This window comes from Lepidochelys olivacea (genome assembly GCF_965140295.1).
Source record: "Lepidochelys olivacea isolate rLepOli2 genome assembly, chromosome: 4".
NCBI lineage: Eukaryota > Metazoa > Chordata > Testudines > Cheloniidae > Lepidochelys > Lepidochelys olivacea.
Genome location: NC_140414.1, coordinates 36390935 through 36535113, shown reverse-complemented (window position 1 = coordinate 36535113; position 144179 = coordinate 36390935). Strand labels below are relative to the sequence as shown.

The 144179-nt window shown below is 41.0% G+C and overlaps 1 protein-coding gene across 3 annotated transcripts; it reads right to left on the bottom strand.

Annotated features, from left to right (window-relative positions):
- Positions 1-32966: 32966 nt before the first annotated feature.
- TET2 (tet methylcytosine dioxygenase 2) lies at positions 32967-117421 on the bottom strand. Of its 3 annotated transcripts, none has more exons than XM_084627037.1 (10): positions 117156-117421; positions 61291-64681; positions 59281-59371; positions 50884-50977; positions 49418-49626; positions 47938-48088; positions 45564-45653; positions 43646-43783; positions 41553-41913; positions 32967-37631 (listed from the first exon to the last, which is right to left on the bottom strand). In XM_084627037.1, the coding sequence occupies exons 2-10, from the start codon at positions 64634-64636 to the stop codon at positions 36235-36237; spliced, it is 5877 nt and encodes a 1958-aa protein (XP_084483163.1). In that variant the 5' UTR covers positions 64637-64681; positions 117156-117421; the 3' UTR covers positions 32967-36234. The 3 variants fall into 3 exon arrangements, with proteins under 3 accessions (XP_084483163.1, XP_084483165.1, XP_084483164.1); XM_084627039.1 differs by having other exon boundaries at positions 61291-64555; XM_084627038.1 differs by lacking the exon at positions 43646-43783.
- Between the last annotated feature and the right edge of the window lie 26758 nt (positions 117422-144179).

The following is a 144179-nucleotide window of genomic DNA, read 5'->3' as shown; positions in this document are numbered from 1 at the left end:
CCACCCAGACCCCTTGTACTTTCTTGTCCATTCCGCCTTCCCACCCACCCTGCCAAACTCACCATATTTCGGACTCGCGCCAAGCTGTGTGCTAGCGAAGGGACAGCGAGAAAGAGATGTGTGTAACTTTTGTGATTCACGGCTGCGAGCACATTTACAATACTTTCTCTGTTCGTTGTTTCTTTGGCTTCCGCAGATATGCCCTTGAGGACCCACTCTGCTACACTGGCAGAGCGCCTCTGTCAGATAAGGCGGTGAACCGGGAGGATTAAGGAGGATATATTTTGTGAAGAGCTGCAGTCAACAGATACAGAAGACAGCAAAACAAGAGCGTTGAGGGAGACAGTTAATGAAAAATGCAGGCTGGAAAGGAGAGGGGGCAGGAGAGGATGATTAAGCCACTAAAGGACCAGAGAGAGATGCTCAAGTCTCTCATTACACTGTAGTCAGAGCACATCCGTGTACAAGTCCCCTTGCAGCCAATACAGAACACCGTTCCATGCCCTCCCCAAACTCCCCCACCACATTCTGTGCGTGTTCCTGGTCCCTCGCATTACCCCTTGCGCTCCAACCCTAGGGACTGGTTTCACAGTGAAAGCTAGAGAGACTCAGCTGTGAGAGCAGTAACCAAGAGACTGTTCCTCATTTCCATGTCCCCTGTTTGACGAAAAATGTGTATTTTTTCCTGTTGTTAAACTTTATTCTTTGATACAAATTGACTCTTTGTGTCATACATACGTTAGTTAGTGCTAACATTCAAACGCAATGGCTATTGGCAGGAATATTTTCTCAGTACAATTAACGCTCAGGAATCAAGCACTACAGGGGTCATTCAGGGCAGCAAGTAAAGATTGCCTGGACAAATGCCTCACATATAGACACATTCCCAGGAATCATTGTCAAAATGCTTCTTCAAAGCCTCCCTAATTCGAGTAGCATTCCGCTTTGCACTGCTAATTGCCCTAGTATCTGGCTGCTCAAAATCAGCAGCCAGCTGATCAACCTCAGCATTCAACCCCCGGGAAAACATTTTCCCCTTCGCTTTACAGATATTATGCAAAGTACAGCAGACTGCAATGACCATTAGAATATTTTCCTCACTGAGATTTAACCTGCCAAAAAGGCAGCACCAGTGACCTTTTAATCTGCCAAAGGCACATTCAGTGGTCATCTGGCACCTGCTGAGCCTGTGTTTGAAGCACTCCTTGCTGCTGTCTAGGTTCCTGGTATAAGTCTTTATGAGCCACAGGAGCAAGGGGTAAGCTCACTATAGGCATGTCCACATTCCCCCATTGGAATCTTTTAGTCTGAAAAGAAAGTCCCTGTTTGCAGGTTTCTATACCATTCCTAAAGATGCGTGCATAATGCACCTTCTCTGACCACCCCACACTGTTGTCCACCATCACCCCTGGTGATCCACCATCACCTGCAAGACCATGGAGAAGTAGTCCTTGCAGTTGATATACTCTACTGCAAGATGGTCCGGGGCTAAAATTGGGATATATGTTCCATCTATCACCCGCTACAGTTAGGGAATCACATTGCCTTGAAGCCATCAAGTACTTCCTGCACAATACCAAGAGAGACAGTCCTGTGCAGAAGGAGATGATTAATGACCCTACACACTTGCACCCCCGGTGGATTTTCCAACTCCAAATTGATTTGCGACTGACTGGTATCACTCTGGAGTTTCCAGCTGCCACACAGTGATCGCTACTTGCTTTTCAAATGTGAGGAAAGTTCTCATTCTGGTATCTCTGTGTCACCAGGAAGGTGGATTTGCACATCTGAAAGTTCTGCAGCCAATGCTAGTTATCCCATACATGCATCACAATGCAATCCCACAGCTCGGTGCTTGTTTCCTGAGCCCAGTACTGTTGGTCTACCATGTGCAGCTACTCTGTGCATGCCAGCAGCATTCTTGAATTATTTCTTTCCATGGCACACAGCAGGGCAGGCACCATGGATTCACTTTCTGTTTCGTAGCTCATTAAATACTGCAGGACCAGGCGCATTGTGTTCCTAACATGCATCACCAGACTGGGCAGCAGTTCAGGAGCCATGCTTTCAGGCAGAGATGTAGGCACACAGTTTACAGAGGCTGTTAAAAATGGTGCAAAATGAAGTTGGAAGCCCACGGGATGATGGGACAGTAAGCATGCTTCCATGATTCACCACAATCTGTTCCCAAGGTTCCCAGTGGCAGAGGGTTGTGAGTTGCACAGTGGGATAGCTTCCCACGATGCAACACGCTCTGTCGATACAAGAGCAGCAACCAAGGATGTGCTGTGTTGACGTGCACAACCAATGCAATTAAAGCGGCTTATGACTGTCGATGTCACTTAAGTTGACTGAACTCTGTAGTGTAGACATGGCCTTAATCTCTTTGGGATGGAGCGAGGTTGAAAATTGCATGAGAAGAGCCTTTCTTACAGTGTTTCCTCTTCCATCTGAAACCAAGAACTATAGAGCCAAACTGGCAAAAAAGAAGAAGCTGAAAGATTTTAACGGTTTGTGGTTCACATGTTGGGCAAATGTTCCGGTGGTTTGTTTCATCCAAACTTGTTTACATGTCCCCAGTTATCTCAGAAAGAGCAGAATTAGAGGCTAATGGGGCTAAGCCCCACCAATATCGACACAACTGTGTTATGCTGCCAAGGTACTGCAGACTGCAGTATCACCTTCTGCCACTGAAAGATTTCAGACCTTGGAAGTTGCAGTATACCTGACTGCCTTTTAAGAACTTCTGCCTTGCAGCACAGAGGGAACAGGGTACAGAGCAGAGCTGATGATCAAAATCTGAATTTCAATTTTTTTCACAAATTGTTTGATCAGCCCTAGAGCTCCTGGAGAAATTTCAAAATGTTTCCATATGCAAAAGGGACACTTCTGCATCTGGGCATGTGTTTTTTGAGTCTGGAGGGTTGTCTATGTGAGAGAGGTCCAGAGCCAGGGGATGTTGCTTGGCAGGATTTAGTGTGAGGGGAATTAAGTTAATCGGTGAATCAGGTGGGGTGAATTTGTGGCATGGGAAGGTGACTGGGGCAATGAGAGAAAAAAAGACAGCAGGATAAATACTATTCTCTCTCACTCTGCCCATTACTGTAGTGTCCTAGTTTTCCATTCTGAAGGAGGGAGGGAATGGGAGAGAACCCTTTCTTTTACTTCTCAGTGCCCCACCAATCTCTCTTAACTCCCAAGAAAATCCCATCAAACACAAACTGTGACCACAGAGTCAGTTTCTCACTTTGAAAACATGATCCACTTTGAAAACAGGGCTGGAGCAATGGTGGCGAAGAAGATTGCTACTTACAGATGCACCAATTATTTTGAGCACCAGCTGCCACTGAAGGAGGACCAGATTAAAGGGGTACAGTGTTTTGTTGACTCATGTAATTTATCACCTGCCATAAACTGGGGTTCTTTCCTAGTGAGTATCCTTTCCCCTCTTCTCTGCAGAAGAGAGCCAGAGATGTGCAAGCACTTGCTCCACTCTGCCTCCCCCACTCCCATGATGAGGTGGAAGCGTCAGAACAAATGAAGGGAGTACTTCCAGGTTTATAAAAGTGTAAATTTCTTACCAGTTTCATTGATGATTTCTGCATGACTTTAATGAAGAGATCCAGTTCCCCTCAATAAGTTACAAAAGACTCCCCTATCCCCCGCCACGTATGAAATAGATCATGTTTGGACATGAGTTGAAAAGCACATTTCAAAGGTAGGCAGGTAAACAGAAGTTTAGCATTTAAAAAAAAAAAAACCTTGAAGAAAATGTAAAGCTTAATTACACACTTGTAACCTTCCATCCAAAGTAAACAGTTAGCCTGTCCAATTTCCCATTAATTTTTCCTTTCTTGGACTACCTATGAAGTGACAACTGATTCTGTGAGTTCAAGATTGAAAGCACAGCCACATATAGCAAGACTTGACTCTCAGTAGATGTTTTATAAATGTTGATTTGTATACACACTTTAGTGATGACAGCCAGAGACAGGTTAGGGCATCAGGATTTTCGAGTTTTATTCCAGACTGAGTTGCTTTGTGACCTTGAGCAAGTTAATAAGGTCAAATTTTCAAAGCTGGGTGCTTAAACTTAAGCACCTTACCTCATATTTAGGCACCTGCAAAAATGGCCTAATCTTAAATGGTGGTGAACACCTCCAGTTTCTGTTAATTTCAGCTGATCCAGAGCAAATGCAAATCCACCTTTATCAGGCTTTCACTACAGGAAAGCAGAAACGACCTCTGCTAGGAGGCTTTTAAACTCTGAACAGCCTGCAGTTCCTGCCTCTCGTCAGTTGGAGTAGCTGAGCTGCAGCCTTCTCTCTTGTTTATCCAACAGCAAGCCCTTGCTCCTTATCCCCTCTGACCATAGCACTGGCAAGGGGGAGGGAAAAAGAGACACCAAAGTTTCATTCCCCCCCTCATGCATACACATGCACTAACCATGGCACCATCTTCCCAGGAATGTGAGGCAGGAGGAGGAACAGACAGATGAGCCAACTCATTGACTGCTTTGCCTCTAAATTTAGAGGTGGGACTCAGAATTCTTAGACTTCGCTCTTAACATTAATGTTGCTCTGTATGAGATTGAGATTAACACCACTCTCTCATAGCTGGCCCTACTGAACAGTCAGCCATTCAAGTGCCTAACTGTAGGTCCTCAGCAATGTTCCCTCTAATTTTTGACAGGCCATGTGCGCAAAAAATTTCTTCTATGCAAATTTTTGTGCGCGCGATGTTTCGCTGTGTGTGTGAAGTTTAGGATCTGTGTGCGCGCGCACACGTGCACAGCTTAGAGGGAACAGTGGTCCTCAGGTATGTCTATTGCCCTCATTTTGTTCCTTACTATGTCCATCTACCTAATGGCTGTAATACCATTTACCTCACAAGGGTTTCATGATCCTTTATTAATGCTAGTAAATAACTTTTAAGATCCCTATAAAAGATAGTATAGACTGGGGTATAATTTCATATGGCAGGGCCGATCCAATATTCTGCCATGTTCAGCGAAAGTTAATAAAACAGAAACAGATAAAGATAAACCAGGTTGGTAATTTACTTATATTCACCATTTGACTTATCTGAAGTGTCTTTTTCTTTGACTTGCCAGTTTTGGGGTATCTATTCTCTAGTTGTTGAATAAGCACTCTTCAGTGCCACTTCTCCTCGCCTGGACATGTACCATCTTCTGCCAGACATATACCTCTACAGAGCTTCTTAAATGGAACCAAGTGGTTCTACACTTGTATGTGAGGTTTTGTTGGATTGCTGCGCTGAAGTCTAGACTGCACGAGTGTGATTTGTAGAGCTCATCACTGTATTGCACTTTAACTTCCTCGTGTGGACCCTGTTGGTATGCACTAGATGTTCTTTCGTGTGCATCAACATAGTCCTGTTTCAAACAGACTTACATCAATGCACATGCTAACCAAGTCTCTACAAGGGAGTTAGAGAGCAACACACTGGTATGCTCCACAAATCTCCTCCAGTAGCATGGACTCGGATTGTGCAGACAAGCTCAAAGTTTCATGGGAAGTCTGTAGGCCCACTGAAACTGTTCTTAGGGCTGGATCCAGCCCGCGGGCCTTACATCTGACACCCCGGGTATAGACTGTAAGTGGAAATTAGTAAAGTCATGTTGTCTAGTTCTTACAAGAATTGTTTGCATATATATAGCTCAGTAGTCTGTGTCTTTGTGCAGCAACTACTGTACATGTCCAATCTAGTCTGGACAACTGAGAAGTCACTCATGCTGCATTTTTCTGTTCAAGCTATTAAATTGTTTTGCCTCCCCTCCCCATGGTTTTTAACATTAAAAATGATGAAATTCTAAGGCATTTAGCCAACAGTCTTGCAGTGTGAAAATGAATCAAGGATTACTTAGAGGAAGTGAAACCAGTGAATGACTGCATGTCCCTCTGTTTCACATTATACAACATCAAAAAACACGCTACGTAAAAAAAAAAAAATTGGTCATATCATTACCCTTAAAAATACTAAAACACAATGGGCCAAATATAAATGGTGTTCCTCAATTGGTCATCAGTGGAGTTACACTGGAGGAGAATTACATTCTGTTTTAAAAATACATACCATGGGTTTAACCCCAAGAGTAAGCGGGAGAAGGAATGTGGGGAGAAAATGGGAAAATAGCTAACTCATTTAGCCCCTTTGTCATAAACCTACCACACAATGAGGACTTTTTCATAGGGCAGCAGAAGAGTAGGGGACAGAAGAGGATGCAGGGGGTGGGAAATAGCACCACTCATGCCCCACTTGGGATGGGCTAAGAGGATATGAATCAGAAACCTCACAATCATCATGACCTCAGGCGAGTTTCCTGTAATTAGAGGGAGGGATGGAATTAGGATGAAGAGGAGTATGGCATAGGCCCAGTCCAGCACCAATTAAAATCAAAGGGCGATCTTCCTTTTACAGCTGTGGGAATTGGAGTGGGCCCAGAGTGACTATATGATGTTGGGCCTGGCCACCAGAAAAGATTAGTGCCCCCTACTCATGTATGACTGAGGCCTGTGTTTTGAGAACTGAAAGCCACTGGTTCTCTGGGGTCTGTGTGAGAGATCCTTTTCTCAGCCATCTGGCTCTGTTATACCCATCTGCCACTCCTTGATGATGAAGGGCCTTAGGGAGATGGTGCCCTACAACCTCCCTGCTTATTCACTACCATAGGTCATTCTTACATGGCAGAGGTTATTTGGTTAGACAGTCATGGTGTAGCTATCTGGGCCATCCCTCATCAAAACCCATCAATGCGAGTGTATGTTTGCAAAACAGCCTAAGCAGATGAGTCTCTAGCACTGCAGTTCTTTCATTTTCTCAAACACACTCTCGCTCTCCTTTTAAACCTATTACTTTTTCATTGGGGAATTTTTGACTGTTCCGATTTAATGGCTATTCTTCAGATGTTGTTGTCATTAAAAATCTCTAGTGTGAGCCATCAAGAGAAAATAACTCTCTTCACTCAAGGTGAATGAAGTTCATCACTGATTTCCTGCAACTTTTCAACTTGCCACCTGGGCAATGGCTTACAAAATTTTTATGCTAATGGTATAAAAAGCTTAAATAATGATATTGAAGATGTATAAATGCATCCTGGGAGTCATAAATTATGGGAGCTACCATCAATTACAGTTGGAATTAGATGTTTGGAAATGACCTAGTGTGAGGAAATTTCATCTAACCAGATTTTGGTAAATGCTATGTACCGGTTAATACTTGGGTGACCACTTAATAACAATGTATTAATTTTTTTTTTTTTGCTTCTGTGTGTTAGCAGAGCACATTATTTTTTTAAATAAAAGGTTAATAGTGAATTTTGAATTCCATAAATTGAGACATTTTAATACAGTTTCCACCACAATGTTTTCATTATACTCTCACAATGCTGCAGGGTGATTTATTGCTCAGCAAATAATATAAAGGAAGGACACTAACAACTGGGATACTGGTACAATTTGTAGCATTTGTTTAACTCTATATGCTGATTCATCTTGTAGTGAAAAGACTGTGTTGTAATGAACAAGTGTTAAGGTTGCTGGGTGAATCATTCCATAGAATGTCCTGAGGCTATGGTCAGTAAAGAGACTATATATTAATAAAAAGGGGGGGGGTTCTGTGTTGCTTAACAGATCTTAATAAGGCCAATCCTGAAAAAAATGGAATGTGAGAAAATCCCAAAGACCCCTGTGCCTGGAGGGTTCCCTGGTCAGATCTGTTTACTGTTCTGAGGAACCTATATTTGCTCTGCAGAACCAACATAGCTGAGAGACAGTGAGCTGCGTTGTATTCTGACTGGTGCATCCACAACAACGACAAAATTGAATTGTGTTACAGCTTCAAATAAGAGAGGAAGAAATAACATGAAATAAAGGCTTGGAAACGTACACTTTTGACTTTCAGATTCTAAGATGAGTTTCAAAGGCCAGCGATTACATAGCCCTCCCCCCATTTCTATCATGAAAACTGAGTCGATTTGATCTGGAATCACTGGAACACAGTAAAAATGGATCTCTGCAATGCTATTTGTAGAGTCCCTTTTCAGAGTAGAATTGCACTTCAGGGTCAATTAATTTAGCCCAGCGGTGGCCACCCTGAGCCTGAGAAGGAGCCAGAATTTACCAATGTACATTGCCAAAGAGCCACAGTACTATGTCAGCAGCCCCCCATCAACTCCCTCCCTCCCCCGCTCCCAGTGACTCCCACCCACCAGCAGTCCCGCTGATCAATACCTCCCTCTCCCTCCCCGCACCTCCCAATCAGCTGTTTCGTGGCGTGCAGGAGGCTCTGGGGCGGGCGGAGGGGGAGAAGCGAGGACACAGCAGGCTCAGGGGAGGGGGCGGGAAGGGGTGGAGTGGGGGCAGGGCCTGGGGCAGAGCTAGGGGCTGAGCGGTGAGCGCCCCCTGGCACATTGGAAAGTTGGCGTCTGTAGCTCCAGCCACGGAGTCGGTGCCTCTACAAGGAGCCGCATATTAACTTCTGAAGAGCCGCATGCGGCTCCAAAGCCACAGGCTGCCCACCCCGATTTAGCCTTTCTGGATAAGACATGGAAGTAAAGGCACTGGAACATGCTGAGGCAGAAATGTCAGACGTGTCATAACCAAAACAGCATGGAACTTTGATTAAGCTCAGATTCTGGTCTGTACCTTGCGGTTTGGACCTCTTCTCAGCAATATATGCGGCACAGGGCCATTTCAACTGGGTGGCTGTGTGTGGTTTGCCAGGGACTTGGTGTGTGATGTAAAGAGCAGCGAGGGCTAAAGGGGGGGAGGCGGGGAATGGATGTGTCTGACTCAGGAGGTTGCAAGCTGTGGTGCCACCTGCAATGCCTCCTTGTAGCCACCATGTGGCATCAGGCACCACAGCAACCCTCCCCCCACAATGTCCTGCTTAGCTGCCTGCTGCCTGCTTTAGCTGTTCAGGGAAGCAAAAGGGACTCAGATTCCCAGCTGCAAGGAGCTGAGACCAAGAAGCCAGTGGAGCAGCTTTCCCCTTACCCAGGGGCTCTTCGCTCTTCAGGAGAAGAGAACTGGGATGGAGGAAGGAGACTTGGAATAATGACAGTGGAAGAGAAGTGCTGGATTCTTCATCTGACTCAAACCCACGGTGTCCAAACAGTGATTTGGACAGAAGCCTGGCCTGATTTAAAATGCTGCAGCCCCTAGTAACTCACAACCTGATATACATTAAACATGTCAGAATAGAGGTAGCCACAGGAATTACATAGTGTAATAGGTTTCAGAGCAGCAGCTGTGTTAGTCTGTATACGCATCATCGAGGATCTTCAACCTATCCTGAAGGACGACCCATCGCTCTCACAGATCTTGGGAGACAGGCCAGTCCTTGCCTACAGACAGCCCCCCAACCTGAAGTAAATACTCACCAGCAACCACACACCACACAGTAGAACCACTAACCCAGGAACCTATCCTTGCAACAAAGCCCGTTGCCAACTGTGCCCACACATCTGTTCAGGGGACACCATCCTAGGGCCTAATAACATCAGCCACACTATCAGAGGCTCGTTCACCTGCACATCCACCAATATGATATATACCATCATGTGCCAGCAATGCCCCTCTGCCATGTACATTGGTCAAACTGGACAGTCTGTACGTAAAAGAATAAATGGACACAAATCAGATGTCAGGAATTATAACATTCAAAAACCAGTCGGAGAACACTTCAATCTCTCTGGTCACTCGATTTCTGACCTAAAAGTGTCTATTCTTCAACAAGAAGACTTCAGAAACAGGCTCCAATGAGAGACTGCTGAATTGGAATTAATTTGCAAATTGGATACAATTAATTTAGGCTTGAATAGAGACTGGGAGTGGTTGAGTTATTACACAAAGTAAAACTATTTCCCCTTGTTTATTCCCCCCCCCACACACACAAACACTGTTCCTCAGACATTCTTGTTAACTGCTGGAAATGGCCCACCTTGATTATCACTACAAAGGATTTTCTCTCCCCCCGCCCCACTCTCCTGCTGGTAATAGCTCATCTTAAGTGATCACTCTCCTTACAGTGTGCATGATAAACACCCATTTTTTCATGTTCTGTGTGTATATAAATCTCCTCATTGTATTTTCCACTGAATGCATCCGATGAAGTGAGCTGTAGCTCACGAAAGCTTATGCTCAAATAAATTGGTTAGTCTCTAAGGTGCCACAAGTACTCCTTTACTTTATACTGTAATAGCAAGGTCTAGATTAACACATACCCCATATCCATCTTTCTCCCTTGCTACCATTCTGGCAGTGTAGGTTTCTGTGGGGAAACACTACGCTATGAGGTTTGTGGGGTATGTGACACCCATAAGAGTTAATGTATAAAAGCCAGTTCTCTGACGCTGCATGGGCGGTGAGCCCAGAGGATCACTGATCAGCCAATGGCAGTTTGGTGTGATATGTTTTATTGGTTGAGTGCTTTGTCACTATAGCCTGCAGGGGAGTTTGGTGAGGGCTGTTTTCTGTAAACCAATATGAACTGGTTCAGCCTGTTTAGAGGGTATTGCAGTTTTCTTGTTCGTCCAGTTGAATTTCAGCACTTTCATTAGAGAAGTAGCTTTTCTTATTTGCTTCTGGACTCTTAACGGTGTCTGTAAACACAATAATGATGTGTGTACTGATCTTTTTTATCTTCTAACATGACACTGTCAGGCCTTTCTTAATATAAGAAGGGGGATATCGTCCTGCCTTGAATGACAGTTTTCTGTTCTCTTTGGAAAATAAATATTTTAATACACTACGGTGGCATCTGAGCTTGCTCTCATAAGATCACCATGATCCTACTACTCCCAATACCATGCATTTGAAGTGCCTCCTGTCCCCTTCCTCATGCTTTCTGAGTGTTGGAATCTTAGTGCTTTTTTGTCTGCCACCACGTGACATCTGTGTTAAGGATTTGGCCTGAAATATTCCCCACCGTTGTGCCCACTGATTCAGATCCATCAGTGATACTGACAGAGGGAGAGCTAGCATAGCAAAGGTGCTCTTGGTCACCAGATCTTTTACATCTTATGTCAGCTTACTCTTAGTATGGTTAGATGACAGGGTGCTAAAAACCAGTTGTTGCCTGGAGCCTTATCTACACTCATATTTTCGCTGTTGCTGGATGTGTTCCAATGCTAGCAACAGTGAGAAAAACTTAGTGTACTCACAGTTCACACTGAATGCTAGAATTATGGGACAGGTTTCAGAGTAGCAGCCGTGTTAGTCTGTATCTGCAAAAACAACGAGGAGTCCTTGTGGCACCTTAGAGACTAACAAATTTATTTGGGCATAAGCTTTCGTGAGCTACAGCTCACTTCATCGGATGGGAGTGATTATAATTTGTCATTTTAAAATAATATATACATCTTGTGTATAAAACTTATAATAAATGTAAGAAAAATCAGCCCAACATCAGCACAGGTTTTCAAGTTGGTTAAGGTGACCTAGCACCCAGCCTCATTATTACCACGATTCAAAACTACACTGTATGTTTTTCTGACTAAACAATATGCATAACAGCAAGAAATAGGAAAAGAATTCTTCCAGCTCTGGCTGGTACAATGTGTTAATAGCCCTGTTCATATAATACTTGAGAAGGGAATCAACCACAGACTGTCTTTAGATGACAAAAGATTTGAGGTGTTGTGTATTATGCACACTGCCTGTTGGTGGGATGGATAAATTCTCGCTTTCTGACCTAAGGTCAAACTAGTTTTAATCTGAGCACAGAAGTAATTCTAGTTGCATATAATGTATATCTGTGTATACAAACCTCCTCAGTGAAATAAAACTGAGGCCATGTCTATGCTCCTGTATCGGCTGCCTTTTACCTCAGGCTTCAGCATGATTATGTGCGTGTGGACAAGTGCATGCATGCTTTAACTTTTTACTAGACCCACAACTAGTCCTGGCAGCAAAGGTGGGGGCTGGGGCAGGCTAGAAAAAGATAGGATCACACAGTTACATTTAAAGTACACAGTTAAATGAAGGTTTTCTTCCACTTAAATCAATTAACTGGAATGAATGGAAGAACTGACTTTCACATTTTCACATTTTCAAGGTAAACTAGGAGGGAAATGTCCACAACAGGAAATTCATTTAACATTGAACAGCATAACGTTTTTATGTGTAAAGGGAGGCAACAGCAATGAGTAAAAACAAGGAAAGATTATACATGCAACTGTTCTATTTCTACAGAGCTTACTATTGTAGCTTTGTTTCTCCACTTTATATGCTCATTTACAGCTGTGCAAAGTGGGTGTGAAAATGCTACCAAATCAAAATGGCAATGTGTTGCACACACTGTGCCCAGGTGTCATCTATAGTAAGGCAAGGGAGAATTTGGCCCCTTAGCTCCTCCCCACCCCTCTTTTGGGGGTTGGTTTAGCCACAGCTCAGAATGTAGTTTCCTGTGATGTCAGGTCCCCAGTTCTAAAAAGACAGACAAAGTTCTTCAGGAAAAGAGGTCAGCACTTGAGATTTATAATGCAGAAAAACAAAGGAGGGGAGGAGGGACTCACAAAGTAGGGCTTCAATCTCCCTTTTGCTTGAAGGATACAGCATATCTTCTCCAAATTTACTGCACTATCTGTAAGCAAATACTGAATTTTTTTCTGGAGATTTTTCAACTAAATCTGTAAGTTTGACCCAGACAACTTCAAAAAATGAAATATTTAATAATTTTTCAGTCTGGCCTATTTCTCAATCCTTTTGCTAAAAAATGGCTGGTTTGAAAGGAAGAGAGGAAGAAATAACATGAAATATAGTTAATACTCACTGCTAGCTACCTTTAAATGTATATTTGAAGTAATTAGGTTCTTCTCCATTGCCGCCCCACCCCATCCCACCCTTACCATTATATTCACAGTTTTCCTTTACTCAAAATGGCTGCCATTTCTTCTTGACTTACAATTGGACTGAAGCTACCTATACCCACAGGAAAGTATTACTTCACTGAGTCACACTGTGTGTCAAAAGCCATTGAAAAGTGTATAAAATAACCAAATGTGAAACATGTATTTTGTGGCGCAATACACAAACGATAGTTTTTTGCTATAACACTTGTTTTTATGGATATTTTTTCACAGTGTGAATTAAAATAAGACCATTGGAAAAAACCTAATTTCAATCATATAGCCCCTATTTCAAATATTCTCACTCTTTGCATGTACCTGCATGACACAGGCATTTAGGGAGAATCCATGACCCCTTTCCATGCCTCTCACCCCCAAACTGAAGCAATTCCATAAATAAAAAACTTCATTTAAAAGGGTTTATGGTTGGGCAAATATGAATGAGTGGACAGATTCAGTGTGTGGGGTGTTATGTTTTTATGGGGGAAGCATAAGGTTGTGATTAAAGTTTTGTGTTATTCTGTGAGGGAGATTAATGGGTTGTGTGTAGTGTGTTTCCTTATCAGTTGGAGGCAGAAGGAAGTTCCTTGTGATGATGCAGACTCTGTCACTGTCAGTGGAAACATGCTGTGTTGGCTTTAGGACACAGTTAAATGATATCCCATAATTTATTATTGCCTTGCTTCTGTGTATTTGGGTGGATGGGGATGTCATACTTTCACAACCATAATACATTTAAAAAGAGTTTTTGTGTGTGGTATATATATGAAGATATATAATCTAATATACAATTTTTACTCTTCGCCTGTATCATAAGGACATAGGAACTGTCAGTCCAGAATAGATCAATGGTATATCTAGTCTGGTATCCCATCTCTGACGGTGGCACAAAGGTTCACCTACATACTTTGGCTGGCAGGACCAGGGCCCTGGTGAACAGCTAATGTCTGGGGATTTATGAGCCTTGGGAGTTTTGAATCCTAGCTTGTTTTATAGAAAGGTTAATTTTGGAACACTAACTAAATGGGAAGATTGTAGTTAAATTGTTTCTGACTTAAGTCATTTCAGATAGATTGTTATTGATACATGAGATTTGCTTCTGTTCCAGCTAAAATGTGTAATTTAATTTGTCACCTGAATGTTACTGATTTCTTTATTCCATGTTTACTTTTACTGCTTCCTCAACATGTAAGCATGGGGTTATATTTTGCAATTGTTTCTCATGATTGGGTACATGAACATTTTTGTAAAGATTGCTGGAATGGGAAGCTTCTGTCTTTGGCCAATGTTGTGTTTGCTTTTATAAGATCCGGATTCGGATTCCAGCGTGATGGCCCAGAGTAAAGCACTACTTAGTGAGCGTGTCTGCACTAGGATTATTAACTAAAAAGTGTTAATTAACACACTTAAAAATCCTAGTGCAGACAAGCCCAGTGTGAGTAAGGCTGGCAGAACGTGACCCAAGGGGAATATATACATATATAGTGAAATTTAGGCCACCTTTATTAGGCAATCTTCTGTGTTAAGGCCACTTACAATGAAATCTTTAAAGTGCTCAGTACCGGTCTATTTCACCTTTACTAGAAGTCCATCTCTGTTAAAGAGCCATTTTTGTCTGCAAATGATTTTAAGAAAATCATTTTCTTTCCTTTTATGATGTATAAATAAGGCCTTATGCTCTTTAGGTTGTGTTGTGTTCATTTATTTTTTTTTCTCCCTCTCCTTACTTGTTTGATATCATGAAAATATGTGTTTCTAGGGTTTTTGTATAAAGATCTCTGGATGGTCTCAGGGATTTTTCTTTTATAAGCTCAAACATCTGACTTGAAAGGAAAACGGTGTTGATCTTTAAAAAGGCTTCCATTATCCAAAACTAGATAAAACTGCATTTAAATAGACGTTAATAAAAAAAAAGTTTTGTTTTATATAGTCTGACAAAAACTCCTTTCCTCTCTTTGCTACTTAACTTTCATTCTCTTGACTCTTTGAATGTCACGTTTTTACTAGATATCCAGTCATCCTACAGCCTTCTAGCCTGGATGGACCAAATTTCTGTTTAAATTTGCAGGTCACCTGAAAATTAAGTGCAAAGAAACTGAGGGCTGGATGTGGTGGTCTTGTTTAAGAAAGGATTTGAAGGTGAGTTGTCTGATTTGTTGGTTAATAACTTACATTGGATGAGATTATTCACGGTGAATGCCCTTAAAGTTTCTGTTTTTATGCTTCTCAGGGTAAAACATGAATATATTGTAGGCTACGCGAAGATGTCAAGAAACATGTGAAATGACTGTGAATTTTGACCTTTTAGTATATAATTTAGGTGTTTCTTTAAAAAGTTTTTCCCCTACAAGTTAAGAATTTTCTCCTCCCTTATCTTCAGTTGTAGTTTGAGCTAAACGTATTTATTAAGCAAGTTACTGTGTTGCTACCTTGAGAGGGGGATGGGAAACACAAACAAATGTTGCTAGCTTCTGTCACTTTGGCAGTGTGTTGTCCCAGGGACTGCTCTTCAGTTATTGTTTCTACTATGAGGTTAAAGTCCCTCCCCACCTAGCAAACATTAACTAATGTGCATGCCCCTCCCTGCTTACAAGTGAACACACATGACAGAGGACAGGATTTTCTCAGCCTTCCTGAATTGATGCAAGTGATCATGGTAACTCATCTTCCTGATGGCTTCTTGCCTAGGAGCTAACAGTGGGTGTTGCTTTTGGTGGGTAGTGAGTACCAGATGAGCACATGGGGGAGAGGGACTGCAAAACAATTTACTGAAATAATCAGCTTTTAAGGAAAATTGTATAATGCAAAATAAAAACGGCTAAAAATAAACGGAGTCTTGAAGCCCTTTTCCCATCTGAAGTTTTTCAGCAGCCTTATTTACATTAATCAGGAAAAAGTGTTTAGTAGAGGGGAACAGTACAATACCCTGTAAGGTTGCCAACTCTGATGGAAGCTATTCAGTAGTCACTGGGAAATTGATGCTGATTCCAGGAGACTCCCGGCCAATCCTGGAGGGTTGGCAACCAGGAGACTTTGGGCGCTTTCATTGAGTTTAGCAGTGGGCTGTTCCTTGGTCTCTCTCTCTCTCTCTCTTATCCACAGGAAACTGTAATCAAGACTGGCCAATTTAAAATGTAAAGTTTCCTGGGGAGGAGGGGAAGAGCAATTTCTCCCTAGGGAGGATAAGCCGTGTTTCCATAGTGGTGGTGCTTGTCGTTATATATTTATATTGCAGAAGTGCTTAAGGATCCCAAACAGGGATAATGATTAATTATTATTTGTATTAAGGTGATGACTAGATGGACTATTAGTCTATGCTAGCAATTTAAATATTTTTAATGTGATGAATTAGCATTTCCCCTGGATGCTTTATCCATACCTCCTTCCTAGCTGGTACCACCCACTAATTAGGATGCACTGGCTCCTGGTGGATGGGTGTTGGTGGCTGCATTGTCTCATTGCAGATGTCTCTATGGTGGTCTTTCTACCACCAGGGAGCCTGCTACTGCAGAAGCTAGAGTAAGCCAAGAATGAATTTGATCTTTCTCCTGCATATTTCATTTCTCATTAATTTCACCAGCTGAGATGTAGAACCGAAGTCCTGATAATTTGCGGACCTTTAGTTATATCACCAGGGGATCCTTAAAGTTGTAGGGGTGTTAACACCACTGTTCAGCCAAAGGCCAGCTCTGAAAATTATATTCTGCCTTCCTAAATTTCCCCTGCAGTTTGTTTGTGAAATCACTTTCCGTGCTAAACCATTGTGTTCCATCCCAGAGGTGGCTGAATTTCTTGGGTAGATAGTAATCTCTTTTAATGGTTTGTGTCTTTGTAAATGCCTGGGGATATAGAAGGTGCTTTGTCAAAATATTATTTAAACAGATAATGTGTCATTCAGTAAAATACATTATCCTTTAATAGAGTGCAGAAATATTACAATCTTATAAACAAGCTGCCTCCTTTCTCTTTGACCTGGCTTCCTAGAATATTGCTGTAGGCGACTCTGAATTCACATCTCAGACTATCCTCTCTACTCTTCCTTTAACATAAAAACCAAAGAATGGCTATACTGGCTCAGACCAATGTTCCATCTAGCCAGAACTGTGCCATCTGACAGCGGCCAATGCATATGCTTCAGGGGGAATGAACAGGGCAATTATCAAGTGATCCCATCCCATGTCATCTAGTCCCAGCATTTGTCAGTCAGAGTCTTAGCCATCTTGGCTAATAGCCACTGATGGACCCATCCTGCATTAACTTCTGTAATTCATTTTTAAACCCAATTATACTTTTGGCCTTCACCACATCCCATGGCAATGAGTTCCAGAGGTTTACTGTGCATTGTGTGAAGAAGTACTTCCTTTTTGTTTGTTTTAAAACTGCTGCCTATTAATTTCATCAGATGATCCCTATTTCTTGCAGTATGTGAAGGGGGAATTAATACTTCCCTGTTTGCTGTTTCGAAACCATTCATGATTTTACAGAGCTCTGTCATATCGTCCATTAGTCATCTTTTTTCTAAGCTGAACAGTTCCAATCTTTTAAAATCTCTCCTCATAAGCTGTTCCATACCCCTAATCATTTTTGTTGCTCTCTCTATACCTTTTCCAATTCTAATATGTCTTTTTTGAGATGGGGCAACCAGAACTGAACACAGTATTCAAGGTGTGGGTGTACAATGGATTTATATAGTGGCAAATTCTGTCCTGCTATCTATCCCTTTCCTAATGGTTCCTAACATTTGGCTAGCTTTTTTGACTGCTGCTACACATGGAGCTGATGTTTTCAGAGAATTATCCACGATGACTCCAAGATCTTTCTTGAGTTGTAACAGCTAATTAAGGCCCCATAATTTCATATGTATAATTGAGCTTATGTTTTCCAATGTGGATTACTTTGCACTTATCAACATTGAAATTCATCAGCCATTTTGTTGCCCAGTCACCCAGTTTTGCCAAATGCCCTTTTAACTCTTCACACTTTGCTTTGGACTTAATTATCTTGAGTAATTTTGTATGATCTGCAAACTTTGTCACTTCACTATTTAGCCCTTTTTCTAGATCATTTATGAATATATTGAATAGAGCTAGTCCCAGATCCTTGGGAAACCTTGCTATTGACCTCTCCCTGTTCTGAAAACTGACCATTTATTTCTGCCCTTTGTTTCCTGCCTTTTAACAAGTTATTGATTCCTGCGAGGACTCCCTCTTATCCCCTGAATGCTTATTTTGCTTAAGAGTCTTTGGTGTGGGACCTTGTCAAAGGCTTTCTAAAAATCTAAGTAAATTATATAAATGGGACCACCCTTGTCATATTTATTGACTCCCTAAAAGAATTCTGATGAATTGATGAGACATGATTTCCCTTTACAAATGCCATGTTAACTCGTCTCCAACAAATAGTATATGTTTGATAATTCTGTTCTTTACTTTAGTTTTGACCAGTTTGCCTGGTACTGAAGTTAGGTTTACTGGCCTGAAATTGCCAGGATAATCTCTGGAGCCTTTTCAAAAAATTGGCTTTACATTAACTCTCCTGCAGCCATCTGGTACAGAGGCTGATTTAAGTGATAGGTTATGTATCATAGTTAGTAGTTCTGCACTTTCATATTGGATTTCCTTCATAACCCTTGGGTGAATGCCATCTGGTCCTGGTGATTTATTACTGTTTAATGTATCATGTCACATTTCCAAAACCTTTCCTACTGATACCTCAGTTTGGGATAGTTCCCTAGCTTTGTCACCTAAAAAGAATGGCTTAGGTGGGGAATCTCCCTCACATCCTCTACAGTGAAGGCTGATGCAAAGAATTCATTTAGTTTTTCTGAAAAAGCCTTGTCTTCCTTGAGTGCTCCTTTAGCACCTTACTCATCCGGTGGTCCTACTGACTGTTTGACAGACTTCTGCTTCTGATGTACTTAAACCAAAATTTTCTGTTAGTTTTTGTGTCTTTTGCTAGTTGTTCTTCAAAATCTTTTTTTTTTTTGCATGCCTAATTATATTTTTACACTTGTCTTGCCAGAGTTTATGCTCCTTTCATTTTCCTCAGGAGGATTTGACTTCCAATTTTTAAAGGATACCTTTTTGCCTCAGTCTGTCTCTTCTACTCTGTTGGTATGCCATGGTGGCATTATTTTGGTCTTTTTACTGTTTTAAAAATTTAATTACAGCCTCTATTGTGGTGTTTTTTAAGTTTCCCTGAAGCTTGCAGGCATTTCACTCTTGTGACTGTTAGTTTTAATTTCCATTTAACTAGCTTCCTCATTTTTGCGTAGTTCCCCTTTTTGAAGTTAGGTGCTACTGTGGATGAGTTTCTTTGGTACTTCCTGCCTCACACCCCCACCCCCAAGGATGTTAATTTTAATTACATTATGGTTGCTATTTCCAGCTGATTGAGCTATATTCACGTCTTGGACCAGATCCTGAAGAATTGCCTCTGCTCTTGTGGGTTCCAGAACTAGCTGATCCAAGAAAGTCATTAATGATTTCTAGAAATTTTATCTCTGCATCCCGTCCTGAGGTGACATGTACCCAGTCAGTATAAGGATAGTTGAAATCATCCATAATTATTGAGTTTTCTGTTTTTGTAGCCTCTCTAATCTCCCTGAACATTTCATAATCACTGTCCTGGTCAGGTAGTCGATAGCATATTCCTACTGCTATACTCTTATTATTCAAGCATGGAATTTCTATCCATAAAGATTCTGTGGTACAGTTTGATTCATTTAAGATATTTTACTATATTTGACTCTGTTTTCTTTTACATATAGTGACCTTAGAACCTATTAAAAATTGGGTACTCAAAAGTGGAAGCACCCCAAAATCACTAGTCCCTTTTGGCATATTTAGGCCATGTAGCTCTCGAATTCTAGACCTTTTACAAAGTTGTTTCATATTTTTCCCCTGCCGAGAGAATCACAGGGGCAGCCTTTTGAATATTTGGTGTTAGACTTCAGTAAAGAAAGCTTAAATTTTTATTAACTTGTTTTGACTCTGAGATAAAACAAATGCACATTTAAGTCTGCTGTAACAGTGGATAATCCTTTTGCCTTGACTACAGCCTCATCATCTAAGAAAAATGTTCAAGCAGTTTTTTGTCATTTGCTATTCCCAGTTTATAATGATGTTGCCCTTAATGCCCATCGAGCTGGCAAAGAAATTTTAGATGCACTTCTCTGCAGCATTTCAGTCTCTGTGAGACGTTGTAGAGACTTTTAATCAGGGCAATTATGTCATGAAGGAGGCTCAGAGGAGTTTTGCACAATGGAATATTTTGTTTAGCACTTTTTTACAGCTAGCTTCAAATGATGAGACAGACAGTGTGTGCATAAAGCTGGAGGCTATTCTTTTTGCATTAAATGTTACTGTTGCAGACAACAAGCTATGCTTTTGTAGAACTGTGTGGCACTTCTTTAAAGCCGGCAAATAAAATACTAGTTGTGGTATCATAAGGCATCAGGAAAGAAATAATTTGCTATAGATCTTTATTAGCAACAGGTCAGCAGATCTATATTTGTTCTTTTGCAGACAGATGACAGCATCTTTCCTATCTCCTGGTGATGCGCACAGGATTTCACTGGCCATACTGAAATATTTTATTGATCACATTATGAGAAATCAATTCAAAAGTTGCCCAGGTTGTCAATTCTGTGATATCTTCTATGTATGCAACATCAGGTCTGATTGCTCGTCACTGTGGCTGAGAACAGAATACCTCGGGGTGCCCAATTATAACTGAAGTGAGGGAAAATTCAGAAAAGTAATTTTGGCTTCTTTCATTGCCTTTATGTTGGCCTCCAAATGAGCAACCATTCCACTCCTTTCAGATTTCACAGCAGCAAGAGCACTAATGGCAACTCTCTGCAATTTCAACTTCTCATGTCCATGAGTTTGAATCAATGCTTTCCTCTCCACGTTTAGTAAAACAATTTTCCACACATGCTGAGCAGCTATTCTTGTCTGTACATGTTTTCAGGTGGGCTAGATAAACTGGAAAATTTTATGGAGAACGTTCTCCCCCGCCCCCCCATCAGGTATGGATCGATAGCAGACCACAATTCTTTGAGGGGGTTGGGAGATCATGCAAGTAGGGGGACCATTCCAAAAGCAAACCCCTTAAACAGGGCTGAAGAAGTAGGAAAAAATGCAGGTCCAATTAGCAAGATCTTTTCCTTAGGGATAAATTTTCAGATATGAAAGTGAAATGAGTTAACACAGGGCTGGTTCTAGGGGTGGACACCCTAGGCACAAACATTATTTTTGTTTATTCTGCTGATGGACCAGGTGTGTTGTGGGTTTTTGTTTGTTTGTTTGTTTATTTGTTTTGGTTGGCCACTATGGAGGGGTGGGCTAAAAATGCTTTTCCACCCTGGCTGGCAAAATGGTTAGGGCTACTCCAGACTTAAGATAAGCAGGAAAGGAAAACAAACTCCTCCATTTCTATCTAAGGTACATACATTAGTCCCCATTACCAAAGTATCTGAGCACTCACAGTCTGTAACATGTATATCTTCACAACACCTCAGTGACATAGGGAAGTGAATATAAGACCGTAAGAATGGCCATACTGTGTCAGACCAATGGTCCATCTAGCCCAGTATCCTGTCTTCTAACAATAGCCAATGCCAGATGTTTCACAGAGAATGAATGGAACAGGGCAATTATTGAGTGTTGTCCATACCCAGCTATTTGCAGTTAGAGGTTTAGGGAAATCCACAGCATGGGGTTGCATCCCTGACCATCTTGGCTAATAATCATTGATGGACCTATCCTTCATTAACTTACCTAATGCTTTTTTGAACCCAGTTATATCTTTGGTCTTCACAACATCCTCTGGCAATGAGTTCCACAGATTGACTGTGCTATTTGTGAAGAAATACTGCCTTATGTTTGTTTTAAATCTGCTGCCTATTAATTTCATTGGTTGACCCCTGGTTCTTGTGTTATGTGAAGGGGTAAATAACGCTTCTCTATTCACTTTCTCCACACCATTCATGATTTTATAGAGCTCTGTCATATCCCACATTAGTCATCTTGTTTCTAAACTGAATGGTCCCAGTATTTTTAATCTCTCCTCACATGGAAGCTGTTCCCTACTCCTAATCATTTTTGTTGCCCTTTTCTGTACCTTTTCAAATTCTAATATTTTCTTTCAGCTGGGGCGAACAGAACGGCACACAGTATTCAGAGTGTGGGCATATCATGGATTTCTATAGTGGCATTATGATATTTTCTGTCTTATTATTTATCCCTTTCCTAATGGTTTCTAACATTTGGTTAGCTTTTTTGACTGCCACCTCACACTCAGCAGATGTTTTCAGACAACTATCCACAGTGACTCCAAGATCTTTCTTCAGTCGTAAATGCTAATCTAGACCCCATCATTTTGTATATATAGTTTGGATTGTGTTTTCCAATGTGCACTGTTTTGCACTTATCAACATTGAAATTAATCTGTCATTTTGTTGCCCAGTCACCCAGTTTTGTGAAATCCCTTTGTAACTCTTAGTTAAGTCCAAAGCAGACTGCTATCTTGAGTAATTTTGTATGATCTGCAATTTTTGCCACTTCACTGTTCACCCATTTTCCAGACCATTTATGAATATGTGAATATGCTCTAACCATTGCACTAAAAGTTATAAGGTGGCACCATCATCCCCTCCCTCCACCTCTTTCCATTTTGTGGGGAGTGGGACAGGCTCCTAACCATGGGCGGTGGCTGGAGCCCCCCTTTGGGGAGGTTAGCCCTGGCTCCACCACTTCCTCCCCGCCACCAGGTCTGGAGCTCTGAGATCCCCTGCCCCTTCTCTGCGGGTGGAGCCCTGAGAGCCCCCCGCCCCCAGTTGGCCGGAGGAGCCCTGGGCCAGCTGGAGGAGCACCAGGCTGGCCGAAGTCCCAAGCACCCCCCTCACACACCTGTTCAGAGGAGTCCTGGGCCAGCTGCAGCTGTGCCGCTCCTCCCCTCCCCAGATCCCAACCCGCCCATGGAAAAGTATCTCTCAGGTCCAGAAGAAGCTTTTTATTATGCCCCATGCATGTGACGGGGCGGCTGAGGAGTCCAGGGAGATTACTGATGAACCCAGGAAGCTAAATAGCACATACCGCCTCCTCAGCCAGCCCAGAACCTGCATGGGGCATAATAAATCAGAAACTCCCCCCCCGAATCCCACAATTGAGGGTCTGGTGGCCATGACAGCACCAGGGGAGGCTGAGCCTCTCCTGGCCTATTATATCCACCACCCATGCTCCTAACACGTTTTTACAAGACATGACTTTGGTGTCTAATCTGTCTGACTCCAGGAGAGGGGTTCCCAGTTGTGGGCCACTAGCAAAGGTAGGCACCCCTCTTTGGCCCACACTTAGGCACCTATCTCAGTGAGAGGGGTAGAGCTGAAAACATACCTCTGTTGTCAACATCTCCATTTGGCTAGCATAGGCAGCTCCGCACCTAAGAATGTGAATCACATTCTTAGGTGCCTAGCTCTCCCCAGGCATTGTATAGGAACCCTAGATACCTAACTCAGGTTTTTTGGATTGCAGTGTTGTTCCTGGGATTTTCTAGGCACCTGAAAATTAGGCATCAAAGTTCCTTGGTGGATCCAGGCCTCAGTGACTTGCCCAAGGTCACACAGGAAATCTTTAAGAACAGAGAATTGAGCCTAGATCTCCAGTCTCAGGCTAGCATGCATGGGTCAATCTTTCTCTCAGTTGGTGTTCAACCCAATCCTCTGAGACTGGGTGTCCAACCTTGCCATACGATATAGGGGCACTGCCCCAGTGAACAAGGGATTAACCTCAAGTCAGATTCCCCCATCCCTTGAAAATGTGCTCAGGGTAAGAACTATAGAAATGGTTTGTACCAAAAACAGAAGGGAGAGGAGGGGCCTTTGAGAAGGTCAGGTTTCACACCCAGGATCTCTAGAACTTCTATTTGGGCTAGGTTTCACTTCTTCCCATTACAGGAAGAAGGGCGAACATATGTTAACTTTATGATCGGTTTCTTTTATGGTATATAAATGTGTCTACTTTAGCTGATAGAATAAGAACTCAGTTAATTTACTATTCACGAGAAGCTAATATCAGTACAGTTCTTGCAGCAGACATCAAGTCTCTGACTTTGTTGAGTCATATGTACTGGAATTGTGCAATTAAATATGACCAAATAGACAACAATCATATCTGTAGGGAATCTGGGTTTTGTGATATTTCTAGTCATGTGTATTTATTTAAAAAAATCTCGATGAGTGCAATGTTCTCTCTAGAGACAAAACCAACAAACTGCGTTGTGCGATTTATATAAAGAAGCAATTAGTCCCACTCAGAAAACACATTTATCATATATCCCAGCTGTAACTAGAAGAATTAACTGGGGTCTTTCTCAGGGAAAAAACTAGCAGCTGACACTCCTATCTAAAAAGGCATATATTAGTCCTCTTCTGCAAGCACTTACACCTGTGCTTAACTTTATGCACATGAGTAGTCCCGGTAAAGTCAATTGAACTACTCCTGTATGAAGTTAGGGGGTGTCCACCCACCGTTTGGAACACTTTGCAACACTGAAAAAAAACATACAAAATGAAGCACCACCGCCTTAATGTGTTATGTAATTTATGGGCAGCCCCTTAAGCACATGTGTAAATGCTTCCTGCATCAGGGCCATACTTAGAAAAGCCCCTCCTCTGAGGAGATCACATAATTTTCCTATTTCAGTTCTTTCTGGAAGGTAATTTAAAGCTCCTGTCCCCCTCCACAGTTAGTGCTTAGGAGCTCTTTGTTTAAGTACAAAATGTTTCCTTCCATCTACTCTGTTTCATCAGACTTCTTCATGCAATCAAGTTATAATATCCTAATTTGTTACCAGACGTATTGTCCTATCAGAACTAATGGACTGTATCATCTTTGCATAGAAAATGATCATAAGATGGACTCGGAGGACCTCCCCCAAACATTCATTAATATTAAAAATTAAGTTAAAGTTTCCATAAATAACAAATGTTCTGATTCTTAAACATTTGATTTTAAAATGGTCCATGCTGTTGCTGAGATTTGTAAAGACTCTGTTTACACAGGACCCAACACATTTTTGCATTGCTACTGTAAAGCCAACCATCAGAGGGAGGACAAGTTTATTAGCAAGTTATTTTCCCAGAGTTATATGTGGGAGAAATCAATGTGACTGATGCATAGATGAAGAAATTGGCTAAACTTTTAATTTTATTGATTAATTTACCTACTTAATTTCAAGTTCAATTAGGAACAGATGGTGGTGGTGACAAAGCAATAGCTGCGAAATAGCAATAATAAGCACAGTGGTGGAGGCAATGCTTTTTTCATGCACTGTAAGACGTTGCAGACAATAGAGAAGGAGAGAGCTAAATAAGCTGGATATTTTTAAAGCACATTCTTTGTTATCAAAAATGCATTTTAAATCTTCAGGCTTTGTTCTGAATTTAACAGATATCACAGCAACCGTGACACTATCTGTGAACACTGAAAAGTATGTGATGCTACCTACTCAACAAAATCTCCATCAGCTGAAAATAAAGATTACAAATCTGCAAGCAGTTCAGTGTCCTTTAAGCAGTCATCTGGCAGAAAAACGACTTTGTCTCATTTTCTTTGATGTCTAGAGTTCATACTGTTGAGAATGTCTGTACTGCAGTATGCCATGGAAAGCCTTTTAAAATCCCATTTTAATTTTTTGTCCCCTCTATTGTCACCATTAGACAGGCACCACAGCAGTGGAGGTTGATCATTGCAACTATCTACTGTCCTAATATTAGATCCTTGGTTCCATCAGTTGGTGTTTGGTGCCTAAGGCTTCAGAAGGATCTAATATGTAGCACTCTTTTCATGGCCAGGGCACTTTATGGTTGTTATCCAATTAATCTTCACAAGAGCCAGGGAATCTGAGACAGAGAAGTTAAGTGACTTGCCCAAAGCCACTGGTGGAGTCAGTGTGAAAGTAAGGACTAGAATTCAGAATGTTCTGATTCCTAAATCATCTGGCTGCTCCCTATACCTCAGTGTAATTTTTTCTTTACCTGAAGTAAGTACATTGGTAAGTGAATGCTTAGCACCTTCTAATTGCCACAAATTATAATTCTAAAGGTCCACTAAAATGCACTCTCCTGTGTGAATAGTGGTAACCAATCAATACACAGCATAGCAGGGAGGATCAGGGAGAGATATTTGGTCAAGGCCAGTGGGATTAAAAGAACCATGGCTTCTTTAAATTACATGCAGAGCAGAGAGGACCTAGGTTTTAAAGGTCTTTCCTGCAAGACCTACATGACATTCTTTTAACCTGGATGAAGGACGGAATCAACCCTACTGGGATTTGAACTTTTGTTTGCAGGGAATCTGGGTATTTGAAACTTGATGCTGAGGTTCTACCTCACAAAATGAATATGGAAAAAATGAGATCTTCTTACCCGACAGATCTACTTCCTTTATGTGGTCTGTCATAAACATACAGCTAAGGGTAGCATAAAATCCCTCCTTTATCTGTAAGGGGTTAGGAGCTCAAATAACCTGTTTGGCACCTGACCAAAAAGACCAAAAGGGAAGAAGATCCTTTCAAATCGGTTGGGGGGCGGGGGAGGCTTTGTTTGTGCTCTCTTTGTTGTTCTCTCCAGGAAAGAGAGAGACCAGGGCAGGAAAAAAATTCTCCTAAAACCCTACCTGAAATAAGCATCTAAGATTGCAAATTGTAAGTAATAGCAAGGAAATGCATTAGATTATCTTTTGTTTTAGCTTGTGAATTTTACCTATGCTAAGAGGGAGGTTTATTCCTGTTTTTTGTAACTTTAAAGTTTTGCCTAGAGGGGAATCCTCTCTGTTTTAAATCTTATTACCCTGTAAAATTACCTTCCTTCCTGATTTTTACAGAGGTGCTTCTTTTACTTTTTCTTTATAATAAAGTTCTGTTTTTAAGAACCTAATTGGTTTTTAGTGTCCGGTCTGTGCTCACCTTGTTTACCTATTTGGTTGGTATATTATTCTCAAGCCTCCCCAGGAAAGGGGGTGAAGGGGCTTGGGAGGATATTTTGGGGAAACAGGAACTCCAAGTGGTCCTTTTCCTGAATCTTTGTCTAATTCACTTGGTGGTGGCAGCAATACCGTCCAAGGACAAGGAAGAATTTGTGCCTTGGGGAAGTTTTTAACCTAAGCTGGTAGAAATAAGCTTAGGGGGTCTTTCATGAGGGTCCCCACATCTGTACTCTAGAGTTCAGAGTGGCGAGGGAACCCTACCATCTCTGCCACCATGTCAGCTTTTAAGTGATTTAGGAGCCTGAGGCTATGTCTTGACTACAAAAAAGAAATGTGTGTTTCACATTGAAATAGCTAATTCACTGCAAAATCCTAGTGGAGACAAGACACAAGTAGTTTTTACTTCATTATAGCTAGTCAGGCCCAAGTGGGGCTGTAGGATTGACTTTGACTATGAGTCTATTAGAAATTAGTTCTTTAAAAGAGAGAGACAGGATATTTTTAAATTAAAACACAGTAGAAGTTTCAAAAAGTTGAACTCAAAGAGAGGTTCTGTGGCCTGCGATGTGCAGGAGGTCAGACTAGATGATCATGATGGTCCCTTCTGGTCTTGAAGTCTATGAGTCTATAATCTGTTTGAATCCAATGCTAATTAAATTGAAAAGTGTCATGTTTTTAGAAGAGAGCTTCATGAAGGGTTTTATGACTTCTTTTGAATCATTGTGTTCTTATCATGATGTGTAAACAAGGGCTGAAATGTTTATTTTATTTATAAATATATTTTATTTATAGTGATATTATTGCTTATTACCTTTAATATCAGAAATATCACATCTGGTTTTTCTGTAATACTGTTTGGAGAGCTCAATTTATGTGGACTGAATTCTCTCTCCTTAACTGAAGGATAGAATAAAGTGATGATGGTGGATCTTTAATTAAGACATTTCATAACAACTGGGGAGTTTTCTTTGTTTGGGTTTTTTTTTTTTTGAAAGCAGGGGAAAAAATTGAAAAACTCACCAACAGCAAACCTTCTCAGGCCTCTTTTATACAACTTTATTTTCCCTATGCAGGTCACTATTAGGCAGAATGTAAAGTTTAATTCTGTTGAACCATCACAAGCAGTTAATTCCTTTCACAATATTTATCTTAACAAAACAAAGTGAGAGAAAAAAGTCACAGACCAAAAGTGAAGGGACTTGCTTAAGTACATGAGGTCAGTTGAAAAACAAAATATGTGGTGGTGAGTGATAGAGAAAATTGTCAATTGGCTCTTGGAAAAATAAAATTGTCAGCCCACTCTTTCTGAGACAAAGTTGTCAACTGCTGTATGTCTCAAAGACCAAAATGATTAGTTGCTGAATAAGGTAAAAGTAGTTGGGTGTAAAAGAAATTTCAGATGCGTATTTTTTATGCAAAGTTCTTAGCCATGTCAGTAAAATAATAGAGTATTAATTCACTTGCAAACTGAAATTTATCATTTTTAACATCTGCGCTGTTTGAACTGAAGTAAACGTCAGCAAGACAAGCACGATATGCATAGCATAAGCACAGAAGAAATTAAGGCCCCCCCAGTTCCGCAAACATTTAAATACTACTACTTATCTGAATGATCCCACTGAGTTCAAGACATGAATAAAAGGTGGCGCGTGTATCTTTATTATACATAGATAGGCCCAGGACACAAACTACACATTTGAATCCAGAGTTTAATTTCCCCACTTTGTGGCCCATGTAGGTAAAAGGTTTTGTTTTTAAAATATTTCCTAATGTGTGTCTTAGATTAACGGTAGGTAGTCCATACTGGGACGAAGTCTTCCACTTTTAATAGGTCATAACTTTCTTTGTGGCTGATATTTCCAAGCTGGGCATTATCTCAGACGTTTGAGCAAAATCACTATAATTGCTTTTGAATTCTACTTGTATACATTAAAAAAAAACACCCCATGATCCACTCCTCAGTTTTGCATATGTGTAACTCAAATATGTCTGAAGAAATCTTGTTCTAAGTTGTCTTATTTTGTAGACATTACAAAGATCTAAGGCATTAGCCAGTTTTATAGGAAATTGGCTTAGTCGCTTCATGAGCATTTGAAGTTCATCCAGGCACGCTAATATTTGTTTTCTGCTTAATCTAAATCTAGAGCAATTTAGAACATTTTCAGTGCAAAGAAGTGCTTTAGCTTTGGATTAGTATAAAGTGTGGCACCCTAAATGATTTCAACAATGTTGATCTACGTGAATATGAGGAAAAAGCAATTCTACTTGGCGTTAAGGCCTGAAATATCACACCACCTTCCTTATTTTACACACACAATAAGCCTCTTCAAGTAGAATTTAATGGGACAAAGTTTGTGTTTAAGTGTTTTGCTGATTCAGGGCCTCGTGTAAGGAGATAGGTGGCTTTTCAAACTTAATGGCATGTCTACACAGCAAAAAAGTGTGTATGGGTTAGCCTACCCAAGCTAGCTTGAATCCAGTACGCATGGGTAACAATAGCAGTAAAAATGCTGTGGGTGTGGGAAGTGCCCAGACATTAGCTCCCCAAAGACAATATCCAGGGGGGATAACCAACACCTGGGTGTGTGTTGAAAAACTACCAACAGCCATTGTCCAGCAAGGGAGCTACAACGCAAGGACTCACCTGCACAAGGCCACACCAGTGGAATTGCTCAACCTTGCCAGGTGGTGACTCAGCAATGCCCACCAGACATGCCTGGACTTGTGTTCTCCAAGCACATGAACTAAGGGTATAAAACAGAACACAGGGGCCTCATGCTTGGCCTTTTCTCCTCCCCCCACCTATGCTGCAAGCAACAAGGGCACTCAGAAGACTGATGGTTTCAACAGAGGAGATTGCCCAGGTTAAGGGAGAAACCTGTATATTAAGGACTGTAAGATCCAGTGGGGTGAGAACATTGCTTGATCTAAATACTGTCTAGTTCAGGAGTTCTCAAACTTCACTGCACCATACCCCCCTTCTGACAAAAATTACTACATAACCCCGGGAGGGGGGACCGAAGCCTGAGCCCGCCTGAGCAGCACTGCCCTGGGCGGAAATGGAAGGGGTCAAAGCTGAAGCCCAAGGAAGGGCTTCAGCCCCAGGCAGGGGGCCTGTAACCTGAGTCCCAATGCACAGGGCTGAAACCCTCAGGCTTTGACTTCAGCCTCAGGCGGTGGGGCTCGGGCTTTGGCTTCAGCTCAGGGGCCCAGCAAGTCTAAGCCAGCCCTGGTGACCCCATTAAAATGGGGTTGTGACACACAGTTGAGAACTGCTGGTCTAGTGTGATAAGGTCTCTCTCTCTCTCTCTCTCTCTATATATATATATAAAAAAAATTTGGTAACCATTCTGCCTTTTTGCCTATCACTCTTTTGTAATCAATAAACTTGTTTTACTGTTTATTTTTACCAGTGAGTTTGCCCGAAGTGTGTGGTTAATCTGCGCAGGTTTACAAAGTATATCCACTTTCCATTGATGAAGTGGTGAACCAATTAATAAACTTGCATTGCTCAAGAAAGGGTCTTGAGCAGTGCAAGATGGTATATTCCTGAGGTACAAGGCTGGAAACTGGGTGGATTTGGCTGGTGTCTTTCTCTGTGTGATTCATAAGTGGTTTTGAGAGCATTCATGCAATCTAGATGGGTGTGGGGCTCCACATGCAGTTGTGCTGAGTGATAACAGGGCCGGGGGGGGTTTGCTGCTTGTCACTAGCAAAAGCATTGTGAGAGACAGCCCAGGCTGGAGAGTTAAGAGGGCACAGCAGTTCAAGGCTGCACCCCAGGAATCCCGTCACAGGGGTATATTATAGAACTCTGTAAAATCATGAATGGTGTGGAGAAAGTGCGTAAGGAAATATTATTTTCCCCTTCATGTAATACAAGGACCAGGGGCCTCCCAATGAAATTAATAGGCAGCAGGTTTAAAACAAACATAAGGAAGTACTTCTTCACACAATGTGCAATTTGTGGAACTCATTGCCAGGGGATGCCAGAGGTATAACTGGTTTCTAAAAAGAATTAGATAAGTTCATTGAGAATAGGTCCATCAATGGTTATTAGCCAATATTGTCAGGGATGCAACCCCATGTTCTGGGTGTATCTTAAACCTCTGACTGCCAGGAGGTGGGACTGGATAATGGATGGATCACTCGATAAACTGTCCTGTTCATTCCTTCTGAAGTATCTGGTGCCGGCCACTGTCAGAAGACAGGATACTCGACTAGATGGACCATTGGTCGAACTCAGTATGACCATAATTATATTCTTGTACCAATAAAGTCAGTGGGATTATTCCCTCATTTAAATTTTCTTAGCCAGCTCCAAAACAGGTGTTAGTGAAGCCGGTATTAGTGAAGTCAATGGAACTATGCTGATTTGCAGTAGTTCTGGCCCACTGTGTTTGTCAAGCCTCTCAGTGACTGAAGTCATGCAGCTTGCAGGACATTCAGACAGTTTCAGAGTGCAATATTTTAGATTTTAAACAGTTAGACCATTAGATTTTTCCCCATGTTCAGCCTAAACTTTCTTGTACTCAACTGTATCAGGAGTAATTAGTTAGACTATCCTTCTTAACCCACCCTAAATAATATTTCTTTTGTGGCTTCAAACTTTAAGTATTTAATAGTTATGTTTTCCCCTTAGCTGCATTTAGCAAAGCAATACCTATTTAACTCTAGTTTCTCCAATACCCATTTAACTCTAGTTTCTGCAGTCCTTTTGTGACATTGCATCCCATAATGCTTTATAGCAATATGCTTATGAATGTAAATATGACATAACTGGAATATGTTTTATGCTAGATATGCCGTGTAAAATCTCTCTGCAGAGGTTATGATCTACTGAATATATTCATCCTATTTGTATGCATGTATCATTTTTGTATTTGAAGTTATGAATATTGGCTATATATTTCTTTGATTCTAAGTAGCCTCAGTGAAGCATTTGGTCAGCTTCTTAAGAAAGGACTATTCTCAGTAAGTGCTCCGTCAAGAAACACTTAACTGACAATGGACTTTGGAAGATGCCAATCCACATCTGAGCTTTCCTGGGAACGTTCAAACTAACAATGTAAACAATGGCGTCGGCCTGCAAAAAGCTGAATCATTCATAGACATGTGACTTGCCCAGGTGGCTAGAGACCACATCTTGTGGCTGTGATGTTGCACAAGAGAGAGGATATAAAAGGCCCTGAAAGCCCCTCCATTTTGTCTTCAGCTAGCTCAAAAGATAACCTCAGCAGCCCCAAAGAGATACCTGAAAGAAACTGGAACAAAGGACAGTAACTACTGGGGTGTCAGTGATTGCTGGACCCAGACTAGGAGGAAGTCTAGTCTGCAAAAGAAGCTCACTGGAATATCTCTGAGAATGAGATTTACCTGCATTTAGTTTCCTACTGTATTAGGCTTAGACTTGCATGTTTTTATTTTTCTTGGTAAATTACTTTGTTCTGACTGTTATTACTTGGAACCACTTAAATCCTACTTTTTATATTTAACAAAATCACTTTTTACTTATTTAATTAACCCAGAGCAAGTATTAATACCTGGGGGAGCAAACAGCTGTGCATCTCTCTCAATCAGTGTTATAGAGGACAAACAATTTATGAGTTTACCCTATATAAGCTTTATACAGAGTAAAACGCATGTATTTGGGGTTTGGATCCCATTGGGAACTGGGTATCTGGGTTGGAGACAGGAGCACTTCTTAAGCTGTTTTTGGTTAAGCCTGCAGCTTTTGGGGGACGTGGTTCAGACCTGGGTGTGGGTTTGTAGCAGGCTAGCGTGTCTGACACAACCACACAGGGTACAGAAGTCCCAAGCTGGCAGGGAAAACGGGCTCAGAAGTAGTCTCAGCACATCAGGTGGCAGTCCCAAGGGGGTTTCTGTGACCCAACCCATCACACTTTTAAATAATTTTTCTTTGGCTTCTTCAAATCCTTTTCAGTTTACTGACCTCTTCCTTGACCCGAGCAAACCAGAATTGCATACATTCTCTTGTTGGCTGTATGTGCTTGGTAAAAATTATTCATCATGAAAGACAAGTTTCTGTAAGACAGACTTTAGAGTGCATTAAATAAATATAAATTTTATTAAAAACACCCACATCTCAGCGTTATCAGGAATGATATAATAATAAACAGCTTTAAAATAACCTGCATTCATTACATTACAATACTTACAGTATTTATAACCATCCTCAGATTTTTATAGACTTACCAAACATTTCATGAAAATGAGTGAAACTAAAGTTTTTTAAAAAAAAAGTAGAACATAAGCATGGAAAACACACACAGAAGTTCATTATCTTAGTGTCAAACTGCTAAAGTTTCCTACACAAGTTAACCACTAGCTTTAGAAGTGAACTTTACACCACTGTGCATCAATCAAGATGAAAAATTCATTCAAGTAAAGTTGACACCACTCAGAAGCATCTTCAAGTATGGCTATAGTCAACCTGATAATCCTATACACGCAATTTTATGTCTGCTTTTTCATTCATTCTGAGGCAGGGTTCTGTACACCTAAATTACAGTTCAGGTATTTACAATACATAATTGAATCCCCAACTAAGCTTCCTGCTATTGTTTGCCAGCAGTTTGGCAAATGACAGTGAATGGTATATTAACCAAACATCAACTATGGATGGCATGATGGATATGATTCAAATAAAAAAAATCAAGAGATTAAATTTAATGATTTAATTAACCTAATACAGAAGGAAATTATAGTTAAGGTTTTAAAAACTTAAAACTCCTGTTTCAATGAAAACAAACATTTTTTTTAAAAATTTTGTATTTATAGTGGTTAAAGCCACATATTAAGAATTTCAAAAATTGCCAGAATATAAATATTTGACCAATAAAACCAAAAGGCCTCCTTTTATTGAATAGAGTTAGTTTGTAATTCTGCTAGACAACATGTGTTTAGATCAATCTTACAGTATATTGCACAACAAATATCTAAGTGATGGAGGTTTGCTTGTTTAGGGAAGCCCTCATGCAGACTGTACCTTTTTTAAAAAACTTATTTTATTCGTTACAGTATCCCAGAAGCCTTGTTTAGAGAGCGATTTGAAACACTCTAGCAAACGGTCACTTGCCAAACCTCTGCCTTACAATTTTCCCTTTAATTAGCTCAGTGCATTCTACTTTCTTTGTCTGAAATAGGCAAAACAAGTCTAAAACTTTTAAACACTTTCATTACAATAAAAAGAGCTAACAAATTTACAAAATTAGTTTGTTACATCAATACATATACAAGTAAAAGTAGAAGAGGGATTCAAAAGAGAAGAGTTAAATCCCTGAAAAAAATAAAAAAAACCCACAAGAATAATATATTTATTAACCTACAACAGCTTACATACACACAGGTGACATGTTGGCATAAGGAGAACAGGAGCTGAAATATCCCTGAATTTTTAGGAAAAAAAAAAAAAGCTTGAAGTTCAAGTTATACTTGCTAAAATATCAAGTACTGAGAAAAAAGGTATTTTTTTCAAAGGCTATGGGAGGTGGGGGAGGTGGTATACAATATTATAAACTTTCACTCTCAGTTCAATATCCTATTGCCAAACTAGTGTTGAGGTATATGACAAGTAGGAACATCACTCAAATCTTTTAATGTATTTTTAGCTCACATTATGATATATTTGTAGCAGGCTGAGTAGCACCATGATGTGAATTCAGCTTCAAACCCAAATATATATCTGTGTGTGTGTGTGTGTGTATATACATATATATACACACAAATTTTTACAGTACTAAAATACTAAAGCATTGCATTAAAAAAGGTTTTGTTTACAATTTAATTTACTATACAACTTTTGCTTTTTTTTATAGAAATTAATGATTTAAAACCACCACAGCAAGCCAGCTGCCTTTTCCCCTCCATTTAATCAATGGAATCACACAGAACTAACCCTTCTTCATTAATTTTATGTAGGCATCAGTCTGCTCAATCTTCCTGGAAAAGAGGACACTTGCACTGAGAAATGACATACACCACAATTTACATAATTATCAACACAAAAACAATCTGCCATTCAATTATCTGAAGAAGCATACAGATCTTTTAGAAATAGCAGAAACCTTAGCTAACTAGTTGTAGAATCTGTCACATGCTGCCAATTATTACCTGTGGTTACTATAAAATTCTCTCCTTAAAACTGTACTCATTTGAGCAATAAACTTGTCATAATAATTGTAAAAAACTGTTACAATATAGCTGTGAGAGATGAGCACCAGTAAAATATGTGTTGTGTACTAAAGTATTCCCTCTTGTATCCAGTAAACCCCATTTCTACTGTAACTGACTTATTAAAAATGGATATGTAGCCCACCAGCAGATGTATGGCTAAAGCCAAAAGTATTTAAAAGCTTTTTAAAAAAAAATTCTTTGCATTTTAAAATCAAAGTAAACGTTCTTTCTTTCTTTTAACGTCTTAGTACCTTAGCACTGTTCAAGTTGCCAAGCTTAGGTAGACAAAGTGCTTCTGAAACACTATTTAAAAAAAATATCTCTCTATATATATATTATTGTCCCTTAACCAGGACTTGACTGGATGAGCAAAATCCAGAGGTCTTTAATTCCCATAGGTTAAAAAGTAAGCGTGTTTTAGTAACAGGCAAATTTGATACAAACATGAATGAAAAGGTCCCCCCTATTGTTCAAGGATATTTGAATACACCATTAACATTTTAAACTATTATAAAGGCATTAACTGTTCAACGGTTATAATAAAGACACCATTTTCTTAGATAGCACCATGTTTTAGAATATCCAAACAAATTCAGTGTTTTGCTGTCTATTCATTATGTTCTATATGTATCTATTTTGTTAAATAAAATCAAGAGACTATTAAGATTACAGTAAAAACTGCATGTTAAAAAGCCATAATTCCAGTATTTCAGTACATCATAGATTCAGCACCAGATGGTATTTTAAGATTCCTTCTGTTGTAATACTACAGTATTTTAATTTTTTGCTCCTGTTCCATGACTATGCAAAGTCGATATTATTAAAAGTGGTCACAGATGTGCAAAACTAAGGAAAAAAGTTACATTTGCAGATTCTCTCTTCCAATAATGGAGCCAGTGTTTTTTAATGTAAATTGTGAAACACTTTTTTTTTTTTTTTTTTGCATAGGATGCTTTGGTCTTGTTTCCACATGCCATCTGTGACCACTTACAAGTCAGTGGAAAATAAGTGCGGTGGTAAGATTACCTCTTTTTGCTGGTGTGCCGAGGTTTTTCCACTGACAAGTCTAATGAAAATACTGTTTCTTTCCCTGCCCACCCCTCCCTGCAACCTAAATGAGAACTATTCTATTGACAACTTGTTTTTTAAAATGAGGTAACCAACAAAGGTGTGAAGTTATATATATCTGTTGTAAGGCCCTGTAACCCGTGTAAAGGCATATGGAGATGTAGTTACTGTGGAGTTTGTGGTGACTGACATAGTCCTTTGTGCAAGAGACTTGACAAAGCGCACGTATGTTGGTTCTGAGGGTTCGTGTGATTCAGTAGGCTCCCGCTTTGATTTTTTGCCATAAGATTTTTGAGGCACGTAATCAGGACCATATTTTTCACACTCCTCTTCTTTTTCTCTTGCCTTCTCAGCCATCTTTGCCTCCCACAGAGCCAGACCGTGTTTTGGCTCATTCATACTCTTATGTTGATAGAAGACAAGTGATATCCTGGTGGGATGGTTCCTGTTGGGATTTTTCAAGGGGGTCGTTGCATGGAGCTCACGTTTTGCACATTCAATGAGAATTGACCCATGAGATGGGGCAACTGCCACTCCTCCAATATCTGCATCCAGAAAGCTGTGCTCGCTATCTGACCAGACATCATCGGGATCCTCTGCTTTTTCTGCATTCAGACTATCAGTTTTATTTAAACCATGTTGGGGAGTAGTCCTATCGTGGTTAAGACCTGGAAGCATATTAGACAACCCATTAGCTGTGTGTGAAGTCATTTCACTATCCTTATTTTGGAGATGTAGTGAATGAGGAGGACCACTGAATATACTTGAAGCTGAGTGGTAATCATGTGCTAGATGTGAAGGTGGATGTAGGGGATGTTCACCATTTTTATTCATGGAAGTATAGTCCACACTTGGATTACTAAAATTAGATTTTAATCTTGAGGCAACATCCATAAAGTGGCTGTCAGCCTCAAGGGTGGAGTAAGGGGAAAAAGACCCTGCGTGGTGTACATTTGGTCTATTGGTGCAATTATTGAAGGAGTCTACCTGCATATTTTGGTTTCCATAATTCAAGTACTTGGGACCAAAACTCTGGTTATTCCCAAGTCTATGCTGGTATAGTGTATGAATGGGTGGCAGACTTAGTTTAGATAAAGGGTCTTGACTCTGACACCTATATAAGTCCAAGTGTTGAGGTTGTGAAGGGTAGGAACCCAAGTAAGAGGGGAGGTTGTCCATAGGCATGTTTCCATTGCATTGGTAAGGTGGATATTGGTTATTTTGACTTAATGATCCTGAATAAGGGTTCATAGGATTGGAAGAATTCAAATAAGACCCTGAAGGCTGTGATGAGGTTCTATAAAGGTTCATGGGGTTGGACCCTCCATAGAGATCTGAAGTGTATGAAGAGCTTGGATGAGCATTGGCTGGATTAGGTAGCCTCATATAAAGATTGGCAGGACCTGAACCAGAGTAAGAGTTGACAGAGTTTGACTGAGGGCTGTTAGCGAGAGTATGCTGTTGCTGTTGTTGTAACATGGCTGGTCCTGAAAGACGTAAAAGATCTGCAGACGTGAAAAGAAAAAAAAACATTTTACATTGACTCTAGATGAAAATATCAAAGCAATTTCCATTAAATTTCTCACAGATTAACAGAAAGATCCCTTTCACACAAATCAAAAACACAGTCCCTCTTACAAAAAGAAAAGGAGTACTTGTGGCACTTTAGAGACTAACCAATTTATTTGAGCATAAGCTTTCGTGAGCTACAGCTCACTTAATCGGATGCAACAGGTGCTCTTACAGTTGACTAAACACTTCTACTTTTCCAAGTTTCTGGCAAGGTGATATGTGAAAACTTGGAACAAAATTCATAGTGTGACCTGTCCTAAAGAAGAGTCAAATGCATAAAATCTAAGGGCTAAATTTTCAAAGCAGCCTCTAAAAGGAACCTGCCAGATTTTAAAAGGTATTTATGGTGCGTAGTGTTGCAGATAAGTGCCTAACTCCCACTGATGTAGAGTTAACACAGAGGGCGTTAGGTACCTATCTGCATCTCTAGACACCTAAATACCTATCAATTCTATGGGCCAGAGAATCAGCGAAATATAGGGCTGGAAGGGACCTCAGGAGACAGGACTAAGTATATCTAGACCATCCCTGACATGTGTTTGTCCAACCTGTTCTTGAAAACCTCCGATGATGAGGATTCCATAACCTTTTTTGGTAACTTATTCCAGAACTTAACTACCCTTATAGTTAGAAAGATTTTCCTACCACCTCACATAAAACTCACTTGCTGCAGATTAAACAGAGAACTTCTTGTCCTACAGTCAGTAGACATGGAGAACAATTGATCACAGTCTTCTTTTTTACAACCCTTAACGTATTTGAAGATTGTTATCAGATCCATCCTCAGTCATCTTCTCTCAATGCTGAATATGCTTAGTCTTTTTACCCTTTCCTCACAGGTTTTTTTTTGCTCTTCTCTGGACTGTCTCCAATTTGTCTACATCTTTCTGAAAGTGTGGCACCCAGAACTGGATGCAGCATTCCAGCTGAGGCCTCACCAGTGCTGAGTAGAGCAGGATAATTACTTTGTATGTCTTACACAGGACACTCCTGTTAATACAGCCCAGAATATTAGCCTGTTTCGCAACTGCATCACACTGTTGACTCATACTCAATTTGTGATCCAGTATAACCTCCAGATCCTTTTCAGCAATACTATTGCCTAGCCAGTTTTTCCCCATTTTGTAGTTGTACATTTGATTTTTCTTTCCTAAGTGAAGTACTTTGCCCTTGTCTTAACTGAATTTCATCCTGTTGATTTCACACTATTTCTCCTGTTTGTCAAGGCTGTTCTGAATTCTAATCCTGTCCTCCAAGTGCTACCAACCTCTCCCTGCTTGGTGTCATCTGTACATTTTATAAGCATATTCTCCACTCCATTATCCAAGTCATTAATTAAAATATTGACAAGTACTGGACCCAGGACAGACCCCTGTGGGACCCCACTAGGTATGTCCCCCTCCAGTTTGACAGCAAACTGCTGATAATTACTCTGAATATGGTATTTCAACCAATTCTGCATCCGCTGTATAGTAATCTAACCTAGATCACATTTCCTTAGTTTGGTTATGAGAATATCACGTGGGACTGTGTCAAAAGCCTTACTAAAATCAAGGTATCATGTCTACTGCTTCCCTCCATCCACTTAGCCAGTTGCCTTGTCAAAGAAGGAAATTAGGTTGGTATGATATGATTTGTTCTTGACAAATCCATGTTGCCTATTACTTATCACCCTATTATCCTCTAGGTACTTACAAACTGATTGTTTAATAATTTGTTCTAGTATCTTTCCTGGTATCAGTTACACTGACTGGTCTATAATTCCTCAGGTCCTCTTTGTTATCCCTTTTAAAGATAGGTACTATGTTTGCCCTTCTCCAGTCCTCTTGGACTTCATCCATCCTCCATAGGTTCTCAAAGATAACTGTTAATGGTTCAGAGATTGCTTCAGCTAGTTCCTTAAGTACCGTAGGATGAATTTCATCAGGCCAGGCTGACTTGAATACATCTAACTTACCTAAATATTCTTTAACCTGTTCTTTCCCTATTCCGTCTTGCATTTCTTTCCCCGTATTAATATTAATTGAGTTAAATTTCTGGTCACAATTTACTTTTTTAGTGAAGATGGAAGCAAAATAGGCATTAAACATCTCAGCCTTCTGGATGTCTTCTGTTATTAGTCTTCCTTTAATTAGAAGACCTACACTTTCCTTTGTCTCTCTCATATTGCTAATATATTTATAGATGCTCTTCTTATTGCCTTTCATGTTCCTTGCTAGATGTAACTCACATTGTGCCTTAGCCTTTCTTATTTGGCTGTACATGCTCATGCTATTCTTTTGTACTCCTTGTTAGGAATTCATCTATGTTTCCATTTTTTGAAGGATTCCTTTTTTATTTTCAGATCATTATAAAGCTCCTAATAGACATGTTGGCCTTTTACTATTCTTCCTATCTCTCCTTTACATCAGGGTAGTTTGCTGTTGCACTTTTAATATGGTCTCTCAGAGAAACTGCCGGGTCTTTTTTCCTTAGATTTTCTTTCTATAGGCCCTTATTTCCCAGTTCTCTGAGTTTGTTAAATTCAGCTTTTTTGGTGTCCATTGTCCTTATTCTGCTGCTCTTAAGTTTCCGTAGAATCATAAAATCTATCATTTAATTTTCACTCAAATTGTCTTCAACCTTCAGATTCACAACCAATTCCTCACTGTTAGTCAGAACGAAGTCTAAAATGGCTGTGCCCTTGGTTAGTTCCTCCAACTTCTGAAACCAAAAGTTATCCCAATACATTTCATTTTCTGGTTTGCTGTGTTACTTTAACTACTCAGATTTCTGTTGTTAAAAGTCCCCCATTACTACCAGGCCTTATGTTTTGGAGAGTTCCTTTATTTGTTCTAGGAATGCCTCATCCACCTCCTCCTCCTGACTTGGTGGCCTATAGTTAGGCTTGGCAGGATTCAATATAAATCAATTTATGTTGGTAAACATTGATTTCACTTGAAACATTGAAATGGATGGAAAAAAATATTGATCTGTAACAGTGGGACTGCAGTCTCCCCTGCTTGTGCCTGCAGGGATGGGATGTCACCAGCCCTGTGGCAGCGCAGCGAGCCATCTGCAGCTCCGAAGTCATGGCCTTGCTCACTCGCTCGCTCACTCACCCACCCACCATCCAGGAGTGTTCGAGCCATCCTCGGGCAGGAAATGTTCGTCAGTACGCCATGGCTGGGGGCTTGTCCACTTCATTGCAGTCCTGGCTGGGGGTCTCTGTTCTGCCAGGTCAGGACTGCAGCCTCCGTCACACCTTGCTCCCCAGTGTCTTGGGCCCCTTGGTCATATAGAGAACCCCCTGCAGCCCCGATGTCTGTGCTGAGAGCCCCCTCCAGGCCCGCTGTCAGTTCTGCCCAAACCCCAGCCCCAACCCTAACTAGGGTGACCAGATGAAACAGACAAAATATCGGGACACATGGGGGAAGCAAAAACAAAAAAAACCAGCCGGAGCGGCCAAAGCCGCAATATCGGGACAAATGGCGTCCTGACCGTCAGGACATGGGACAAAGAACTAAAAATCGGGACAGTCCCAATTTTATCAGGACGTCTGGACACCCTAATCCTAACCCCCATTAATTTCCAAAAACTGTTAAAACAAAAAAATCTTAAACAAAAATTAATAGTCAAAATTAGAAAAAAAAATCAAATTCTGCCAAGCCTATCTATAATAGACCCCTACAATGATATCACCCTTGGTTTTTATCCCCCTTTTATGTTTACTAGAGACTTTCAAATGGTCTGCCTCTCACCCCTCTTTCCGTACCTCATGGTTTTCTCAAGACTTTTTATAAACTGCCTTCACTTCTATGGTTAATTACTGTTATTAACAAGTATACTGACTAATAGAAGATTCTTGCATTTACCTGCTAACTGTTTTGCATGACCTGCAGCCTCCGAGCTGGCTTGTTTATGGCGTGCTGCTGCAGACTTATCTTTTTCAGTTTTGCTAGAGCTATTCTCCAATGAGGAAAGCTTTTCTGCTGCTGCCTTCTTGGCTTCTAACTTCTTTTGCCTGCATGTCTTAACAGGCTCTGCCAGCATCCTTACTTTGCGCCTAAACGAGCTGAGGACTTGGATGCTGCCATTCTTCTTTTTCTGTTCCTGGCCTTCAGTACTTCCAAACTCATCCACATCAGAGACTTTGTATAATGGGAGTACATGCAGCTGCTCATCTTCTGGCATTTGGCCAGTTTCACGATTGTCTTCTCTGGTTAGTGTGCACACCTGTCCGAAAGGTATGGTAGAAAAACTATCAAAAATTTGCATTACGCTGTCAACTCAGATAACTCTATAATGGCAAGTAGTTGGCCAGTAACATCAGATTGCAAGGCTCATGACGTAACAGATGTAATGCCAAATAGAGCATCCAATGTGGGGGATCAACTGAATGCAAACCCCCCGCCCCCCTTTTTTTGTGTGTGTAGAAAATTTTGGTAAGCTTTAAATTTTTTTTTTTTTTTGCTTCTAGATTCAGCATCCAACTCTCTCTCTCTCCCGCCCCCCACCTTGGCAATATTAAGGGACACTTTATATAAAATGCCTATTTTCCTCACATTCCATATTCCGCCTGGAAGTAAGCAGAATAGCCACGTGTTCCCAAAAAATTAAGTGAATTCTTTGGCCAATGATTCCATGGTCAGGGAACTGAAATGCTAGGCTCCCTGGAATTCTACAGCCAGCAAGATTTTTTCTTAGGGTGTGACACGATAGCTAGCTACATATTGGCAATGCTGTTTAGTATAAAAAAAATCCCATGACATGACATATACTTTCAAAGACCACCCTAAAATTCCAAGGGCAGCGTAACAGTATGGCAGACTCTAGGGCCTTGTACTGGATGCAGGCTCCTTCACTGAGTCAACCACACGTTAGATGTTTGAATGCCAGATACAGATTCAAGGAACTGCTGCAGAGACATAGCAGTAGGCAGATCTTGTGAACTCCATCCAGGATATAAGAGATGATGGGGGTATCTCTCAAAAGGAATGAGAAACTGCAAGACAGAAAGATCTGCAGGAAAACCAGCCAGTCTTGGGGAGAAACCTCAGGCGAAGTGTATATTTTGTTAATGTTGTTTTGAAGAAAGTCAAGCCCCAGGAAGGGAGTAAGTTTAGACTTTGTAAAATACTTGGATGTTCTGCTCAGACCATGGTGGGAATAGCACCTGCTTACAGGCACTGATGCACTTACTTCAAATTACAGCAAGCTAGTCTTGATTTTTTTGCATATTTTCACTGACAGCATGCAGTAGATAGAAGTAAGTCATAAACTCTCCTATTCAATGAAGCCAGCTAGTCTTGCTCAGCTATTTCTTTCAGTGTCGAGTTTTGGAGAGAAGCAGAGTTTTGTGGGACAAGAGCAAGGGTTTTATTTAGTACTGGCCAAAGAACAGAAATTATGTTTGAGAGGATTTTGACATTTGTTTTTATTCTGATTTGAAATTAAACATGAACATTTTGAATTTTCTGCAAAATAAATCTGAGGGGAAAAAAAATCTTTCCAGCTCAAAATGCTTTGGTTAGAATATAATATGAAATAAAGTTGAAATTTATAATGTAATACAGAATTTTAAAAATTCAAAGTGAAAAGTCAAAGTGAAAAATCACAATATTTCACTCCAAAATGTCATCATCGTAAATTCCATCCCCCTTTTTTCTCCGAAATGGAATTTTGGAAAATCTAAATGATTTCACGAACTGTTTCAATTTCAAACTACATTTTCCAGTGGAAAACTGTTCCACTGAAGTTTTTCAGCCAAATCTATTTTAGATCTTTCTCTAAAGTCTGATTTAAATAAAAAATCCTGTCAGGATTGCACATTTTAGCTCCAGCTACTGATGAACGACTCTTCTTTTAGCAGTTAGCTTTATGTGCAAACTTAATAGAAATATAGATAATGAATTAAATATGAGAAATCAGTGCTGAAACAAGGCAGCTTTATGCAGCACTGACTTACCAATGTACTCCCATTCTGCATATTGTGCAAGTCTCTGTGAGCATGAGCACAAAAATCCAGGCAGGCAGTGACCCCTGAGAATGGACGACCTTCTTTTAAACCAAGACGGCACTCTGGCGCTCTGTGTTCATACTCAATCTGGAACAGAAGTCAAGTAATCACTGAAACTTATCTGGACAGCCCATTACACGGAATTACTACTGAATACCTTACCCTCCTAATATCTTGGCAATGGCAGAGTATAGTTCTTAGAGGTGAACAATTCCAAGAAATTACTTTACGGTAATAAAAATGGGAATACAAGCTCCTCTTTCTTTTCTTGCTACTCAGTTCCACGTTGCCTTCCATTGTTCAAGCGCCATGCTTCTGCCATTATCATATTTGTGTATTTAGCTGACAGTACTTCTCCTTCAAGATTACTTTTCATTTTCCTGCCATTGTCCAGTTTCTTCAGATGATAAAATACAGTATATAGTTTGAATGTCTGGCATGTTGTTAAGTTATAAACACAGGCTCAGAAATATTGAACTACCTAGGAAGAGTGCATTTCCTTGGAAAACTGACTTTCAGTGGGCTGAATGGAGAAGAAGTCAGTGCAGAATTTGACCATTAGATTGTAATTTCTTGGTACATTGACAGCCTTTCACTATATTTGATATAACACAAGCATGATGGTGCTCAAAAATAGACAACGGATAATCAGCATAATATTTTCTATTGTGTTTTCATTACTGATTTTGTGAAATGTTCACACTGAAACCAAAAGTCACACATAATTCTTGGTTTCACATTTTATTAGAAAGTTAGAAGTTCTCAAAAACTTCGTGAAGATTCATGAACCTTTCAGGCGAACATGGGCCCTATTTTGAGTAAATGTATGGACTGGCATTAAAATGTGAAATTTGAGGTTTGGCTTCCACACCAGGAAGAACCTGGCTAGTTTGGTGATTATTTTTATTTTTAATTTGAGATATTTATTTCATTCAAATCTGAAAATCAAAGCAAAGCTTGAGAGATGTGAACCCGTGCAATCTGAAACAAGAGACCGTGGTTGGATTCAAATCTGGATTAGAGTGAGGTTAGGGTTCTGGTTCAAGGCCAACACAAAGACAGGGTTCAGAGTAACAGCCGTGTTAGTCTGTATTCGCAAAAAGAAAAGGAGTACTTGTGGCACCTTAGAGACGAACCAATTTATTTGAGCATGAGCTTTCGTGAGCTACAGCTCACTTCATCGGATGCATACCGTGGAAACTGCAGCAGACTTTATATATACACAGAGAATATGAAACAATACCTCCTCCCACCCCACTGTCCTGCTGGTAATTACCAGCAGCTATTACCAGCAGGACAGTGGGGTGGGAGGAGGTATTGTTTCATATTCTCTGTGTATATATAAAGTCTGCTGCAGTTTCCACGGTATGCATCCGATGAAGTGAGCTGTAGCTCACGAAAGCTCATGCTCAAATAAATTGGTTAGTCTCTAAGGTGCCACAAGTACACCTTTTCTTTTTACAAAGACAGGGATCATGTTCAGATTCCATGGGGCTGAAGGTGCATGAGATGTTCTTGTAGAATTTCTGCGGGATCTAAATTGGAAAATCCAATAATGGATTTGCCCTGGAACCAAACATGTTGAGACAGGTTTACATTGGAGTAAATCAGGGAAATCGAACATCTGTCAACTTAGCCAGTGAATAATGCTGAATCTGGAAACCTTAAGGACCTTATCAATCACAGGAGCAAAGCTTTTGCTAGAGTGTTAAACACTATATAATGTATTGAGTGAGCAGGATTTAGTCTAAGTAAGAGAAATATTGGCACAAACTGTAAACAATTACTTACAGCAAAGAACATGCACTGGCAAAGTAAAGCAAAGATCAGATTATTTTAGTGACTTTGCCAACTCCTTTTGACCTACCTGGTTGTTATATGCGTCTGGTGCAAGTTTCTTGTAGGTAGGTGCCATTAGAGTTGATAGATTTTGCAAATTGGACTCTAGCTTTTCTTCCTGTTATCAGATGAAATCATTTTAACGTATCATCTAACCACCCACATTACTATACATGCAATCTACCATCTTTAGAAGCTACCGGACACTATGATACCACAGAGATGACTGAAATAAATGCCTAATATGCATTGTAAATGCCTTGTAATTCTTGCTGAGAAAACAGCCCCTATAAATTTCAGTTATAGTGATCCCTTTTACTGTTTTTAAAAGCACAATGTCCAGAAATGAGCTTCTATGATCCTTATGAGGAAGTATCATACAATGCTCATCTGATTTATAAGAAAAGATGTACCTTACTATGTAAAGATTCAACCCAAGCACGAAATAACTAGTTATTACAGTTTTTTCTGGAAAAAAAATTTCCCCTTTAAAAACCTTGAGAGGGAAAAAAGAAAAGAAAAGAAAAAATAACAGACTACCCAATCAGCATCAATTTAATCCATCTAATTTGAGAGTTTTACATACTGAAATCATAACACTTCAACACAATGAAATTCTCTCTCCATGTAGCAACTTAAAATTATTGGAATACTTCAGACTGAAAAAATAACAGTTTTTGAGCAATCAAGAGTTGTGGGTGTGGCTAGTGTAGTAGAGCAATTTGGGATACAAATGACCACTTACTTTTTGTTTTTGAGAGAGATACAATCTTTCAAAATGAAAGGCTCTTAAAAACATGAAGTGCTCTAATAAATTTAAGTTGCTCCACTAATTTCTCATGCCCAGAATCCTAATTTCAGATCTGTTTCTTAAATTAAAAATACAGGCCTCATTGCAAATGTTTAAAAAGAGCAGCAGATTTACACAGAGAAATGTAATCATTTTTGGAATTTGTATGTTCATGAAAGCATGTGAAAAGCTATGAAAAATCCATCAGTTTTGGTATGCACTAATTTGGTTAAAAAAGTTTGACCTGCCAGTTTCAATCTGAGTTCTGGGTTCACAGGAACCCAAAATCACAGTATGACATTATCAAAAACCTTTCACTGTGTCCCTTTTTTTAGTTGCTATCGAAACCTGGAATCATTATGTTGCTTTCCTTTCCAGCCTACAAGTTACAACTCATAAAATGTCACTTCTTCTTTGAGTCTTTGTGTAGAACCCACGTGTGATGTGTATCACGCTTTCTTTGTTGCCCTCTCATCAAGCATAGGTATTTTATAATAGAGGGAAAAAGAGGGTCAAAGGTTACAACTGTCTCAGAGATGCTAACATTTTTAATAGAATATCAAATGTGCTAACATAATCCACAGGCCATGTTATGCCTGCTAGATCTAGGCATAAAAATGTCACATGAACAGATGGTTTAAAAAAAAAGTTTTAAAAATTCCATGAAAAATGTTATCAAAATTCTTGCCTTTTTCATAAAATTTTTGAGAATCCAAAAAATCTGACCCCCTCGCTAATTACATAAGTCACTGACGACATGTCTGAAATGCTAAATGTTATGGGTTTTGCATAAAATGCCCCAAGCTTTTAGTATGTTATGTGGCCCATCCATCACAGTGGACAAGCTCCATCGTAAGGGACACATTTGCACTTGTATGTGCCAAAAAAGTGAGCCAGCCAATCAGAGAGTAGAACCCTCCACAGAAAGGTAGCCCATTAACAATTAGCAGGCCTGTTAGCTGAGGGTATCTAGAACCCACTGGAGTCGGAACTTCAAAGTCAACTTGTTCCCCAGCTACAGGCATGGCTGCTGAGCTCCGTGACATGCTTTGATATGATCAGCATGCAGTTCTGGGTCCAGTACTTACAGCATCTTAGAGGCCACTCTGGAAACCTTTCCTACACTGTCGGCGAGGCAGCAGCATCCACTGAATGAGTCCTCCCAGTCCTTTCATTCTGTCACTCCTACTGTATCTCACAGCTCCCTCATACTGTCTCCATGCAATTTAGTCCAGCTCGGAGCTGCAAAAAGTTATATGCCTCAACCGAGTACATCCTGTATTCTGCCATTGTGGAAACTGCAAGTGCAAAGCTTGTCTGTGGGCCTGATATAGCCACAACTGTTCTGGGTGTGCCCTTTCTTGCTCTTTCACAAAACCTGCATATATCATTTTATGTCTCATGGTTTTGACCTGCTGCCAGCATTTTGGCAGTCAATTAAGCTGGCTCAGTGGCTGGGGTAAATCCATTTTGACTGACACTGACTTAATTTCCCTATGTGGGTGGATTTCAAATGAGATTCTGGCCCTGTGTCTACTTTACCTCAGCTCCACAAGAACAACAGAAACATTTTATACAATGAGGCAAACTTCACTTTAAAATTAACACCAACCTCTTTTGGATCATCCCCCAGCAGCTTAAACTTCCTTGGGACCTTGCTTCTGGCAAACTTGCACCCATTGTAGTACATGCTCCAGGAGCAACCAAAGGAAAAAGAAGCACCACAAGTCTCAGGGTCCAGCCCTTGACATGCACAAGTCCGTCTAAGAAATAAGAGAAACATTTATGTGGCTATCAACAGCATGTAGAGCTGTACATGGGTAAAAGTCTGCATGCTTAAAATTCATGCAATACATGTAAACCATGTACATGTTCATGTATATGGGGATAGAGTTCTTTTGTGTGGCATTTCTCCTTATTTGCCCACCATCAGTGCAGGATTTCCGCTTCTTTTTGGCTTTCTGTGCTTGAATAGCCTGGCCCAGGTTTCAGCCCCGTAAGATAAAGCTTTGTTGAATAAATGGTCTTTTGACTTTCTAGGGAAAATGAGTTAACTCACTGCTGTTTGCCAACTGGGATAGGACTAAGTTCCTGAAACAAAGCCATGCCCATGTTACCAAAAAGAGAAAACAGAATATTTGTAATCAAGTAAGCCTTGTTCTGAAAGCAGTTTCTTTCTGTGTATAGCCATCAAAGGGAGAAAGGGAGAAAGAGGAAAAGGAGTGTGCCCTTTCTTGCTCTTTCACAAAACCTGCATATATCATTTCCTAGCTGTAAAATAGCTGACTCAAACAAAGATGTTACCAATCATTAAATATTTTTACAGACTATCAAGGTTTTGTTAGCCAGTGCTTCTCTGTTTAAATGAAGCCTTGAGAGAATTTGTGCTCAGTTGTCAAATTTTTTGTGGGTGATGGGAGATTTAAAATGAACTGTCATTAAAAACTGTAGCTACACAACTTAATTCTATATAGAAATCATACAGCTAATTCTCTTTATGCACTCCCATGAGCCTAGATGGAAAAGCTCATATATTGAATGTCTGTTTTATATTGAGATTTTTGTAATTGTGAGTGCCGAAAGAGGTCTTCATTGACTTTAATGAAGCTGAATTTGTCTCCCCCACAAGGACAGTAGGGTTTCAAAATCTCAAAAGTACCTTGCTTTTGAGAGAAGTTTCTGCGAGCCCTAAATACGTAACTTGAATTGGCTAATTTTAAAAACGGTATATGTACACATCTTGCAGCTTCTGAACTAAAATCCTCCCCCCCGCCATGACTTCGCTGGTATTACATGGGGGTGAAATCCAACACAGAATTTGTCTTACTGGATCTAGATAAACTTTTGTGAGTCAAATTCTGCTCTCAATCAGACAAGGGCAAGTACAGTTCCTACTGAAGTAATGAGCCCTGTCGTGTTCTCATTTACACCAGCCTAAATGAAGAGTAACTCCAGTGAGGTTAATAGTGACACCAGTGTAAAACCAGTGAGAGGAAAATTAGATCCAAGACGTAAGTAGAGCTTGTGTTTGTTTTTGGCTGTAGCTTGATTGCATACTCAAGGGAAAGGAGAATATGATTTGTTTCACTTACTCTTCATTCAGAGCACACCGTCGGTTTGTGAGTGTGCCATACTTCCTTAGAGTGTCGGTGAGTTCAGAATACAGCTTGTCTGCCAGACTCAGGGAAATCCCCTCCCATACCAGGATAAGGATCACTATCACTGCAGTTTCACAGGTATGGCCAGCTCGTTCCCGCACCAAGCAAAGCAGCTTTTCTTCGTCACTACTTCTACGAACTACCTGCATGTACGGCAACACCATCCCCCCACCCCCCAAAAAGCATTTCTTAGTGAGAAGCAAGAGAACATGAAACCTCAACAGTCATGGTAAAAAGTTACATTTGCCAATATACGTTTTCCCCCTTGATGCTTCTGACACACAGATTCTTGCCTCTATTGGAGTAATACACTGATAAGGGCCAGGTTAATTCTCTTCTGTTTCCTGAAACACAGGGTGGGTCTAGATGAGATAGATACTGTCTGAAGAGCACAGAAGAACTGGGGTAGGTGCAATGACACCTTTGCAGAATATCTCCTTTTTTCTCTGAGAAAACAGAAATGTGTCCAGGATGGTATTATGGCAGAAAGGACTACTGCTGTAGTAGAGGGGGCAGAAAAAGCTAGATACTCCCCATGGTGTTTCCCTCTGCAGAGATGGCAGCAGATATTTGTACCCAAATAAATCCTCCCTAAAGCAATGGTGAATAATTTAGGTCTCTCTTCTGCAAGAGCCACACAGATTTGGGGAAGAGACTAGAAAAGCTTCACAGAGGAGCCTGCCCTCATTTCTCTCCCCTGATTCCTGCTGTGCCCAGATGATAAATTGCAAACTTGAGGTCAGCCTCTGTGTTTTGCGACCTCATGTGTCCCTATTATTAATTTTCATGTATAAACATTATGGCAGCATGCACACAGTGGCAGGTAAAGTTCAAACAAAGTAGGAAGACAGGTCCTGCCTCTCAGTGCCCATATGACTGTGGGTATTTCTACAAGAGGGTACAGTCTGGCATACCAAAAGACTATAATTAAAAAGGCATCAATTTGTCCTCATCTTGTCTCCTACCAAGCGACCCAAAGTACTCAGTACTGAGTCTGCCAGAGCAGACAAAAGAGCATGCTGGCTTCTGTTGATCAGTGTGCATATTCAAAAACATTGTACTAGTGCTGTTGCACCTCTTAATTATTTCTACGCTAAATGTAACAGTAAGAAGAGTGTCTAACATTCTGGATCTTATATCTAAAAGAATGCATCTTCCTTTTCATAACTCTAGGCCAAGTTTTGCTTTCACTCACACACATGCAACTCAACTGAAGGAACTGCACAGGTGTGAGGTCAAAAACTGGCTCAGAGTGGGCAACTGGGCAGCCTGAGATATTGTTGGTACTTAGCTGTTTTAATTTTACTTCAATTAAAATAAATACATGTGTCATTCCCCTTTACTTACATGAATGATCAAACTGAAGTAGCTTATTAAGGACATGTAGACATCACTCTTACCCATTTAGCAATAGGACATCCCTGAGAACTTTTGCCTTCTTTTCCAGTATAGATGACCCTCTCAATCCTTATAGCTTTACCCTTCTGTCCAAATCTTAAACGAACAAACAAACAAAAAAATACAACAAGCAGCTGAATTTGAATGTGGTCTGCACAAATACTTAAAGTTTGAGCACATTTCAGAGTCTTATCTTAAGAAATAAACTCTTAGCTCTAAGCAAGAAGGGATGAATCATAATGTTTCAGTCTTATTCATATCAGTACAATAATATGTTGCTATGGTGAAAGAGGCCATTTTGTAAAATGTATTTAGTCGGTCATAAAAGTGTAAAAATTGTCCATCTGTGCTAGGCTGCCCAGGTGTCCTGATTTTATAGGGACAGTCCTGATATTTGGGACTTTGTCTTATACAGGCGCCTATTACCCCCCATCCCGTCCCGATTTTTCACACTTGCTATCTGGTCACCCTAATCTGTGCTAAATTTTTAAAACCAGATAGCTCCTTTCTATAGTGAATTTGCTGTATTTGATCATTTGGAAACACACATTTGACAGGTATTTTAACTGTAGGTAGTTGGTCATTTTTTAAGTTTATCGTTGTCATGGAATAGTTGGGATGTAATAGTTACATTCAACTCACTTTCTATACTGATTACTGCCTTAGACACAGCGTAAGTCAGCAAAAAGACATGAATCATTTATTTTAAGACATACTTGTCGATTATCATCCATTCTGAGTTACCTGTTGCATTTAGTTAATAAGTATGGATAAGAATTATGCCTGCCTTCTATACCTAAGCAGGGTTATAGGAAGTACTAAAATAATACCTTTGATAATGTGTCTGTAAACCTTTGCAGATTTGGAGATCTGGTTTGATTCTCACTTATCTTGGTGTAAATCAGGAGTAATTACATTTTGGAGTGGAATCTGGTCCAAAGCTGTGAGTGTGTATGAACCAAAGGCAGTAGCATACACCCCAAAGGGGACATAGTCAGCTCTCCATGCCCCCCCCCCCCACTCCCATGCACTAGCTGGCAGTTTGAGGCCTGTGCTAGGCAGAACAATTACTGCATCTATAAAAGAATTATGAGATCTGTTGTCATTTCTAAACACACTCCCCCTTCTGTGTCCCCCAGAGGCATTTACCGAAGGCCATTGCTGCTGTTGTGGTGCCCTTCTGCACAACACAATAGTGTACCAAAGTTGAAACAGCCCACTTAGTTGCAAATTTGAACAGTTCTCAGTAAATGCAACATCATGGTTCCAACAGCAACATTAACTTAGCCACATTTCACAACTGGGCAAAATTCTGTTTTCAGGTGCACTTGTGCAACTCCGTTGTGTTGTAGGGACATAAATGAAGGTAGCATTTGGCTCAGATCACAGACTACTATATATGTAATAGTCTAACCAGTAATAGAAAGCATTACACATGTCGTGTGGCCAAGTTAACTGCTTCTGGAACGTTCAGTTTGGCTTTTCTTATTTGTGTATTTAAATTAAATACAAATGTTTGTATTTAATTTTCTTCATCAGTAAAGGAAGGGGGAAAAGGAAGAATTCCCAATCATGTTGGACTACACGTGTGCTAAAGGCAATTACTAGATCACCTTTTTCCTAGTTAAAGGCTGAGATGTGAATGTACAGCTGTTTTTTTTTAAAAATTAACCATGTGCAAAAGTTGTAATTCTTTATAAAACCGTTTTTCCTATCAATTAGCTAATCAGGTTGCACTGAAATTTGTTTCTATAATATTATTCTCACTCTTCTGACATCTTTCCTTAAGTTGCAAAATAGGAGCTGATAGTTTTGAGTTATGTGAGCACTGTAGAGGGTGGATGAGGGAAAAGATAAACACACATTCCCATGGATTCATGCAACACATTTGTTGTCGCATAACTAGAAATTCCAGACCTAGCTTGTTTTGTAGATCTAAACACTTAAAACTAAAGCCAAGTGTGTTGAAAGCCAGTTCAGTAATGTCAACGCTATATTTATTTAAACTCAGTAATTGCATACATGTGTTTTAGAATATTTGTATAGGTATTTCAGGGTGTGTTTTAAAGGAAGGTTGACTTAGGGATGTAGTATTAGCTTAGAGAGCCAAATAGCTTTGTAGTTCCTCAGCCATCTTGAACCACACAGCTCTTACAATATAAAAGACTCCCAGCCTGTTCAAGTAATTTTTGAGCTTTTCTGGTGAAGCCAGCTGAGAGTATGAAGGCTGTCAACCAAAATACCTCTATATCTTCTCCTTATGCCAAAACAGCAGAAATTAAATGCAAACAAGTGAACACAATAAGCTGTGAAATCAAGCCCTCAAAAGTCAAAAAGTTTGAAAAATTAAGGTTTCTTCTATAACACTGCCAAAGTCTCATACGGAGGATTTTCTGTTTTACTGATTAAATATAAATATTAAGGCCTAAATGGAAGAACTAAAGCCCTGAGCTGGGAATGCTGTGCAGTTACAAACATACTGCATCCCAGGTGTGGCCTGTACCACCTTCTAAATGTGCGTGCTCCCTTGCACAGTGAGGAGTGTGGGATATGGTCCACCCACCCTCTCAAGCTGCCCTGCAGTGGCTCAAGAGCGTGAGTACTAACTACAGGGCAGACTGTCAGGGAACAGGGCACAAACCCCAAATTGGTTGTGAGCTCCTTACTCAGATTTCACCAACTAATTATCAAGTGTGAACTCCTCGGGCACTATAACAGCCTTAACATGGAGTCACAGACAGTCCAGTGGGGTACTCCGATCTGTCTTGCCACCCAGGTAAGCCTGCCTTTGTGACAGATGAACCCGTACATCAAAGATCACAGCAATATTCAGGTTACCCCCTGTCCTAAAAGACCGGTCACTTATCCCAGATCAGTTGCACTTTATATCTCACACCAAAGAAAATGCTTGTAGCCAATCTTATAATAAACTATCTACAGATTTATTAACAAGGAAAAGGAAACCGAGTTGTTTACAAGGTTAAAGCAGGTAAACATATATACACACAAATGAGTTTGAATCTTAAGTTTCAAAAAGTAATAGAAGCTTCTGTAATAAACAATCTCTAGATGTCCTTTAGAGCTAACCCAGGCTAAGCACTGGAGATCTTTTTTCTTATGCACAGTCCAAGCAGCATAAAGATACGGTTCCTTCTTGTTAGGGGTTTTTGTTTCTTTCCCCACTTGTGCTTTGAGTTGCAAACTCAGCTGATGGGAAGAATAAACTTGGATGTCCTTACTGGTCCTCTCTCCAAGGTTGGGGTAGGAATCAGGTTGGGTGATGGTGTGTACATTTCTAAAATCCAAACAAAATCTCATGATTTATACCTTTTAGGTACCATCACAATAGGAGACCCAGGGGCTTTTTGATTTAGTGATCACTCCCACGTCTACAATGCTCTACAATTCCTCCTGAATTTGTCTTTGCATTTCACTGTTAGCATAGGCTCTGCTAGGAGCAGGGCAGGGTGCTGTAATTACAATAGAATGCATTATTTTTTAAATTAAACCTGGGAGGTTGGAAAATGAATGCCCCTGCCTGTGGTATTTCAAGAGAGCCAATATCTCCTGCTTTTGGCTGGGTTCAAACCCTCTCAAATCTCAGTGCTCTCCAGAGTAGTCTCTTCCTTCTCTCCTTGACCAAATCCATTAAAGGCGAAGAAAATGTTCCCTCAGAAAACCTACCCTGCTATAATTGGTCATTAGGGCAGTAGCCACAGTTTCCGCTTGTACATTAGATAGAGCTCTCACTTCAGGGTACCTGGTGGCAGAATCCACCATAGCCAGTATATATTTCTTTCCATTCCTGGAGAGTTTATTTAATCTCTTATGCTTCTGACATAGGACACAACTCTTACAGTACTTTTTTTTTTTTTTTAAAACTTTCTCACACATGTGAGGGCCAATAAAAATTCTGTTGGAGCCTATCACAGGTTCTCTTCACCCCTAAGTGTCCAGCAAAGGGGCAATCAGGAACTACCTGCAGCCACACTGTCCTGTACTTATCAAACACCTGCTTGCAAGCTTCACCACGGTGCCTTTTTTTCCTTATAGAAGCCTCCCTATACAACAAACCTTCTTCTAGAAAAAATCTACCCTTTCCTTCCCCAGTCAGAGTATTATTCTGAGCTGCACTCCTCTCCTGGTGCAGGGAAAGATCAACATGTTGAGCCTCAATAAATTCCTTTTGTGTTTCACTTAAGTTAAGAGCAGACTCTGGCAAAGCCATGGAATCTCCAAACCCTTTCTCTGGGGACAGACTGTTACCCTCAGTCCTTTATAAGCTGTATTTCCCTCCCACTTGCAGCCCACCATAGACAAGCCAGGTGACGTACAGCTATACTCTTTCTCGCTGCAAGTTCTGACATTAACCTGCTTAGACATGGCTAAGGTATCACTACCTATTACAACATCAGTGGGAAGTAGATTCTGAATGCCCACAATAATATCTCCTTTAAAATCCTCAAATTTGAGGTAACCTTGGCCAAAGGTACAGAATATTCAGCCAAAGCGAATATATTTAAACTCTTATCGGGAAGTCTGTCTTCCTCCCTTACCAAACTTTCCTTGACCAAAGTGAGGGCTGTGTGTCCCTCCAGCCCTTACAATCTAAGCCATTGCCCTTTAGCATTTTAAATAAATTCTTCACAACCTTCCTAAGGTTCAGTCCTAATATAGTTCATGACTGACACTGTCAAACATTCTGAAGTTTCTATACTTCAACTGATAGGTCTCAGGGGTAATCTTAAATCTTTTCAATACATTTTCTTTCTATTTCAGATACCCCATGGCATCACCCTCCTTCATATCATTAAAAACTTAACTAGATTAACTGGGAAAGCCAGACAAGAGGAAAGACATCTGTTTCTCTACTGGGATATAGTGCATCCCACATAGTCCCTCAAAGGTGGACAGGAACTCTTCTGTACAGTCAGTTTCTTTATAAGTTGGGTGGACTTTCTCCCATTCCCTTGCATGGTGTATCGTAGAGCTTGGCTGCAGACAATGGATCGTGTGATGTGGTCTGGATGAAAGCTGGAGGCATGTAGGTAGGCATAGTGGTCAGTAGGTTTCCGGCGTAGGGTGGTGTTTATGTGACCATTGCTTATTAGCACCGTAGTGTCCAGAAAGTGGATCTCTTGTGTGGACTGGTCCAGGATGAGGTTGATGGTGGGATGGAAATTGTTGAAATCATGGCGGAATTCCTCAAGGGCGTTTTTTCATGGGTCCAGATGATGAAGATTTCATCAATGTAGCGCAGGTAGAGTAGGGGCATAAGGGGATGAGAGCTAGGAAGCCTTGTTCTAAGTCAGCCATAAAAATGTCGGCATACTGTGGGGCCATGCGGGTACCTATAGCAGTGCCGCTGATTTGAAGGTATACATTGTCCCCAAATGTGAAATAGTTATGGGTGAGGACAAAGTCACAAAGTTCAGCCACCAGGGTTTCTGTGACATTATTGGGGATACCATTCCTGACGGCTTGTAGTCCATCTTTGTGCGGAATGTTGGTGTAGAGGGCTTCTACATCTATAGTGGCTAGGATGGTGTTTTCAGGAAGATCACCGATGGACTGTAGTTTCCTCAGGAAGTCAGTGGTGTCTCGAAGATAGCTGGGAGTGCTGGTAGCGTAGGGCCTGAGGAGGGAGTCTACATAGCCAGACAATCCTGCTGACAGGGTGCCAATGCCTGAGACGATGGGGCGTCCAGGATTTCCAGGTTTATGGATCTTGGGTAGCAGACAGAATACCCTGGGTCGGGGTTCCAGGGGTGTGTCTGTGTGGATTTTTTCCTGTGCTTTTTCAGGGAATTTCTTGAGCAAATGTTTTAGTTTCTTTTGGTAACCCTCAGTGGGAACAGAAGGTAATGGCTTGTAGAAAGTGGTGTTGGAGAGCTGCCTAGCAGCCTCTTGTTCATATTCCGACCTATTCATGACGACGACAGCACCTCCTTTGTCAGCCTTTTAGATTATGATGTCAGAGTTGTTTCTGAGGCTGTGGATGGCATTGTGTTCTGCACGGCTGAGGTTACGGGGCAAGTGATGTGCTTTTCCACAATTTCAGCCCGTGCACGTCAGAGGAAGCACTCTATGTAGAAGTCCAGTCTGTTGTTTCGACCTTCAGGGGGAGTCCACCCAGAATCCTTCTTTTTGTAGTCTTGGTAGGAAGGTCTCTGTGGGTTAGTATGTTGTTCAGAAGTGTGTTGGAAATATTCCTTGAGTTGGAGACGTCGAAAATAGGATTCTAGGTCACCACAGAACTGTATCATGTTCGTGGGGGTGGAGGGGCAGAAGGAGAGGCCCCGAGATAGGACAGATTCTTCTGCTGGGCTAAGAGTATAGTTGGATAGATTAACAATATTGCTGGGTGGGTTAAGGGAACCACTGTTGTGGCCCCTTGTGGCCCCTTGTTAGATAGTTTAGTGACCTTTTTCTTTTGTAGAGAAGCAAAGTGTGTGTTGTAAATGGCTTGTCTAGTTTTTGTAAAGTCCACGTTATTCCTAGTCCCAAATGACCAGTAACTTACCCCAGATCAATGTCAATTTAGATCTTACACCAAAGACAACGCTTGTAGCCAATCCTACAGTAAACTGTCTAAAAATTTATTAAATAGGAAAGGAAACAAGAAAGCTATTTACAAGGTTAAAGCACATAAACATATATAGACACAAATAAGTTCCAATCTTAACTTTCAAAAAATAATAGAAGCTTCTATAATAAACAAACTCTAGATGTCTTCTAAGGCTAACCCAGACTAAGCACGGGGGATCTTTTTCTTATTCCCAGTAATCCTTGTCCTCCAGAATCCAAGCATAATAAAGACACAGTTCCTTCTTGTAAGGGGTTTTTATTCTCTTCCCCCCTTCCCCTTTCAGCGGCAAACTCAACTGATGGGAGGCATCCACCTGGATGTCTCATCTTCATTGGGAGGAACAGACAACAAAGTTTTTGTCCTCTTTAAATGTTCCACAATAGTTTGTCTGGTGTTGAGAGGCCTTCCTTTGTGCCAGGACATAACACCTTCTGTTGGAGATCAGCACTTTACATTAGTTAACGTCTCTCTCCTGTCCGGTGATATACACAATCACAGAGGCTTATAATACAACGTTCAAATATTACCTTACAATATGGGACCCTGATGTTATAATTAATGATGATTAATGCATGCAGAAACTTATAAGCATTCAATATAGTCTAAACAGTAATCACATTTTTATAATTCTAATACCTATTTTAACAATATTAACACACCGGTGAGCCAAACTGATGTCAGCTATGTATTTGCCAGTTTTCAAGTGAGGCCTGGGACTGTGCCATGAGCTGGCACTTGGCCAGCCAGCATCACACTCCCCTGTTAGAGTTGCTAATGCTGCTTACCATGTAGCCAGAAGTACTTGGGCTAGTGCAAGGTCTGCAGCTGAGGCCAGCCCTGCACGGGAGTCGCAGGGGAAAGAAGCTCCTTATACTGTACCACTCCCCTGTGCACCTGCTAGCTTCAATCTGGCCCCAATAGATCAGGTCCAAATCCTGCAGTTCTTACTCAAGCAAACTCCAAATAGCCTGGGTATGGAGTAAGTAAAAACACAGACACAGCAGAGTGAGGACCTCAGGATTTGGCACATAGTGTCTATGCATGCCATATAATATATGGGCTGTGCAATATGGCAGTTTTCAAGTAGCAGGAGAACCTTACTGTTTGCTGGAGTTCTCCGATTTAACACCTTATTAATGTTAGCAGTGTTTTATATTTATATAATATGTAAATGATCCACATATCTATATGACTATTATATGCATATCCTAAGCATTTGTTTTGCTGGTAATCTGGAGAATGCTAGTAATGTAGTATCTTGTGACATATAATTTATTCCATCAATCTGAACAATACTGTCTTCATATAATGGAAGGGGGGATGTTTTGCTAAAGAATTGCTTATTGAGTTTCAGGACCAAATCTTACTTTGCTCCCATTATTGTAATTGAACACATTGCAGGAGGAAAGTGAGTAGGATTAAGCCATTTGAAGTCTTTTTGTAGATAACATTTTGCTTGAATTTGCTTTTCGGTGCTCTCATGCCTCCATCTTCTTCCTATCCCCCACTGTGAATACCATAGCCAACACTCTTGCTTGGCAGGCTTATGAATACTTGTCCCCGCTTGGGTTTGCTGGCATCTGTCTCAAAGTGGGCAGCCTGTGCCAGCCAGCAGACTATTAGCCCTGTCAAATATTGTGACTCTCTGGTGAATAGCACAGTACGTAAAGCTGGCAACACTGGAGTAGCTAAGCCTACAAATAATTACTCCATTTGCAATTGTTTACTTCTTTATGTGCAAAGGCTGGAAAAATTCTGACATACACAAAAGGATAAATGTTAATCTGTCCTGTTCCTTTGCGCTAATTACCTTTCTTCCATGATTTCTCTAATAGCTGCCACGTTAGGACCGGCTCCTAGATGGGTATAGAAAGGACCTTCATCTTTTTCAATAATTTGCTCTGTTTAAAATAAAATAAAGGTTATTGCCTTAAAGTGTAATTATTTAATATAAGAAATTGCGTTGCAAAGCTTGCCCACAGCTGGCCAGGTAGGACCCTGTTATGAATTTTTGGGGGCCAAACTTTCACATATACTTGTCTAAAGTAGGCCCACAAATTATGCCCAAGTGTATTTGCAAACCATGAATTTACACATATATAATGGGTGACAGTGTATGCAAGTAGATATTGCACCCCATTGTCCCTTTTGCAAGCACAAATGCTTGTTTTATATTTTCAGTTACAGTGAAATTAAAAATTAGCATTTCCCAGTAGTTACTGAACAGTGATTTCTCACCCCCGTATTTAGAAGGGAGGATTTTTGTGGTCACATTGGCAAACATCACTTCGGGGGCTATCACGTATCTGTTTTTTGCATGTATGTATAACTTATATACCTAAGGCTTGAAAATGTGGCCCCTAAAGTTAAACACAGCTTGAATGGAGAGTGGACTCTTCTTGTTGAGTTCACAATTGCTGTATTAGCTGAAAAAGGGGTGGGGAAGACTGGGGCAAAGATGAGATGAATGCTAGATGTTGAAGAAAAGCCTCTTTGTGCCAAATACATTGAAGAAATTGTCTTAATATATCCATTATGTGAAAATGCAGGGTGACCATCTCTGTAAGTATCAGGGACAAGTTAAAACTACAAATGCAGAGAGTTTTGATTTCCCCATTTCATTTCTACAAGGTTTCTCAAAGTGTGGCAAGGAGAAACAAGAAACCAACTTCCAGTTTTGTATTTCTCCTTGCAGTATGGTAATGCACTACTTTTTCCCTTCGTCCCCATGTTAATTTTCCTGAGATTCAACTCAAAACATTTTAGAAGGGGGAAAAGATCAACTTTGCTTTTGTAGAGAACTATATTTTCAACTGTATACCCTGGGGCAGGCTCTGTGTGTGTGTGTGTGTGTGTGTATATAAAATCAGGGAGGTCACAACAAAGCTATTTGTCTTCACAATGAAGAACTGTACATTTTGTCTCAATCCAACACAGCAGAGAATCATTTCTCCAGAAAAATGACTTCAAAATGTGCCCATAGTAAGAGGCAGAGTGGAGACTCATTTCGCCAAACAAAACAGTGTGTGGCAGAATGAAAAAGAGGAGCATGCCAGCTATTACACTTATGCTTTCCCTACAGTTCCAGTCCTGCTCTGTGCAGAGTGGGAGGTGAGCCATGGTCTTGCCCCTTTGCTGCCTCTTGGAGGAGAGCAGAGAAGGAGCAGTCACTGTGCTTCCTAAAGCACAGTGACTGAAGTTCTGCTTGGCCCTGACACTGGTCATTACCAGGGGAGTGGAAGGGAAGAAAGGAAGAAGGCACCTATGTAAAGGGTCATGCAAAATCCAACCCTCTGTTTTTAAATCAGCCCTTACTCAGTCAAACTCTAGTAATTTGACTGTGTATCTGAGTAAAAATGGAGTAAGGATCTCAGGTTTTGGTCCCAAGACATCTTTCATACAAACAGTATCTCCAACCTTGACTTAAATAATACTGCATCAAATTAAATTGTGAATCTGATCTTTTTATCAGATGTGTTTGCATAATATATGCCTGCTTCTGAAGGAGACTGGATACAAAGAGATAAACAGACTGAAGAATCTACTTTATATTAGATTTGTATGCCATACATTCATGTGCTAGCACACAAACCAGACAGCTTTGTTACAAACATACGGTGGAGTTCTATTTTTAATGTAAAAACTAGTGTTGCTGGAAAGAAACTGAAACTCTCCCTTGCTAATGGCTGGCATTCTCAAAAATCAACCCAAAATAAAACCAAACAAAAAACCAAACCAAACAAAACCCCCAACCACTCTGAAAGCTACCTTCCTAATTGTGAATTAACAATGTATTTTTAGTACATTTCTTGCCACTTACCAACACAACTGCATGATGGGAAATCATATTGGGTTTTGACAGGTGTGTCCAATAAATTTTTTACAGGAGTATCCAATAACTTTGAAGGGGACTCTAAAAAATTATTTAGGACAGATCCAGCTGGTCTTTTAGTTGGGGTTTTTTCAGCAGAAGGAATTGCTTGTTGATCTAAGGTGGAAGTGTGGCTGTCAAATTCTGCAGCAATAGAATTTCTTGATAGGATAGTGAGAGGACCTGCGGTTTCGACCTTCACATGCTTAGGTGATTTGATAGTAAGAGCTTTGTGATCAAACAGTGATTTGACCTGAATTTGTTTCAGCTGCTGTTCCATTGTCTCAATGATACTCTTTTGCTGCATGTTCTCACAACTGAAGTGCTGATTCTCTTGTTTAATTGTTTTTTTCCATGTTTTGTTTTCCAGATGTCCAGTTGATAGATGCATGCAGATATTAGACTTTGAGCCAGCCTCAACTTTTATAGGCTTGTGCGTCACACTGGGACAAATTTCAGGTTTGGGTTGTTGTTGTATTTGCTGCTCTTGCTTTTGTAAGAGATGCCACCTGAGAGCAGCATGATTTTGAAAATCCTTGTGGGGTTGAGCCTGAAGGTAACACCCTCTCTGGTCTTGTGGGAGAGTTTGTTGGCTGTGTGGTAAGTACCTTTGCTGAATCGGTGGAGCTTGCTGGCTGGACATACCTTGTTTCAAATTCCCACCACATCCCTCTGGTTGTTGGAGTGGTCGCTGTATAACTGAAGCTTGTTGAGATTGTTGCTCTTGTTCTTGAAAGCAATGATGCACCTCTTGCTTTGGGGTCATGCTATTTGGATAATATTGCATATGTTGCAAGTCCTGCATTTTGTTTATTCTGAAGAGTTCGGCATTTATGGTGTTTTCCTTCTTCTCAGAAACCAAGTGCATTCGGCCAGGATGCTGCAGATTAGTATTTGTTTTCAGAATCTGATTGTAAAGGGAAGTTTTACTGTTGCTGCTTTGCTCCTGCTCTGGTCCAAGCTGAGGGTTATGCGGGAACTCAGTTGGTTTTATATACTTATTTTCGGTTTGAAAACATTCTTCTAGTTTAAGCTGACTGTAGGATGCCCCATCTATTTGCTGTTCATTGTTACTTTGGGAATGGGAAAAGGTCTGAGACAGTTCTTCGCTTTTCCTTTGCAGGGTTTGCTGGTGGTGGTGGTTTGGGGTTAACTGTGGACTGCGCGACAGTTGTGTTTGCTGAGCCTGTTTTTGCAACATCTGTTGCAAAATGTTTGAATGTAAGAATGGTTCATTCTCTGTTGTCTGGGGAGTCAAGTGCTGCTGTTTTAACAGGGCCCCCAAAGGCTGCTCAGTTTGTTGTTCTTGTCTTACTTGGAAATGAAGCTGCTGTGTATGGTGCACATAGGACTTCACCAGAGAATTCCCCTTTGTGAGCTGTGGCTGGGGAGAGTGCTTTTGGAACTGCCGCTGCTGGTCAGCTATAGGATGGACTTGCAGTTGTGCTGCCTCGCTTTTGTACAGTTGAGGCATTTGTTCCTGTTGTATTATTTTCTGGCTATGGGGCTGTCCTGAAGGCTCTTTTAATGCATCGGGATTCCCAGTATACTGGTTTAAATGCATCTGTTCCATTGGATTTGGCTGGAACTGGAGAATTGACCTCAATAAAGCCTCATTGGGCTTCTGTGGGGAAGCTCTATGGTGAAAATGAGTGGAAATCAATTCTATCCAACCTGGTTTTGGATAATGTTGTGGCTGCTGTTTCACTTGGTCTTTTCCTTTCTCAGGAGGCATCTCGTGTTCTTTTTGTCCCAAGTGCTGCTGAAAGTGTTGCTGCAACTCTCCGTTGTTCCCAACTACCTGCAGCTCTTGGATGTGTGGTTCTGATGTTGGCTTTATTTCTTCTGTGCGTTGCTGAATGGAGGTCATCATGGTAGCTGGCAGATCACTTTCACTGCCATCCTGTTGTGACACCTCAGGCTTCCGTGGAAGCTTCTGTTGAGAGTTAGGCTGTTGCTGGGCAAGGCCAGGACTCCTGGACATCAGTTCTTCCTGCTGCCCTTCATTCTTCACTTCTTTAGGAAGAGTTTCAACATTTCTGTTGTCATAGGGGTGATGTCCTTCTGTAACCCCAAGGGACAGAGTGCTGTTCATTTCTGGAGCTGGGGGAGGAACAGAAGCAGGAGGAGGAGTGAAGGAATCCTTATTGGACACTGAGTTGTGTTTAAACAAAGCACCATTTTTTTCTGCTTGCTCTGAAATCCCCTCCAGGCTATTGTTGTGAGATTGCAGATTACTGCCGGAACTTAGAGAGAGATCTTGGTTGGGTGCCCGCCCCATATTTCTATGAACACTACTGTTTCCTGTGGGTAACGGATGTGTAGCATAGCCTGGGTTTTGTTGCTGAGGCTGTAGTTCCGATTTCTGAAGTGAACAGCTACCTGGTAATCCAGGTGGTTTACTGGAGTCTTCCGTATTGTAGACCTCAGTAGCCACTACAGCTGGCACTTGAGGCAGCTCAGAGTTTGAGGTCTGTGGGGAAATGATCTGCCCTGAGGTATGGGATGAATGTGTTGTCTCATAGGACAACACATTAGTAGCCTGACTGTTAATGGCATTTATGTGAGATGTGTTTTTCTGCATTGCAATGGAAACATGGTCTGGATAATATTGAGACAGTGTTTTTTCTAGGAGTTCACCATGCATGTTTTCCATGGAAGAGGCAGAAACTGTAGCACCATTAGGCATTGGCACTGCCTTGTTCTTAAGTAGTAAGACAATGTTCTTGTTGTGGCAATTAATGTTTTCCCTCTCTTGCTCATTCTGAATCTGGAGATCTTCAGGATTTTCTGAACCATCACAGTTGTATCTTGAAGACTGTATAAAATCAGAAGCTGCATTTTCTTGTCCAGTAAAACTCTCAGATTCCTTCTCATTGCATGAATTGGAGACAGTTGGTTTTTCATTGTTTTCCCCTGGCTCATCTTTTTCACCATTTCCCTCTTCATCTCGTTTAATTTTCTTGTTCTGATGAAGGCCATAGAGAGAAGGCTCACTAAAAGTGCGTTTTATCCCACCATTTTGCATATACTTGGAATACACTCTCTTTTCCTGTAGGAGGTCAGGGCTGGTACGGTTATTTGGGTTTCCCCTCACGTGAGGTATTCCATAGCTGTTCTTAAAAAGTAGCCACTTATGGTCACCATTTACTTCAGCATGGGTTCTCTCTGTTAATGGACTTCCATTCTGCAGCTTCACTGACAAAGGCTCCACCTGGGAAACATGAGAAGGATGTGGTATTAAAAATGGGCTCAATCTATTGCCATCAACATGGTTGGTTCTATCCTGTTCCATCTGGCCTGCTCCAGGGCCATCCACAAGGCTGCCCTTTTAACGTATCTGAAAGAGAAAAAGGGAGGGAAAAGGGTCTATGTTTAGTTTTAGTTGATACACATCAAATCACTGACCAGACACAATATTTGAGCATTGCCCTCCTATCTATGCACAGCATCCCAAGTTACAGTGGTCTCTCCCGTTTGATTGGTCTCTTAATCAAACCAATGTTTTCTCAGGGTGTTTTCAATAGCATTGGACTTATAAAGTGTCATTTGGTATTATAAAGTGTCATTTTTTCATGCTGCAGTCTGATGTATTTTTAATAAATTAAAGGTGAAGCCTGAACTGAAACAATATCAGATTGGGCATGAACATGTGAAGCTGATGGTGGTATGCAAGCAGCGTGAAACTGAACCAGACAGACCCGCTTTTAAAATGGTGCAGAAAAAATGCTTGGTTTGTTAACTTGAAACCATTATGCCTTATAGCAACATACTGTCTTAGTTCATATTTTAATTTGACACGCTTTCTGAAGTTCAGCACATGATTAGTTCAAGTGTGTTTTCAAACTTGATAAGAACATTTTCAGCACTAAGTTCCTAACAATGGATGCATAGGTGAGAAACTCAGATTAGTATAGAAAAGGGCATGCAAAAATAAACTGGGGATGAGAAAATGCTCTTCTAACAGAAATATACTTATCTTAAGGCTAAATCTCTTGCATGATTAATGATAATTTTTTAATGAAAATATAAGTATTTACTGCTTCGCCTGAACTTTTCTGTAATGATTTTTATTCCAAGTAAGGTGGAAAATCATGCAGAAACTGTAGTTCCCAGACTTAGAGCTAATCCTGTTACTTGATTATAGTATGCCAAGCCTCTTTTGTCTGATTTGAAGGATTATTGCCACCAAGCTGGCTGGTTAGAGAGGCACCCCTGCACCTCTATTCATCAGCTGTTTGACAAGGTCATTTAAAGTTGGTTTTCCAAAGATCTCACCCTTAACAAAATACACGCATGAGAAAACAAAACAAAAACTGACTACTCTCCACTGGAATCCCTATACTTATTCATTATTGTTACAATACTAACATTACCATTATGCATTTATTTAAGGAAAAAAATTAAAATCATGGTACATATTCATATGCAACAGACTGTATTTGCTTGATATTAGGAACGAAGCCTGTGAGCATGTCTTTAGAATTGTATTTTTGTTGTTGTTCTGCAGCAAAGCCTAAAATCTGTGTGTCTTGGATATGAGTTGGGTCGTTTGGAAATTCTTCTCTTCAATAAATATCTTAATATTCAATAAAATATTTACCTTTTATTTATATAAAAAAGGTTTCACATTGGATAAACGTGCTGCCAGGGTGTAGTGAACAAATTCCACCCAACAACTGTCCAATTCTGGTTAGGCAGATCAGCTGAAGGTTCAGAATGACAGAAAAAGTAGAGAAAGCTGTTGTTGCACTCTCTCCATAATTTGTTCTTTGTGAGTTTTATCGTTCACCACCAACAGCCCAAATGACAGAAGAGAGACCGACAGAGCACCCTGCAGATGTTAGAAGGATTTCAGATTGGGAAAGTTAGGAAAATGTGTCAAATAATAAATACATAATGTACTAAAAGGTACAAATGAGTCTAACGTAAAAATTTTGACTCACGCAAATTTTTGCAATGAAGACATTACTTCTAGTTTGCACAGAAAGGGAATATGAAGGGCTCTCTATTATTAATTCATATTTGCTTGGACTGCTAAGAGCCTCACAAGTGGCTGATATTACCACTCCACAGAGAGGACTATTACATTTGAAAATTTCTCTTATCACAGTAGATTTGCCTCCAAGAGCACAGAACAGGATTATTTATCCTTCTCTAATTTTTTTACAATATCAAATTACACCTAATTTATACAATGTGCACTGAATTCCAGGGTATTATTACCTTACTAAACTCAAGTGAATAATAGAATTCAGAAACACTCTTTACATAAGAATTGCTCTTGGGCCATGTAAAATTATTATAAGCAGAATTGATAGCATTATATAAGATTACTGGGATTCCCTTTCTGTTCAGGGCGCTAACTTCAAAATAGGGACAATCAAAGCATCACAGGTGCATGCTAAGCAAAACTGGACAACTAGACACGCTAACCGCACCCCCTCATTTGTTCTTAAATGTGCTTTTAACCCTTAAAACTCTTTTCTCCATGTGCTCGAATTATTCTTTATACAATGAAAATATGCTATGGTCACATTGCTTCCCAAACCCCACCACTAACAAAGTGAGTTTATAAAGTAATTTGGAAAACAGAAACTAGAGATGGAGAAGATCAGTTATGTCATCTAGTCTGCTCCCCTAATAAAGCAGGATTCTTCTGTGTACAATATATATTCCAGCATCTTGGCTTGGCTAGCTTTAAGAGTCCCAGGTGATAAGGCATTCCCAACTTCCCTGGGGAGACTATTCCATAGCATAATAGACATCACTGTTAGACTGGCACATCAGGAAAACTTTCCAAGTTCCCCTCATTCCATATAGTTCTTTTAAGTAAAAAGGAAAAGTAAGGGATGCTGCAGAATTACATTCCCTCCCAACGGGGTTCAAGAAACAGACATTCACCCTAACCTGAAATTGCTTCCCTTTCATTCCCTACCTGCTGTCTTTTGATACCTGAGCTTGCAGCCCAACAACTCCCAGAGGTGAAAGATGAGTGTGTAAGCTGCTAAATGACACAGTATTCTGAGCAAAGTACAAAGGAACAGTAATTAACACTACCCTATCAGATTATTTTTTATTTCTATCAAAACAAGGTATTAGTCTGTGTGACTGAGCCATGGGAATCCTCTCCATGGTCCTCAAAGCATATCAGTATTTTAACACTGGTGGTTGAACTCTACTTTATCAGAGAGGGTAAAGTTTAACTCTCATTAAAAGTTTTCAAAAGCTCCTTTTGCTCTGTGTTTTGTTGATGGATAAAAGAGCCTTACTACTTGAGGAATGTGTGGCCTGTATCTAAGCTCAGCATGCAAACCTCTGTGCAAAGTGTGCCTGCTTCTCAGGAGGGAAACTCATGATCCTTGAAAGCCACGTATTTCCTTCCTTATTATGTGACAAAAAATACATGCACTCTTCACAGGCTTCTCAAAAGCCTCACACTACAAATCAACCAATCCCTTGGATTCTGATTGGCTCCAGCATAAAAGGAGGTGGTGGAAGGCATTCCAAAGCAGGATTAAACCATTTGACTCTTCAAAGCCTCATATGAACTCATTGGTTTAAAAAGCCTCACACTTTCTTTCTTCAGAATAACTGTTGGATTGGGGTTACTTTGCATTACTCTTGATTCCCCATGTATAAACTCAGTTATGATTCTATTCACAATCCTCCTGAGTCTCGTCTTATTACAGACCATAAAAGGTGCTCAGACAAACCACAGTAATGCAATTTAAAGTTAGAAAAAACCAAGCAATGGTATACCTCTGGTATTTATTTCAGCTAGTACACCATGCATGTGCTTTAGATGCTACTGTTGAATTGTTTAGGACTGCAAAATCTGGACTCTATGGTCTTTTTACATTTGTGGTGGGGTGAACTACATTTCTTTTAAAGAAAACTTACATTTATTAAAGGATAGTAGTTTATTTTTTCTCCTCCAGTAACAGGTGTTTGAGCCAATACACTTAGGAGCTCTAACATATTTTTCCCCAGCCATAATTTATTAGGAATTCAAGTCACATCAGCAGCATCTGTGAAACAATTACTGCATCTAGGACTGACTCTGCAGTCTAATCCATCAGAATTATGACTGGTCTCTTTGAAGATGCCATGATGCATGACTTAAAAATAACACATTACTGTGGAAATGGATCAGCATCTCACATCCCACCAAGTTGTAATTCTGCCCATCACTATTTGACTTCTTGAAGTATCCAGGAACATACATGTAATTCTTGCCATATACTGGGCACAAACGAGAGATAAGGAGTTAGAAGTAGATTATTGTTGGTTTTGTTTTTTTAAAAAGATGTGTAAGTGCCTCTTTGGAGTGCTCCTGCAATCTTCATGAGCACAGAATATGTAAGAGAGTGACTCATGTACAATTAGATGACAGGAAAAACATTTTTTTTTGGTCAAAAGTAACCTTGGTTATGTTGATTTGCTTTCTTTTGATAACTTATCTATTTTGAGCCAATTCCTGAGGTTCATATTTTATTAACTATTTGTATTGTGCTGATTTGCTAGCTAGGGACTTTGTGAATGCAAAGAAGTTTGGCTGAGTAAACATCCATGATCAGATTCTAACCAGCCCTTGTACATACATCTAGTGCAGGAGGCGTAGGAAGAAAATTGGGGTGAGTTCCCCCCTCCTCCGGCTCGTCCACAAGGGCAGGCCAGAATCCCATTAGGAAGAGCAGTGACTGTTCTCTGTTAGGATGTCCATGAACACTTGCTGGCTGACAGAATCAAGATGGGTGGTACTATAGCCCCTCCGTATCAACTAGAAACAGAGCAGAGAACACACTGCATCTTCTCCAAGGTGACTTGCTGATAGCCCAGCCATTCACAGGGTATTTATGCAACCAGACCTCCTTGGGCTGTGATCTCAAACATAAATGGGGTTGGACTTGGTCAGTAGTTGGATGGGAGAACACAAAGTAAAAGTCAAGGAAGTACAGATAATAGCAATGGTGTGACAGTCTTTTCTATGTCAATACTAAACTGCTGCCCTGCCCCAGCATGACGCTTGGGTCACTATACTGCTAGACACTTTTGGATGAAACAGAGGTCTAAATCATTTGCAGTCATTAAATTCCCATGGCAGTTTCTGCAAGAGAAGAGTGTTTATCTAGGTGCCCTGGCCAAATTCCAGTTTGGGTCGTTAAATTCTGCCTCCTTTAATTCCTCTTCTAATATCAACTGAATACAATAGTAGGCTCACTTCGGGACTTAACTTGTTTAGCGTTACTGTGCACAATTAAACAGTAGCCTATCCTACCCCAGCAGTGGCTGAATTTCAGTGATGGGCAACCTCATGCCTCTATCTAGTTTGTAAAGCACTTTGACAGTCTTCTGGTTGAAAGAAGCTACAGAAGTAACAATTTACGAATTTCAGCAAAGAAAGGGAAAAAGCTCAAAACAGCCCTTCTCTGTAACATCATAAACCATTACAAACCATGGGCTAAATCCTGAAGTCTTTACTTGGGTGAAAAGCTCCTGAAGCCAATGGGAGTTTTTTCCTGAATTGCACATGGTAGATAAGCTAATGAAATTTTCAGAGTCTTGATGCAAGTTTATCCCTGAAGGTAGTACTGCCAAGCAGTCAAGCAGCCACAGTTTGAACTTCTGTGTGGTCCTCAAGAGTAGTCCTATGTACATCACAATGGATTATTGTAATCTATAAGCAATAATGGCATGGATAAATTCTATATCTGAGGAAACGACCACAGTTGCCTTAACAGATGAAAAAGGGGTGCTTTTGACCACCAGCACCCACTGAGAATCCAAAAGCAGTCAGAGCCAAACTCACCAAGCAATAAAGCTCTTTGACAACTTCCCCAAAAGAAATGTGGGCAGGGTCCAGTGCCTCCACACCCTCAAGATGCCACCAACATACCCCAATCTACTAGCATCACCCTTGACTTCTCTGGATTGAGCAACATTTTCATCCAAGTTCCCATCTCAGTCAAGCACTTGGAAAAACAGATAAATCACATCATCTGGATTAGTTATAAGCCTCATGTCACCCATATATTGATGGCATCACAGTGAAAATCATCTTGCTATCCTCAGCAGTCTTAGAAAAGAAGCCTGCAGAATCTCTGAGGTTTTCATTGACTCCAATGGGCTTTGGAACCCAAAATAATTAAAATACCAATATTTATCTCTCTCAGAGATGCAACAGAATGAATATACATACATAAACACGTGGTTCAGTGTATTCGATCCATGGATTTCTGGGCCCCAAATCCCTTATGGACTCTCAAAATTCATCCAATTGCCTTGTTTTAGATTTTGTATTTGCACCACTTATTTAGCAGAAAGTTCTATAGTAACTATACATCTAAGGAAGCACTAAAGAATAATTTATCCCTTCCCAAGTCAATTGTAATTGATGCTTGCTAAATTGTTTCTAGATCCACCTTTTTCAAACAGTAACATACGAACAGCTTAGGAAAATAAACCCTCTGGTGAAGCTCTGCCATCAGAAACGCAGAGGACAGGTGGAATTGAGGAATGGCATTTTTTTTTGGAGGACAGCAAAGCACCTTAGGAGCAAATATTTGGTATGGATATTGTCATCCCTTCAAATACATGATGACATTTTCAGCTTCTGGAGACTGGATTAGAAAAGAGAATTTGGTCCCAAGTCTTGATCTTATTTTTGGACTAGCCAATACATTATTTTAAGAAGATCTTAGGCATCAACTAATCTCAAAGAAAACAGCATAAATCCCAAATTGTGCACTAATTATAAGTCAAAAGAAGCAATTTTCAAGTTACATCAATATTTAACAAGAAGCCACAGTGTGACTCCCTTAAGACTGTAGGAATATGGAAACCTTGTTTTCTGAGGTTAACATTCTGGCCATAGTATTTTTTTTTTCCTCTAGGAGCTGGAGCCCCATTTTATTTTTATTTTTCTGGAAGGCCATTAACTAAGACATTGTACTAAGCCAAGTTTGGAGTTAAAGCCACAGACACCAGAATGCTCCAACAGCATTCTGACAAATTTTTGAGTTCTCCCTTATACTCAGCTTACTCCAGTACACACAACTTGTTTTATTTTCACTGCCTTTCAAAACTCTGCAACAGTTTAGTAAGAAACTGACACTGAGACGCCAAATTGATGTATTTCATGGCATGAAACATTTGGTTAGAAAGGTTTTAGGAAAAAAGTTGGAGGAAGACAGGTGGCTGGCCTTTTTTTGGAAACTGCCTTAGTGGTGAACCAGGAAAAAGAGTAGTCTTTATAGACAGGAAGTCTATTTAAAGGTACTGTCTTAAAGTTAAGCTTCACTGGAGCCACCGATTTCTAGAACAGCATAAAAATTCAGCACTACTGTGTTGACAAAGGTTATGGGTTGGAATCCCAGAATGAGCTGACATTTCAGCCTTCCTTCAATTTCCTATGTTTCAAAGCACATTCTTTCCCATGGTAAAATGTACTCTTTATGGCAAGATGCAGCAGTAAGAGCTAGAGAACTAACTAAAAGAGGAGAAAAATGGCAGATTGTGTTTTAACTCTAAGTAAGGCTTTTAGGCTCCAACAGTAGATCCTCGTAACAGTGATATTTATACAGTTCTACAGGGAATTTCAGTACTCCTCTCTGGCACTCCTTTTAAAATACTTCCAAAGCTTTGAAAACAGTCAGTCTTTCTTCATTCTGGCAGGCTGCCATTCACTGCCAACTCAATTCAGCTCATAATCTTCCAAGGCCTCCAATAGCCCACGTGGATTTAAGAGAATTTTAAATGGCTGAAGTACTAAGACATTTTGGGGTATTAAAAAAAAAAACATATATCAAATTTTAAATTAAAACAAAACATAGCTACACAAACTTTTGTTAGTTTTCTACAAAGTTAGCTTCATATTCTGCCATATTCTTCACAAAATGCTATTTCACTAATTGATTATTCTCTGTCCGGGATGTGGACATACTTCTGGCGCACAAAGAAGCAGTGTGAATTACAAAGCTCATCATTTTTAAGCAGTAGTGATACTTTTTTCAGGACACTGAGGTCAATGTATGTGTATATATACACACACACACACACACTGACCTCGGTGTCCTGAAAAAAGTATCACTACTGCTTAAAAATGATGAGCTTTGTATACACACACACACCTCTCTTTGGCAGAGACTTGAGTGTTGTGCTGGGTTTGAATTAAACTTAGGATTCTCCTAGCTGAAAAGTCTGAGTTTGGAGAAATATCTTGGAGTTTATCAAGTAATTATAAGTCAAAAGAAAAAAGCAACTAAATAATAATTAAACTACTTCATCCATCCCTCCCTCTTTGCTCTTCCAAGAAAGGGCAGCAGATGAACTTTGTTTTTTCTTATTTTAATATACAAATCCCACCAGCAAGGCCGAGTGGAACTCCTCATGGTTGTAAGCACTATAGTAAGTGTTTGCAGGGCTGGACTTCCAGCTTGAAGTCTGATAAATATGGTCTTCAGCTAAAGTAAGAAGTTAAAGGAATGTCTTGCGTGTATAAGTCAAATTCCAGAGAGAAGTGTGTGTGTAAGCGCGTGTGTGCCGAAAGCTGTTGGGCTGCAGTCCTGAAAGAACTGTAATTGTATGCCGTTTCATACCACAGCTGTTCCTTATTATGCCAGCAGCAATCTTCAGGTTTGTGAGAGGTTTTTTCTTTCTTTTTTAAAAGGCAGGTAGGGGCAGGGAGGAGGGTAGTCAGGTTTTAAGCTCCAACACATACAACTGGTTTAGCTCAAAAGAAAAAAAAAATCTGCATTTGGTAATATAACTTCTATAGAGCCTTTGGGAAAATGAGCAGCTGCTTTTTCTTAAAAAAATGGAAAGACGGGGGAGGGGAGAGACAGTCATGAGGATACTAAATGTTCAGTGTAGCCATTTAAATTGAAATGCACACTGCTGTCAAACGCATAAAGAGACATTAGATTTTGGGTTTCCTAAAAATATGATGGCTAGCCAGGATGATTATGACAAAATGAGCGAATAATTTCACTGTGGGGGAAGGGGAAATTGCCAGCAAGAGCTATCTGCTCATTATGCAATCTAGCAGACCACCCATCATAAAAACCCCATCTAGCTCACATATGTTTGTGTGTATATATATGTAATAAATCCAAAATGTATTTCAACCAATATCTTAAAAATTCATGATAGGTATGGATGACTAAAAAATGTTCTGGAAAGCTAGCTATGCTAAATGTGGAAGACTGAAAATGAGAGATCTGCCCTGGGCTACATGCAATTAACTTGCAATAAAGTAGTACATGGGGAACCAAAGCAAATCAGACCAACATCAAAATTTTAATAGGAAAGATAATCTGGTTCACTGTGCACTTTAAAGGGCACAATTCCGCAAAGTTCTTCATAGAAGTTATTACTCATTTGTATTGTGGTAGTACCTGGAGGCCTAGAACAGCTCGGACCTGTTGAGCTAGGCTCTATACTACTGTGAGAGAGTGGCCCTAAAAAGTGCGGAATCTCCTCAACTCCCATGAAAGTCAATGGGAGTGAGAATGGTGAGCTGCTTTCTGGAGTGCTTAGCAACCTGCAGGCCAAACCCTCTACATTTAGAGCTTTAAATTAGATCTGACTCTGAGATCTCTATTTGCTGGCCTTAAATGGAGGGTGCTTAAGAACATAAGAATGAACCGTATTGGTTTATCTAGCCAAGTATCCCGTCTTCTGACAGTGGCCACAGCTGATCAGTGATCCATCCTGTTGTCCAGTCCCAGCTTCTGGCAATCAAAGGTTTATGGACACCCAGAGTATTGCACTGTGTTCCTGACCATCTTGGCTAATAGCTATTGATGGACATATCCTCCATGAACTTATCTAAAGGACAATGCCATTCAAAAAGACAATGAAAAAGAAAGGAGACGTTTCAATGAAAAGCAAATACCTACGTGCCATTGTCAATTATTTCTCTTCAGAACTTCTTGGTCCATTATCCAGAGCTTCTTTTTAACTTTTAATGACATGCTCAAATTATTTGGGTTCTTAATGAATATTTACATAGTGGTAGTCCAATGGTTGTCTAGGAGGCTCAAAATAAGAGAGATATCTATTTCTGTGAAAAAGTGTGTGTGCAGCAGAGTTCTGTAGACCAGCTGTACAAAAGAATCATGTATTTGCATTAAAGTATAATCAGTATTCAGGATCAGGTTTTCTTGACCTATACAAAAATACAGGAAATGATCAGAAACACTGCAGCAGCGCAGCTGTAAATTACATTGCTTGGAACCATTACTGTTGAGCACATTAGTATACTTATAAGGGAATGTACATTTAACACATCCCTACAGGTGTGCATGGCACTTCACAGAGAGATCAATGACACAGGCCCACTACCTGCCCAAACAAGCTTAAATCTATCCTGCAAAAAGATCACGTTCTTGCTTTGGTTTGTGGTGTATGAATCATGATGGTCCTGCATTTATTGGTTTGGTTAATTGTGTTTGTTTATAAAAACTTATCATAAAAGTTATTTTACATAATGAAGTCCACTTGTATTTTAAAAAATAAGCTATACTGATTGTGCATAGCAGGATTGAGGATAGCAGGGAGAAAATCTTGCACTGTGGATTTTAAACCAATATGGTCATCCGACTTTCTTTCATGGCAATCTGTTAGAGTCCAAAGGCGTGTGCTGACTATATAACAGTTAGAGGCATGAGGCCTGTATCCGTTAGCATGTGTAGTCTATCTCAAAAAACATAAATAATAATAATAATTTAAAAAGTATGGAGATGATTCAGGTTTTTTACAATAATGGCCTCATTTTTCTCCTTACCCTTATCAAGAATACAGATATGCAAAATACATTAATTTTACTGATAAATACTTCGTGGGCTGCATATCGCATGTGTGCTGAATACAATACATTCAGAAGAGAAACAGGTAACTAATTAAAATACCAGACTTCACTAGACTGGTTCCTGTGTTGTGTCCTATTCAGCAGTCACAGTTAAGGCCAAATTCTGTAGTACTCACATAGGATGCCAACTGACTTCATATAGGTGAAATGATCATTAAAGATACCTAGATTTGGGCCCCCCTTCAGCAAAGCACTTAAACATGGGTCTTAAATCTCATTTACTTCAACCTAAACATGCTTAAATGTTTTTACTAATCAGGGTCCTAGTCTTTAAATTCTGCTATCTTTAGCCCTTGCCACAGCCCCTTCCCCAAAACTGCTTATCTTACTCTGACCCAGGGAACCTCATTTGCTGACTGTTGTTCTTTCTGAGGAGGAAGATACTTTTTATTTTAATTGGTGCAATGTAGTGCCTTGTTCCCTATCTGCTGTTTGTCATGGCAGATCACCACACTGCAAAGTCAGACTAACAGGAATAGCTAACTATTTGAAAAAAACAAACACTGAAATGTTCCATGGCTACTTGGGTTGGAGAACTCCAACGTTTACTGTACTGAATAAGCTTCTGATTCAAACAGGGTTGGTTCTGGTTTTTTTGTTCAATTTCCTTACTTTTGAGTAAAAGAGGCCTATATCAGAGTAGCATTACACATCTCAGTATTGATAAGCCTTATCTTTCGTACTTGCACCAGAATATTTTCCTCCCATCTAATCTACTTCATTACTTTTGAAGATGGCCTAACTTGAATTACTTCTTTCCTGAATCACCAACTGCAGGATGTATAAGGCCATAACACTGGCTCTAACTATATCTGGAAAACCTTCCTCCATCCTGCAGTACGCTGGGGTTACTGAATGGCTCTGTGGATTAACAGCATGCCCCAACACATGGTCAGCAAGTCATGTTCCAACTAAAACAGGACATCAAATAGTCAACTTTGGAGAATTATTTTTCTTATAGGTTACAGAAGTTAATACAAATTGATATTGTTATTCGTTTACAGGCAAATACAGTACAAAGTTCAGGTAATACTAATTTTGGAAGTATTCGTTACAAACTGTTGTCCCTTTATGATTAGAATTTATATATATAAATTGGATATTGTTGATAATCAGCAAAGCATAATGTAAAATTTAGCCAATTCCTTTGACAAACGTTTGCATTTCACACCAGGAAACTGGGATTGTGACTACTGCATGCTAAATAGTAAGAGTCTGTTTCAAGGACTCATGCTGGTTAGACAGCTCCCAGACCTATAAGGCTAGGAAACCGTATCACCACCCCGATCCCTGTTTACAGTCCAGTTAGAAAACTTAAAGTAGGATGTGGCATTTTGCAATCAGCCAGCTTGTAGGCTAGCACACACATATTTTGCATGTATAATCATTTATATGCACAATATCTGCATTTGAACATGCACATTGAATTGTGCTAGCATGAAACACTGATAACTGTACATCTAACTCCGCTATTTGTCATGTGTGAAACGGCACATTCCACCCACACAAACAGGCATATTTTTGTGGGGCAAAACTAAAGACAATGGTTCCAACCACAGCCATCTATGTCCAGAATTTCAGAGATGAAACAGAGCAATTATAATGGGCCTCGTGAATGGAATGGCAACTTTTCTGTGTAGCTAAATCTTAAATGAAAGCTATTCACTTGAAATCTATTTAATTTCTAGAAGTGGATTGAAAATAGTTTCAGGTGCTATACCTCTTCCTGAAACTCCCTACTCATTTGTGGTTTGTGGTTTGTGCAGTGAAACTGACCATAAACAAAGTGCTATCAAATGTGCTAATGGAACAAACTGGAAAGATAGAGGGTGAAATCCTGGCCCCGCTGAAATCATTAGCAAAACTCCCATTGACTTCAACAGAGCCAGGATTTCACCCAGAGACTATCGTTATAGTTACCGGAGGTGTCTGCTGTAACAATAGTAGGTTAACTCCTCTTCCCAGCAAAGATCAGGCAAAAGTACCGTCGTTTTATATTTGTGGTGTGTCTGTCATGCAGTTATAATTTAGCAACACTGAGTATTTTCATTCTTTGGCCATTTTTATTTGCATTCTTTACACAAAAATTTCCCTTCCTAGGAAGAATATAAATTCGTGAGGGTTTTCGGTTTTTTTTTAAATAAAAAAATAAAAATAAAGTTAGGGTTATACTGTACTTTTTTGATCTAGAAAGAGTAGAAAGTAAAATGTAGACTGAATCCACCAGGCATGAATAAAGAAAAAATGACTGTCAAATTGAAAAAGGACAGAAGTTTACTAAGAGTACAGATGGATCTCCTTCCCCCATACCACCTATGTATGATATCTAGAAAATAAGTTTGATAGACGTAAGCTATCAAATAGATCACATATTAGAAAATTTAATACAACATTCTATCATTTGTAATTAACTTTCAGGTTTGATACAATTTAGAATAAAAATTAAATCATAAGATGTATTTGATATGAGACTTCGTAATTTTCTTCTACTTGAAGAACCTTGATGACTTAGTATATGTGCAGTGTTCCAATCACAGTCTCGTGCTCCCTGACCTGGTACTTCGGAACATAAATCTCAAAATCCCATCAGTCTTCATTACCGTCTTATTGCATCACATGTGCATACTCAATTTAAGATCGAGAGCCTAATCCAAACCTTAATGAAATCAAAGAAAGGCCCCATGTCCTTACAAAGGACAGATGATAAAAGCGACCAGCTATAATGCCACTTAAGAGCAATATCCACGGGCCAGACATTTCTAGTATACATACAACTTTATTTTCATATAACATCTTTATTCCAACAGAATCCCAAGACACTTTACAGTTTAAACACAATTAGTGTGTTCATAACAAAAGGGAAGGGTGAAAAGATATATTTTCAGTTGGAAGTTTACATGAAACGATTAGTTGGGACTCTATCCTGAAAGGCACTGAAAAAGCTGGTCCTACTTCAACAAAGCACTTAATACTCCTGGGGGAATTCTGCGCTACTGCGGATGTGCAGAATTTATGTCAGAAAAATGACTTTCTGATGGGGAAGCAAAGGGAAGCCACAAAGTGCGACCCTCCCTAGCAGTATGGTTCAGGTGCCCCAGGCAGCCGGCAGAGAGGTAATTCACTGTGAGGCAGGAGGCGGGACTGCTGAAGACCCGGCTGGTGGCTCCTACCTTGTGCTAGGCTCAGCTGCTAGTCCCAGATGCGAAGGATGGGACTTCCTCTTCCCCTGCACGGCATCCGGGGCTGGGTCAGACCCACCCCCAGATTTCTCCCCCAGCTGCAGAAAGCTCTGAAAACTCTTTCTTCCCCCTCACCACCCCCCAGCTTCCTGCACCCATTGCTCCTCAGTTGCAGGGCAAGGGATGCCTGTAGAGGAAGCTGCTCCCCCACCCACCCAACCCCATGCATCCAGAACCCCTCATACCCAGACCCTCCCAGCAAGCCTCACCCCTCCGTACTCAGAACCCCGCCCCCAAGAGCCCCACTCTTCCTGCACCTGGACCACTCCGACAAGCCACCCACACCTGGATCCCCACCCCACTGAGCCCCAACCAGCTGCACCTGGAACCCCATCCCACTGAGCTGCACTCCCCCAGCATCTAGACCCCCCACTGAGTCTTCCACACCCAGACCCCCCCGCTGATCCCCAAATACCTTCACTTGGACCCGACTGCAGAGTCCCATTACTGTTGCACCCAGAATCCCCCAACAAGCCCTGTGCATCCAGATCCTCCACTGAGTTGCCCGCACCCAGATTGTCCCACATAGAAACCTTTCAACCCACACCTGGATCCCCCCACTAAGCCCCTTGGATTCTGCCTTGCTGAGCCTGCCTGACCACACCTGGTGCACCTGGAACAGAAGGGCAGGGTCCTGGGGTGTTTCTGGGGCAGGCCCGATCCTTGCGCTGTGTCAGGGTTGGGTGCAGCCTCACTGCTGAGTCCGTGTCCCAGGGGAAGCTGCACAGTGATCTCCCACCTCTGTGAAGCCAGTGGCCTGTGCCTCTCAATGCCCTGCTGGAGCCTCCACATTTATTGGACAAATAAAATGTGCAGAATTTTAAAATACTGTGCACAGAATTTTAAATTTTCGGTGCAGCATGCCCTCAGGAATAACGTAGGGCTTGTCTACACTGGCACTTTACAGCGCTGCAACTTTCTCGCTCAGGGGTGTGGTTTATTAATGTTTCAGGGACGAACTCTCTTGCTGGAGTTTAGGCACAGAATAAGAATCTCTTTGGATTAGGGAATAGGAGTTAAAGGAACAAGTAATCTTTGTCACCATTTTGACATTGTTTCTCCTTCCATTTTTTGGGGTGTTTTTCCAAGTAGTAGAGAATCTGCTGGCTCATGCTATGCAGGGGCAAGATAAAAACTGTGTATTAGGGGGAGCGTCTCCCAAATAAATAGGTTGCTATTTAAAGGGGAAGGGAAAGAACAAACTGGTTCGGGGAGATACTATACGCTTTCATAGATTCATAGATTCATAGATATTTAGGTCAGAAGGGACCATTATGATCATCTAGTCTGACCTCCTGCACAATGCAGGCCACAGAATTTCACCCACCACTCCTAAAAAAGACCTCACACCTATATCTGTGCTATTGAAGTCCTCAAATTATAGTTTGAAGACCTCAAGGAGCAGAGAATCCTCCAGCAAGTGACCCGTGCCCCATGCTACAGAGGAAGGCGAAAAACCTCCAGGGCCTTCCAATCTGCCCTGGAGGAAAATTCCTTCCCGACCCCAAATATGGCGATCAGCTAAACCCTGAGCATATGGGCAAGATTCATCAGCCAGATACTACAGAAAATTCTTTCCCGGGTAACTTGGATCTTACCCCATCTAAAAACCCATCACAGGCCATTGGGCCTATTTACCATGAATGTTTAATTACCAAAACCATGTTATCCCATCATACCATCTCCTCCATAAACTTATCGAGTTTAATCTTAAAGCAAGATAGATCTTTTGCCCCCACTACTTCCCTCGGAAGGCTATTCCAAAACTTCACTCCTCTGATGGTTAGAAACCTTCGTCTAATTTCTAATCTAAATTTCCTAGTGGCCAGTTTATATCCATTTGTTCTTGTGTCCACATTGGTACTGAGTTTAAATAATTCCTCTCCCTCTCTGGTATTTATCCCTCTGATATATTTATAGAGAGCAATCATATCTCCCCTCAACCTTCTTTTAGTTAGGCTAAACAAGCCAAGCTCCCTGAGTCTCCTTTCATAAGACAAGTTTTCCATTCCTTGGATCACCCTAGTAGCCCTTCTCTGTACCTGTTCCAGTTTGAATTCATCCTTCTTAAACATGGGAGACCAGAACTGCACACAGTATTCCAGGTGAGGTCTCACCAGTGCCTTATATAACGGTACTAAAACCTCCTTATCCCTACTGGAAATACCTCTCCTGATGCATCCCAAAATGACAAAATTTCCTCTTTCCCTGAGCAAATTATCAGTGATACTGGTAGGACTCTAGCAAAGTTGCAGTGGGGGAGGTTTAGGTTGGATATTAGGAAAAACTTTTTCACTAGGAGGGTGGTGAAACACTGGAATGCGTTATCTAGGGAGGTGGTAGAATCTCCTTCCTTAGAAGTTTTTAAGGTCAGGCTTGACAAAGCTCTGACTGGGATGATTTAATTGGGGATCGGTCCTGCTTTGAGCAGGGGGTTGGACTAGATGACCTCCTGAGGTCCCTTCCAACCCTGATATTCTATGATTCTATGAAAAGTAGATGAAAATTAAAACAAACAAAAAAACAACCCAAAAGTTGGAAGAAGGGAATTTTATCCATGTAAAATTATCTGGAAACCAAAGATTAGCATTCAGCTAGAAAATTTAATTGAGCTTTCAGAGAGAAAGAGGAAGAACTTCCTTTTATCATCTGATGTAATGTTTCTTTGGAGGAGGGAACGGAAGGTAAAATGGAAGGAAAATTTTCCTGTTTGCTGGCTACAGGAACTAAGTAATTCCTGTAAGCCTCTACCTGTTAAAGGCAGGCATGACTTGCAATTCCCTGCTAAAAACAAAGCTGATTTACACTGATGCATGACAGATCCTACAATGTGACTGTGAAATGGTACAGTTTCTCCAAAACGACAGATGATGGGAGTTTATCTGAGGATAAAAGGGGAGGGATTCTGTGCACAAAGTCAGTTTAGGAGAGATGTTCAGAGCAAGAGCAGCTGTCTGCACTCTCAAACCTCTAATCTAAGAGGACCACGTCACTGCACTGCCTCACTAAAAGACAGGTTAGACTGCACTGCTATTGCACTATCAACCATTTAAGTTGTTTTCTCTTTCACTGGCTTTTGTTTTCTCCCCTATTCAGATGTAAAATAAAATCCAGGGGATTTCTGAATTGAGGTCATCTTGCTTCTTTTGTAATGGCAGCACCACACTCAACCCTGCTGTCACCCAGAGGGCTTTTTCAGCATTTCCCAAGAGCTCTGAGGATAATAAATTCATTCAGGTCTTCACCCAATAGATAATTTTTGTGGTCTATTTAAGAGAACAGATTTTGAGTATTGTATTATTTCCATTTTTGGTGCAGCCTTCTCAGTTGCTGTGCATTTCCTGTTTATTATAGAAACATCTCATTTGCTTTGAATCTACATTTTAGCTCCAAATATTAACAAGAAATGAAGCAAAATGGCAAGGAATGCCTTGCCAAATATGTGTACAGCAAGTCACTGATTTCAGGATGGTTTGAAATCAAGGAATGTAATGAACATTCAAATCTACTTTGACGTATGCCCTGTGTAACCCCATTGGTGTATCAGCATGACTACATGATACAAGTAATTGTTCTGCCTAACATGTTTTTTTAAACTTCATCACCTTCGCAATCAATATCATACTCCTCCTCCTGCTCCTCCATCAGGTCAGTTTTGTTTTTAGTAATCATGGTAGTCAAGAATACACCTAATTTCTCAGATTAAATGACTATTTTAAAGGTACTGCCACTTAAGTGGACTGTTTAGGTCAGGGGTGGCCAACCTGAGCCTGAGAAGGAGCCAGAATTTACCAATGTACACTTTCCGAAGAGCCACAGTAATATGTCAGTAGCCCACTATCACCACCACCCAAGCTCCCAGAGCCTCCCCCTAGGGTGACCAGATGTCCCAATTTTATAGGGACAGTCCTGATTTTTGGGTCTTTTTCTCACATAGGCACCTTTTACCCCCCACCTCCTGTCCCGATTTTTGACTCTTGCTATCTGGTCAGCCTACTCCCACCCACCAGCAGCCGCACTGATCAGCGCCTTCCCCTCCCTCCCTGCACCTCCCGATCAGCTGTTTTGTGGCATTCCGGAGGCCCTGGGAGGGGGAGGGAGAGGAGTGAGGGCCTGGCATGCTCAGCAGTGGAGTGGGGGCAAGGCCTGTGGCAGAGCCAGGGGTTGAGCAGTGAGAACCCCCTGGCACATTGGGGCTGGAGCTACGGGTGCCAACTTTCCAGAGTCGGTGCCTATACAAGGAGCCGCATATTAAGTTCTGAAGAGCCGCATGTGGCTCCAGAGCCACACGTTGGCCACCCCCGATTTAGGTCCTCTGCTGTTCAGTTTACCATAGAAAGAAGGGCACAAATTGAACTCTTGACTAACTCCTTTGACATCAATAGTTACACTAGGGATTAATTTGGTCTATTACATGTACATTATGCGTAGGGTTTGCAGAATTTAATTTTTATTTTTATATGCTTTTTAGGATTTTTATCCATTAAAATGTTCATAATTGTGGGAAATTATGGATGGGGGTCAGACACTAATTATTTAATGACAGACAGATTCAAAAAGTTAAAGCTTTATAGCTGTTAAAATACTATTTGTCAACATCAGATGTCAAAACATACAGAGTAAATATCCTTAAATCAAACCCTAAGTTCTCTAGCAGCATATTTTCCCCTTTGCCTACCTGGAAATTTTAATTATTGATGGTTATTATTGATATTTTGACTATTGATTATTAATATTTTTGTCAGTTGGTGTATATACAGTGAAATTGAAATTTACCAATAAAAATCTAATCCTTCCAAGCCTAATTATGTACTTGTAACAGTACATCAGTCATTAACATCAGGAAGTTGCATAAATAGGAAAGTGGACAGGACAGTCAAAGTTTTATTTATTTTTGCTTTGTGATCTGCACAGTAATGACAGTTTCAGTCTTTGGCACAGAGCAGTCCTCAGGCTGATGTTCTCTTTTCACTAACACACTGTATTTCCTCAGGGTGCACACCCTTAACTTGCCATCTATTTCACAGTTCTGCACCAATCTCTCAAACTCCCTCTTGCATATGGCTTTGTGCCAAGCCTATCTCCTACCTCAGGGTCTATTAAATTGAGGGGAAGAAGAAGAAGGCAATGAGAGCAGGTGATCAGAGTGGTGGCCTAATTGCTACGTGAAGAGCTACACACAGAAACATTTTTCCCTTGTGCCAAGTGAGGGGAGAGGGGATAGTGATAGTCCCTTTTATAGTCCCCTGGCAGAATTTTTCCAGATTGTTCCACTGGAGAAGGCAAAAGCTTGCTTCCACCCCTGCAGGACTGGCAATGGATCAGCTCCAAAAGCTCACATGTCCTAAGACCAGCTGGAGGCCCAGACCCCCTGACTTCAGACCACCTGTAGCACCGAATAAAGTCACACAACCATGGGCTATCCTATGCAGATGGAAACTGTAGCAGCTCTGTTGGCTCCTGAAGTGAAAACTATGATAGGCTTTTGGCTAGAACAAGGCTCTCAAAGTCAGGCTACAATGAGATCCTCCTGGGTTCACTCTGTTCCTGCTTCTTCCACTAACTTAAGTGACTTCTGCAGGTCACATAATAAAACTTGCCTATACTAGGAAAATAACCCATTGTTGACCACTGCTGTCAGCAACGGGGGCAGCTGGAAATGGTGCTGAACATGATTTGTCTGTTCACATTTGCAAAACTTGTAGTTTAACTGTATTTAGCACCTGTTACTGACACACAGCAACGGATAGCCCTCATAGCGTAGTCCACAAATTAATCTGTCTGGTCCTCAGTTTTACCATCTATAAAATTGGGATACAAAGTATTTCATCGGGGTGCTGGGAAAAACATGTTTGTTAGTTACTTTGAGATCATTTGCATTTCTATAAAAGTTTTCAAAAGTAGACTATGATGATGTCCCACTATCACACAGATGACTTTTTTTTTTTTTTTGATGATGGAGTTGAGGCAAGGAATGATGCTGGTGCAAACCTGAGCCATAACTGAGAGGAAGAGGGTATGTTCAAAGAACTGAAAAACAATGAAAACTTCACATTGAGGTGCCTCCTCTGCCCTGTTAATATCAGTTAAAGCTCTTCCAGCATAATCATCTCAGAAAGTCCGATTCTTTGGAAAGTTGGTCACCAGGGACAGGCAGATTTCCCTGTGTCCCTGATTGAATCATGATCACACTTTTTTTCTTTTTTTTTTTAAAAACCAACAGCTGTCACACACAGAATCTACCTTCTGCATTATCTTACAATTAACATGCTGAAAAAAATGCCACTGGTGTCTTCTGGGAGTTTCAGTGACACAAAACATCATTTCATTGTGAGACACAAAGCTGGAACCCGTTAACAGTAAAGTAACCTGTGTTTTGAAGCCTGGAAGCATCGACTCTGTTGTAAGAAGCAGTCACATCATCTTTTTCAAGAAATCTTTAAAAAGAGAGAGAAAAACTCTCCGAGGCCTGGTGGATGCATTAGCTTTTGCAAAGAAGTTTCAGTCACTGACAAAAGCTACCCAACTATTTCAGCTCATTGTGCTGGGATACATTCACACTGTTTTGGCTTGAATCCTTCCTTCCTCCCTCCTATTCCTATTTGTCCATAACTCATCCTGTTTCAACATGAGCTCTGAGCAGGAAGCTCCTTCTAATCAGTGTTCCCAGGCGGCCACTGCTCCTGCTCCATACAGCTACGGTGAAATCCCACTCCAGTCCTAAAGAAGCCAAGCCAGAGTTTACTGAACAGCTGGTCACTGGCCTCGCTTAGATACACCCACAGCACATAACCCCTCCCCTCCCTCCCTAGCAAGGAAAAAAAAAAATCCCTTTGCAAGCCAGAGATCCTGGCTGACCTAGGTCTGCCCACGGGGAAATGTTAATTGAGAATGCTGCTTGCCAGCAGAGACTGTTCTTACACAAATGCCCACAAAATGACCAAACAGTATATAGCGGGGTAAAAAGCAAATATCTTTCAATACCTCTTCAGGAAACATAGTGCTGTGAACACAGAGATTTTTCCTTTGTTTACTTTGTGAACAAAAGGAAAGAACAGGGGTGAAGAAGGGACCCCTTAAGGAACAGTTGCAGCTGAATTAAAAACAAAATGTTACTTCCCAACTGTAGTCGTTTTAGCTAACATTGCTGTGAAGATTTGTTCTGGTTCTTTAAAACTGGGACAGGAAGCCAGGCAACAAGGGAATGTGGGTGGGTTCTAGACAGAAGTTTTACCCAGAAGGTGAGAAAGACAAAGGAAATCCAGGATAATAACTGTTAATTAGAATAATAAAAACTTTCTTTTTCAATGTTAGAAGAAAGTGACTCTTTCTGTAAGTCACAGGAGAATTCTGAGAATCTACCCCAATGCCACCTAGAACTCTCTTGTTCAACATAGTAAGGGTTTGTGCCTCATATCACTGTTTTTAGAAATTAGAATGCATTGCAGAAGGGGCGTGGAAAGTATGCTGCATATTATGATTCCCCTGAGAAGCATGAATAGTGCCAAATGGACATACTTCTTAATTGCATTGTAGATAATCATACTGCAATCACAGAAACATGTAAGTAATGGGAATTTTAATGCATGAAAAATAACTAGATTGTGTAATGGGGAAAACCATCACATGCAGAAGAAAGCAACCCTGAGATGGTCACTGATTAATGAGGAAAAACAAGAATTTCCTCATTAATCTGAGATCATGGGGCAACAGAGAGGCTCTTCAGATAAATATATACGTACAATAGTGGGTATATTTGTCCCGTACAATAAAGAGCTACAGAACTGATTATGATTTCACTCTGGTGTGAATCAGGAGTAACTCCATAGTCACATGGGATGTAGAACTGTTATATGTGAGATCAGGCCCTGTGCCTGCTCTGTATCCCATTAAATTGAAATCTTTTAACAAGTACACACTAACTAGCATGCTGTGCAGAGAAGATGAATTTGCTCCTTGTGGAAGCCTCAATAGGCAGGGCTGGAGAGGAGCGTGGGTAGATGCACTTTTCAGAGGAAGGCGTGTGCACTTCCACATGCCAGAGAGGTGGTCTGAACAGGTGACCAGAGAGAAATATGCTGAGAAAAGGACCACTGGAGCCATTCTTATGCCAACCCTGTAGTCAGGAACCCCTGCATGTGGGGTATGGAGAGGCAGCAGCCTTTATTCCAGCCTATGATCTGGAACAGTAGCTGTAATAGGCCTGTGCTGAACTCCCATGACTTGACCCTGGACTGCAGGTAGCCTTTTTTTCTCCCTTCAAACACTCATTTAGGACAGCCACCATGAAATTATTTCAACAGTTTCATTTTTTTCCTTTAACCGAAACAATTAACCTAAATAGACACACAGTCACAAAGTGTTTCAGGAAGCCCAAATCTGCATTTTCCAGTGAAAAAATATTTTAGATGAAAAAGGTCAACCAACTCTAAACTTAGGTCAAACTGTTAAAAAGAAAAAGGCAGCAGCCATACCACTTTGAGCTGTGAGATCAGTTTTTGCAGGCTGAGCATGGTCAGACTAATTCAGGAGAAAAAAAGCCAGGTGCAGCAGGAAGTGGGTCTAATATTTTGTTCAAAGTGTGGTTATCTTCTCTTGGTGCCAGTACTGGGCCCACACCACAGTAAGGTCAGCATAATGAATTTTACTGTTCACTTCCACTCTGCACAAAACCATGGTCATGTTCCAATTCAGAAGTGACTGAATTTCTGTCCTGGGAGAAAGTAACCCCCAGATTGTGTGTGAGTTTTCTATATTTATACAAAGTGTGTAAAACACCCTGAAATTCTTCAGGATAAATGGGGCTAATAATATGTGAAGTTTTATTAGTGAGACTATTGCCCTGGATTTTTCAGTCACAATGGATTTTGTTTTGTTTCTTGCTATAGTAGTTTTAAATCATGTCATTGTTATTTAGAATGAAATGTTACCGCTTGTTATGGTGATACAATACTCTATGAAAATGGCATGTTTTGAGACTTCCTCAATTGCCCAGTTGTTTTGCAGTTTCTACTGGATAAATACCCTAATCAAGATTTTTACATTTTTTTTTGAGGTAGCAGCTCTATACCCTGAATCAGGTAATTCTGCAATTAGTGGGTTATTGTAAAAATCAGCTCTTCAAAAGAATGGAGCCATTACCGTGTATTGTATTCGTATCACTGTCCATTTAGAGAGTCAGTGGATCAATAAACCAGTAGACGTTGATGGTTCCCTTCAGAGCTGCCACAAGTCTATAGCATCAAAGATCACTTGGAGAACTTATTCGCTCTTGCATCACTAACCCAATCACCAACTCTCTCAAAGCCAATGCAATGCAGTGAATTAATATGGGTACTGAACATGCATAAGTAATCTGACTGCTAAAAATGTTAAAAAAACCCCATACTGTGGATGCACAGGAGCTACTTATAATAACTATAATAATTTCATTAATAAATAATTTAATTGTTTTAATTTTTTTAAAATGCAACTGATAACTTAAATAAGCAACCAACAATTGATGTCCTTTAAAAATGGTTTTCTAGTTAAAACAAGGTGAGTCACAGAAAAATGGCAGTAACATTCCTTGGTAGTGGTATGAATGATAAAGTCAGAGACCACTAGTCTTATTGGAATTAAAGGGTTAAGAGACATACCAAGAGTAGAAAACTATCCAAGAGGCAAAGCCACAATTGTGATTTTTTTCTTCAAACACTAGAAAAGGAGAGGAGACCAGACAAGACAAAATATGGGAACAATATTTGGAGGGAGAGTTTGGAGGGAGGGGAGAGAAACACAGAGAAAGTTGTAACTCGTGCAAAGCTAGCTAGTACTTCCAGAGACTTCTTGACTTTGTGAAACAGAGGGGGATTAAGTAAGTAGGTTTGTTAAAGGCAGTGTAACTTCATAGCTGCTGCTGCTGCAAATGTCACAATGGTAGCAATGCAATGGAGGGCCCTAATCTTTGGGTACAGTGAGATGGGGGTGGGGAAGACAACACATACAAACAAACAAAACTTTCTGAGCCAGGGACAACTTATCCTTTGTGACTGACAGATCTAAGGAATGAAAACCAATAGGTTGCTTTGTGACAGAGGTGGTAATTTGCGTCGACTGTTTTCCTGTTGTTGTAAAGAGAGAAACTTTTTAGGGTATGTCTACACTCGCATTAGCATTATGCATCGCAGATGCATCCCATGAAGTGAGCTGTAGCTCATGAAAGCTTACGCTCAAATAAATTTGTTAGTCTCTAAGGTGCCACAAGTCCTTCTTTTATTAGCATTAGCAACTCTAGTGTTTTGTGGGAACCAAAGAACAGAATGGTTTGGTCGTAAAATGGCAGCACTGCTGACAGGAACAATGCAGTGACCCAGAGTAGTGCATTTTAGAAATATCTCCTGAACTCATGTGGTTTCATTCACACAGCTGGTTTTGTATGAATTTTATTATTGTGATCATGGGTTATCTCACAGAAACATTTAAAAAGCTTTAAAGTGAAAGACACGAGGTTCTCAAAGCCAAAAAGGGAAAGGAAGTTGGGAGTATGTTAACAATCTACAAAGGCATTATTCTAATTTGACCACCTTTGGAAAAAAGTTGGTTGCAAAGTTTGATGATAGGAATTAAAGAGAAAAAATGAAGGCTGTGATGGGGAACAGGGTAGATACTGGAGCACAAACCATAGAGTAGAAGACTGGGGGTGGGGGAATCCACAATCAAACCTAGTGCTATAACAGCAAACGGACTGCAATGAATTAAGCAGGGGAAGGGAGTTGTACATTTCCCGATATAAATGCAGGTCTTAATTAGATTAGAGAAATCAGATGTGAGGCCTTCTTTGGGCATAGAAAAAAGAAAGATCAAAAGAAGGGACCTGAAAGGGAGCGAAATGGATGAATGAGAATGTGAAACAAGGAAGGTTAGATTTAAAAGAAAAGAGGTTACAGATACAGTAGAGGAAAAAGCCTATGAAGGCTGGTTTTGAAATAAAGCAGTGATCCTTTTCACTCTGTAGGATGCGAGCAGAGCAAGGAAAAGGTGAAACCAAGTTTGCAGTAAGAAAGGAGACCATAAAGATATTAAAGACCTCCTTGTCTCTATCCTTTTAAAGCTGTGGCACTAAGGGAGCTGTGAATTATTCACTCTCTGTACTTGGTGGTAGTTCTCGCCTCATTGTAAGCCAAGTGCCGAGTGACCAGATACTTTACCATAATGGGCAAGATACAAATGCCTATAATAACTGAAGACAATAAAATTTCCAAACCTAATGAAGACAGTTTAGGAGAATTTATAAAACAGGTTAGTTGTGTAGTGGACACGTGACTTTCTTATTCAAAATGATCAACAAGCAAATACAATTCTCCTCCATCACCAGTGGAACCGAATCTGTGTCAATGTAAGGTCACTGCACTGTCAGTTGGCTGACAAACCTAGCTGAAGAGCTGACTAGGGCTTTCAGCCAGTGGATGTGGAGCAAGTCACAGAAATGACGCATTGGCTGGAACTTATCCATCAAAAGAGCTAATCAGTTTTATACAGTGCCTGTATAATTAGCTAATTCATAGAGAGGCAATTGTGCCATCTCTGAAGATGGTTGCTTGTCTGACCACGCGGATGGATGCATAGCTGTCCTGGCCATGGTTAAAGTTCTATATAACAGAGAAAAAGACTAGTCAATAGTCAGGTGCCAATTCATATCTAGATTCCTAGGAAGTCTGAGATTGCTCACAGTGAACATCCTGTTTGCCTTGGCTAGGAGTTTCTGGTAATTTTGTGAGAAATGAAGATAATCAGCCAGATCTTCAGCTGGTGTAAGTCAGGATAGCTCCATCAATTAACAGATTGACACCAGCTAAGATCTGGCCCAGCTTTCCTGTACGATTGTACCAGAATCTGATCTCTTTTATACCTGTCTGAAAACTGGAGTAACTCATGGTTTTTCAAAAGCGTTATGCTGGGAATACAATGGTGTAATTACCACACTGTTGTTTAATGCTAATACTTGGTGCTCAGATTTTGTTAGTGGGTTACCATAAATAAAAATGATCTTGGCTGTAGTTCAATCCTCTAAACAATACCATGACAACTGTATGTGGCTCTGCCTGTCAGGTTCAAGCAAGGACAGAGCCATGCACACCATCACTGGCGCGGCAAATGAGGTAATGCGTTATCAGCAGGCAGGTCAGAGGCTGCATATATCAACTCTTATAGTGTACAGAGACTAAAAGTAACTTTCTGTTTCAAGCACCCTTTTCCTGAAGAAGGAAATGCACTTATTTTAACACCTTCCACCCCAAACATAACCAGGAAGGGCTTATCACAATTCCGATATCCTCCAAGAGTAGGTCTGGCTGGATTAGCGGATAAAGCATTCTCCTTTCACCCTAGGACCAGAAATCAAGTGTAATGTAAAGTCCTAAATTAAATGAATTTGGTAATCCTAGCTCAGTTCCCATCACTAAACTACCACTATATGTAATTTTGCATGTAAATCTGTCTCTGCTCAGGCAATTCTCACACCAACTCAGTCATGAACATTAACTAACTCTCATCCCTAAAGAAGCAGATATCTCCAGGTCAAGACCAGCAAAAGCATAAGCAACTTCACAGGGCAGCTGCCTGATTGACATGAATTGTAGGTAGAGAGACGAATTCTATTAGTTACTTTCATAAGCTTGAGCATTCACTCATATTTAAAATATGTAAATAAAGAGAGAGATCTTGAACAAACTATGGATAGTATTTACTATCGAGCATGCAAAAAACCCTCAGGATGGTAGGACTAGGTTCATTTTCAGCCTATAGTATATTCTGAGGTATACATTTTGGGTAGGGTATAACTGGCGTTTTTGGTTTCACCATGTTTGCAAAAAGCTGCATTGTACAGTGTGCAAAGATGGTGGGTCTGATTCTGAAAGTCACCAACTCCAGTGTTGGTTAGGAGTGACTCCAGTGAAGTCTCTGTTCTCAGATTTCTAGTGGTGTAATTCCAGAGACAGACCCAGTTTCTCTAAGAATTCAGACAAAACCTGGGTGCCTAAAGCTAGGTATCCAAATCCATATTAGAGGCTGCTTTTATTTGGGTGCTTAATTTAAAACATCTGTGGGAGACAAGTTTTACTTTTTGTACAGCTCTGAATAATTATGGTCCTGTACCTTTCAGTTCCTTATGGTGTTTCTACTTCTACTTTCCCCACTGTTCTCTTCTAGAGGTTTATGCTAATAATTTACTGACCATTCTAATCATGTCTAATTAGGATGAGTGGAAGAGTTATGACTCTAGAGCACCACAGCAAAAGGCCAATCTAATCTTTTCCTAAAGATAATACTATTAGGACAATGCCGAATGAAGGGCAAGATAAAAAAATAAAAACAACCTTATTTATTTACTTTAAATCAAGTGCTATTTCAGCCACTTGCCTTGCTTATCAATATAGTGTCTGACATCAAATGACGCAAGATGATTGCTTCAGTGCCAAAAGCAATAGCACATTTTAAAACATGATTCAAGTTTACTTAAATATATAAAAAATAGCATGTATTCTGAAGACTAAAAAATTCAGTGCGTTGTTAACACATTCACAAGGGACTGAATTCAGCCTTAGTGTAAGAGGAGCAATTTGGCCTGCTTAAGTCTGGATTTGGTCCATGACTAACTATATGGCAAAAAATTGTGCTGAACACAGTCCTCACCCCGACATACTGCACATCATAGCAGCAAGTCAACTTTATCTTTAATAGTAAGACTTCCTATCCTTCTCTCTCTTGAAACTACTCTCCCATCATCCTACTCAGGCAACTTTCTCTAATTTCGCTTTAAAAAGTTTACCCTGACAATTGCTACTTGGGTAAATAGCAGATTGCAAATGGTCATTTTATTTTTCTATTCCTTTCAAAAGTTAAACTTAGGTGAATGTTATTCTTTGTAACATGTAATTGATGTGCACGAGCCAACTTTCCACTCAGAACAAAAACTGTATTCTTGGGAGACTGTTGAGTATTCTTGTTCATATCACTGGTTCCCTGAAGGGATGCGGATCAGGGGGAGGTGGGGAAGAGAAGCAACTTTTAAATTTTGGCTCACAAGAGTCATACAGATACATCTTGCTATTTGGCTCTATCAGATAAATGGTAATATGACAGCGCACGTTGCCAGAATAAGAACACAGGCAAAATTTGAGAGGGCTGGGAGAAATAAACTGGTTTTGGCATTAAAGGATTTTTATCTCTTTAGATATGCATTACCAGAAGCCTTGATTCACTGAGTAGCATGCTTGGTTCCGTGCGTAACTCTTTACTTAATAAGGCTTCAAGTCAGCAAGATACCTAAAACACATGCTTTACTATAAGCATATGAATATCTAACTTAAAAAAACCCAAACCCGATGGGACTATTCACATGCTTGCTGAATCAGAATCTAAGGGCTTAATCTGAAGCCTGCTGAAGTCAATGAGTCGTCCCATTAATTTCAATGGGCTTTGGGTCGGGCCCAAGAAAGCACCACATATTTTCTTAGTGTTTTAAGAGGATTGCTTTTCTCAATATTAAAAAAGGAGAGAGAGAGAGAGAGAGCACGCGAGAAAGAGCGTGTCCTTTCATGCAGTTTCATCCTTTGTGAGAAATGTATACATGTCAACACACACTATTAAAATGCAACACCTGTAATTTAGAACATTGCTCACAGGAGATACACTCATGCTCCTCAAAGATGTCAAAAAATGTGTTGTGATACAGTCCTTATGATGTCATAACTTCCCAGCTATCACTGCAGGCCATTGTTTTTGACACAAAGGGGAATCCTTTTCTGGAATACAGATCTTTGTGAACCCTCACAAAAGTCATTCTTTTAAATTTGCAAGAGGACCTCTGTCTCACAGCCTCTAGCGGCTACCAGCTTTAGTAAACATATCAAGGACTGTGTGTTCAATGTCAGTTCATGTTTAAGGACTTGATATTCACACTTTTTTCAAGCAATAAATATAAGGCTAAATCCTGCCTGCCTTGCTATGTAATTTCATTTAGGCTACTCACAGTTCTAAAAATTAGATTTTTTTAAAATAAATCTATTTTTATACCAGAAATGTTCACAAAGGATGAAATATACCCCTATTCAGATGTCAGCACAAGATTATGCACTTAAGTATCACTATGATAGCTTAATGAGACTTAAGTATTGGATAGGCCTTATGGTTAGTCCTCTGAACTGGGTTGAATGTCACTCACTATCAACTTACTTTGAAAACTGCATTGGATTTATATTGCTTATTATAAAGATGGAGTATAGAATGCCAGTAACGATATCAGGCACTTTTGGAACCAATCATGTAGTCCTTACTCACAAAAGACTCCCATAGACTAGGGTTGTTGAGAGCTATTTTTGTTAATTTTGCGGTGTTTATTTTACTTGTGTTGAATCAGTGCTGGTTAGATGTGGAACCCTACAAGAGTTATTGCTTTTACCACCCTATGCATCCATCGATAAGAATTCTGGACACTAGAATTGTGTCTATTAAAAATTTACTCTGCAACTTCTATACACACAATAAAAACAAAATAACCCACATGCTAGTTATTCAATGGTAGCCTGGAAAATAAATGAGGCTATTCATTCTGCTTTCACTTTATTTCAATCAGATGTGCATATGGGACACACCATAATAGATTAAGTAGAAAGTTAAATAGGCTGTAAATTCTTACCTACACCCCCAGCCTTATTAAAGCCATGGATGTACCCCCTGAAAGTTGAGAAATTTGTTCAGATAAATCAATGTATCAGAACTATCAGATGCCAGAAAATGTTAGCAGAAGAGAACATTCATGTCGCCATGTTCTTAAGATATTGTGATTGCCATTTAAATATCAGTATTTCCCAACAGCTATAATTTGTGCCTGCTGGACAACTGTTTTCACTTATCATGAGCAGGTACCGGAAATCCCAGTTATTTCCTATAATAACTATGGGTCGGATTGTGTGTTCCTTGTTCACATCGGCGATCAGTTAATCCCATACATGGTTCCATTGACTGCAGTGGGAGCATATGTGGTTAGACATTCATAGTATAGCCCCGTGAAAGGAACACTGATATCTCGGCTACCTATGGGAGATCATCAAAGACAGTATTTGCCAGTAGTCATCACTGCACATTTACAATACTGCTTACGCTATTGTGAATGACCATCTATATTACAACAGGCAGCATGTCACTATTGCATACCATGTCAAATTTGTTTTTTTTTAATCTCATGATCCTGCCATGTGTTTGATTCATCTACCTGTTGTATTTTTCCATAAAACCTATTTTAAACTCTTTGGGGGCAGGAATTGGTTTTTTACTACATGGTCGCACAATACCTAGCATAACTGAGCACCGGCTGAGATAGGGCCTCATTGTGCTAGGCACTGAACAAATGTATATTGAGAGATAAGTTCTTCAGAGTAGGGGCTACAAGTCTAAATTGACAAACAGACAGAGGCCAGGTGAGGAATCACAGGCACAGAGATGTGACCACTTGCTCATGATCACAGTAGTTCAGTGGCACAGTCTGAAATAGAACCCAGTGGGCTATCCACTGGACCACATGGTCTCCCAGGACTCCTTATGACAGGATACTAGGGACCGATTATTCCTGTTGAGCTTTGCCCTGTATGAAGTCTTCTTTCTTGAGAGCTGCCATGTAATTACCTAAAATAGCCTATAATACATCTACTCTGAGCACAGCTGGGAAAAGTTCCTTCATGCTATCAGTCATGGATAAAAATATTCCTGTTACAAAAACAGGCATGTTATATTGGGCTGAGGGAAAGAAGAGACAAAATTATGTCAGTCTCATGGCAAGTTAACTAGTCCAGAAAATGTGCATGTTCTACTGAACACACTGAGCACTATAAGGATTTGGAGTTAGTTTCAATGATTTTTCCATATCAGCTGCATTTCTGAAGTATAAACAACTCTCTGGTTTGCTTCTTATTTATTTATTTGGTTGTCTTAGCAGAGGGATAAAGTAGAAACAAGAAAGTTGATGTCATTACTTCATGTGGCACTTGTTAAACGTCATCTGCAAAACTGTGTGCAGCATTGCTCCCTGTACCACAGAAAGAATCTTAGTGAACTGATGAGGGATACATAAATTAAAGATATTTAATCTAAAACACTATTATAAATAGACAATGGAGTCAGGAGTCCGTAATAGTGTGTATGAAATAAAGCTACCAAGTAAAGTGATTAAAGCAAGGAATATAAGTATGGCCAAGAAACACTCTGATTTGTCTCTGGAATCAGAAGTTGAGGATAATGATAAAACGGGAAGGTGGGATTCAGATCAGGCTCAAAAAGAAGAGGCATTTTGGGTCACACATGTTTTTCTTCTTCCTAACTTTTTTTTATGTTGTAACAGGAATTTATAAAAGAATCAGATATTGTCTTACAGAAATAACTAATTAAATGAGTGAATTTGAAGATGAGGAAATTGTCATATTAATCAGGTATCTCATAAGTGACAATGTGCTCAACACTGTATGAGACAGACTACAGCCAATCCATACTCTGAAGACTTTAAGTAAAGCAAGAGAAAATGTTTTTAATGGGGAAAAAAGAAAATAAATACAAATAGGGCAAATGGGTGAGGTAGGCGTCGAAGGGACCCACTGGTTAAAACTTATAAAGGGTGGAGCAAAACTGGTCTGCAAGCCTCTAGGAACCTTTATTTAGTGTAGGTCAGGACTTTTTGCAGATTAGACCTCAGCTCATGAGTTTTAACAAGATGCCTAGATTTTATGAAAGGGTATCTATTTCTTTTAATTGTTGTTGCTGGAACTTTGTGAGTCAGATTCATGTATTTCTTTTGGGATCTTAAAATTAAAGTACCTCTTTATATATATATATATATATATACATACATACATACACATACATACATACATACACACACACACTTACAATGGACTTCTGATTCTTTCTTCCCTTCCTCTCATCATTCTTTCCAAGGATCTTTCATAGAACCCTCATTTCCTGCGCTACAACTGTAGTGCGACTGACACCCAACTTTTCAATCCGCTAGACAGCCAGAAAAGTTTGCTCACATCCAGATGAGGATGTAACTTTTCTGTGTGGTTTTGCACAAGAGAGTTTCCCCATCCACCCAAAAAAGACCTGCTGTTTCTACTGCAGTACTAAGTCATTAGTACTTTTCTTCATTTTTTATTTACTGGGACACTTAAAGAGAGTGAGACAGCTGTAAAAACTCAGCTACAATTTTTTTAAATTCTCCAAAAGGGAAGTCAAACCAGTAAGCACAACATATTAATATGAAAAATGGAATAAAGCACCAAGAGTGCGGGTATTTTTCTACACATAGAGGAAGGCAGGTGCGTTCATTCTGAATTTGCTTTTATTCTAGATGAAGAAAAACAAGAAAAAATGAAACCAAAGTCTCCTTGAGAGAGCAGTGTATATCCCCATGTAACAGGCTGCACCTACTTGGAGAATATGGTGGTTGCACTCTGTGTTTTGTGTTGTTTTTTTTCTTTAGATATGCAAAGGTGCAATAAAAGGACACAGGCACCACAGTTTCATAGCTACACATCTAAATGTTGGATTTGAAAACTCTAAAAGCTCATGGTGTCTGGATTATTCATTTATTTAGGTTCCAACCCATCTCTAATATAAGATCATTTAAAGTTGTCCATGTTTCCTGTGGATTTTTCAGGAAAACTTCCTAACAGAACTAAGGTTCTTGTGGATTTCTTTTCTAAACTATCTTTGCTTATCTCCTTTCACTTTTGGTGTAGTTTCAAGCAGCTCCTCAGTAAGCCACAAAAATGTTAACTATCCAATTCAGTGTAAGTGGGTCCCAGGTTAAATAAATAGTCTGCACAGGCATACTACCTTTCTTTTCCCTTCTATGTTAGTCCTGAATGCACTCACTTCACATAAATCAAGGGCATTTAAGTTGTTTAGTGAGGAGACCATACACTGCAAAAAGTATTGCTTTCATAGTGCTGTGTTTCTATAGTAACCATCTTATTAAAGCACAGCAGCCATCTGCTTTAAATATTAACTTCACAAGACCATCAGGACTGGTTTTAAAACAATATCACATGTTCATTAAATATTAAAACTAGAAACAAAGGGCTAGAAGAAAGAGCTTTCCTGTTCCTTGAATTTCCTCTGTAAAAAAAGCTGTTTGTTGCCTTTCAAAGTTAAACAATTTTAGACTTTGTTCCAAAGAATGGTTTAGATAACCATGCTAGGTCACGTCTCTAAAGCTTAAGCTGAATTTTTAGATGCTCACCAAATGAACGAAGAATTCAGTTAAATGAGTCATCCATTTGCATATATTTATTTGTAATAGTCAATTTTATGTACCATGTTTTCATAGTAGTAGTCTTCTGAATACTGAAGTGGAGAATGTTTTGGGGGCTGCACACACAGGGATACACTTCTCATGTACACGTGAAGTGCCATATTGAAGCAGAACAATTGTCCATTTAGTTCTGGTCTGCTACATCACACATGCTTCAGTGAAAGGTACACGGTCCCACAGTAATGTACCTATCAAGTGAGCAATATTGTTTTCTTTCTGATTACTTCTAGAGTTCAGTTTATATCCTGAAGCATGAAAACTGAAAACCCCTATAACTTTTATCCTAGTTAGTGTAATGGCAGGGACAGTTCTTATTTCATACAACTGTCCGCTACTGTCACTACTTGCATACTAAATGACTTGCCTCAGTAATATCCCGTGACAGCAAGTTCCTTGTGTGATTGCACTAGTTTGTATTGATTTCCTTTTATCCAGTTGAAGTGTATGCCTTTTAATTTTACCAAATGCCCTCTCTTTTTCTCATACCATACTATGGGAATGAGTAAATGCAAATGCCTGGCTGGCCATACCATACATACTTCTATCATACTATATCTACTCTTGTTCTTCTACATCATTCCTTCCCTCGTTTCTTTCATTGCCCTTTACTTGATCTTTTCTATTTCTGCTCTCACCTTTGTGAAATGATGTGACCCAAACTTGTATACTGTATGCAAAGTGATGATGTACATGGCCTTCTAGGTTGCTCAGAACTCCATGGTAACAAGGGGGATAGAATTCAGATCCTCCTACTGCAGCAGGACAGGCCTGTGTCACTTGAGCTAAAGAACAGGAGGACTTGTGGCACCTTAGAGACTAACCAATTTATTTGAGCATAAGCTTTCGTGAGCTACAGCTCACTTCATCGGATCATGCATCCTTTTTGACTATTACTGCAGAGATTCACAATAAAGTTTAAGTGCTGTGCAATTGGTTCGACATGCAGAGTGACCATGAGGAGTTCTTTAAATGGGTAGATAGGAGTTATCCCTTTTCAATAGTGCTGTTTTTAAAAAGAGCTACTAATTTCTAGGTCTCCTATATACAGTGTAAAGAACACTTACAACACCCATTAGTAAGAAGACATCAATAATTAGGGCCCTACCAAATTCACAGCTGTGAAAAACAGGTCATGGACCATGAATTCGGATCTCCCCCGTGAAAAGTTCCAGTCTAGTTTTATTTTCAGACAAAAAAAAGATTACAACAAACTCAGAACTCAGCATTTCTCATACTTCAAAGTTTCATCCAATATACGCTTCTTTGTACTTGTCAACATTGACTTAATCTGTTCTCATGCAATCTGATGTTTTCTTAGGTGCTTCTGGGAGTTTCTTGTACTCCTAACCTAAATATTGTGTCTCATCAGCAGATCTTGCCACCTCACTCAGTAATCACACCATCTTCCTTGTTATTGGTTCTAGCACTGATACATGGGGAATACTTACTATTCACATCTTCCTGTGGGAACTCTTCCAAGTTAGGTTCTAATCAAATTTGTAGTTTCTTAGGTCACAGGCCTTGAAGTTCAAAAAGATCCTGGTTTAATCAAACCCTGTTTTCCCATAGTCAAATCTTCATGCAAATACATAGGCAATGTTCAGGTTGGGTTGGTTGGTACACTTTTGTATAGATTCTTGCGGGATTTGCAGGATTGTGGCATCCTTCTCTTCAGTGAGAGTCAAACTACTACAAGAAAAACCCATCAAAAATTTAGTGTTGCTCAAAACATTGGGCCTGATGTACAGCTGTCTGACATCTATAGAAGTATTTTTCCATATATTTAAATTGGCTCTCCGTCAGGCTCATTGCATAATTTCTCCTTTGTTCTGTCCACTGAAAGAGGAAATAGGTTGTATATGTGGTAGGGAACCATGTTCCGTTTAGGGAACAATAGGTAAAGGAGACCCAAGAGCAACATGGAGAAGTAGATGCTCTCCACCAGATTCATGGAGGGCTTCTTTTTGTGAATCACTAAGATCCACAGGTTTTAGTGGACATACCTCATACCACATCCACAAGGCCATAACTCCTGTCCCTCAAGGGTAGAATTCAGTGGAAAATCCATAAGATAAATAAGTCTCTCTCTCAAGTCTGATTCACCTCTCTGTGGGATTTTAATCTGATCTTCTGGGAGGTTATGATATATGTGTCCCCTCTACTGGCATGCTCCAAAAATCAACTGTTCCTAGATGTAATTATTTATTGTGTTAAGAAATGCTTTCTCCAAGTCATGTGACTATCAACCAGCAGATTTTCTACACTAACAGAAATTAGAGGAGGGTTCCAAGTCTTCTCTCAGATACCTGGGTGCAACTCATTCACTTCAGCAGGAACTGTGCCAATGTATCTGAGGACATAATTGGACTTCAGGTGTGACTTTTGCTAAACTTGTTAGACAGGATTTCCTTTACCCTTTTTATCTAGATGACAAACCCATGACAGAGTCTGCATTTTGAGATATTCATCTAAACTGACACAATATCATTACTTACTTTTTACCACGCAAAACTAATCTCACAGCACTCTCTCCCCCACCCCTCTCACCTCCAGTGCAAAGAAGTTCATTTTCATCAGCAGTAACAGCTCTTTGATTACACCTGCTTTATGGAGCAACTTAAAGATATTCTTTTACAATGAAAATTACTATGAGAAAAATGTCACCAGATAGGTTTCTGGTGTCATCAGAATCTGTTTTTAAAAAACACTAAGTTAAATATGCACTACAGATGTGTTAATTACAGTCTGCATGTTCACCTCACCTCCACCTATGTGGATCTTATAAGTTAAGTGTGAACTTCCACTGCAAACAAAATACTGTGGGTGTCATTAACACTAATAATGAGTAAAAGGCAACTTTTTGTTTCATATAAACAAGCCTTGAGTCTTTTGGTTTCTGAGCATTTTCAAAATGCTTTCAGCTTTTCTTGAAAAATGTTCCAGTATTACTCTTGATGAGAATTCTAGTGCAGGATGTGCACAGTAAAAACCTACTGTTATATTTAAGAGAGGTTTTTAATACCAGCACCCTACTTTGCCTTCCATCCTTTTTGACTATTACTGCAGAGATTCACAATAAAGTTTAAGTGCTGTGCAATTGGTTCGACATGCAGAGTGACCATGAGGAGTTCTTTAAATGGGTAGATAGGAGTTATCCATTTTCAATAGTGCTGTTTTTAAAAAGAGCTACTAATTTCTAGGTCTCCTATATACAGTGTAAAGAACACTTACAACACCCATCAGTAAGAAGACATCAATAATTAGGGCCCTACCAAATTCACAGTTGTGAAAAACAGGTCATGGACCATGAATTCTGATCTCCACCGTGAAACCTGGTCTTACCTGTAAAATCTGGCTAGTGTAGGGGAGGGGCAGGGCTGGGGATTCTTACTGTGCACCTGTCTCCAGATGCTAGTCCCAGCTGGGCTGGGGAAGGAAAGGACTTCCTGCTCCTGGGCTGGATCTGACCCATCTCAAGGGACCTCCCCTGGCTGCAGGTAGCTCGGCAGCTGCTGGTTGGGAGCCCTGCTCTGAAGACAGTGCCGTCACCAGCAGCAGCGCAGAACTAAGGGTGGCAATACTGCGAGCCCCCCTACAATAGCCTTGCGACCCCCCTTCCCCGAGAACCCCCTTTTTGATGGGGACCCCCATGTTTACAGTACTATGAAAGTTCAGATTTAAATATCTGAAACCATGGAATTTACCATTTTTAAAATCCTATGGCAATGAAACTGACCAAAACGGACAGTGAATTTGGTAGGGCCCTATCAGTAATCAATGCAAATGCCTTTGTTCTCACATGCTGAATACAATTTAAAATTAGCCAAATGAGGAGGCTGTGTGCATCCAGTGTCAAGTCAGGGCCTAGGATACAGAGCATTTCTCCTCCTGCTGTAGTTATCTGATAACTATTTGGTAGCCCATATGAAATGAATTCGTGGTTAGTTCAGAACTGGCATGTGTCTACATAAAAAATTACCATAGCTGATACAGGATAAGCTTTTGTGAGCTCAAATAAATTTTAGTCTCCAAGGTGCCACAAGTCCTCCTTTTCTTTTTGTGGATACAGACTAACACGGCTGCTACTCTGAAACATAGCTGATACAGATACTGGCAGACCCAGCAGAGAACATGCATGGAAGTGAGGTATTGAAAATGAATGGGGAAAACATATGGAAAATGAACTACCACCATACTTATAAATGGTTCCTCCAGTAGTGAGTTCGAGGTATATTGACAGCGTGATGTGGGAAAGATTGTACTGAATGTTCAGGAATTTATTCTCTAGGGCTTTCAGTCTGGCACCTTTGTAAATATTAATCTCCTTTTAGAGATAAAGGGTTAATAAAATATATACAGCATACCATGTAACTCTTAAAGTAAACAGATTTAGTTATAACTTCCTCCTAGATCCTCAATTTATTTTTAAAATACGTACATATTAATCTACACTTGTAGAATGATTTATGCCTAATCAAACCCTTACAATAATCATACAGTTTGTTATTCTAGATGATAGTAACACCCAACCACTCTGGACTATGTAAATTCAAAATGGAGAAGGAGAATTATTATTAAATACCATAATGACATTAACTTGAGTCATGTAGTGTAGGAACCATGTAAAAACGTGTGAGCCATTCTATATTTGATATATTTTTATGACTAAGCAGAAGAGGAAACAAGTAATCTTTGCTACTTTGGGGGAAGAAAGTCCTTCATCAAATAATTGGTTTTTATAAATTGTTTCATTCCAAAACTGAAAACAGGAAGTGGTTTATTAAAGGGCCTGGATTGTTTTCAGTTAATTTAGCAGCATTTTCAAGAAAGGCCTGTCCATCTCTGGCAACCAGTCACATTTATGGTTCTCTTTTCAAGATACAAAATAGCATCTTCTCTTAAATAATATTTTTTTTCCTAGATCCTCCAACCCATCAGTGAAATCTATGTCAAAAGTTAATTTTCTGATGGGTTGCTTGCCGTTTCTAGTGAACTGCTAATTTCTAGCAAGACTATTGCCTTCATGGAACTTAAACAGTTTTTTAAAAAGTTTGGCATATTTAACGTACCAAAATATCAGTGAACTTTCATTGCAACAGAATATGGAGCATGCAGTACATTAATTCTGATTCTTGGTTTGTTCCTGGGGCAACATGACTATGCAGCACCCTTTTTCCAAGCTTCTTGGTGAACTTACAATTGAGTCTTTAAGCAGTATTCCTATTCTGCACACCCAGGTACGTTACTTCAGAATACTGAGTCTTTTCATCTTTCCACAACTGAATTTTAAAGCAGGAAGTTTTCTACAAAACATGCACAAAATGTCTGAGGAAATGTTTTAATAAGGAATAAAAAGGGACTGGGAGACTGGGGTCACAAGATCACAGTGTTCATTTTTTTTAATGCAGTGAGAGTGTGACAGTAGCTTTACATTGCTTTGTGTCTTTTAAAAATATTTTCTGAGTTAGTTTGGTTAAGAAACAAAATTACGATGCTTAAGAACACAGTCACCTTTATCCCTGCATTGCTAAAACACTTACTGCTATTTTATATCTGCAGTGGAAAATTCTCTTCTGATGGCAGTGATGTTTCCAAACAACTCAGAAGTAAAATTATCTGCTTGAACATCCAAAGTGTTTTCTAGTTTATGTTTTGTACAAGCGTCTCAATATTCTCTACAGCACTCACAATGCAGGTCACCATAGCTTGCGAGATACGACACTTGCCGGCTGTTTCATAACAGACCTTATGAATTCTGGGATCATGTTTGTAAACACTGTAACCATGTGCGCGTGGCCACGTGGCGAGTCATCAGAATGACCTGGAACTCCTACTTGAGAGGTAAACCCTGGCGCCAATACTAATGTAACTAAGCCAACTAACTCTCTTTAACTCTCTCTTCAGTGTACTCCCATTGCAGGCGCGTGAAGCAGAGCAGGAGGTCATCTGAAGGGGAAAGTGAATTATTTGCTTGCATACAGCATACATGAATGTATGTTACATTTGTTTGCATCAGGACAGGCCCCCTCCTCAGATGTAAACAAATTAACAGTGCCGAGTATTTCATTATTTTCCTTGAAAACCTAAGAAATACTTATTTCTGCTCCGAGAAAGAGAATGCAACTTTGAGCTTGTCGGTCCCTGTAACACAGCCCTTTGAAAAAACAAAATACCCTCCCCACATACACTACCCCAAATCCCCCAACATTCATGATTTTCAAAGGGCGTGTAGCCAAAGTTTCCAATTCAACTTTGGACACAGATAACACAGATACCAAGTCTGTAGTATATTGCTGGATCTATGCTGTTGAAATTAAGACCACAGTTCAGGAGTTTGAGGAAGTAGCCTCTAAATTATTTCTGTTTATCAGCAGAAGTTGCAAGAAGCTATAGATATGGCCAGTACAAATAAAAGTCACAAGTCTTTCATTTCCTCTTAACACAGGATTAGCAATTACAGCCACCCAAAGAAAGTTTCTTGGGACCTGACCATGTGTTCTATGTGTTCCAATAAATACCACAGGAAAAGGGGGGCGGGGGGAGAGGGAATAAGCAGTGTCCCTGCCCATCTATAGTGATTCTGTTTCAAGTGTAGCTGTAATCTCATTTTCTGTTGAGAATAGGACAAAGAGTTAAACTGTTACCAATCCCTGCTGAGTTCGTACTTCTCAGGCCATTTAAGCTTCTGTGGATGGGAGGGGAAGGAAGAAAGACAAATAAATCACACCCCAAACCAAAACAAGGGGGAAAAAAGGATACAAAATGTGATTTTTTTTTTTATTTTCCTGAGTAGTTATATCTTGTTATCTTAATGCAAGGTACAGTAGATAAATGAGTGCTTGAACTGTGAACTCCTAAGGAGAGCTGCAAAAAGTCAATACAATTTTAGCTGAGTGACTGGGAATAAGAGTGCTGTGTCTTTTCTGCTTAGGCTACAGGAGGCAATTTAATCCAGTGACACACAGCTATTTAAACCTCTTGTGTGCTATATTCCAATGGCCTGCTAAAATAAACCAAGATGATGGCATTTCTCTCCTAGCAATAATGGGAATGTGGCATCAAATGTTAGTGGCTCCAAACTATTTACATTTTGCTGAGGCTCATCACTTGAACCTGAATAGAAAACGCTCCCCAGTTTGCTACTTAAATTGAAATGAGAAAAAGTATCCACTGGTTTTAGAATGTTTTTGAAATCTTGCCAAATCATAAATGTTCCTGGAATTCCTAGTAGCCTTTGTGGCAAGCAGAAAACAAATTTACTTTCTGTCTTACGCAAGTTCAACTAGCGTTGTCCAGCTCCAGTTCTTTGTCAAGCAAGAAAGCTTCTATCTTTAGTTCACCACATACAACCTCCTTCTAAGCTCTAGTGCTGAATATTGCTTAATCGTAACACAAGGGAGATTGAAACAGAATTTGTTCGTGAACTACCCTGACCAGTCAGCCCTGTAATTTGCAATGGTGGCTATTAGTAATTGGAAACCTGCACTGGAAATATGGATTTTGGGAATCTCCGCTAACACAGCTGACGCTTGAAATATTGCACCCTCTGGACTGTTACATAACAGCCCTGGGAATTCTGGGACCATGTTTGTAAACAGTGCAGCCATGTGCGCGCAACCCACGTGGTGACGCGAGTCTCACTGGATCTGAAAACTCTTAATGAGAAGAAATGGTGTGGAAGCAAGGGAGAGAAAAGTCTAAGTGTGTTTCTCTCAATCTCTTTCCAAAGGTGTCGATAGCAGCACTGGATCCCTAAATATGACCAAAAAAAAAAAAAATTCCTTATACTCTAGTGACCATTTCCTTGGACAGCATTTGTAGGAATAGCTATATGAAACTCAGTCTCTATATGAAAATTGTTTAAATCCTAAAGAAACAGGATCCATTTTTATTTTGCTTTAGAATACATTTCAAGATTAATTATAATATACCATAATTCCTGGTACAGCCTTGCATAAATGCACTGCAAAATGAAGTTTACAGATTAGATTAGCCAAGATTTCACAGAGCAGGGATATTCCCAAATAAAAACTAAAGAAAGAGCTGAGTATCAATGTGAAAGATCAGTGAATGAAGAGAGAGAAATTTACCCTGTGTGATTCAGGTTTCAGAAATAACAGATGACATTTAAAGGCCATTAGTGCTTTTAGGATTATGTTACAGACCCCTCCTCTCACTGCTAACCACATCTGTGTACGCTACCTCCTGCAACAGGGAGTATTTTTGACAACAAATGGAACTTGCTCTTTTGATGAGCTCAACTGCTACGTATGACATTTATGTGAGGGTTCATGAGTTCCACTTGGCCTTAAAATTGATAAGCCAAGTTATAATGACATGCACATGGTAGCTTTGAGCAAATTCATGGGAACAGTTTGCAGACTGTGGGAGATCTCATCTTTATGGGAGGATTTAGGGCACTAAAGGTTAATGGGAATTATCGGAGTACCTTGCTCATTAAGCTGACACTATACACCCCTCTTCCATACACTGCAATTAGCTGACACAACATGCTATTTTAAACTCAAATGAGCTCATAGTGAGAGCTTTTTTTGTTAGAGGTGTGCAGAAGTACTGGCATTGGCAGTGAAATTGTGATAGTTTCCTTTCCTCTCCACCCCCCCCCCCAACATTATCCCCATTTCACCTGAAGGGGTTGTTTTACCTATTTTGCTATCAAAGTAATAGTGATCAGCAACCCCTCCTCCAAATGAAAAACTATATTAAAATACAACTTGCATCATTTTGTTTGAGTGGTGCCAGCTTAAAACCACAGAACAACTCCACCAAAGGAGGTTGTACTCGTTCATGGACAGAAAACATGAATAAAAATTTGCCTTAGAAATAAGTGAAAAGCCATTTGCTTCTGCTTCTAGTTTCCATTTCCTAACATTGCTACTTCTGTTATCTCAGTAAGAGCAGCCAGTTATCTGTTAAAGTCTGCTTGGACAGGAAAGAGGGTTAAGGCTCTGGGACTCAGGGTTCTGTTCCGCCTCTGCCACAAACTTCCTGTGTGTACTTGGGTAAGCCATTTAGGGTTTGATCCAAAGATTACTGAAGTGAATGGAAAGACTCCCACTGGCTTCAATGCTGCTTTGCATCAGCACCTTAATATATCTGTACCTTGGGTCCCAACCATTGCCTATAAATTGTATCTCTTCCTCCCACCTTTTGTCTGTCTTGTCGATTCATAGTGTTAGCATTTTAAGGCAGAAACTTTCTTTTGTAATGTTGGTTGGGATTTCTATGCCTTCTGTATTACAAACATCAAGTAATTTTAGTTTGTTTTGAAAATTATTCAAGAAAGGGATTGTCTGAGTCTCCCCCTGTAGCAATGCTTCTGTTGTTGAGTTCTGAAAGCAAGCTACTTCTACTCTTATCATTTTTCACTGTCTTACTTTTTGACAATCTACTTTGCTGCAGTAAGTGGGACAGGGGCTGCCTTATTTTATGTTTGTAAAGCTCTGGGCACAAGGGGACCCTGGTCTTGATCGGAGCCCAAGGTGCTACTAGAATACAAATAATAGTCATTCGCTATCCATTCTGCTTCTATTTAAGAACATCAGGACTGCCACTACCAAATTAAACCAGTGATCCATCTAGTCCAATATCTGGTGTCTGACCGTTTAGTATTCCATACCAGATGCTCCAGAGGGAGGTTAAAAAAAAAAAATCTGAAAAACAATTGCAGTAGATAGTTATAGACCAACCTGTCCACAGGGAAAGTTTCTTCCCAATCCCCATTAGCTACAGGGTTTATTTTTAAAGGGAAATCATTAACCTGAAATCTAGTCAAATTTTTAGAAGTATTACAAGTAGTTTCAGCTACTACACCTGCCCCTGAGTCCTTCTGCCCATTTTTTATGGTTTAACAGCTACATTTCCCCCCTTTTTTAACCAAAAACAAAATAACATTTTTTTCTCCCACCCTGCCCCCATTTCGGAAGAATGTAAGAAGCTGACTAAATAATGCCTCAATTCTCCAAGTTGCTGTGTGCGCACAGGCTCTTTTGTCCCTGTGGAGCCTCTCTGAAGCCAATGGGGTTCTATGTAAGCAGCATGGTTTGTGAGCACAGAGTAATTTTCAGGATCACAGCCTGACTATACAGAGGAGACAGCAGAACTGCCAAAGAGTGCTGTCAAATACAAAAATACACTTTTTTCCTCTAATCTCTTTCAGTTACAGTTCTCAGATGTGACTTGTAGCAATAACAGGCAGACAAGATTCAGAAAGAAGTGTGGTTAAGTTGAAGGTGTCCCTTCCCATTATATGGGCATCACTGGGGCTGTTGATGATTTGCTCTTCTTTCTCATTCCCTCCCCCCCTCCAAAATCTTCCTTACTATGACCAAGGTGATATGCAAATAAGAAGGGCACAACTTTTTTTTTTTTTTTTAAACTTTTTAAGGATGTATGGTGGCCTGCAAAGAGTTTTATTTTATTCACTCTCATTGATATTCCTAAAGAGGAGAAATGCAAGTCTGATCTTTCCTATTTTTGGTGGCTGACCTCCTGGAAGTCTCAGAGGAAGTTGCACACATCAACTTAATGGGCAGAGTGCTGAACATTTAACAAAGACGTCCTTTTCCCAAAATGTCTTAGTCATACAAGTTAAATAGGTGTTAAAAAACAGCCTAATTTATAATCCCTTTCCCTCTCAATTACTCAGCTTTCACTTTCTTGACTTTCATGATGTTGTCATTTCAATAACTCCATTAGCTTTCTGGACAGAAAAGATCTGAATTTCTGATGTTTTTAAAAAACGCAAGAAAAAACAAAACAAAAAACTTAGTTAATTTAAAGCAACATTTTTCAGGTCTTCTTTAATATACTAATAAGGACCAAGGGAAAGGCAAAGTCCAATTTATTTTTATCTTTTGCAGGTTCCGTTTCAAGAGTGGCAGTGCGTTTGCTCTAAATTCTGCATGTATTTTAAAACTTCCAGGCTGTCACAATTCTGTGACTTTCGGGGGTGGGGGAGCAACTTCTGGTTTTAGTGCAACAACAGAACATTTTCCTCACAGTAGTCGTTGCCACACAAAGGGAAGTAAAGCAATTTTTACACAAGAAGAAATATGCAGTCATTCTTTTATTTTTGCTTACATAACAGCTGAAAGAGTGGTGTGTGCTCTGGCAAGTATAAAAATGGTATAACTTCAAAGTATGAGACTTCAAACAAAAATGAAAGGGTACCGAAAGAACACACAGATTAAACAAAGATTTAAAAAAAAAAAAAAAAAGGTAGCAGGAGCAAGAAAGTGGGGTGTGATCCAGGAGTAGTCGCTACCTCTAGTGCTAACTAGAGAAAGAACACCAGTAATAATGGAACTGGATAAGGCCTTAAAGTCAAGGGCAATGCCCTCTAATATCAAGATCAGGCCCAGTATTAACACGGTGTACTCTTTTTTTTGCCTCTCTCTGCACCGGTGGCCCAAGAGGAAGAATAAAAAGGCAATGCAGTCTCAGAAGAGCCATTTTCTAACATCTTCCCTTCTCCATAACCTTTACTCCTGTCTTCCTTACTTTTATACTCAGCTGCTGTGAAACTAATCTTGGCTCAAGGAAAAAACTCCAAAAAGAAAACAAGACAAGTCCCTCTTCATACATTGTGAAGAGTCTGAATGAAACAGAACCAGAAGTTGGATGCTATATAGACAACTGCACCAAGGAAATGAAGATGATAGATCAAAAAGAACCTGTCGGTATGCAATGGTAAAGCACAACCACTGTAATTAAATTAATGCAAGATGGAAGCAACATGAAACAAATGAGGACATGTCACTAAATAGCAGCAGAAATGCATATAACACGGCACATGGATTATTATACAGAGTCTGTTTTATGATAGCAATACCCAGACTCATCTGGATGAAATCAAAATATGCAGAAGGATCCTGCTGTAGGTTCAAGCATCAATTGCTTTCCTGTTCACAAGAAAATAAGCACGTACCCCGGATTCATTTCCCAAAGCATGTGATATGCATTGCCGCTCCCCAAGTACTTGCCTGTGGAAAGTGGTTGTAAGGGCTTTAGAATTTTATCAAACAGCAAAGACTAAAACCCTGCTTTAAGCTGGAGGTAATGTTTTCAGGATGAATAATACTTTGGGAACCTCAGCCAAAAAGGTCTAACAATATGCATGGTGTAGCCAAAAGGCCTCTCTCTACTCTTCCTTATACCATAACCTGTTTGGCAACTTTTTGTCAAATTCACAATGAAGTATGAACTAAATTATCAATTGGGGTGCTTCCAACAGATTTATTTTCATCTGCTCTTCCGGTAACCAGCCTGGCAAATCAACAAAATAATGACCATCCATTTGACACAGATTGAAGGCATTGTTCCTTTGGTTGAGCAAACAGGGAGATGTCTACAGAGCTTCTTATGCTTTATTGAGAACTGAAACTTGCCTTACAGTGGTATTTGCTTTCGCAACAATAACGCCTGTGTGTGTGTCAACATGTCTCATTAAGTAATAACTCCTTCCAAAAAACTGATTTTATTTATAAAGTTGGTATGATTGAGGATTTCATTTTTGTTCGGTAAAGATGGGATTGTTCCAGTATTCAGAGGCAATGAGTCATTCCAAATTAAGGAAGAAAATATAATTTACTGTGGGATCGCTGTATTGTTAAAAGCAGCTTGTGGTGAAAGCTTTTGGTGATGGAATCTTCAAAGAAGAGGGGGGAAAAGGTAGCCTCAAATCAAACACCTTTACAACAAACCCTCTTGAATCTAAAGATCAGTCAACCCCAAGCAAGTGTGCTTGTAAAGCATGAATGCCATCAGGACAAGGGGGCAGGAAGCATTATTTGACAAAGTCTCTAATGTAAAAGAAAATGCAGAAAGTTCAGCCAAAACCAACCTATTGCATTCCCCCTCAACCCCCCCGAGATCCCAAAGTTCACAATCATTATTTCCCTGTGAGGAGCAAGGACATTCCCTCTGGTCTGTACTCACTGACTATGCCAAGGCAGTTACTAGGAATTCTGGGATAGTGTTTACAAACACTATAACCATGTGCATGCAACCGCATGGAGAGTCGTCATCCTGATCTTAAACATGTACCCACCTGGTAAGTCGTTGCATCAGTGTTACTGCACTGAAGCCAAATCAGTATCCATTATTCTACTTATGGTGTCTCATGCCAAACCATTTGGAAGACGGACAGAACTCTGAGTTCTTAAGCATTATAAGGGGACAAGTCATTTTAATCTTAAGAACCAAAATGTAATAATAAGTATAGTGTGTTTCATGTTCATAGTAAAGAATACATAGGCAAGGTTGTGGTAATTATCCTACTCTTACATGCCAATGAAAAATTCATGTTTAAACTTGAAGAGTCCTCTGGGATGTTTCTCTGGTGAAGCACAAGTTTTCAAAGTCTCATGCTAGTTTCTACAATGATGCAAGCTTAGTAGTGATATTATACAAGAAAGATACTTTTTCTTACAATTAGATTACATCAACTTAGTTATTTAGAAAACTTGAAGATGGCTGACCTGCATGTGTGGGAAAACTGTCTTGTTGAGCTCCTTATTAAAGCCCACTTTGTAAAGTTATCTAACACACTCATCTCCTCACTTTTTTTTTTACCTCACACAAGAAGAGCACAGAATACTCTTCCCATGCACAGTAGACTTTTTGTAAACTCAGCCTCACTAGCTCACTCTTTTAGCTAGGCACCTTTGAAGTGCCCACCCAAACCCGAAGTGCTGTACTCACTGCCCTAATGTGCAAAATATGCTTTGATAGTAAAAATCCAGAACGATTTTCCAGTAAGTAGAGGTGTAAGACACTGCAGTTGAGAACTGGGAAAGCATTGATTTATATCTCATCATGGAAATTTTACTCATCGCTTTGCTCTTAAACCAAGGTCTACAAAGTAAATACACCTTCCATGCATTACATTTCTACGGTATCAGTATATGGAGGTGCCTTCTTAAAGCACATACTAATACACTTCTGAAAACTTTGAAATACCATTTAAGGTACTTAATTTTAATTTCCTGCTAAACCTGAGCATATGACAGGCCTGCTACATTGCACACGGCAATGGAAATTAAATCATTTTTCTTTATATGTAAGATCAAGCTGAAGGCCCAATCCTGCAAACCATTACTCGTGTCTGGACTTTGCTGGGACTTCTGGCATGAGTAAAAACTATCGCATTAGGGAAGGTGGGCAGGATTGGGCCTTGCCACAAACCGCTACAACACAGCATCTGAATCTTTAACTCCGAATTCACATCCCTCTAGAACACTTTTCAAAAAGGCCCTGAAGTTTGCTTGGATTGATAAGTTTTTGGAAAATGCATGGAAAGCAGTATGTGCCAGACTCTGAAAGGAACAAATCTAGATGTTGCCTCTTAAGAGCCAAGTCTATGTTAAAGAATTGTATGTTAAAGGGGGCTTTAAAGCATCACACTTAAGTGCATTTTACCAGTTTAAAGTTTAAAATTTTTCATTACGAGTGATTGGTTAGGTTTTCTTCGTCTTTTAAATCAGTGCAGTTTTTTAAAATGTGAGCCAAACTAAGCATCTCTTCTCTTCCACCTTTAAAAACTGAGTTCAGGTTATTTGGAAGGTCTTGAAACAAATCAAAACTTTAAGAAACTTTTATTTCCTCTCCCCTCCTTCACTTGCCTACCCTCACACCACAAGACACATGTCTAATCTTTTGAAACTGAACAACCCTTTATTTCCAGTCAGCGGGTCATTGATTACCCTTGGGATTAGCCCAGTTGATATTTCAAGTTCATATTCTCATTACTTGACCTCAGATGTCTGTATGCATTGAGCAATTCCCTGGGACTATGGTAACTGACTTAAAGTCATTTTTCTGATATCCAATCTCTTTCCCCATCTCCATCCACATGGGCACTGAGAAGACCATTACTCGTGGTACTTTCTAGTTCTATGTGTGTGCAGTATACTGGGCAAGTTAAATATGCACTCACTGATAATCTGAAAAACATACTAAATCAAGCCACAATAGTTTGTTCAGTTCTCACCAAACATTCAGTATATAAAAATACATGTCTTCCAGAAGCAAGTTAAATGGATAGATGGGTGTTTGCTGAGTTCAGGATCAGAATAATGCTGAAAATGATTGATGCACATAATTCCTATTTGGCTGACAGCCATGATGCAGTCATATGCTTTATCTCTGGTTCAGACTACAGTCTTTTATTTCCCTTTCCCTTTTGAATCATAGTACATCCCACTCCATCTCAGAATCAGCGGATCAAGCACACAGCCTTTCTAAATGATGTCACAACACTGATTGTTGGCAGAGTGCCTTGACAACAAATTGGAGAGCTGGACTACGTAAATACTGTATATTATTTGGCGAAATCGCTTGTGGTTGTGTTCTGCAGCACAGTTTCCAAGATAACCACCAACTTTACTTGAAACTTGGCAACTTTATTCTACCACTTGTGGGTTCCAATTGTAAATCTGGCTTGCAAGAAGTTTCGCTGCTGCTGGCTTTACTGTACTACCACACTTAAAGCTACTGTGTGGCAGTCAAATAAGAGCGGAAGAGGGTTAGTTTGATAAGCCAGAATTTGAGCTCATCCAAAGTTTCAGCTTGAAAAAATATGTGTTTTACTGAGAGATCCTCTTTGCTTTTGGAAAAACAAAAAAGTATACCACTTAGCGTTTAACTGAACAAATTATTTAAAGTGACTATTTAGGCACTCTATTAGAAAACCACTGCACTGCCTTTTAAACAAAAATAATTTAGAAGAAATCAAACATGAAACTTTCCTCATAGCTCCCAGAACGTTTTGGTAATGTTAGCACTACCAGTAAAACATGCATTGAAAATCTGAGCACGTTTATTTTGAAACATGCTTTGTTTTTAGGACCACTTAGATGTCACTAATATTTGTAAATGATCAGGTAGGGGGATAAGTCCCAGGAGTGCAAGGAGTTGTAGTATGTCTTACGATGACTGCTCAGATTAAGTGAAAATGGCCCCTTCTAGTTGTGGCAGCTAAAAATTCCAGCTCTGCAGGTAGGAGAGTAATTCTGAAAGTGCCCTGAGTCATCACACTGAAACCAGACATTTATGACCACCTATTTCTGTTACCTAATGCAGTACCAGTGACAACGAGAGATCTTGGAAATCTGTCTGTCATAACAGTGCCTCGGAAGGCACACGTTCCTTGTTCTTTAAACAATGTTGACATGCCAAAGTCTAGGACCATGCGCACTATATCAAAACAATATCAGTTCCCCTGGCTCTTGGCCAAGAACCAATAAAATGCCAAAGTCCTAGTTCAAAAATCTTACTACTAACAACAATTTGGCAGATTTATTAATCTATGTAACAAAAATGCCTCCCTTCCCTCCCACCTCTTCTTGCCAATATTTATTAATGGTTAGTTCAGTATGTGAAAGCTTCTAAAATGGGAAACACACACAACTAATCTCAGAGGTCCTTGGAACCATTGAGCTAATTCTGAGGAACTCTTCTCCAACCAAATTGTTTTCCACTGAAAGATTGTTCACATACAACAAAGAACAAGAAAATAGAGAACTAATTCAACAAACTAGTCACTACATTTCCCCCAGCCTAGCTGCTGGATTTAAACTTTTGTATGGATTTCTCTGACAGGATTTCTTTGGTACTACACTATATTTCCTGGTTTCAGAGTAGCAGCCGTGTTAGTCTGTATTCGCAAAAAGAAAAGTACTTGTGGCACCTTTGAGACTAACCAATTTTTCCTGAGCAACTAAGGAAGTGTGTCAATGTATTGCCCATTAGAGAACTATTTGGCTCCAAATTCTTACCTTTTACTTGTTCTACAGGAAAGCAACAGTGCAAACAACAGCATAAACTGTATGATACACATAAATAGTACCTGTATGTAGCTTATGCGTATATAGTGGACTACACAAAATAATGGGAAAAGCTTTATTTGCTTGACGGAGTAGGAATAAATCCAACTGTCTCAACTCAGATTTATCAAGACTCTATGGATATTAATGTTTAATTTTGTTCAATCCTTTGAAAATTAGATACTTTAGTAATAGAGAAGTGAAGGGAAATGATCCACAACGGAGTAGAAAGCTTTCAAGGAGAGAAGAGAACACATTAAAATATTACAAGTCTGAGAAATGAAGAGCTGAAAGGAAGTGTTTCTTTATGACATTAGATGGGTTATACATACAATGTGATTTACAAATAGTAATGTATAAACAACTAAATGGGTTGTAACCTGTTTGTTTGTTTGTTTATTGGGTGGAATGTGTTATGTAAGTGGGGAAATACCCACTAAAAAATAAAATCATCATTATAAGCAGCCATAAGGACTGGCCAATGAACTGTGCTTATCTTCTGGAGACATGAGTAAAGTGTTCCTTTAATCTGCAAAAGCAGCTCATCTGATGGACACTCAATGTTTAAAGCAAATTTGCCTAACTCCTCAAAAGATAAGTAGAAGAATGATTTACAAGTGAAATGTTCAACAAATAGTTTTTGGGGTGCAATTTAAAAAGGTTGTGTATGCTTTGTGGTGTGGGTTTCTTCACCTTTTGATAATCCACATCACCTTCTAACTGAAACTTATTCATGACTCTTGACAGTTAACACCTCTCTGCTGAATTTCTTTTACAAACATGCCCTATTTTGCAATTCACAGCCTCCAATACAAGTGTCATCATGGAATACACATGCAAATACACAAATGAATATACATGTTATCCCTTCCACTGCAGTAAGTCAACCTGCCATTATAATGCAAATATAATGGCCTCATTAGCCAGTAAAAAACACCCACTTACCTGCTTTTACTGAGGCTAATGACTCCTCAATTCTGAAATTCCTACATTTCTGGTTTTAAAGATAAATTATACAACCACACTGCTATTCACTGTTCCTTTTCTCAGTTGCTTATCATGTAGTTCTATCACAGTGTTCATTTGCATACTCTCCATCATGGAAAAAAATCTCATAATGAGACCTTTGGTTGAAACATTTCAGTGGAAGCCTACTATACCACATCACTTTTCTCCCCCACTTCACACTTTGAAAAGGAAAACAGCTAAGCAGAACAAGGACTAGCTGAATTTCCAAGAATCAAAGAGCAAACAAAAAAGCCTCATTTTTACCAAGGGTATGAAAATGACTGCAACAGCTGGAAGAATGGTTTAATGCTAATAAAAACACAACATCAGGATACAGTGATGTCAGATCTGAAAATCATATGTTTTGGATTTTTTCCTATCAGACTGTAGGTGCATGCCTTACCTGGCTAAAGACATTTTTAATCTAATGTACAGTAGAAAGCATTTTTTCTTAGTCACATTGTGTAAGTTGCCTAGATCACAGGATTTAACAAGGATGACAAAAATCATAAAGAAAAAGGAAGGCCTTGTTACAAATCTCTTCTCCATTTCTCTCTTTCTCCTCTAGGATTGGGTTTTATTTCCTTCAGCGCCCCTGACCTTGTAGTCCTCAAACTCCACAATCCTCTTCTCCCCCACCACCACCTTCTCCCCATTTGACTGCGCCTGCCTTTGTGTCTGTCTGTCACTCACCAGCAAACCAAATGAAAGCTGATTCATGAGAAGCACAAAGCCAGAAAAACACACTTTCCACGTACAAATTCTCTCACAGATATTTCCTCAAACTAGCCAGAACGCCCAGGCTGTGGGCACCGGATCTATCTTTATCAGAAAGAAAAGACGGTTTTTTTGTCCAAAGAAACTATTCCTCTCCTCCTCCCCCCGTTCTCCCCCATAGCACCAGGCACCCCCTTTGCATTCAATAAACCAACAATAAATGAAAGCTAGATGCAGAAAATCCCACCAGCTATCACATTCAATCGGAAAAATCCTCCTGAAGTGGAAAAAGAAAACAGGCATCCACCGCAGTTTTAAAACACCTCTTGGGGCTCTTTAAAGAACACAATAAAATACAGTGACAGACACGGCGCAGGAAAAGAAGGAAACCCACCAAAAGGGAGGAAAGTGGGACAACAGCAACAACTGTTCATAAGAATCATGAAGTCTTTTTAAAAAAAAATGATGAGCACACTTCCCTGCATTACAAAAATAAATAAATACACCAGCCAGCCCGAGATGCTGAGAGGAGCTGAAAAGCAAAGTTTGGGGTGAGAGCAGCAGCCCAACCCACCGGAGGAAAGCCACCAGCTCACTAGTTTTTAAACATTTTTAAAACTATATTTGTCAGCCATGTTGGAGAAGCTTCAGAACAAAATTTCGTTCCCCTCTTTCTACTTGTAGATCAGGCAGCGGAGCCCGGCATCCCAGCCCCCAGCAGCACGCTAGCCAAGCCCCGCTGAAGGAAAGGGAGAGTTTCGTGGCATTAAGATAACCGCTCTGACCTCTTTATGTCCCTCAGCCTTGCAGCAATCCAGCAAATGCAGCCTGCTCCCCTTGCTAACAAATCCTAAAGGGCAGCCATCTTGCTTCCTTCTGCTCCTTTACGAAAGCAACCCGAGCCTCCACATCAATATTCATAAGGCCCCTTTGACGTCTGTTCTCATCACTTGGTGAAGCCCCAGTGTGGCTGTTCTCCGGCTCCCGGCAGCGGGCGTGACTCGCATGTGAACTGGCTCCACCGCGCCGTGGGTGCTGCTGCGGCACTACACCTCCGGGCTTGCTCGGGCGCTATAAATCCCTCCTGAGGCTTCCCACACAAAGCCTGGCAATGTTTTGGGGGCTGTACATGGACGAGCAGGGCAGGACAGGGCTGCCCTAAAGCTATGGAGTGGAATCCAAAAAGAGAAGGGCCTGGATGGTTTGCCTTATGGGTGTGCGTGTGTGTTTTTTGTTGTTGTTGATTCCCCTGTGCATTGACAGTCCCTTTCCAACCCAGTGCAGCCGGAGGAGCCGGCACTCCTGCCCTGTGCTAGGGATCCCGCCCTGCTCCCCAGGCCTTATTTGGCACCCTTATGACACCCCCCCCCCGTTGTCACCCTCCTCCACTGCCTGCAGCCTAGGTGGGGGGAGTGCTTAGCTGCTCCCCCATCTCCGGTGTTAGCTCCTGTCCCTTCTCCCTGGATGACAGGAGGTGGCCGCCCCAGCTTACTCCCCCATCCATCCCTGTGGCTACTACTTTGACTGCCGCGGCTGGGCCATTGCCAGAGCCCCCACCAGGAAACAGCAACAGCGGTCACGGGTAGGGACTCCACTGCTGCCATGGCTTCCACCTCTACCACACTCAAGGGAGCTCCTCAGCCAGAAGAAAGGGCCAGGGGAAGAAGAAAGGCAAGAGCCCTGCCTGGAAGGTGAAGCCCCCCATGGCAGGGACCGCTTCCCCCACCACGGCCCTGCTATCGGCCACGGCTTCCCTTCCCCCTGCTATTCCCTCCACCAGCTCTGGGGGCACCTAACCCCCACCCCCCAGAGTGTACGCCGAGGTGGCCAGTCCTTCCGCCCACCGCCCTGTCATCTGCGCCTGCCACCTCCCCTAGTTCCATCTCTGGTGGCCAGAGCCCTTTTCCCACCCTGACCAGGCAGCATGGTGTCTGTTGCCTCCAGATGTCCGCCTTGTCCCACGTGGAGACCTACATGTGGACATTGGCGTGGGTGGTGGGGCCCACGGCCATTGTGGCAACCTCCAAGATGTACAGGAAGGTTGTCTTCTTCCTGTCATTGGAAGGCACTGCCCAGGAGGCTGTGGAGAAGGGCCTTGCGATGGAGGGCATCTGTGTTCCTCTTGAGCCCCTGAAGGACCTAAGCATCTGGGTGGTTTTCACCCCTTAGTGCTGCCCTATTGCCCGTCCTCTCTACCTTGGGGAAGTCTTTATCTGTCATCAGCCCTCTCCCGTTGGGCTGCAAGGATCCCGCCCTCCTCCACATTCTCTCATTCCGCCAGCAGGTGCAAATCCAGCTGCCGCCAGCGGTGTGTGACTGAGAGGAACTCGAGGGATCCTTCCTGGTGCCCCATCAGGGGGCCCAGTACCTGGTACATTATTCCTCAGGGGAGCCCGAGGTTTCCTCTGCCAGGCAACGGGGCACGTCTGGAGCCCACCATGGAGGGGTTCTGGGGACCCCCAAGATCTGGGAGGGCACCGGCCCCATTACCGCCTGCAACCCTGACTGCCTGATCTCCTTAACCACCCCTCCTCCTCCTTCGCCCATTGCCGCTTCCACTCGGGCCCCGGGGATAGCCCCCCTATTGCACTCAGATGAGCAGTTGGGCCCATCACCACTGTGCATAGTTGGGTAGGGCCTGTGGAAGAGAAGGCAGCAGAGCTGTCACCATGCTCGGGAGAGGGCCCGCCCCTGGGGGAGATTCCCCTTCCCCTTGTTGTCCCGCCCTTGCCTCCCAGACTTTGCCCCCTGGACCCATCCACACTGGTCAAACCTCCACTACCACGTTGGGGAGCGGGGCGCTTGTCCAAGGGAAGTGCGACAAGTGGGAAGTGCAGGCTCAGCACCTCCCACTTGGTATGGAAGGGGAGGAGGCCCCCCGTAAGACCATGAAGGGTGCCGCCGCCGCTGAGCCTTCAGCCATGCCCCCTGAGCGAGCCCAGTGGGTGGAGCCAGCTGATCGGACCATGGCAGTAACGCCATCCTGTCAGAGTCCTTCCCTGAGGAGACCTCAAAGTGAGCCCCCCACCCCTTTGTCATCTGTGCCCCCCATCGGTGCCACGGTAGATGTTGCCTTGGTTGCTGACAGGGTGGACTCTGTGGCAGAGGATGGGGACTTTAGCTCCATCTCTGAGGAGATTGAGGCGCTGGGTCTGATCCCAGTCACCCATGGAGAGGATGACCATCTGCCAGTGGGCCTGAGTTTGGGCAATGATTTTATCGTGCTGCCCTGTCCTACCCTCTCTCTCCCCTTTCCCAGGCTGCTGCCCCCACTGTTGCCTGTGGGGTGCCCCAGGTCTCCTCCACCTGCCTGGCCGCAGACGGCACCCCACCTGAGGCCACCAAGCCCATTGTCTGGCCACTGCAGACATCCTCAGGGAAATTGTTGACCATCACTCCCTGGTGAACTCCTGGTGTGACCACCACCTGGATGTTGAATCCACCTTCACTGATATCCGGGTGGAGGTTGATTGGTCGCACTACTCCTTGTTGGACAGCATTTATTTATCTCATTTCCACCTTTTGCGGGCCAACTCCACAGCATCCAGCCATCCCCACAGCATCCAGCCATCCCCATTTTCAGACCACCATTTCGTGACTGTGACAGCCTCTCTCACCATGGAGAAGCCGGGGCTGGCCTACTGGCATTTTAATAACAGCTTGCTGGAGGACGTGGGCTGTGCCACATCCTTCCAGGAGTTCTGGCTGGCCTGGTGAGGGCAGAGGTGTGCCTTTCCCTTGGCACAGTCGTGGCGGGATGTGGGGAAGATCCGCTCCCGGTTCTTCTGTCGTGACTACAGCCCGGGGGCCAGCTTGCAGAGGGATGTGGTTATAGAGCAGCTGTAGCAGGAGGTCTTAGAGATGGAGAGGCATCTGGCTGTCAGCCCTGGAAATCTATCCCTCTGCGGAGCATGCCAGGAGAAGCAGGAGGAGCTCCGGGCTCTTGAGGACCATTGGGCTTGGGGTGCTTTTGTTCAATCCTGCATCTGTCTCCTTCGGGAGATGGATTGCGGCTCCCGCTTCTTCTATGCCCTAGAGAAAAAGAGAGGGGCTAAGAAGCATGTCACCTGCTTTTTGGTAGAGGACCGCACCCCTCTCCTGGATCCAGTGGAGATGCATGGAAGAGCCAGGGCCTTCTACACCAGCCTTTCCTCCCTGGATCCGACCGACGCCGATGCCTACAGGGTGCTCTGGTACAGATTCCCAATGATCAGCTCAGGAAAACAGGACCAGCTTGGCTCTCACTCTGGTCACGTTCTCAGCAGCGCTGCATCTCATGCCCAGTAACATGGGTGGCTTATCGTATAGGCTGGGGAAGGCTGTGCCTCCCCAAACAGTCTGGCATGGCCCTGCCCCCGCTCCTCCCTGAAGCCCTGCTTGCCTTTTCCCCTTGGCCCCAGCCCAGGCAACTGCTCCTCTTCAGGGAAGCAGTGTGCTGGGGCTGGGTCTAGGGCTAGGGTGGCCGGGACTTGGGGTGTCTGGGGCCACCCAGCACTGGGAGGCCCTGGGCCCTGGGGTGGGGCTGCACTGCCCAGCGCTCTAGGCGGGGGAGCTGGAAGCTCTGGGGCTGCTTACCCTGTGCTTTGGGGGGGACCAGTGGGGACCGCCTGCCTGCTCTGGGCTCATAGGACGAGGGAGCTGGCAGCCACGGGGAGGGGGGCTCCGGCGGGGGGAAGAGAGCGGGTCCTTGGGTGTGGGGGAGCCAGCCGGGGGCTAACCTCCCTCAGCCAGCAGTTCTTCTAATGTTCATCAACTAATAAGTCACCGGGCATGGTGACCGAATCCTTAGGGAGAGGAGTGCTTCCCCTGTCATATGGGCGAGCTGTGCTTGCCTTGCTACCAAACAAGGGAGACCTCCGTGGCCTTAGGAAATGGTATCCAATCTCACTCCTCAGTACGGACTACAAGGTCGTAGCAAAGGCCATCTTGCAGCGCTGGGATCCATGCTGGTGGAGGGGTTCACTCTGACCAGACCTACACTGTCCTAGGCTGTACCATCTTTGATAACCTTTATCTGGTCCGGGATCTCGGTAATAGGGATTGTCTGTCATTTGCCTTCCTGTCCTTGGACAAGGAGAAGAGTGAACCACGGATATCTCCTGGGCACTCTGTGGGCATTTGGCTTCACACCCCAATTTGTGGGTTTTCTACAGGTGCTATATGCTTCCGTGGAGTGTCTGGTCAAGCTCAACTGGACCCTGACCAAACCTGTCAGCTTCAGGCGAGGCGGTGCATCAAGGCTGAGTGCAGTCAGGCCAGCTGTATACTCTGAACACTGAGTCTTCCCCTGGACGAGGAAGGACAGGGCCTGGGCTGCCTTCACAGTCAGGTCCATGTCTTCCGTGTCCAGGCCCTGCAGAGACTACTTTACAGTACAGGTGGTCCAACGTGAAGCATGTTGGCATATGCCTTCCTCTGCCCCCTCCAAGGGCTCCAATATAACCGGCAGCTCTCTTTTACTTCATCCAAACGGTTTTCCATGATACCTCTCCAAGCTGCTGGTCTTCTACCAGGACCTCCTCCAGACCTGGAAGCTGGTCTCAGCGATCAGCTCCATGGTGGTCACCGAGGGGGTAGATATCCTCATAGAGCCCCGCCACACAACCCTCTGCTTCGTGTGCAGGTGGTGGAGTCCCCCTTGGTGCGCCATAGGTTCGTCCCTGGCAGGAGCCACCAGAATCAGAGACCTCCTGGCACTTGGTTGGTGGATGGGGCACTACATCCCTCATACTCACCAGCGTGTACTCCAGGAGGTGAGGGCAGCCTTACCGTCTGCCTCTCTGGCTTTTGTTTAGTGGATCTGTGGGAGGGTGTTCCCTGCCTGGCCTGCACCCATGGCCCTCCGGACCTTTTTATTGGGCCCCTGCCCTACGAGTCCCCCTCTCTCTCAGCCTCCTCCTCCCTTTAACCCGAGCCGGCTATGCAATTTGTAGCTGATTCACTTCCAGACTGCACCAAGGACACATTTGTACACGCTCATGCTCCACACTTTTCATTTCCTCACCCTTGTGTCCCAAGTGGCAGGACCTTTTGCTATCTATTAAAACCAAGCACTCTGCCCATGCTTGTGACCAATGGGTGCTGGAAGAGAATTGCTTGTGGAAATTTGGGGGAGGGATCTCTTGCTGAGCTGAGCTGAGGATGGCAAGGAGTTGTGAAAGTGGGATAATCCTAATTAAAGCGTGAGTATATAGCCTGATCTAGAATGCCAATAGAAGAAAATTTTTCTGGGGCAAGTGATGTGCCCTTTTTGAGTGCCAGAAGGGAGCTGACACAGGACTTTCTCCAGTCATTGCCACAGTGAAGCTGCAGTGCAGCAGAGTGAACAAAACATTAAACACTACCACCACCACCAAAAAAAACCTACCCCATGGCGAACTATCCAGGCCCTTGTCTTTAGGGCAGCCCTGCCCTAGTCCTGCTCGTCCATTGTACAGCCCCCAAAATATTGCCAGATGAAAACAGACGTCAAAGTGCCTTATGAATGTTGATGTGGTTGGTTCTCAACCTTTAAAAGTCATTGAGTCATCATTTCCCCCCCACACACTATCCAATGCCCACCTACTGTTTATCTGGCTATGTGAGCTGCAGGGAGAGCATAACAGTCACCTTCCACAAAACAGAACTTTAACTTCTTTCTCTGACTTTTTCCTTAAACATTTTATGACCATAATAATGGATAATATGGTACCTAGCCTCTTCAACAAAACATCCTGTGTTCTCAGCATTTCAGTCCATGTGCTGAAGCAATGGATCTGGAGATAATTAAAAAACAGAGAACACTAGACATCCAGCAACATGGGCTAGATAAACAGCCACTTTCACGCATCTCTAAAATGTGTAACTGGGTTACACAAGTGACTTTGGTTGTTTTGTGAGTGAGACTCACTATAGCACTCTGAAACAATAACTTTATTTGTCTTTGCTAGAGGAAATGATTCCATGTGCACTGACAGCTTGAGTCTTGGAGCCAAATTCTGCTTTTGGTTATACTTGTGCAATCCCACTTACATCAATGGGCTTCTATATGAGTAATCAAAAATGGAATTTGGCCCTTGAGTATTTTATTTTTTAAATAGTAAGTCATTGATTACTTCAGGGCTCAATCCTGCAAACACATATGTGTGTAAGCAACTTTACTCACATGAGCAATCCCACTGAGCTCATGCCACAAACAAAACTTGGACTCCATGTGAGTAGTTACTTATATTTGTACGTGATGATTGCAGTCAGGCCCTTAGTGTTCATACTATAAAGGCCCAGCTTTCAAATAGAGATCTAGATCCTCAGGTTGGCTACTCAATATCCAGTGCAGGACTCAAAGGAAAGGAAAGGAAAGCCACCTTTGCACCCTTTATCTTGGGGCCTCAGGGTTGCTCTAACCCATCCTGGCTAATCATGGTCCCTAAGGATTGCTGGAGTGAAGCAGTATTCTTGGCCAAGCCCTCTCATATCCAGAGGTGCTTACTACACTGGTGAGAACAGAAAGGGGTGGCTTAGAGCCAGCTATGGTAGACAGTAAGCCCTTATCTGTCCTGCTAGGCTATGAACATGGAAAAATACAAAGGAAATGTATCAGGACAGAAGATCTGGCTCAGTAATTTCAGTGAAGAGCAATTTAGAGGTTATTTTGGCAATAAATTATTACATCACAAACCATTTTATTGCATGTTCTCTGGGGACCGGAACATGCACAAAAGGGGGTTGCCTCTCACCCATAGTGCACCACATGTTCATGGGGAACCTGGTGCCAAATCATTCATAGACAACGTGATTCTGGATCAGGGTTTCATATGTAGCAGAGCAGCTACCTCACTGTGATCTGTTGAAAGCCAGCCCTTGCCACGAGCTCATTGCTTGGTACTTTGACGGATTTTTAAAAACATTTCTGCAATGTGAAAATCTATGTAGTGAAAGGTTTCCCTTACTTAAAAAAAGAAGAAAAAAGAAAAGAATAATGAAGATAGATTTCTTCTTAACAACAAGGAGGGACGTGGTCCAATGTATCACCATTTTTGTTCTGTGTTTATACAGCACCTAGCATCATGGGACCCTGGTCCATGACTGGGGCTTCCAAGCAGTATGATGATGATAGAAATCATACTGAAATGGTTTGTTTAAACAATGTCAGAACAGCATGTCAGTCTCATTTTAAAAGTTCTTTTTTAAAACCAGAACCAGAAAAAAAGAAAAGAAAAGAAAAAGCTAGGAATTCTTAGTTCTGTGTGGTATGAAAAGAAAATTTTCTGTACAGTGAGATCTTCTTGTTTTCAAAGCCTGGACCCAATTCTCCTCTCACACTGATTTTATAGTGGTGTGAGATAATTAACTTCAGTCGAGTTTCACACAGTTTAAACTGATGTTTGTGATATCAGAATGAGGCTCTCTGCAGACTAGTTTATCTGAAGATAAGAAGTTTTTCATTTTGTTTGCCAGCAGTTTTTGTCCTTTTGCTTCAGGCTGCAGTTGCCTAGCATCTACCAGGCTTTCACCAGTATTTCAAGCTGTTTAAATTCTACACATTTAATAAAACAAAGAGATTTCCCCCTTCCTGTTATCTTTATGAGACAAATGATATAAAGAAGAGAACTATCTGACAGGCTACAGGCTAGCTGGTGAACACTGGTGTCACTGCATTGAATTCAATGGAGCTAAGCTGATTTTATACCAGCTGAGGTTCTAGGCCTATATCTTTTGTATCTCCTCAGTTTGCCTAATGAAGATACAACATTTACATGTTTAAATTAGGGAGGCAAGATGGGTGAGGTAATATCTTTTGTTGGACCAACTTCTGTTGGTGAGAGAGACAAGCTTTTGAGCTTACATAGAGCTCTTCTTCAGGCATTTCTATCTGCATTGTTCTTTGGTGTTTGCATTGTGTTTGGTAAAGTGATCCTTAAGGTCACCCCTTTTTCATTTCATCTTTGAAATCTCTCCCCACCTCCTTCTACATCCTTCTCTGTTGTAACAGGTGGTTCTTGTCAGCCTGAAATCTTCTCTGGCTTGCACCCAGCTTGGAAACAAGCCTGGCCTTTCTTGCCAACTCTCCCACCCCTTACTTCCACTATGACATTTGTTGATTTAAAAAAGGAGAACACACCCCCTCTTTTTCTCCACACTAGCAAGCCACTGCAAACATGGATAACTTGAGGTTTACAAAGAAAACAGCAGGTTCTGTATAACGAATTTGGATTTATTTTTCTGTCTACGCAGTTAGGGCAAAAGAAAAGCAAAAGACAAGGCAGACAGGACTCCCAAAGTTAGTTGCACTAAATGGGTACATTCTTAAAATGCTTCCTCTTATAGGTGTGGTTAACTGCTTTTGCTCTTTTTTTTAATTTGTGTGTGTGTGTGTAAAAGATAATTTACTGCTGTAACAACAGTCTGTTATAATCAAGTTCCTCACAGACTTGATAAAGCCAGGATCAACACTTCTGATGAAACAGCAGCACTTTCTTTCTCCACAAAATGTAACCCACACTTACAACAGTATCCTCTGCTCAGTTCTGCTGTTCTAAACTACCTTAGCTGCAGGCCTCCTGGCTGACCCAGTGCCCCTGTCACATATTGATAGCAGCTATCTTTTGGCTTTCAGATCTACTGCTGTCCATTACACATGCAGCTGTCAAGTGCAGCTTGCTTTACAATGCAAATCTCCTGACTTCTATTAGCAGCCTAATAGGAGGCACATAGAGCCAAAATTCTCTCCTGGAGTAGTTCCATTGACTTCAATGGATTTACACAATCAGAAAATCTGACCCATGTGCCTCGACCTATCTCCGCTTATAAAATGGGGAAAATGCTTCAATTAAAATGCTCAGATACCATGGTGATGGTTGACCTTTTGAAAACCTAACTAGATAGGAAGGAAAAACAAAACAAAGTCACAACTGGTAGCCAGTTCCTAGACTTGAAAATTAAAATTGAAATCATGATGCAATGTATTTGCATTCATTCCTAGCTTCCAAATGCTGATTCCTGAAAAACAAGAGACTAAAACATATGCCACATATTTGTGGGAAAAGTGACCTCTGTACAGTACATCAGTAATTGTTGTGAAGGATGCCAGACCTGCTTGTTTCTTTTGTCTGATGGCAGCAGTGCTTGCAGAGTTAAAGAGCATGTTAAACTCAGCAGGAATGCTGGAGGTCTCGGAAAAGTTATTTTTAAAGAAAACAATCCCTCCTCATTAAACTTTTACAGTTTGGGCTTAAAGTTCTAGCCTGAACTTATAAAAAAAAATTGTCATGAATATTTTTCAAACAGGGCATATTTTTTTTTTAAAAAAGGACACCCAACTTTACTAGGTCTTGAAATTTACTTAGCTCAAAAGTTGTTTGTTCCGCCTTTCTTTAGGCCTATCTTTTGATCCATCTTTTTCTTCTAATCAATTGATCCTTGCAGTTGTGAGAAATGCAAATGATTAAATATATGGCTTCTTGTGAATCCTACAGAAAAAGCAGTATCTATGCATACACTGTTGTAGTGGTTAGGAACATCTTCTGCTTATTTTAGGACATAATGAATTGGACAATGTGACTTTTCAGAAAAAAATGTGGTCTCACAGCCAGAGCACAGGACTGGAAACTAGAAAGTTCTGCGGCCTATTGTGGCACTGAGATTTAATAATTCTGTGGCCTTGGGCAAGTAATTTTAGGGTTGCATTTTAAAACTGTGTGCTGAATTGTGAGTGTGTTTGCATAGTTTGGACAAGCTGCTACCATAGTTATATGTGCAAACTGGATAACCGCATGCACAGAAGATCAATTAGAAGCATTACTGACCATTTGCATATCTGATTATGACATTTGCCTTTACAATTGAAGTAATCACAGGTACATAGTAGGTGAATAAGTGTGACCTAGTAAATAGTGCACTAAACAGGGATGTGAGATGCCTGTCTTCTATTCTCAGCTCTGCTGCTGGCTGAACTTGGGAAAGTCTCTCTTTTTGTGGCTCAGTTTTCCCATCAGTAAAATGGCGGTAATGATATTGCCCTGCTTTGAGATTTACTGATGAAAGGTGTTCTATAAGTGCTAGATAGTATTATTTATAAATCTCTGATCCAGCCCTCAGTTCCCTTCTCATTTCTATCATTTTATGAATGGCAAAGTTTGTGAAGGATGTCAAAGCCGTTTGACAGAGATCCAAATTGCGAGTCATAGCCCAAAGTTTCCAGGGCACTTCCAAAGCATCAGTGAGCAAACTAGGCTCAAATTCATTGAAGGGATGCTATCACAGGGAGGTTGGCACCAGTAAATGAATTAGATCCAGTGCCCAGGAGAGATGCTCCCATGTCTTCAGTTAAGAGGATGAAGTTATAAAGGATCGTGGAGAGACCTAGGCAAAGGGAGTCTAGTGAGTCAAAGCAGACTGGTTCGGTCAGGGGCAAGTACAAGCTGCCTGAGAACAGGAGGAAGTTCTGGAAGGAGGCAGAAAGCATTTCCTGGGGGAAGGATGAAAGCAAGAAAAGCAACAAGAGATGAAGAGCCCGGGTTGAAGGTGGCAGTGGCAACAGCAGCAGAAGGTGTTACCTGCTGGCTCTGAGCTGGAGAACTGGACTCCAGGTTTGGAGAGGGCTGAAGGCCTGCGAGCAAATAAGGGTCTTACCCACAGACATCTCTAGAGGTGAGAAGCTGAATCCTGAGGAACAGTACCAGGGCCATGGGGCGCAACGGATGTTCCCCCTGTAAAGATGATCTCTCAGCAGAGAGGCTGTGAAGAGCAGAATTTCACTGCAGCTGGAAAGTCTGGGGTGGCTGTCCTGGCAAAAGGATGGAAGGGGATGGACAAGGAGACTAGGGGTGGGGGAAGCCGGTGGGAATGTACTCCCAGCAGAGAAGATGGGGTGTTTCCCACTGGGAAGAGTGAGGTTTTAAGGACTACGTGCCCTGGAGGTAATAGGGACTATCTTTTGGGACTCTTGTTATGGGTTGATTTGCATATGTTTTGTAGTAAAGTGGCTCCCAGGAGGGGTATTATTCAAGCAAGAGAGTCTGTGTAGAATCCTGGGGTTACCTGAAAAAGGAAACTGAGACAGACAGGCTTGTCATGCTGTGGACTGCAGCAGGAGGGTGCTCCAGGTGGGTCCTAGTGAATCTGTTTGTTACTTATGTAGGAGAAGATAATGAGTTATATGATGTGAATTCTTTGTCACACTGTACCCTATGTTAATGTAAAACATGGCTTATTTTAACTGTATACAGAATGCAAGACCAAATTCTGCCCTTTTTAAATTTCAGTGCAAACCCCTTTGACTCCATTAAAGTTGCACACGATTTATGTCAAAACAGAATTTTATTCATTATATTTATACCCTTATTCAGCCTATGGTCATTGTTGTGTTCATGAGTCCATTAATGTGTTATTTAGAATAATAAAGAGTTGCGGGGGAAGGGGGGAAGAGGAGTACATTAACCAGAAAATACTCATATTCTATCTCACCTAACAGGGGTGCTGGAGTAATTTGTATAGTGGGGGTGCTGAAAGCCATTGAACCAAACTGTAAATCCCGTATATGATGGAAACCACTTTAAACCAGTGCGTGTGGCAGCAACCCAGCACCCTGAGTTCCAGCACTTATGTCACCTAATCATTTTATTCCCTATAATCTAGAAAATTAGCAAATACAAATCAGCAGGCCTTTACATTCTCACACTCCCTTTTAGCTTTCTCTTTTACTCAGCGGGTATATCTACACTGCAGCTGAAGGTGACTACCCATGCTCAAGGCCTGAGTTAGGGGGTGCTGGGCTTGGGCGGTGCCGGGCTTGGGGTGCGGTCGTTGTTAGTGACAAAAGGGAAAACAGAATGTTTGGAGTAAAATGTTTCAGGTATTCCGTATGTGGATTCATTTTTCACTAACCTCCTAGAATGTTCTGGACCTTTGTAGAATCTCATGGAACCTTCCAGACTTTCTGAGAACTACATTTTCCATGAACCTCCTAGAATCTTGCAAAGATCTCTGCTGTCTGAGCAGGGAGCAAGCAGTTAATGAAAGAAGGGTGGAGCAGGCTGCCTCAATATCTGCTCCCAGAGGATGAAGTGGGCGCTAATGGTGGTTCCATGAGAAGCTCTGTCCCTGCTGAAGAGGCCTAATGATGGCCTATCCTCAACAGCTTGCTGCAGTAAAAGTTAATGGCATATATCACCTTCAGTTCAGTTCATTTAGACATTAATCATCAATCACTGACAATTCCAGATCTTCTAAAGAACATTTTACAGAACCCATGTTATCAGTGCCCCATGATGTAACTAGTGCAAGTGTCACATGGATAGATTTATGTCAGATCTGGCCTATCTTCTCCTTGATGTACATTGGATGTAAGTAGTATTTTGTCTGTAGGGTTCTTTGAGAGAAACTTAGTGTGTGACTACTACTGAATGGCTCTGATATTGGGCTGATTTGTTTTGTCAGTCATGAATTCCATTATTTTTAGATTATTTAAAAGTCTGCCCATGATTTTTGACATCTGGAGATTTTTCTGATGGATGTGTGGGTGAGGAAGCAGGTGCCTGGGGGAAATGAGTAGGTAAGCAACTGTATTCACAGCGTTAAGAATGTAACCTGTAGTTCAAAACAATATCCAAGATATTCTTCCTTTAGTGCCACTTTCACCATGTCTCCTACTTTTCTGAATCTGTACTAGGAACCTTCTTTAAAATTCAGGCTCTTTCTCCTCAACTTCAAAGCTCTCCATAACTCGGCTACTGCCTTCATCTTCGTCCTCATCTCCTCCTCTGTTCTCTCCTACTCTTTGCACTATGCCCAACCTAGCTTCTGTCTTGATTGCTCCTGGATCCATGTCTGTACACCATCCTGTAATCTTGGAATAATATTCAGGAGGCTTTTAGAGAGCAGGGATCGGTGACAATGTTGCAGGAAAATAAGGGACCGAATTGGTGTACTCGCATGGAAGTTTCCCAGCAACTCAGTCAAATACAGGGCAAGAAATGATAGCCATGCTCCTATGTAAGGGGCAAGTATAGCACTCTGGTTCCGCAAAGACAGTTCAGGTACTATAATACATGTCTGACTTGTCAGAATGTTGCCATTATTTCCATGAACTGTGACATTGTCACTGTGACTTCTCCATAATTTGCCATGAGAAACTGACAGCTCTCATCATGGCTTAAAGCCATCACGTCTTCAATTTAACATTATCAACCAGCAGACTCATATGCATTGTGAAGAGAGATTGACAGTCTGGTCTTACCTGAATGAAGCACTTGTGTGTTTGCCAGAAGATGAGGTTGCTGTATTTTAGGATGGGTGCTCCTACTTTCTTTAGAACTCAGCATTGTTTTCCACGGATCTCTTTATTAGCAGTCATTACCTTTTTTATGACGGTTGTGTGGGTGTGGCTTTTTCCATGATTAGATGTACTAATGAAGTCTTGATGAGACGTGGATGTTTGATTCAGGATGCTATCTTTGCTTTTTGCACTCCACTCTCCTGCCTGTACAAAATAAATAATACATTGCATATTTGTTCTCTGTGGCTGTATAAACAAACTCAGTGAGAAACAGATGGGAAAATACATGAGAAGTAGGGTGCATTTAAATGGGAGATCTGTGGCACCTGGGTTTTGAATATGAACTTCAGTATGACATTTATGTCTGTTAGCCCCTATATATACTGTAGCTATACTAATTTAAATCAAATTGTGTGTGTGTGTGTATGTGGTGGTGGTGAGGGTGGGACTTTAAAGTGTCATTCTGTTCTCTGAATCTGAATGTCTATAAGTCTGTGGGGACTTTGTAAGCCCTCCTGTTAGTTTTATTGTTTGTTTCTTCTAGGGTGTCTTGGGAGTAGAGCCCAGAGACATAGGAGCTCTGAAAAAAGGAGCTCTGATTGGCTCTAGGGATTGGTAAGGGGCTTTGCCTCTCACCTCGAGATTATCAATTCAAATGCAAATATAATTTCTTTAACAAACTACTGGGGATTTTGTTGGTTGTTTTCCCTTTCTCCCTGTGCAATCAGAATTAAAAACCTGAGAAGAGGAGTTGGTAGCACCTCTCCCCCTTTCCCTCTTGATCTCTGGGCTTTGTCTACATTAGAAATCTTGCACTGCCAGAACTAAAAGCACTTATTTCATTCGGCTCAAAATCCTAATATAGACAAAATTAAACCTGTTTGTATTCTGCTTAAACTAATTTAGCTTCATGCAATAAGCATTACCTCATTATGACATAGCATCAATATTCCATTCTATAATAGAGCATTTCTATTTCAAACTTTCTTTTTGCATACACCAGCTCCAGGTGGAACTAAACATTGTTTTTGGCTCCTATCTCTAATAATGTGTCAAGACGAAATCCAAAACATACCAGAACTTGGGAGAGTTTGCCCATGTCCAGACTTTGGGACTGATCCACCGCTTATTCACACCATTTTTAGAGAGTTGTAACTGTTGTAGTCAATGGAGTTACCTCAGTGTCAAACTCGTGCAGCAGAGTGGAGAATTATGTGCCATTAGGCCCCTCTGAAAGTAAGACTAAGCATGTCTAAGCTGTGTGCTTGTAGTATCATGCTCTTCTAGAATGAAACCATAGTTAGCCAAGGAGACTACTTACTCCCTCCAGCATGGCTGCTTTCTAAGCTGATATTAATCTCACTCATACTCCCAAGTCAATGTGAAAATTATATTTAGCGTAAGTTGTGGCTATACATGAATTTTTTTTAAAGCAAAGGTGGTTAGTCTGTCAGAACAACCCCTCCAATCCCTCTCTATTGTTGATAATGATTTTTAGTGGGAGATTGTTTTTGTTTATGATTTTTATGGCAGGAAAGAACAAACTTTGGACCCAATTTTACTTCCATTGAAGTCATTGGAAGCTTTGCCTTGAGTTTCAATGGGAGCTTTTGTTTAATAATTTGTTCTAATAGATTGTTTACAAGAAAAAACCCTGCCTGAAGAAAGTGTTCATTTCCAGCAGGTACATGAAAGGCTGCCTAGGAGCAGCTCAAACTCTTGTATAGGAAACATAAGAGGGCATGTAAGGAGACTGGTGAATTCAAGATTTTCAAGAGCACATGTGAAAATATTAAATTAATAGGAAGCTCATTGAGCTGAGAAAAATGACTGAGAGGTGAGGGAGTTTAATTGTAGTTTAACAAAAGGACAGAGGGGCGGGGGGGGGGGGAAGTTTAGCAAGAGGTGACTCTATTACCAGGGAAGAATGTTATTGGGATTTTTAGCTCAAATAGGAGAGACAGCTTGAATAACAGGTAATTAGGTGATTCTTGGGTGTTGCCATATCCCTCCTGGGCAGTTAGAGAGCAGATAAGGAAATATAAGTAAAACAGTTCTTAGTTATTGTCCCCCTGAAAAGCATCTGAGAGAGTGAAAGCCATTTTAGTTTAATATGATAGAGAACAAAGTCATCAAAATCTAAAATATACTGTGTATTTAAATGACTTTTCTCCCTCTCAAGATCTTTACTTTGTTTTAATTAAAAATGGACATTAGCCAAAACATTCATATCTTGATTTGGATCTGAACTTCCTCAAAGCTCAGGGTGTTGGGGATCTGAGATAGTGACTTAGCTCGGCTAGCTATGAGGTCTGGAACTGGATCTGAGTTCAAACTTCTCCAGAGTTCAGGGGACGGGGGAAGTTGGATCTGAGGTTGTATCCTCTAGTTTTAACATATCTGACCACAGAAAGGATAAAGAAAGAAAAACTGTCTTGTTTTGAATCAGTGATTCAGGTCTTTTATTTAATGAAAAATGAAAATCACTATAGAGAAAATAGGCCACAGCCAATAAAGCAGATGTTATACCCACAAATACTGTGATAACAACCATACCAGAGTCAGTTAGGCAGCTTATCACACTAGAGTTGCACAGAAATGTTATGCTTCCTTTCATGAAAACAGAAACAATTTATCAGCACCATAGGAATAATAAGACAAAACTGATGGAGATTTATGGGTAATGGTGAGCAATTAAACATGCAAAAGCAAATGATCAAACTCCAATAGCCACCAATATGTACAGAATGCTCTCAATGGCTGGACAGGAGGGAGATAGAGCATATTATTATCTAAAACCCTCCCACCTTTTTTTTCATTCAGCTATTAATAACCTCAGGTCTAGAGCGCCCTCTGCATTCTGTGCCGTTGTATGAATTGTCAGACTGGCTCACATCCATCCAGTTCAGTATCCTGTTTCCAGCAGTGGTCGGAATCATATGTTTCAGAGGAGGGCCTAAAAGCTGTGCAGTAGGGTGATGTGAAATAATCTGCCCTCCTACATTAGTTCTCATCTTGGTCTCTGGTAATTAGATCTCAAACCAATCCCTAAGCATGAGGTTTAATAGCCCTTTCAAAAAATTGTATTGCCATTAATTGTAATTCTGGATATTCTCATTATCCATATAAATATGGAATCTTTTTTTGAATCCTGTTTAAATTCTTGGCCTTCATGTGGCAATGAGTTCCATGGCTCAATTGCACATTGTGTGAAACAGAATTTCCTTTTATCAGTTTTGAATTCCAAACATTCAATTTAATTGAATGTTCCCTTGTCCTTGTGTTATGAACAGGCAGAACAGAAGTTCCCAATCTATCTTCTCTAGAGCATTCATTATTTTATATAATTTTATCCCCCTCTTATTTGTCTCCTTTCTAAGATAAGCAACCCCAGTCTTTTCACTCTCTTTCATACAGTGGCATCTTAGCCCTAGACCTCACAGCAAGCAAATTCTATAGCAGCATAAAATAAATAGAAAAAGATGGCTCCAGAAATTGGCAATGGGCTCTATAGCCTTTCACTGCTAGGTCTCCAGGTCAGCAGAGTTTGGAAGTTGTTATCACCTGTAAGCGGTTTGATGGCCCACATGAAAGGAATTGGTGATTTACGACTAGTTCCAATTATAGAGGTATTCACATCACAAATGGCACTAGCTGACAGTGTAAGGACCTGAGCTATGTTTTCCCTTCTCAAGGACAAGACAGTGGAAATAATATTATTGTTCTAATAATTTATTATCTGTATGATAGCAGAACTGGGTATTCCTATGCACTTTATAGATATCCAGGAAGACACGTTTCCTGCCTACAACCTAAAGAGACAAATAACAAAGTGATGGGGAAAAGGAATAACACACATACAAGCAAATGTGGTCAGGCTGAGATGTGTTAGTTCAGTATTTCATATATCACTGCACAATTTCTTTTATCAGACTACTTCAGGTGCTTGGCTCAGTGCTACTTACCCTTTGATTACTGATTAGTTGGTAGCTTTTATCCAAAATTTAGAGTGCCTTTTTTCTCTTCCTATCGCTCTCTTTCCCTGATCCTTTTCTGTTTGTGTGTTTAGAATTGATTACAGCTATACTGGTTCCAAAGGACAGAGAGGAGTCACTGAAATAAGAACAGGTTTCAGAGTGGTAGCCGTGTTAGTTGGTATCAGCAAAAAGAACGAGGAGTACTTGTGGCACCTTAGAGACTAACACATTTATTTATTTGAGCATAAGCTTTTGTGGGCTAAAACCTACTTCATCGGGTGCATGCAGTGAAAAATACAGGAGGAAGATATATACACACACACACAGAACATGAAAAAATGGGTGTTGCTATACTCACTATAATGAGAGTGATCAGTTAAGGTGAGCTATTATCAGCAAGTGAAAAAAAACCTTTTGTAGTGATCATCAGGATGGCCCATTTCCAACAGTTGACAAGAAGGTGTAAGTAACAGTAAGGGGAAAAAATAAGCACAGGGAAATAGTTTTACTTTGTGTAATAACCCATCTACGCCCAGTCTTTATTCAAGCCTAATTTAATGGTGTCCAGTTTGCAAATTAATTCCGATTCAGCAGTTTCTTGTTGGAGACTGTTTTTGAAGTTTTTTTGTTTGAATTTGAAGAATTGCCACTTTTAGGTCTGTAATCAAGTGACCAGGGAGATTGAAGTGTTCTCCGACTGGTTTTTGAATGTTATAATTCTTGACGTCTGATTTGTGTCCATTTATTCTTTAAATTATTTTTTAAAAAGAGTGGAAAAATATTTGTCTTCTGTGTCTAGTGGCAATATTGGCAAAGTTACTAGTTTAAATGTGAAATATGTCCTGGAAAATTCTGTCTGAAACCACTGCCTCTGCCATTCCTGTGTCCCTTTTCTTCTATCACGGAGGAGCAGAGCTGCCCGGCCAAAGAATAGGACAGCATGAAAACAGTAGCAGGATAGAAACAAACACTGAAGTGCTATTCAGCATAGCATGAGAGTGCACTGTCCTTTTTTTCCTTCATTGGTGGGGACAAAAGCCCTCAAATTCAACATCGGATGTGAATCACTTTCTCTTTATAACTCAGCAGATATGTCAAAGGATGGTTGATATCTTGACAGTGAAAAAGTGAGCGGTGGTAAGCCTTGAACCTGTGTCTTGGCACATTTCCACATAGGTAGTGCCTTAACTGCAATATGCTGCTGGCTGTCAGACTGAAAAATAGCAGTGATGGTATTTGCAAAAAGAAAAAGGAGTACTTGTGGCACTTTAGAGACTAACCAATTTATTTGAGCATAAGTTTTCGTGAGCTACAGCTCACTTCATGACAGCCTGCTCTGTTTCCTCCTCCATTTAATAGAATGTTGAAAGACCAAGGCAAAAAATTGTTGTGAAGGTGACAGGAACCAAAAACTTGTAGCTGCCGGGATGATCCGTGTGTAGTTAATTTCATCCTAAACAGTCTGTGGAAAAAACTAGAAAACATTTTGAGAATTGGGGGGGGGGGGGGGAGCAGAAGCCATGAGAAAAGGAGAATAGGTGTGGCAGTGGATTCTTGAGACCAGTAGCTACAGGTACTGGAACTAGGGGTGCTGCTGCATCCCCTGGCTTGAAGTGGTTTGCTTCATATACAGGGTTTACAATTTGATTTAGTGGCTCTCAGCAGTAGACTATATTTTAGTTCTCTATGGAAAAGCTGTGCGTGTTATTCTTTCCTCCCCATCAGATAACAAGTGTCCTAAATTTTCCAGCGACTATGAATTCTGTATGCCTTAGTTTGTGTACTCAACTTGAGACACCTTAAAGAGGCCTGATTTTCAGAAGGGGATACTCAGCACTTCCTGAAAATCAGGGTCAGAAAATCAAGTTAGGGAACCAAAAAATCATTGGTCACCTTGGAAAAATTTGGGCCAGTATGTGTCAAATTATAATCGGACATTCTCACAAGCATTTAAACAACATAACGTTGTCAGTTCATGATTTTTAATCACAAATTGCATGTTATTTGGTGTTTTTCTTAAAACCCCAACCCCAAGTGATTATGTAAAAAAGTTTTTCTTTTAAATGTCAAGTGTTGATTGCAGAGAAAAGACTGAAAATGTTACCTGATATTAAAAGGATCAGAAGCCAGAAGATAAATAGGAATAACCCAACTGTGATGCTCCCAATGGTGATGCAAGAGTGAGTATAAACCTCAGGCAGACTGCTAAGAATCAGGGCACAAACTCCAAATTGGTTGTGAGTTTGAAATTTAGATTTGACCAACCAACAGCACCATGTGTGTAGACTCCTCAGGAACTTTAGTAGACCTAACATGGAGTCACAGACAGGTCCCTAAGGTACACTCCAGTCTGTCTTGCCAGATGTCTACCCAGGTGAGTGTATCTCTGTGATAGATAGCCCTTTGCACGAAGAATCACAGTAATATTCAGGTTATTCCTAATCTCAAAGGACCAGTCACTTACCCCAGGTCAATTGCACCTTTGATCTCACATGAAGGAGAACACTTGTAGCCAATCCAGTAATAAACTATATGAAGATTGATTAAATAGGAAAAGGAAATTAGAGAGTTATTTATAAGGGTAAAGAAGGCAAATATACACACACACACAAATGAGTTACCATCTTACCTTTTAAAAGCTAATATAGGCTTCTATAATCAGCAAGCTGTATTTGTCCTTTAGGGCTAATCCAGGCTAAGCATCTGGGGATCTCTTGCTTATGCATAGAAACACCTTGCCCACATCAGGAGCCCAAGAAGCATAGAGATCCATAGCTCCTTTGATTTGGGGTTTTTATCCCCCTCTTGCCACGTGCTCTGAGCTGCAAACATAGATGATGGGAGGAATCCATTTGCATGACTCATCTTCACAGGGAGAAGAGCAGAGCAACAATATGAATCTTTAGTTCTTGTGTTGATGATTCCTTAATCCAGATGTGGAGAGTTTTCAGTTGCAAGGTTCAGTCGGAGCGTGTCTAGTATTGATAGGTCTCTTTCAGGAGGGGCATAACAATTTATTAATTAGCATGAAGAGCTGCTTTTTTAATGTCGCTCTCCTGTATGACGATTCACATAGTCACAGAGGCTCACACTACAAACTGCTCAAATATTACATTATAGTATGGAGCACAGATATTAGAAATAAGATTAATGCATGCAGCAACTCAGAAGCATTAGATACAGTCCAAACACTAAACACATGCTTAGAATTCTAATATATCTTTTATCAATATTAACCCACAAGTGAGCCAGACAGATTCCAGCTAGGTCTAAGTATCTAGTATCTGTAAGTGTCCAGTTCAGACATGTGGACCTTGACATGAGCTGGTACGTGGCCAGCCAGTGTCATGCCAACATGTATTACTCTTTGAAAAAACTTCATGATTTTTAAGCTAATCTGATTTTTTTGAGGCTGACCTTTGAATTTTGAATGCTTGGGGGTTGCAATACTGTAATGATATTTTGTATTTGCAGTTACATAGCAGCTTGCATCCGAGTAAAATGTTTTATAGTGATGAATATGTATTATGTTTACTGGGAGGGAAACTGAAGCATGGGGGTGGCTATGGTCAAATTGTAAATCCTTAGTGCAGTTGGGGATAAGTCCCAGGTTTACTGACTATCATGCATCTGCTCTATCCATAGACCATGCTGTCTCCCTAATGCATCTATTCATCCTAATCATCCTTCCTTCTCAACTCAACTACAATATACACTACATGTTAATTGCTTTGCTTTAGGGCAGTGGTGACAGTTGCTTGAAAGAAGTACAGTGAGTCCTGCCTACCCATATATTGGTCTCAGATATAGTAAAACCACTGATAGTGAAATAGAAAGAAAGTCTCATGTCATTTCAGTGGACTGCAAAGTACAAATAGAAATTCGAATTCTGAAGAATTTTCACTTCTAGGGTGAAATCCTACATTCCTTACTAAATCAAAGTCCCCCTTGAGTAAAAGTTGTAGGATCAGCCCTTCATTGAATTACTCTGAAAAGACATGATTTTACTGTACACGGGTTCCATTGCCTCCCAGTGTCACAGGTTCTCCTGCAGAGTTCTTTTGCAATCAAAGCAGGAAAATGTTACATTTTAAAGTAATATTTGCAAAATGTAATACAGATAAAATAATGGTTTTACTTTTAACATAGAAATAGGGTGTCTTATTTAAACCTTGTAGTCTGAAATAACATGACTATTATGAATATCATTAACTATAATGGTATTTAGAAAAACCCATCTCCTGATTAGTATAAAAAGATGTATGTATATTTATTTTATTTTTAAAATGCTAGGTTCTCTCTTCAGTTAGGAGACTATTCGGTGCAAGCTGTGGCTGGACCAAGGACATCTTTTGGCAGACACCTTGGCTTGAAAGTGAAAGTCAGTTTCAGAAATACCAGAGGTATGGTGCTTGTTTATTCCCTTTAATTTAATGAGAATGGATTAAAATGGGCGAATAAAGCTGAAAAGCTAATGTGGTTAACCATTTCTGACCCAGCCTGACTGGTTTATTCCATCAGTCCTGCCCTTTTATAAACTTCTTAATCACACTGGCCTCCTTCAGATCTAGTCACTGGTTTTTAATTCATTCCAGTCAATTTAAAATTAAGAAGAGCTTGAAAACCAAAGGAACCTTCAAATAAAATGGCCAGGGTTGCAGGAACAATCCTATTAGCCAACAAAAATTTAAATATATTTAAAAAGAAATGAAGTAGTAGTAGAGCATAAGAGAGAGTTAGGAGCCTTTGGAAATGCCAGCCTGAGTGAATACTTTAAAGAACATAGTTAGTATGATATCTTTCCTTTGCCATGCCTCACTTAGACTTATTCATTCTATGTCTCCCAAATTCTAATGATTTGATAGGCACTCCAAAACCAAGTTATGAATAAAAATTCTTGTTACACCACTCTTATAGTACTTTAATCAAAGTAACAGACCATATGCCTTTGATTCATAGATGTTAAGGCCAGAAGGGACCATTATGATCATCTTGTCTGACCTGTGAAACAAAGGCCTTAGACCAGGGGTGGGCAAACTTTTTGGCCCAAGGGCTACATCTGGGGGGGAAATTGCATGCAGGGCCATGAATGTAGGGCCAGGGCAGGGGGTTCAGTTTTGGGAGGGCGTGTGGGTGTGGGAGGGGGTGTGGTGTGCAGGAAGGGGCTCAGGGCAAGGGGCTGGGGCAGAGGAGGGGTGTACGAGTCCAGCCTACTAAGGAAGGGAATTGGGGTGCAGGAGGGGTGCGAGGTACAGGGAAGGGCATTGGGGTGCAGGAGGGGTGCACAGTGTGGGAGTGGGCTCAGAGCAGTGGTGCAGGGAGGGGTGTGGAGTGCAGGGGGGCACAGGGCAAGGGGTTGGGATGCAGGAGGGGTGTGAGGTACAGCAAGGGGCTCAGGGCAGGAAGTTGGGGTGCTGGAGTGGTTCAGGGTGCAGGCTCCGGCCCGGTGCAGCTTCCCTGGAGTGGCTCCGGGGTGGCAGTGGTGCGCACCAAGGCCAGGGCAGGCTCCCTGCCTGCCCTGGCCCTGGCCCCACTCTGCTCCGGGAAGCGGCTGGCACCACATCCCTGTGGCCCCTGAGGGAGGAGGGGCAGAGGGCTCTGCGTGTTGCTGTTGCCTGTGGGTACCTCTTCCAATGCTCCCATTTGCCACGGTTCCCCGTTCCCAGCCAATGGGAACTTTGGGGGAGGCACAGGGGTGGCAATCCCGTGGGCCGGATCCAAAGCCCTGAGGGGCTGGATCCTGCCCACGGGCTGTAGTTTGCCCACCCCTGCCTTAGACTATTACCTAACAATTTCTGCATCAAGCCCATAACTTGTCTTTTAGAAAGAGGCTTCCAATCTTGATGTAAAGATTTCAAGTGACCAAGAACCTACTGCCTTCCCAGGCAAGTTGTTCCATTGATTAATGACTCCTACTGTTTAAAAAAAAAAAAAAAAAAAAATAGATATCTGTGCCTTTCTGATCTGAATTAGTCTGGCTTCAGCTTCCACCCACTGGATCTTTTTCTGCCTTTGTCTGCTAGATCAAAGAGCCCTCTACTATCAGACCTATGCAAGTACTTATAGGTTATGCCTACGCTACAAACTTTGGTCTATACAAGTTACGTATAGCCATTGCAGTTAGTATATTGCTTATATGTGTGCAAACTTTGCTCCTTGTGTTGGTGCTGCATGTACTCAAGAGGCGTGCTTGTGTTGATGCACACTGGGGTGCACCATGGGTAGGTATCCCAGTGTGCAACCCACCACTGTCCAGCGCAACCCACCACCGTCCAGCGCAGTCTTTTGGGAAATTTTAGCAATGCATGGTGGGGCAGAAACGAGTCACACAGTGGGTAACTGGGAGCAAGGGGTCAACTTCCCTGTGTGCAACTGTCTCCCTCCCGTAATGGTATCTATATGCCATAATTTTCGCATCTTTTCAAAAATCCCACGAACTCATGGAGCCCTCCTCACTGTCCATGGTCTCTAACAGACGCATAGAGCCTGAACAGCTCTGCACTGTTTTCTTAAGCATTGCAAACACAGGATGCACAGTCCTCTGGTATCTGCAGAACTGTATGAAGAACCAAATCAGCAGGGAACAAGAAGTTTTCTTGAAGGACAGATTGCTGTGGGACATAGCAAGACCAATTCAAGGTTGTTGGTGGCATTCATGGAGCAACTGCAGATGGTGGAGTGCCACATCTGGGCCTCAGAAACAAGCACTGATTCTGGGACTGCATCTTAATGCAGGCTTGGGATGACAAACAGTGGCTGCAGAATTTTCGGATGCTCAAGGCCACATTCTTGGATCTCTGTGCCCAGCTCTCCAGTGTAGGGACACCAAAATGAGAGCTGCACTGACAGTGGAGAAGCAAGTGGCAATCACATTGTGGAAACTTGCAATGCCAGATTGCTACTGGTCAGTAGCAAATCATTTTGGAGATGGAAAATCCACTCTGGGGGCTACTGTTATGCAAGTGCGCTGGGCTATTGATCATCTCCTGCTATGCAGAATTGTGACTCTCAGCAATGTGCAGGACATAGTGGATGGATTTGCAGCAATGGAGTCGAACTGCAGTGGAGCAGTGTGCAGTGGCCTGCACATCCCTATTTTGGCACCAGACCACCTTGCCAGAGTACAGCAAGAGAAATGGCTACTTTTCTATGGTTATGCAAGCATTGGTGGCTCAGTGGGGATGCTTTATCAACGTTGGCCAGTCAGGGAAGGTGCATGATACTCACATCTTTAAGAACACAGGAATGTTCAGAAAGCTGCAAGCAGGGACTTTCTTTCTTGACTGGCAAATTATCATTAGGCATGTTGAAATACCAATAGTGATCCTGGGGACCCAGCCTACCCCTTACTTCCTTCGTTCATGAAGCCATAGAGTGGCAACCTCAAATGCAATAAGGTGAGAGTTCCTTGACAGCACTAAGGAAAGATTCAGCCAGTGCAGCATGACAACTGAATGTGCTTTTGGTAGATTGAAGGCCACTAATCATTGCTGAATTTTGCCCTTAGAAATGACTACTTCCCTTAGAGGAGACAGTGGTTAATTGATTCTTCACAGCTTTGTTCAAATATAGTAATAGTTTGAACTGTGCACAAGCCCACTGGGAGAGAGAATAAAATAGATATATTTAACAATGGAGATTCTCTTTCATAAAGAGAATTTCCCTTATAAAATAATTAATATTTAAGCTGAATTATTTATCCGTGACCTCTGCACAATATAAATTTACATTATTTAACTTGCCTTATTTGCTACATTTAAAGTGACTGCTATAGGTCATGATAAAAGAGCTTGTTGGCGAGAAAACCCAAAGATATGTAGTAGCTGCTAGAGCGGTGAAAGTTTACCATTGGATACCACGCAGGGACTGCGTTCTTCTTTTTAATATTTACAACCCGTTTGAAGGAGAACAGCAACAGCACAATGCTAACATTTTTCCAGTTAAATGAAAGATGAACAGGGGAACATGATCTAAGATAGGTGGAGCTAGTAGAGACAGGTGGCAGATCCAGTGAGTGACAAAAGCACATTTTAGACCTAGCCAATATAATAAGTCTGGTAGCAACAAATACATATTAAGATTGAAAGTATATATATATTGTGATGGGGCAAGGCCAGATGGCTATAGGAAAGTAGTGAGAAACAGGTATGTTAGCCCCAGGCTAAACAAATCCCTGTTACCATGATAACCAAATGGCAGTTGCTCCAGGTTAATCAAGACACCTGGGGCCAATTAAGATCCTTCCAGAAAGGAGTGGAGACAGCTAAGTTGATTGGGACATCTGAAGCAAATAGGGGCTGGCTGAAACTAGTTAAATGCCTCCCACTTAGTCAGGTGGGGCTGCGTGTGTCAGGAGCTGCTGGAGAAACTGAGCAGTACAAACTCCATCAGGCACGAGAAAGGAGGCCCTGAGGTAAGGGTGACTTAGATATTGAGGAAGTGGGGGCTGCTGTGGGGAAGTAGCCCAGGGAATCTTACTTGTCCTGTTTCCAAAAAGTCAGTTACCAAGAGCTGCTACTATCAGGGTCCCTGGGCTAGAGCACGGAGTAGAAGGTGGGCCCGGGCTCCCCACTCCCTTCCCCAACTAATCACTAGGACTGGGAGACAATAGAGACTGTGCGAGGGAGGATAGCTTCTCCTCACCTCCCTTGCTGGCTTATGATGAAAATGGCTCAGTAGGCTGTGACCCTTCTCTCTAGAGAGAGAAGGGCAATGTGAAGAGTCACAGTGAGTCTCTGAGGCTAGCGTAATCTGCCAGGAAGCACAGGACCCACTGAGACAAGGTTGGGGCTTTGTTGCTATATATGAATGAATAGAACCACACTGCAGGGGAAAAAGGCTTAGGAGGAGCTCACAGTGAAACAAGCCTCAACTCTAGTCAGTGTACGCAGGATTTGTTATGAGGGGAGGCTAAAATGTTTGGATACTATTGCTGTGGCACAGTCATTCTTGAATTTCCCATGGGGAATATATGGCTCCGAACCTCCTACTCGGGCCAGTGGCTAAATGCCACAATTTGGCCTTTCATGTATAAGGATAACTGCCTAACTTACGTTTCTGCCTCAGGGAGCTAAAGTGGAGTTTCTCACTGAAAACAAGAGGACTGTGCTTAAAAATTGATGGCCTGAGGTGACCTTCTGTATTGTGGAAATGTTTTCCTAGTCAATGGATTACAAAAAGTTAGGGAAATGAAAATGAATTTAAAGAGATAATTTGTTGAGAAGGGGCAGTGGGGAAAGCAACTCTGAAACATACCTGAGACTAATGGTACAGACAGGTCTCTAGTAAAATCTCTAGAGAAAAGAGATTCAAACACAAAAGGCTTGTGAGACTGGAAGTAGGAGAAAATAAAAAAAACAACCCTGACTAGAGAATGAGTTCCCAGAGAAAGGGGGAAGGAAGAAGAGCGTCTCTTCATCTTCTGAGTCTACATTTGTTTAGGGAAAAACTGCACAGTCAAATGAGAAACTTAGCATTGGGGGGGAAAAATTCTCATTACAGGCAGGTGACAGCTTGAAACTCCCTGCTGAATTAAAGCTGCTCTGTACAGATGAGCAACAGATGCAAGGGCAATGTGA

What these genes read in the sequence shown, in the direction of transcription:
- TET2 (XM_084627037.1), bottom strand. Translation starts at nt 64,636, where the DNA reads ATGGAACAGGATAGAACCAACCATGTTGATGGCAATAGATTGAGCCCA. An exon ending in GATGTCCTATTGCTAAATGG is followed by an intron (nt 49,627 to 50,883) that starts GTAAGAGTGATG and finishes CCGTACATGCAG; the next exon opens with GTAGTTCGTAGAAGTAGTGA. An exon ending in TGCAGAATGGGAGTACATTG is followed by an intron (nt 41,914 to 43,645) that starts GTAAGTCAGTGC and finishes CCTTTCGGACAG; the next exon opens with GTGTGCACACTAACCAGAGA.